The sequence below is a fragment of the Anomaloglossus baeobatrachus genome, chromosome 8 (assembly GCF_048569485.1).
Source record: "Anomaloglossus baeobatrachus isolate aAnoBae1 chromosome 8, aAnoBae1.hap1, whole genome shotgun sequence".
NCBI classification, from domain to species: domain Eukaryota; kingdom Metazoa; phylum Chordata; class Amphibia; order Anura; family Aromobatidae; genus Anomaloglossus; species Anomaloglossus baeobatrachus.
In genome coordinates this window covers 30,585,488-30,716,912 of record NC_134360.1, presented here as the reverse complement: position 1 = coordinate 30,716,912, position 131,425 = coordinate 30,585,488, and the positions used below count along the sequence as shown (strand labels likewise).

The 131,425-nt window shown below is 45.0% G+C and overlaps 2 protein-coding genes across 2 annotated transcripts in view; one reads left to right on the top strand and one right to left on the bottom strand.

Annotated features, from left to right (window-relative positions):
* Positions 1–17,494: 17,494 nt before the first annotated feature.
* Positions 17,495–124,584, bottom strand: LOC142249440 (uncharacterized). Its single transcript, XM_075321096.1, has 11 exons — positions 124,569–124,584; positions 103,249–103,414; positions 101,470–101,507; positions 99,433–99,656; positions 75,134–75,370; positions 72,072–72,140; positions 70,418–70,634; positions 66,816–67,024; positions 56,927–56,999; positions 46,164–46,281; positions 17,495–20,082 (listed from the first exon to the last, which is right to left on the bottom strand). Exons 1-11 carry the CDS (start codon positions 124,582–124,584, stop codon positions 19,887–19,889), a joined length of 1,563 nt encoding a protein of 520 aa, XP_075177211.1. The 3' UTR covers positions 17,495–19,886.
* A 6,035-nt stretch (positions 124,585–130,619) lies between these two features.
* Positions 130,620–131,425, top strand: part of LOC142249110 (2-epi-5-epi-valiolone synthase-like) — a 22,792-nt gene continuing 21,986 nt past the window's right edge. The window contains exon 1 of the mRNA XM_075320705.1: positions 130,620–130,810. Coding sequence (XP_075176820.1) covers positions 130,620–130,810 — 191 coding nt within the window. The remainder of the gene's footprint in view (positions 130,811–131,425) is intronic.

The following is a 131,425-nucleotide window of genomic DNA, read 5'->3' as shown; positions in this document are numbered from 1 at the left end:
AGACCCCCTGCCATGCTCCCTCACTGTGAGGTGCAAAAAATGTCTCCAGTGTGAATGAGCATTTCCTTTACCATTTTCACAAATATTAATTTAAATAGAATAGAAATAATGCAAAAAAAAAATAAGAGCGATTGAGACCCTTGTTCCAGTTATAGAGGGGGAAGGCGAGGACTTCTGATATATCTGCTCATGGACGATGAAGGATAGTTGTTGCATTGGGGTATGAAAAGCATTTTCTATAAAATGTGTCAGACTTGGTCGGCAATGGCCCATCAGTAACATTGACTCTGAGGGCCACTGATCAACTACATGCAAATTCTACATTTACAAATTTACCTTTGTATCTATAGAATAATATACTGGGTAGGTTGTAAAATAAATGATGATATGCTTCCTTTGTTTGTACATAGTGATACAAATCTATTGTGCCAACTACTAATTATGTTGGCTAGGCCCACCAGAGGATTCTCCGGTCTTCCTTTGGGCCAGTCCTAGCTTTTCAGCTGCATACAAATTGATCCACATTCACAATATGCACATTCAGTAATTCAATGGTGAAGGGACTAATAGATCATGGGGAAAAGGGAGAAAAATTAGCAAATGGACACAATTGAAAATATGAACTAAATAATAAAATTATTGTGTTAATGCTCAAAAATAAATACAAATTCTAGTTTTTGGAAAACCCTCCTTAATGTTGCCACTTGTAATATTCTTTAATATTTTTATTATTATTATTATTATTATTATTATTATTATTATTATTATTATTATTATTAATTATTATTATTATATGCCATTTTGTAAAAAATTATATAATTAATTATATTATTTTACCAACAGGGATATTAACTATTTATCATCAAAACACTCTAGACCACCAGGAATATTATACCTGGTTTAATATTATATTAATATTATTAATATTATATTATATAATATTTGATATTCCAAGTTATATTAGCACATTAATGTTATATATCAATATTGTAATATTGTATATATATATATATATATATATATATATATATTTTCTTTTTTATATTTAAAAAATATATATATATATATATTAATGGACAATAAAGGAGGGCAACAGATGGATATTTAACAATAATATAATAATAATAATAATAATAATAATAATGTAATATCTCAGACACGGATTTCCATATTCAGATTGACAAATCTGTAAACTGAAATACGTGCTTATAAAAAATATTAAAGTAGAACAATTAAATATAAATATTATTGTAATTAAATGTTTTTCTTATTTTTATATCACTATTAGCTTATTATATCAAATTAGCTTATTATATTATTATTATTATTATTATTATTATTATTATTATTATTATTATTATATATATTATAGCTTACCATTAGCTTATTATATCAAATAATTTAGATAAAATTGGTTTTGATGGCTAAATTAGCAAATAAATGGAAAATATAAGAAATGTAGGTATTAAGTTAACTGAAATAACCGGGGATTTGTAGACTGCATAGAAATATTTATGTAGATCAAAAATAATTCAGAAATCATATGGATTGGATTTAACCCCTAATGTAAGTTCTACTTTAAAACAAATAACTTAAGAATCGATCATCAGATCAATTTTTTAATATTAAGGAATCTATTAGGGACTGTAATAATTGGACAGCCCCTGAGCTTCCATATATTTAAGCAGGGGCGGTTCTAAAATACAACCTTCTGAACTGATTGCTCAAAAGGGTCGACACCGAACCACTTGCCCTTATGGACCCCCTAATAATGGAAGATTTGGGGGTAGAGGCTGTTTTACGGATCCAATAGGACCCTATCCTTCTAGCTTCCAGTTAGAATGACATAATTTAAAGGGGTGTTTCAAAAATAACTCATGGAATTATTTTTTTTTATCCCAAAGCAAAACTTTGGATTTGTGTATGATTGCAGACTTCTGAATCCTTTATGAGCCTGCATCATATGCTGTCAGAATTCTCCAGTTTTCCAGGCGAGAATGAGAAGTCATGTGACCACTTGTATGGGATTTGCATAGTTCCGGCCACATTCTGACTAGACATGCTTAGCCTCACTCAATTCACTTGTGCAAGTCTAGTCAAGATGTGACTGTATGTGTGAAAATCACATACTTGCTGTACTGTGACTGACTGAAGAAGTCTAGTCTTGCTGTCATATGACTGTACCACTGACTACCCACTCACCGGCAACTCCAGAGAATCTTAACAGTATGTAGTGAGCGCACCTTAAGGATTCAGAAATCCAGGTTTTCACACAAGACCGGACAACCCCTTCAAGGCCATATTTATCTAAATTAGTGATGTGCAAAAGTATAAGCCCTCTGTGTGAGTGAACTAACAAAAGGCATAACACTACATATGTGTCTATATACAGAAGAAAGGTGCAAAGATTCTCCTGTTCAAAACTAAAATTGATGCATTTCCTCATGTTACATTATATTCAATTTTTAAAACTCAAAATCTGGATGGGGCAAATACTTTTTACCACTCCTATATCGGTAAGACACATTTCATACAATGTACGTGTAATCCTTAATATCCAAACATTTCTAGATTGTAAGCAAAAAAAATTGATGTGTTTTACAGCAAGTACAGTTAGGTTCAGAAATATTTAGACAGTGACACAAGTTTTGGCATTTTAGCCGTTTACCAAAACATGTTCAAGATACAGTTCTATAATCAATCTGGGCTTAAAGTGTCTGTTCTCAGCTTTAATTTGAGGGGATTTACACCCTAATTCAAGTAAGGGTTTAGGAATTGCAGCCCTTTAATATGTAGGTGCTTCTTTTTCAAGGGACCAATAGGACAATTATCTCAGAAGCTCTTTAATGGGCTGCATGGGCGATTCCCTCGTTGATTGATAATCAAGTAAGCAGGTAAAAGGTCTGGAGCTGATTCCAGGTGCAGTATTTGTATTTGGAAGCTGTTGATGTGAAGCCATCAAAGGAGCTCAGAATGGAAAAGAACCTGACTAACTGTAGGCTGAAAACAAAGAAGAAATCCATTAGAGAGATAGCAGAAATGTTAGGAGTGGCCAAATAGTTTGGTATATTCTGCAAAAAAAGGGTTCATTGGGAACTCAAAAAGGCCTGAACATCCCGGAAGACAACAATAGTGGATGATCGAAAAATCATTTCCATGGTGAAAATAACTTCACAACATCCACTCAAGTGGAGTAGACACTCCAGGAAGTCGGTGTTTCAGTATCTAACTCCACCATAAAGAGAAAACTTCATGAGAACAAATACAGAGGGGTCACCACAAGGAGTAAATACAGAGGGGTCACCACAAGGAGTAAATACAGAGGGGTCACCACAAGGAGAAAATACAGAGGAGTCACCACAAGGAGCAAATACAGAGGAGTCACCACAAAAAGCAAATACAGAGGGGTCACCACAAGAAGCAAATACAGAGGGGTCACCACAAGGAGCAAATACAGAGGGGTCACCACAAGGTGCAAATACAAAGGGGTCACCACAAGGAGCAATACAGAGGGGTCAGCACAAGGAGCAAATACAGAGGAGTCACCACAAGGAGCAATACAGAGGGGTCACCACAAGGAGCAAATACAAAGGGGTCACCACAAGGTGCAAATACAGAGGAGTCACCACAAGGTGCAAATACAGAGGGGTCACCACAAGGAGCAAATACAGAGGGGTCACCACAAGGAGCAAATACAGAGGAGTCACCACAAGGTGCAAATACAGAGGAGTCACCACAAGGGGCAAATACAGAGGGGTCACCACAAGGAGCAAATACAGAGGGGTCACCACAAGAAGCAAATACAGAGGGGTCACCACAAGGAGCAAATACAGAGGAGTCACCACAAGAAGCAAATACAGAGGGGTCACCACAAGGGGAAAATACAGAGGAGTCACCACAAGAAGCAAATACAGAGGGGTCACCACAAGGAGCAAATACAGAGGGGTCACCACAAGAAACAAATACAGAGGGGTCACCACAAGGGGCAAATACAGAGGAGTCACCACAAGGAGCAAATACAGAGGGGTCACCACAAGGAGCAAATACAAAGGGGTCACCACAACGTGCAAATACAGAGGGGTCACCACAAGGAGCAAATACAGAGGAGTCACCACAAGGTGCAAATACAGAGGAGTCACCACAAGGAGCAAATACAGAGGGGTCACCACAAGGAGCAAATACAGAGGGGTCACCACAAGAAGCAAATACAAAGGGGTCACCACAACGTGCAAATACAGAGGAGTCACCACAAGGAGCAAATACAGAGGAGTCACCACAAGGAGCAAATACAGAGGGGTCACCACAAGGTGCAAATACAGAGGGGTCACCACAAGGAGGAAATACAGAGTGGTCACCACAAGAAGAAAATACAGAGGGGTCACCACAAGGAGCAAATACAGAGGGGTCACCACAAGGAGCAAATACAGAGGGGTCACCACAAGGAGCAAATACAGAGGGGTCACCACAAGGAGCAAATACAGAGGGGTCACCACAAGGAGGAAATACAGAGTGGTCACCACAAGGAGCAAATACAGAGGGGTCACCACAAGGAGGAAATACAGAGTGGTCACCACAAGGAGGAAATACAGAGTGGTCACCACAAGGAGCAAATACAGAGGGGTCACCACAAGGAGGAAATACAGAGTGGTCACCACAAGGAGCAAATACAGAGGGGTAACCACAAGGAGCAAATACAGAGGGGTCACCACAAGGAGCAAATACAGAGGGGTCACCACAAGGAGCAAATACAGAGGGGTCACCACAAGGAGGAAATACAGAGGAGTCACCACAAGGAGCAAATACAGAGGGGTCACCACAAGAAGAAAATACAGAGGGGTCACCACAAGGTGCAAATACAGAGGAGTCACCACAAGAAGAAAATACAGAGGGGTCACCACAAGGAGCAAATACAGAGGGGTCACCACAAGGTGCAAATACAGAGGGGTCACCACAAGGAGCAAATACAGAGGAGTCACCACAAGAAGAAAATACAGAGGGGTCACCACAAGGTGCAAATACAGAGGAGTCACCACAAGGAGCAATACAGAGGAGTCACCACAAGGAGCAAATACAGAGGGGTCACCACAAGGAGAAAATACAGAGGGGTCACCACAAGGTGCAAATACAGAGGAGTCACCACAAGGAGCAAATACAGAGGAGTCACCACAAGGAGAAAATACAGAGGGGTCACCACAAGGTGCAAATACAGAGGGGTCACCACAAGGAGAAAATACAGAGGAGTCACCACAAGGAGAAAATACAGAGGAGTCACCACAAGGAGAAAATACAGAGGGGTCACCACAAGGTGCAAATACAGAGGAGTCACCACAAGGAGAAAATACAGAGGAGTTACCACAAGGAGCAAATACAGAGGGGTCACCACAAGGTGCAAATACAGAGGGGTCACCACAAGGAGCAAATACAGAGGAGTCACCACAAGGAGCAAATACAGAGTGGTCACCACAAGGAGCAAATACAGAGGAGTCACCACAAGGAGCAAGTACAGAGGGGTCACCACAAGGAGCAAATACAGAGGGGTCCCCACAAGGTGCAAATACAGAGGGGTCACCACAAGGAGCAAATACAGAGTGGTCACCACAAGGAGCAAATACAGAGGGGTCACCACAAGAGGCAAATACAGAGGGGTCACCACAAGGAGCAAATACAGAGGGGTCACCACAAGGAGCAAATACAGAGGGGTCACCACAAGGAGCAAATACAGAGGGGTCACCACAAGGAGCAAATACAGAGGAGTCACCACAAGAGGCAAATACAGAGGGGTCACCACAAGGTGCAAATACATAGGAGTCACCACAAGGAGCAAATACAGAGGGGTCACCACAAGGAGCAAATACAGAGGGGTCACCACAAGAAGCAAATACAAAGGGGTCACCACAACGTGCAAATACAGAGGGGTCACCACAAGGAGCAAATACAGAGGAGTCACCACAAGGAGCAAATACAGAGGGGTCACCACAAGGAGCAAATACAGAGGGGTCACCACAAGGAGGAAATACAGAGTGGTCACCACAAGAAGAAAATACAGAGGGGTCACCACAAGGTGCAAATACAGAGGAGTCACCACAAGAAGAAAATACAGAGGGGTCACCACAAGGAGCAAATACAGAGTGGTCACCACAAGGTGCAAATACAAAGGGGTCACCACAAGGAGCAAATACAGAGGAGTCACCACAAGAAGAAAATACAGAGGGGTCACCACAAGGTGCAAATACAGAGGAGTCACCACAAGGAGCAATACAGAGGAGTCACCACAAGGAGCAATACAGAGGAGTCACCACAAGGAGCAAATACAGAGGGGTCACCACAAGGAGAAAATACAGAGGGGTCACCACAAGGTGCAAATACAGAGGAGTCACCACAAGGAGCAAATACAGAGGGGTCACCACAAGGAGCAAATACAGAGGGGTCACCACAAGGAGCAAATACAGAGGGGTCACCACAAGGAGCAAATACAGAGGAGTCACCACAAGAGGCAAATACAGAGGAGTCACCACAAGGAGCAAGTACAGAGGGGTCACCACAAGGAGCAAATACAGAGGGGTCCCCACAAGGTGCAAATACAGAGGGGTCACCACAAGGAGCAAATACAGAGTGGTCACCACAAGGAGCAAATACAGAGGGGTCACCACAAGAGGCAAATACAGAGGGGTCACCACAAGGAGCAAATACAGAGGGGTCACCACAAGGAGCAAATACAGAGGGGTCACCACAAGGAGCAAATACAGAGGAGTCACCACAAGGTGCAAATACAGAGGGGTCACCACAAGGAGCAAATACAGAGTGGTCACCACAAGGAGCAAATACAGAGGAGTCACCACAAGAGGCAAATACAGAGGAGTCACCACAAGGAGCAAATACAGAGGGGTCACCACAAGGAGCAAATACAGAGGAGTCACCACAAGAGGCAAATACAGAGGGGTCACCACAAGGTGTAAATACATAGGAGTCACCACAAGGAGCAAATACAGAGGGGTCACCACAAGGAGCAAATACAGAGGGGTCACCACAAGAAGCAAATACAAAGGGGTCACCACAACGTGCAAATACAGAGGGGTCACCACAAGGAGCAAATACAGAGGAGTCACCACAAGAAGAAAATACAGAGGGGTCACCACAAGGAGCAAATACAGAGTGGTCACCACAAGGTGCAAATACAAAGGGGTCACCACAAGGAGCAAATACAGAGGAGTCACCACAAGAAGAAAATACAGAGGGGTCACCACAAGGTGCAAATACAGAGGAGTCACCACAAGGAGCAATACAGAGGAGTCACCACAAGGAGCAATACAGAGGGGTCACCACAAGGAGAAAATACAGAGGGGTCACCACAAGGTGCAAATACAGAGGAGTCACCACAAGGAGCAAATACAGAGGAGTCACCACAAGGAGAAAATACAGAGGGGTCACCACAAGGTGCAAATACAGAGGGGTCACCACAAGGAGAAAATACAGAGGAGTCACCACAAGGAGAAAATACAGAGGAGTCACCACAAGGAGAAAATACAGAGGGGTCACCACAAGGTGCAAATACAGAGGGGTCACCACAAGGAGAAAATACAGAGGAGTCACCACAAGGAGCAAATACAGAGGGGTCACCACAAGGGGCAAATACAGAGGAGTCACCACAAGGAGAAAATACAGAGGGGTCACCACAAGGTGCAAATACAGAGGAGTCACCACAAGGAGAAAATACAGAGGAGTTACCACAAGGAGCAAATACAGAGGGGTCACCACAAGGTGCAAATACAGAGGAGTCACCACAAGGAGCAAATACAGAGGAGTCACCACAAGGAGCAAATACAGAGTGGTCACCACAAGAGGCAAATACAGAGGAGTCACCACAAGGAGCAAATACAGAGGGGTCACCACAAGGAGCAAATACAGAGGAGTCACCACAAGGAGCAAATACAGAGTGGTCACCACAAGGAGCAAATACAGAGGAGTCACCACAAGAGGCAAATACAGAGGAGTCACCACAAGGAGCAAGTACAGAGGGGTCACCACAAGGAGCAAATACAGAGGGGTCACCACAAGGTGCAAATACAGAGGGGTCACCACAAGGAGCAAATACAGAGTGGTCACCACAAGGAGCAAATACAGAGGGGTCACCACAAGGAGCAAATACAGAGGGGTCACCACAAGGAGCAAATACAGAGGAGTCACCACAAGGAGCAAATACAGAGGAGTCACCACAAGGGGCAAATACAGAGGAGTCACCACAAGGAGCAAATACAGAGGGGTCACCACAAGGAGCAAATACAGAGGAGTCACCACAAGGAGAAAATACAGAGGGGTCACCACAAGGTGCAAATACAGAGGAGTCACCACAAGGAGAAAATACAGAGGAGTTACCACAAGGAGCAAATACAGAGGGGTCACCACAAGGTGCAAATACAGAGGAGTCACCACAAGGTGCAAATACAGAGGAGTCACCACAAGGAGCAAATACAGAGGGGTCACCACAAGGAGCAAATACAGAGGAGTCACCACAAGGAGCAAATACAGAGTGGTCACCACAAGGAGCAAATACAGAGGAGTAACCACAAGAGGCAAATACAGAGGAGTCACCACAAGGAGCAAATACAGAGGGGTCACCACAAGGAGCAAATACAGAGGAGTCACCACAAGGAGCAAATACAGAGGGGTCACCACAAGGAGCAAATACAGAGGAGTCACCACAAGGAGCAAATACAGAGTGGTCACCACAAGGAGCAAATACAGAGGAGTCACCACAAGAGGCAAATACAGAGGAGTCACCACAAGGAGCAAGTACAGAGGGGTCACCACAAGGAGCAAATACAGAGGGGTCACCACAAGGTGCAAATACAGAGGGGTCACCACAAGGAGCAAATACAGAGTGGTCACCACAAGGAGCAAATACAGAGGGGTCACCACAAGAGGCAAATACAGAGGGGTCACCACAAGGAGCAAATACAGAGGAGTCACCACAAGGTGCAAATACAGAGGGGTCACCACAAGGAGCAAATACAGAGGAGTCACCACAAGGAGCAAATACAGAGTGGTCACCACAAGGAGCAAATACAGAGGAGTCACCACAAGAGGCAAATACAGAGGAGTCACCACAAGGAGCAAGTACAGAGGGGTCACCACAAGGAGCAAATACAGAGGGGTCACCACAAGGTGCAAATACAGAGGGGTCACCACAAGGAGCAAATACAGAGTGGTCACCACAAGGAGCAAATACAGAGGGGTCACCACAAGAGGCAAATACAGAGGGGTCACCACAAGGAGCAAATACAGAGGGGTCACCAAAAGGAGCAAATACAGAGGGGTCACCACAAGGAGCAAATACAGAGGGGTCACCACAAGGAGCAAATACAAAGGGGTCACCACAAGGAGAAAATACAGAGGGGTCACCACAAGGTGCAAATACAAAGGGGTCATCACAAGGAGGAAATACAGAGGGGTCACCACAAGGAGCAAATACAGAGGGGTCACCACAAGGAGCAAATACAGAGGGGTCACCACAAGGTGCAAATACAGAGGGGTCACCACAAGGAGCAAATACAGAGGGGTCACCACAAGGAGCAAATACAGAGGAGTCACCACAAGGTGCAAATACAGAGGGGTCACCACAAGGAGGAAATACAGAGTGGTCACCACAAGGTGCAAATACAAAGGGGTCACCACAAGGAGCAAATACAGAGGAGTCACCACAAGAAGAAAATACAGAGGGGTCACCACAAGGTGCAAATACAGAGGAGTCACCACAAGGAGCAATACAGAGGAGTCACCACAAGGAGCAATACAGAGGAGTCACCACAAGGAGCAAATACAGAGGGGTCACCACAAGGTGCAAATACAGAGGAGTCACCACAAGGAGCAAATACAGAGGAGTCACCACAAGGAGAAAATACAGAGGGGTCACCACAAGGTGCAAATACAGAGGGGTCACCACAAGGAGAAAATACAGAGGAGTCACCACAAGGAGAAAATACAGAGGAGTCACCACAAGGAGAAAAGACAGAGGGGTCACCACAAGGAGCAAATACAGAGGAGTCACCACAAGGAGAAAATACAGAGGAGTTACCACAAGGAGCAAATACAGAGGAGTCACCACAAGGAGAAAATACAGAGGAGTTACCACAAGGAGCAAATACAGAGGGGTCACCACAAGGAGCAAATACAGAGGGGTCACCACAAGGTGCAAATACAGAGGAGTCACCACAAGGTGCAAATACAGAGGGGTCACCACAAGGAGCAAATACAGAGGAGTCACCACAAGGAGCAAATACAGAGGAGTCACCACAAGAGGCAAATACAGAGGGGTTACCACAAGGTGCAAATACAGAGGGGTCACCACAAGGAGCAAATACAGAGTGGTCACCACAAGGAGCAAATACAGAGGGGTCACCACAAGAGGCAAATACAGAGGGGTCACCACAAGGAGCAAATACAGAGGGGTCACCACAAGGAGCAAATACAGAGGGGTCACCACAAGGAGCAAATACAGAGGGGTCACCACAAGGAGCAAATACAGAGGAGTCACCACAAGGTGCAAATACAGAGGGGTCACCACAAGGAGCAAATACAGAGGAGTCACCACAAGGTGCAAATACAGAGGGGTCACCACAAGAGGCAAATACAGAGGGGTCACCACAAGGTGCAAATACAGAGGGGTCACCACAAGGAGCAAATGCAGAGGGGTCACCACAAGGTGCAAATACAGAGGAGTCACCACAAGGAGAAAATACAGAGGAGTTACCACAAGGAGCAAATACAGAGGGGTCACCACAAGGAGAAAATACAGAGGAGTCACCACAAGGAGAAAATACAGAGGAGTCACCACAAGAAGCAAATACAGAGGGGTCACCACAAGGAGCAAATACAGAGGGGTCACCACAAGGAGCAAATACAGAGGGGTCACCACAAGGGGCAAATACAGAGGGGTCATCACAAGGGGCAAATACAGAGGGGTCACCACAAGTAGCAAATACAGAGGGGTCACCACAAGGAGCAAATACAGAGGGGTCACCACAAGGAGCAAATACAGAGGGGTCACCACAAGGTGCAAATGCAGAGGGGTCACCACAAGGAGCAAATACAGAGGAGTCACCACAAGGAGCAAATACAGAGGGGTCACCACAAGGTGCAAATACTGAGGAGTCACCATAAGGAGCAAATACAGAGGGGTCACTACAAGGTGTAATTACAGAGGGGTCACCACAAGGTGCAAATACAGAGGGGTCACCACAAGGTGCAAATACAGAGGGGTCACCACAAGGTGCAAATACAGAGGGGTCACCACAAGGTGCAAATACAGAGGAGTCACCACAAGGAGCAAATACAGAGGAGTCACCACAAGGTGCAAATACAGAGGGGTCACCACAAGGGACAAATACAGAGGAGTCACCACAAGGGACAAATACAGAGGAGTCACCACAAGGAGCAAATACAGAGGAGTCACCACATGGAGCAAATACAGAGGGGTCACCACAAGGTGCAAATACAGAGGGGTCACCACAAGATGCAAATACCGAGGGGTCATCACAAGATGCAAACTAATAATGTGCCATAAAATTAGATAGGTCAGACTAGACTTTGCCAAAACACATCTAAAGAAGCCGCCCAGTTGTGGAAAAGCAGTAGAGAACGGATGAGACTAAGATTAACCTGTACCAGAATAATGGAAGAAGAAAGGCTGGAGAAGGCTTGCAAAGGCTCATTGTCCACAGCACATCCTCTGTAACACATAGCAGAGGCGGTGTGATGGTCGGGCATGCAAGGCTAGCAATGGCCCTGGGCACTAATGGTTATTGATGATGAGACTGAAGACAGAAGCAGCCGGATTGATTCTGAAGTGCAAAGAGCAAGACATTCTGCTCAGATTCAAAAACTTGCAGCAATGATTGGATGACGCTTCACAGGACTGAGGGACAATGACCCAAAACATCCTGCGAAAACAAAAAGTGGAATATTTCTCAATGGTTGCATCCTCACCAGATCTTACCCCATTGAGCTGCATTTCACATTGAAGACAAAACTTAAGGCAGAAAAAGCCACAAGCAGCAACAACTGAAGTCACCGTAATAAAGGCGGCAAAGCCTCACATAGGAGGAGACCAGCGATGGAGACGTCCATGAAGGAAATATTTCAGGTGTCATTGCTACAAAAGATTATCTACAAAGGGTTAAAAATGAACATTTTATTTACAGTAAAGTTACTTTGTCCATTTACTATTGAAATGAGGCGGCTTTGATTACAATTTCTAAAATTAAACCTGAAAGTCTCCACTTCAATTGTATCTCAGCTTCCCTTTCAATGAAAAATAGTGACCTGCAGAGCTGAAATCATGAAGATTCGGTCACTGTCCAGATATTTCTGGACCTAACTGTGTATATTTTTTAATTAACATATATATTGCAGCCATTTCTTGAAAAAAAAGTTGCGAGGGAATGTCAGGAGATCTTATGACTTTTTTTCTGGGGAAGGAAGAGCACAAAATGAAGGAACGAAGGAAAGAATGAATGAAAATAAACAGATGCAAAAGTATAACAATACTATATAGCTTCTATAGATGCCAATGTTATAAAAATTAATCAATTTTTTATCCCTTTTTTACAAAGAAAATGTACAGAAGACTCGGCTTTTGCATTCTATAAAGTATCAAAAATGTGCACAAATGTGTCTAAATGATACCTTTATTCCATGTGAATACAAATGTATCCATTTACTTTTCTTTAAATCTGATACGTCAAGGACACCACAAAAACATGGTGTGATCCCGATATAAACAATATTATACCCCCCAACACAAAAGAAAGAATTTTTTATTATGCAAAATCAAGTGTAAGCATTTATTTTATTTTTTTTATTTTTTTTTAAGTTTAAGCAATTTGGCTTTGAAGGATTATTGTATTAATTGGTATTAAAAGCTGTATTTTTTCCTAAATGTGGTGGGGTCTCTAGGGTATGGGACTATTATCTGTTTTTTTTTTTTCATTAGAAGATATTTGACATTAATGTTGAAAACTTACAGAAAAATATCTGAGGTGCTGACTTACGCGGCGATATAGTATTGTAAAAGTTAAAGAGATATTAAAGAATTTTTTTTTTAAAAAAAAAAAAAAAGCCGTGAACGATATCATTACAAAATAGGCAAAGGTTTCCCCCTAGCGGAAAAATGTAGAAAGGCATCTAGTCTTCATTCAAAGCTCGGATTGGGAGGATGTATATAAGAAAACTGCAAGTCTCTATTATATGGAGGGTCGGACTGGGGACCACAGGGGAAATTGACTCTAGGGGCCCACCCCACAGTTATATGCAAATGCAGTGGAACCTCGGTTTACGAGTAACTTGGTGTGCGAGTATTTCGCTATACGAGCAAAGCTTGCTGTAAATTTGTAACTCAGTTTACGAGCAAATACTCACCGCACACACTTCCGGTTCCGCACTCTGACCCGCTCTTGCAGTCCGCACAAACACGCGTGCACACACATATTATGCTCACCTTACTTTCCGCTCCATCGCCGGCCTCCCGGTTTTTGTAGTTCGCCGGTACAGGATGTGTATTGGGTAACCATCGCGATGCTGGAGGAACTTCCGCTGTCAGATGCTTCTCAAAGGCAGCGCACTGACCAATCAGAGGCAAGAAGCGCCTGCCTTTGACGTCAGCGCTCTCGCAGCGGAAGCTTCGGCATCGGTCGCAATGGTTACTCGATACACATCCTATACCGGCGAACTACAAGAACCCGGGAGGCCGGCGATGGAACGGAAGGTAAGATGAGCATAATATGTGTGTGTGCGTGCGTGCGTCTTTGTGCATGTGTGGAATGGCACAATAGGGGACATTGATCAAGTTGTGGAACGAATTGTCTGAGCTTGCATTATTTCCTATGGGAAATTTTGCTTTGCTAGACGAATAACTTGGTTTACAAGCACAGACCCAGAACGGATTGTTCTAATAAACCAAGGTTCGACTGTACCTTTTAGCCGTTATCCCTGTTTTAGTGGAGCTGTGCACATCCATAACTAGGATGTACAATTCTGATAGTTTGCATTAAACTGTTTTTTTGGTGGAAAAAGTCCATGGGATCCACAGGATCAGTGATAACTTATTAATTGGTGGAATCCGACCATTGGAAACCGCACCAATCGGAAGAATGTGGAACGTTTATCCCTGAAAGGGCACTTTTATCCCCATGTTAAAATGCAACGGCATCTCGAATATGTGACCACAGCTCCATTCATCCTCTATGAGAGCTGTCAGAAAAAACAAACGCAGAGTTCACAACCACTGAAGGAATGAATGAATCAGTGGTAAAGTCTTAAATTAGCTCCAGTCTAATGTGGATAAAAGTTTCAGATGTTACCAATTGGTGCAGGTCCCCTCACCAATCAGTAAGTTATCACTTATCCTGTGGATAGGTGATTACTTGTTTTCACTGGAGAACCCACTGTAAGTACCTCTATGGCACATGTAACGGTCATAGGACAGAGAGGGGTTAAACTTCCAAGTGTTTAATCTCAAATGGAAATAAATAATCTTCCCCTTATTGATATCAGAAAGAACAAATGACCTCCATACACAACACAATCCACTATACCAAGACCTATAATACCACATACAGGGGACAAATATTGCCACACTATGACCAGACCACATATCAACACCACATAATGACTGAATAATACCCCATACAAGGGACACATTCTACCACACCATGACCAGACCACATATCACCACCACATCATTGAATGAGACCACATACAAGGGACAAATACCACCATACCATGACCAGAACACATCATATCAACACATATGGACCAAGTAATACTGCAATAATGATCATAAATAGTAACCAAAATGCATGTAGATCAGTGTAGACCAGCAGTTTTTTCTCATGCCAATTCGGCATCAGAAAAAAAATGCTTCATGCTGTGATTGGCTGTGTATATCAGACAGGACCTCTTATATACAACTTGAGTCCCCTCATAGCCTCCTAAATGCAGCAGAACCCCCCACATAGCCTCCTATATACAACAGGAGCCCCCCACATACCCCATATATAGAGCAGGAGCTCCCACATACCCTCTATATGCAGTATGAGCCCCACATTGCCCCTATAAACAACAAGAGCCCCCACACATACTGCTATGTACAGTATGAGCCCCCACATAGCCCCTATATACAGTATGAGTCCCCACATAGTCTCCTATATAAACATGAGCCCTCACATAGCCCCTTATATACAGCATGAGCCTTCACGTTGCCCCTATATACATTATAAGCCCCCACATACCCCCTATATACAGTTTGAGCCAGCACACAGCCTATATATATATATATATATATATATATATATATATATATGACATGAGCCCCACCATACCCGCTACATACAGTATGAGCCCCACAATACCACTATATACAGTTTGAGCCCCCACATAGCCTCTATATACAGCATAAGCCCCCACATACCCCCTATACAAAGAATAAGCCATAGATATCTTCCTATACACAGGAGTAGCCCCCACATTGCCTCCTATAAACAGCAGAAGCCCCCTGCATTGCTTCCTATACACAGCAGAAGCCCCCACATTGCCTTCTATATACAGCAGGAGCCTCCACACATGCCATACACACATTAATATAAAAAAAGGTTTATACTCACCACAGCCTCCATCGCCTTTCCTATGGCGACTTGCAGAAGCAACGTAATACAATGACATCACCACGCAGCCGTCATGGGCATGCTGATGTCTCCTAAGCTGCAGGCCTGTAGCAGCTCCGCGGCTTAGAAGACGGGCAGTGATAGAGCGCAGAGCTTTGGGCAAGACGTTCAGGGTAAAACCCCCGAATCTTTGACCCTAGCAGTGCCTCTGCCAGCGGGCCCACTTATGTCCAAGCTCAGGCGCCAACCAAGGCCTGGGGCCTACCAGGGCATTGCCCAGTGTCCCGGTGGGCCAGACCGATGCTTATTATATGAACCAATCCAGCAGTAATTCTGACGCTAAATCTGTGGCTTTATAAATTCTCTATATACAGTCAGCAGATAATGTGGGACATTTATTGCAGCCTGTATTGCATGATTGCAGTTCTCACAGAGGCAGTAGCGGAGCCCATTAGCACATGCAGATACATTTTATGTGATCCAAGGAGGTTCTGACAATACCCTTGCTCACAAAGGACCACTTAATTTTCCCTCTGCTTTACACTGCAGCTCTGCTTTTCCTGATTGTCTGACTTTCTTTATCACCAGGAGGTCAGTATATGAAATTATGATGCACTTAACAATATAAAAAATATATATATAAAAGGAAGAAAAAAGCTTAAAAAAATAAATCTTCAAAAACTAATGAAAAGTGAATCTCTATTTTTAGCATTATGTACTTTATAGGTCCAAAGTTTACATTGATTTGATCGTTAAAATATCTTTATGGAATTATAGATGCTTTTGTGATACAGAGCTGAAATAATCCTAAAGATTAACATGCAGACTGCATGCACTGTCCACTAGGAGGAGCTAATGATCTTTCTGCATACTGCTTCATTATACAGGGTGGGCCTTTTATATGGATACACCAAAATAAAATGGGAATGGTTGGTGATATCAACTTCCTGTTTGTGGCTCATTAGTATATGGGAGGGGGGAAACTTTTCAAGATGGGTGGTGACCATGGCGGCCATTTTGAACTCAGCCATTTTGGATTCAAATTTATTTTTTCCAATGGGAAGAGGGTCATGTAACACATCAAACTTATTGAGCATTTCTGTCAGGTTTCCGGGTTTTCCAGTCCTCTTTTGAAAGAGCTTGCCCTCGGTTAACATGGAGTTTTATGTTCTGTTGCCCTACTTCCTGTGCAGCTGCTTAAAAGGCCGCCTCTAAGCCTAGTCCAGTGCCTGAGTATACTGCTTGCTGTGTGCTCCTGCTTTACTGCTGCTGCTACTTGATTACCTTTGGATCCTCCTGAAAATCTACCGACCGACTCTGGACCACACCCGGTTTCTTCAAACTGTGCCCGGACTCCGTCTGCCGTCTTTGGTCAGCACGTCTGCCCGGTTTCTTCCGGTTCGTAACCATTCTGGACTTTCATTCCGTACGGACACTTCTGGACTTTACCGCTTGCCCCTTGTGTCCCGGCTGCGGCGCATTTAGGCCTTCCGGGGTTGATTGCCGGACAGTCCCTGTATAGGGGTTCGCTCTGGTGGTCTCCCTGGGGGAGTCCGGTGCGTGGCCCCGGGAATTCCCTCCGCTCCGTTTCGGGAAGGTATTTCGTGTGTTTGTTCTGCTGTGTTTGTTCTGCTGTGTTTGTTCCGTTGTGTATCTACCGTGGTACATATCATAAACATCTTGTACCACAAACTCGTCTCTGGCTGTCATTGCCCTAACGCTATCGAAATCCTCGAAACATACAATAGTATTACAATTTCACAAGAAAAACAATGGTGTGTTTGGTTTTAACGTACGTTTATTCGTTAATTAGTTATTTACAATTTTATGACCACTTATAAAATGTGTTCAAAGTGCTGTCCATTGTATTGGATTGTCAATGCAACCCTCTTCTCCCACTCGTGACACATTGATAGCAACACCGCAGAATAAATGCTAGCACAGGCTTCCAGTATCTTTTGCTTCAGATGCTGCACATCTTGTATCCTCACAGCATAGACAATTGCCTTCAGATGACCCCAAAGATAAAAGTCTAAGGGGGTCAGATCGGGAGATCTTGGTAGCCATTCAACTGGCCCACGATGACCAATCCACTTTCCAGGACACCGTTCATATAGGAATGCTCGGACCTGACACCCATAATGTGGTGCTAGCTCCCAACCACGATTTGTCTCTCCCCGTGCTTCTGTCTTAGACCTCTTGCTGCTGACTCGGATTACTGACTTCTCTGCTGACCCCTAGTGGTTGCTTGCTAAACTGCACTCTGAAGTTGTATTATCTGTGGCTTCAGTAACTTCAGTAGTGCAGAGTGACAAGCATGTTGTAGTAAATCTTTGTCTATGCAGCAGATTTGGAGCTTTGCATCCGAAGTACAGTATGTAAAGCTCCTGATTATATTAGATTTACTAAACCTATGCAGAGAAATGACTCAGACCCTGCTCTATACAGATTGTTGAGTCTTTTTAAGATAACAGCATAAAAAGCATTGAAAGTTACAAAACTTATTTCTCTTATACTTTTTTTTAAGCCAAACTCTATCTGCCTGCTGTAAAGGAATGAACATCAAATGTATCTGTGTATTTGTATGTAGATACTGTAGGTTAGGTGTCAGCCATATTTAATATGAATCTGTCAATGAGTTTTGTTACTGAAAGCAACATAATGAAGGGGCAGAGAGTGTGATTCCAGTGATCTATCACTTACTATGATCGCGCGCTGTGCCTTCAGTAATATAGCAGATCTGGAATCGTCATGGGACCTCATGTCGATTGCATTGGACCTGAAGTGGTAATTTGGGAATTAATAAAATGGTGAAAGAGGGGCTTTTTTCAGTGTTTGTGTTTATTTACTTTAACTTACAAATTAGTAATGGGGGGGTCTCATAGACACCCCACATTACTAATCCAGGGTCCAGTGGCAGCTGTAAGCTCCAATTAACACCTTATTACTCCGATTGTCACCGCACCAAGGTAATGGGAAGAACCGGGTAAAGTGCTGGGATTGTCGCATCTAATGGATGTGGCAATATTGGATAGCTGCAAGCTACTATTTCTAGGCTGGGGGGGCAATAACCATGGGTCTCCCCAGCCTGAGAATACCAGCCCCCAGCTATCGGGCTTTATCATGGCTGGGTACAGTGGCGTAGCTAAGCGAAGACCCTGGAAATAGGGAGAGCGGTCACCACCTTACTCTCACCTGTAGCTGATCCCTACACTCCCTCACATCCTTAGATGGGTCCTTCCGCCTGTGCTCCGTCACATGCCTAGGTCCTTGCTGACCCTGAACTTACTCTGACTAGGATATTGGTCAGTAGGACACTAGTCCCACTACTACAATAAAATAACACAAGTAAGGTAAGACAAACTGGTGGGGAAAGACACAACAAAAAGTATTCCTTGGTTTCTTCAGCACGAAACTTTGCAACTGCAACGACACAACAGCCATGCAAAGATGAGCTCCTTCATTGTGATCAGTATAGAGAATATCTATCACTGGAATGGAGTAAAGCCAGGAGTGGGTATATATAGTGGAAGGGTATGATGACAAAAAGCTGCAGCTGTGATTAAGATTAAGAGTAATCTCAGCCAGAGGGGAAAAAGTCCTTAACCCCTTCAGCAGTAAAAGAAAGTAAATCCACTAGAATAAAAGATGTAACCTGTGAATGCTAGTGACATGATATTAATATTTTAAATATGACAAGTTCCTTTTAAATATACTGTATATCTAGCGCCAGTCTAAAAAATGCATTTATTGGAAAAAATATTGTCTAAAGAGAAAATTGAAATTGAATACTAAATGAATTAGTAAAATAAAAAAAGACGTATCACCAGATCAAAAGTGCCTGGCATTTGCTCCTATTTTATTTTCGCTGATCCACTGAGTTATCTGTTAGTTTGTTTTTAAATGTACCATATGGGTCCAGAGATACGGGCTTTTGTATTTAGTGGTGCTTGTGAATGTTTTTCGAGATGGCGTGGCTTACAGGGTCCTCAGGGGCATGTCTTTAAGCTACCATGAATTATTACTAGCACCCCCCCCCCCCCCCCTTGTGAAGGCCATAAAAATGAAAAAAATACACATGTTACTCAGAGGAGCAGCAGGAATAAACTAAGACCAAAAATTGCTCACTTTTGACCTAGGTCCCCTTTAAACTAAGCATTTCCCATCATATATAACCCCATTATTCTTTGATTGACAGTGGACTTGCTCGTCAATGTTAGAAAAGATGTTCTACCACAGACTCTGGCCCCCTTCAATAACTAAATTGTGTCCGGTCATATAATCCGAAGCTTCTGACGCCAAATACACCACGGCGGCCTGCAGATCTGTGACTTGTGCCAGTCGCCCAGCTGGGATATCGGCCAACCAACGTGACACGAGCGGCTGTAAGGCTTCTGAATGGATAAGTGGAGTATCCACAATGCCCCTGCAACAAAGAGCAAAGAGACAAAAACATCTAAATTATTATAAATAAGAATGTTTTGAGAATATTCTTTCATATTTTTTTTTACTAATAAAAGGTATCTTTCAATATCACTAAACCCATCAGTTTTGCCCGTGGGCCATGTCATGGTCTTGGCTACATTATGGCATTAACGGTAGGTCAGTAGATGACTACAAGACCGAAAAACGTCAGTATGGCCAACAATAGTTTCAACTTAATTTTTTAGTTTTAGTAAGAAGACTAGAGCGGTTCTAAAGCCCAAACCAGGGGCGGATATAACATTGGTGCTCCTTATGCGGCTCTACAGGGACCTAGGAAGTAAGAAGGCCACCACTACCTCCAAAGCAGGAGAAATTGTGCATCATGAGGAGCTCTTGGATTGCAAAGGGCCCACATACTGTTCTTGCACAGGAGCCCAAGAAGTAAGGGGGCCCATTTCTAGCTCCAAAGCAAAGCAGGTGGAATTCTACATTTTGAGGAGCTCTTGGTTTGCAAAGGGCTCATATACTGTTCTTGCACCTTGGGCCTTTTCTGTCTGTGTCCGCCAGTGGCACAAACTGCAGCTCGATTGGGTCTGGTAGACAAAAACCCTCATTAATCTGGAGCTGGCAGAGTCCCAACAGTTTTAAGTGGTGCCAACATTGGTATGACGTGAATCTCATGGGCTCCAATATACTTTTTGTCACAAGGCCCCAAAGTATTATGGGTCTCTAATGCTATTAGTCTGGGCAAAAGGGACCTTTTAGGCTCCTTCATACCTTTTTCGGTATTGGTGGAATTGCAACCCCTATAGCCACTTTACTTATGGTGGCAATCCTTTTTAGAAAAGGACCACAAAAATAGGCACAAAAAAAATCAACAATATTTACCAAAAATAGCCATTAATTTAGATCAATGAGTCAAATTAGCATAAAAAAAAAATCTGATTTTAATTAGTTTGAAATTGCAATATGTATTCCTAATCCTCTTTACAAAAATCAGATGAAAGGCTACAATAGCTTATATTATACAAATATTATTGTAATTATTATTATTAATAATAATAATAATAATAGTAATACATATTATTATTATTAATATCAATCTAATATATAAAGCTGAGTGTATGTATGTCTGTATGCATGTGTGTATGAGTATATGTGTATGTATGTGTGTGTATTTGTGTGTGTGTGTGTGTGTGTATGTATCTGTGTATGTGTGTGTATATGTATGTGTGTGTGTGTGTATGTATCTGTGTATGTGTGTATGTGTGTGTATATGTATGTGTGTGTGTGTATGTATCTGTGTATGTGTGTGTATATGTATGTGTGTGTGTGTGTGTATGTATCTGTGTATGTGTGTATGTGTGTGTATATGTATGTGTGTATGTAGGTGTGTGTATGTATGTGTGTATGTAAGGATGTGTGTATGTATGTGTGTATTTGTGTATGTGTGTATGTATGTGTATTTGTGTGTATGTGTGTATCTATGTATGTGTTTGTGTATGTAGGTGTATGTATGTGGGTGTATGTGTTTATGTATGTGCATGTATGTATGTATGTATGTATGTACGTGTGTATGTATGCATGTGTGTAGGTATGTGTGTATGTATGTATGTGTGTATGTGTGTGTATGCATGTATGTTCCATATGTATGTAATTGTGTGTATGTGTGTATGTATGTATGTATGTATGTGTGTGTGTGTGTGTGTGTGTGTGTGTGTGTGTATGTGTGTGTATGTGTATGTCCACTAAAGGAATTTGCACCGTCGCATTTACAATCTTGAAATTTTGCACAGACACCTCACTTGACTCAGGGAACGTCATAGACTACATTTTAAGGGGGAAATTTAACCCTGCGCTTTACAGTTACTCTCCAAAAAACCTGCTTACATTAAAGTCAATGGAGCTGGGAGCTACAGGTTATTAATAGGAGCTGTGATTGGATACTATAGGCAACGAAGGACATTATTAGTATTAGAAGCTTATGTGTGAGGTAATATAATATTGGTGGAGAGACGGATAGAGAGACAGATACATGCAGATACAGACAGAGACAGACAGAGAGACAGAGACACACAGAGACGGAGACAGACAGAGACAGAGAGACAGAGAGACAGAGACACACAGAGACGGAGACAGACAGAGACAGAGAGACAGAGACAGACACACATAGAGACAGACGCACACAGAGACACACAGACAGAGACGGAGACAGACAGAGAGACACAGAGACACACAGATACAGAGAGAGAGAGGGAGACACTTATTTACTATCCCAGGCAATGCTGGGTACTACAGCTAGTAAATAGATAAATAATAATAATAATAATAATAATAAAAAAAAAAATTGTAACATAATACGATGTATAAAATAAAGTTTTATAAGTAACACTATTTTATGGACATTATATAGGAAATAATAAATAAATAATGATTGGTCAATATGTGCTTCTCTAGATCTACTGGACAGGAAGGGTGCTGAGCAAAGCAAAATATCTTCCCCTGCAATCACATCATCACTTAAATCTCATTACTTATTCCTGATTGCACTCAGTAAAATAAATTATGTAGTAATGATATCTGATAAATAGACATCTCACTATGGGACCAGATCAATCAATAAAAGTGGCAGTAATGGGGCACTACGCAAAATTCTCACTCACAGCAAGCAGAGATCTTAACAAATGCTAAGGAACTGCTAAATGGGTGATAAAGAGGTGAGTGAATTGATTAATCTGATCGAGAATCAATTTATTTTTATCCTCGTCAATTCGACAAAATCACATTTCAAACCCAACTGATCAATTCTCAAAGGTTTCCAAATGATGGGCAAAAATGATTGTTCTCAGCCAGATTTTTCAGAACCAATTATAATTAATTATGAATCTGTACCGCCCTGAGACGGGCCCAGCCGCTTCCTCCGCTTGCTCGGGCCGAGCCGCTCGAGGTCCGGGCTCGGGTTGTCGGTGGCACGAGCGCCTCCGGACCGGGGGCCATGTCGCTCTCTTAGAAGGGAGAGGTAGCGGGGTGGTGGTGGTGGTGGTGTGGGACGAGGCACGCAGCCGGGGAGGGCCGCGCTGTTGTCCAATGGGTTGTGACGCCACCCACAGGTCGTGGTGACGGGATGCACCACCGCTGCGGCTGGAGTGAAGGCGGGCTCGTCCGGGATCGGTGTTGCGGCCGCAGCCTAGATGTTAGCCCCTCCGTGGGTAGGGGCAGTGTGTCCCGGGGCCCCGGCGCAGTTGGGGACTGGAGCGCTGATGTTGTTGTCGGGGTGCAGGGTGCCGTGCCGCGGTGTAGTGTCATGCCCAGATGGCACTGGTGTACTCACGATTGATTCACACTCTGAGTCACTGGTAAACCAAAATTCAGATGTGGTCGGTTCCCGCGGCCGGCTGCAGGTGTCCCCTGTGGGGTCGATGGTGGCCCCTTTTCCCGTGCACCTCTGAATGTTGTGTTTCGGCTCCCCTGCCTGAGCAGTGGTAGCCTGCTCCCCGGCGTTGAGCTGCCGGAGGAGCCCTCTGTTGCCCGCAGGCGCTGGCCCGTCAGGTGTTTGGCCCTTGGCTGTGGCGCTCACCCGGTCTCTGTGGGATTTTGTCTTCTTTCGGGACTTTGGGTGTGGATGAACCCATGAGGTCCAGCCAGCAATCAGTCAATTTGCCTATACTCAGTGGCTTCTAAGCTAGGATGGGGTCAGAGTACCTGGTTTCTGGTGCTCCGGTACACGGTTGACTCCCCGGTTCAGGACCGGCGGGCTCCAACCCAGGCCCGGTCCATACGGTTCCGCCGGTTGCTGTACTGGTACTCCTGCAGACAGCCACCACCGTCTGCCTGCCTGACGTTTACAAGGGGCCCAGGCTCCTACCCGGGTCCCTGACAGCTGCTCCACTACCACTCACTGTCAACTCAAAACTTATGTGTTTGCACTTCCTGCCCCAGGACAGTAGTCTCCTCGGTGGGCGTGCCTTTCCGCCTGACTCCGCCCACCTGCTGTGCTTTACTAGCCCTGAGGGAGGCATCAGGTCTCCCTTTCGGGTGACATGTGTGTGACCTCACAGGGGAGGGGGGTGTGTGTGTATGTGGTTGATGTAATTACCTGTGACCCCTGGGGTCCAGGGCATCACAAATCGAATTTGTGTTCAGTTTTAGGAAATGCGATGGACCTGGCAAATTCAATTTGTGCAAATCGCCATAAAATTTTTCATCCGCCATATTATACAGAGCAGAAGATAGCATCAGCCAGAGAAGGCTTACTATAACATCAGTTGTAGACACGCTGGCTGCCCAAAATGCCTTGCAGCTATGACATCACACGGTATAGCACAGCCAATCAGAAGGTACTGTCATAGCCAGTATAAAAGCCAAGGCAGGGAATGCAAAAAACATTTTATGGTGAATCTTGATAATGAGTAGAATCAAGATGCGAAGAAGAAGCTTTAAAACATGGAATAAATAATGCAGATAGTGTCTTTGTTATACTCTCCGGTTATTCATAGCCATATATGTTGAGGTCATTTGGACATTAAAAATGCTCTATTTGCATTTAAGAGCTTAAAATGGATTGGGTATAGTCCTAGGAGATCTCAGAGTGCTGAATGCATAGGGTGTAAAAAAAATGTTTAAAAAAAATAATCACTCACCTCTCCTCAGCTCTCCCCACACCTCTCCTGCCACAGACGGTCCTCCAATCAGCTCCCCCAGCCTCTCAATCCAATCTTCTTCTTTTTCTGGGCCTTTGGCACTGTCATTCTTCACTAGCCCCCGCATCAACAATGTGCACTACGCCCCATGGGTTTAATGAAGGATAACCCCCTTCTCATGTACAGCACCATGGAATTAATGGTGCTCTATAAATAAATAATAATAATAATAACAGTACCATTGGCGTAGAATGGGAAAAGAAGCAAAGGGAGTACCTGGTAGTAGCGAGAAAGGTCTTCTAATCGGCTTTTATATCCTCTCAATCCAATCTTCTTATCTTCCTTGGCCTTTGGTACTGTCATTCTTCACTAGCCCCCACATCAATAGCATGCACCACGCCCAAAGGGTTTATTTAGTAAAGAATAACAGTACCATTGGCCTGGAATGGGAAGAGGGCCAAAGAGGAGCGAAGAAAGTACCTGGCAGTGGCAGTAAAGGTCTTCTAATTAGGTCATCCATCCTTTCAACCCAATCTTCTTCTCTTTCTGGGATTTTGGCACTGTCATTCTTCACTAGTCTCCACATCAATAACGTGCACTGTGCCCAAAGGGTTTGTTTAGTGAAGAATAACAGAACCATTGGCCTGGAATGGAAAGAGGAGCAAAGGGAGTACCAGGCGGTGGCAGGAAAGGTCTTCTAATCGGCTCCTCCATCCTCTCAATCCAATCTTCTCCTCTTTCTGCGCCTTTGGCACTTTCATTCTTCGCTAGCCCTCACATCAATGATGTGCACTGTGCCCCATAGGTTTGTTTAGTGGAGAACAACAGTACCATTGGCTTGGAATGGGAAGAGGGCCTAAGAGGATCGAAGGGAGTACCTGGCAGTGGTGGGAAAGGTCTTCTAATCAGCTCCTCCATCCTCTCAATCAAATCTTCTTCTCTTTCTGGGCCTTTGGCACGGTCATTCTTCACTAGCCCCCACATCAATAACATGCACCGTGCCCCATGGGTTCGTTTAATGAAGAACAACAGTACCATTGGCCTAGAATGGGAAGTGAGCCGGAGAGGAGTGAAGGTAGTACCTGGCAGTGGCGGGAAAGGTCTTCCATTGGCCTGGAATGGGAAGAGGGCTGAAGAGGAGAGACGGTGAGAAAGGTATGTGGAGGGCCAGGAGAATGAGTATACCACTTTATTGTTTCTTTTAACCCCTTCCCAACCCGCAGAGTCCAGTAAAAAGGTGGACAAATCAAATCTCCAAAAATTCGGACACGTTATCATCCAAACTTTGGTGGAAATTAGTTGAGTATTTGATTAGTTCCAAATCGATCTTCTCATTTAATTTGCATAAAAATACCAAAATACGTCCCTTTTCCTCCACAAACCCTTCTATTCTCATCTCCCCTAAAGCAATGGAAGACGCGGACAGTTTACTAAGCACATAATGTACAAATCGAATCTCCAAAAATTTCGATTCATTATCATCCAAACTTTGGTGGAAATTTGTTGAGTATTTGATTAGTTGCAAATCGAGCTGCTCAATTAATTTGCCTAAAAATACCAAAGTACGTCCCCTTTCCTCCCCCAACCCTTCCATTCTCCTCTCCCCTAAAGCAATGGAGGTTATGGACAGTTTCCTAAGCACATAATGAACAAATTGAATCTCCAAAAATTCAGATACATTATCATCTAAACCTTGGTGGAAATTCGTTGCGTATTTGATTAGTTCCAAATTTATCTGCTCAATTAATTTACCTAAAAGTACCAAAATATGTCCCCTTTTCTCCACCAAGCCCTTCTATTCTCATCTCCCTTAAAGCAATGGAGGACATGGACAGTTTACTAAGCACATAATGGACAAATTGAATCTCCAAAAATTCGGACACATTATCATCCAAACTTTGATGGAAATTCGTTGCGTATTTGATTAGTTCCAAATCGATCTGCTCAATTAATTTGCCTAAAAATACCAAAATGCATCCCCTTTTATCCACCAAACCCTTCTATTCTCATCTCCGCTAAAGCAATGGAGGATGTGGACAGTTTACTAAGCACATAATGGACAAATCGAATCTCCAAAAATTCGGATACATTATCATCTAAACCTTGGTGGAAATTCGTTGCGTATTTGATTAGTTCCAAATTGATCTGCTCAATTAATTTGCCGAAAAGTACCAAAATATGTCCCCTTTTCTCCACCAAGCCCTTCTATTCTCATCTCCCTTAAAGCAATGGAGGACATGGACAGTTTACTAAGCACATAATGGACAAATTGAATCTCCAAAAATTCGGACACATTATCATCCAAACTTTGATGGAAATTCGTTGCGTATTTGATTAGTTCCAAATCGATCTGCTCAATTAATTTGCCTAAAAATACCAAAATGCATCCCCTTTTATCCACCAAACCCTTCTATTCTCATCTCCCTTAAACCATTGGAGGACGCGGACAGTTTACTAAGCACATAATAAAGTTGAAGCCTCGGTACAGCGGGGAGGAAGACTCCAATCTCCTCACCGAGACCCCCACCCCTCCTACAGCCTTGACAACCTCGATTAAAACAATGATTTCCCATTAAAATGTACAAACGGCATTAACATCCCATTTTATTAATGAGAACCGGACACAATAAAACTTCAATTTCACCGGCGGCAGGCACGGATGTAGCTGACACTGATTGGCGCTATCTCTCCTCGGCGTCATATTTGTGTTGTGTGCAATGTATAATTTGTGTAGCCCCCGGAACAAATAAATTTACATATCTGTGCCGACAATGAAATTCCATTTAACTTCTTATAGATGACAGTAACTAAAATCTGAACTGCCAATTGTAGTTCATTAGTGTGGCAGGGACGCTTTCCAAATGTTAATAAAAATTCCAACATGCTGATAAATTAGCGCTTCTAAGGAGCATGTGACACCCCGGTTAACATATTCAACCTCAATTATAATTCCCTTCAGCACCCTGTTATCTGAAACTTTCGCTGGCAATCAAAGGTGCTGTTTTTCAGTGGCCAATTTTCTAGATAATGTAGCTTATCAACACAGTGGGTAAACTTGCCAATGAAATCAAGCAGCACTGAACCACACACGCGCTAATTGCAATGCTTTTTTTATGCATATTTACAGCCTGTCATTTCAAAGAAATCAGTGGCCCATTGAGGCACCCAGTTAGCTGCGAGAAGTGACGCCTGCAAATGAAAATTAGCAAACAAACCAGTGACAAATATGAAATGAACAAATATATTGAAAGGAAAGGGGAAAAAAAAATTCTCTCCTTTTAGAACATCTTCAGTTTAATTTACACCGAGGCCACGCAACGGTGACTCCGAAAGAGAAGGGAAGACGCGGTAATGGCATGGATAAGACAACATTTCGGGTCCCATTTTTTAAAAGCATCTTAAGGGGGCTTTACACGTTGCGACATTGCTAACGATATATCGTCGAGGTCATGTCGTTAGTGACGCACATCCGGCGCTGTTAGCGACATCGCAGCGTGTGACACCAAGAAGCGACGATCAACGATCGCAAAAGCGTCAAAAATCGTTGATCGTTGACACGTCGCTCCTTTTCATAATATCGTTGCTGCTGCAGGTACGATGTTGTTCGTCGTTCCTGCGGCAGCACACATCGCTATGTGTGACACCGCAGGAACGATGAACATCTCCTTACCTGCGTCCACTGGCAATGAGGAAGGAAGGAGGTGGGCGGCATGTTACGTCCCGCTCATCTCCGCCCCTCCTCTGCTATTGGGCGGCCGCTTAGTAACGCCGCAGTGATGTCGCTATGACGCCGAACGCACCTCCCCCTTGAAGGAGGGATTGTTCGGCGACATCGCTGAACAGGTATGTGCGTGTGACGCTGCCGTAGCGATAATGTTTGCTACAACAGCGATCACCAAATGTCGCACGAACGACGGGGGCGGGTGCTATCGCTAGCGATGTCGCAGCGTGTAAAGCACCCTTAAGTCTATGTGTGCACGTTAAGAATTTGGTTGCAGAAATTTCTGCTCCGAAACAGCATCTCTTGGCAGAAAAATGTGTGCATTTTTCCCGCCCTTTTAATGCATTTTCAATACATTTTGGGCTGGAAAAAAATGATACAAAAACGCTGAAAGAATTGAAATGCTGCGTAAAATCTGCAATGGAAAAAAAGCAACAGAAAGGGGGGGAGCCCGCACCGCTTGAGAATGGCATGCAAACAATTAAAAGTGTAAATTCACAAATTATTCCAACTGTACTATAATGCAAAATGAGATTTTTAGCAAACAATCGATCAATAATTTGAGCCACCCCTGCCACGTCACGGCAAATCTGAATGGGGGGTCCTACTTTATATTTAATATTTCCATTGTGCCATGCAGCCTCAAAAATTCATTAAAAGCAGAACCATATTAAAGCAACACATATACCTGTAACATTTCAGAAACCGCTTCCATGATTGCAAGGAGAGGCAACCGTGAATAAAGGCAGTCCAGGTCCCAGCATGAGCAGCGAAGCCATACACACTGGGACAATGTCAGAACTGGCCCTCACAGTGCAAGACTAGGGTCCATGAATAAAGGCGGAACAGGCCCAAAGGCGGAACAAGCCCAGGTGCTTAATTAACAAAGCCTGTGGAAAAGGGTGCGGTGGCTGAGTGTGAACAGCCACCAATATTTAATTTTGATAGAAACAGAAGACATTTTCAAACCAAACCAGGTGTGCATGGCATGGTGGGGGTCAGCCACCGAACCAATAAACAAAAAGCAGTGTGCAAAAAACTTCAGGTTTCTCTTTGACTTTACTGGCATAAGGATTTGAATGCAGTTTTGGGACAAAACTAAGTCGCCCCGTACTGTACGGCAGCTTTCATCGGTGTCTGTGCTATAGCAATGCCATACCGTCAGTCATGAGGACGCCGCTGAAAGCTGTCGTCTTCTTTTTGGCTGCCAGTGTGTATCGTAGTGCAGGGACCCCAATGGGTCTCTGCACTGCAATGCATTTCAGCTGAATGTGCGGCCTTGGACGAACATTCAGCTAAGGGCACGCTCACACGAGCGTTGCAATCGGATGAGTGTAATGCGAGAAAATCTCACCTTGCACTCTGACCAATGTTAGTCAATGAGGGAGAGCAGTTGGTCAGCTTTTCTTGCATCCAGAATCTGGATACGAGAAAAGTCGCAGCATGCTGCGATTTTCTGCGAGAGCCGTATCACTCGCACCCATTCAAGTGAATGGGTGCGAGAGATAGATCAGACTGGGATGTTATCCCAGTGCAGTGCGATATACGCACAGGCTGACAATGGAGGAGATGGGGGGATTAACCCCTCCATCTCCTCCGAAGTGCCCGCCCTCAGCTTTGCAACTGTGACTCGATCACAAGATCAGGTCACAGTCGCATGACACTCGGCTCACGCTCGCAGCAGAGCCTGAGCCGGGGGTCAGCATATCGCATCCGATGCTCTCACATCACATGCCATAGGCTCGTGTGAGTCCAGCCTAAAGCAGAGGATGGGTCCGGCGGACCCCCTGTACCCCCAGGCCCAGTCGCGATCCCTAGTTGTGGGATGAGGACACCATATCATTGTGGGGAGATGCAAATCATGTCGTTCCATGAGGTCTAATCGCTGACTAGGCCTCAAACGATGCCATGACTTGCATTGCCATTACATAATAATAAATAATAATAATCTTTATTTCTATAGCGCCAACATATTCCGCAGCGCTTTACAATTCAGGAGGAACATATACATATCATATACATAAACATATACAAACAAGTAACAATTATAGAGGCTACAATATTTAAAAGGAAAAATGGCAACCCTGCTCGTGAGAGCTTACAATCTACAATGAGATGGGGGGAGGGGCAAGGTACAAGTGTTTATTTAAAATGACAATCCAGCCAGCTCATGGGGGATAGATGATGGCTTCCTGGACCAGTTGGCAAGAGCCTTGAGATGCATTTGGGTGCCAAGGAGTTTGACGTGGGGTTATGTTCTGAGAAGTTGTAGAGGGATTATGTGAAATTAGTTTGGCTAGGGAGTGTGATAGGCCGCCCTAAAAAGATGCGTTTTTAGGGAGCGTCTGAAGCTGAGTAAGTTGTGATTTGTCCTAACTTCTTGGGGTAGAGCGTTCCAGAGGTTTGGTGCAGCTCGGAAGAAGTCTTGGATTCGGGAGTGGGAGGTTCGAATTAGTGTGGATGTTAGTCGAAAGTCATTTGCAGAGCGTAGAGAACGGGTGGGATGATAGACAGAGAGGAGGGTGGAGATGTAGGAGGGTGCTGCATTGTGGAGAGCTTTGTGGGTGAGAACAAGCAGTTTGAATTGGATCCTGTGATATATGGGCAGCCAGTGCAATGACTGGCACAGCGCAGAGGCGTCCGAGTAGCGGTTAGCCAGATAGGTGACCCTGGCTGCTGCATTAAGGATGGACTGTAGAGGGGAGAGTCTAGTTAGGGGGAGACCAATTAATAGAGAGTTACAGTAGTCAAGGCGAGAGTGGATCAGGGCCACGGTGAGGGTTTTTGTCGTTTCCATTGTGAGAAAGGGGCGGATTCTAGAGATGTTCTTAAGGTGCAAGCGGCAGGTGCGGGCAAGAGATTGTATGTGGGAGGTGAAGGAGAGATCAGTGTCAAGTATAACCCCCAGACAGCGGGCCTGCGGCCTAGGACTTATCGCTGTGCCACACACAGAGAGGGAGATGTCAGGTTTAGGAAGGTTGGGAGATGGAGGGAAAAGAAGAAGTTCAGTTTTGGAAAGGTTAAGTTTCAGATAGAGAGCAGACATGATGTTGCAAACTGCAGTCAGGCAGTCACTTGTGTTCTGTAGTACAGCGGGGGTGAGCTCAGGGGATGAGGTGTATAGCTGTGTGTCATCAGCATAAAGATGGTACTGAAAGCCAAATCTGCTGATGGTCTGTCCAATTGGGGCAGTGTAGAGGGAGAACAGAAGAGGGCCAAGGACTGAACCTTGAGGGACCCCAACAGTGAGAGGAAGAGGAGAAGATGTGGAGCCAGCAAATGATACACTGAACGAGCGGCCAGAAAGATAGGAAGAGAACCAGGAAAGCACAGTGTCCTTTAGGCCAATAGAATGGAGCATAGAGAGAAGGAGATGGTGGTCAACAGTGTCGAAGGCTGCAGAAAGGTCAAGAAGAATAAGCAGCGAGTGGTCACCGTTACGTTTTGCTGTCAATAGGTCATTACATCATGAGATCGAGTCAATGCCAAAGTTGCTGAAAAGCCCTGAAAAGTGACTAAAGCTTCATGGCAGAATAGGCAAGGTTCGGGAAGCGGCAAGAATCATATCTGTATTTTTAACCCTATATTTACTATGTTCTGGGGTCTCAGGGAATAATAAAGGACTTTAAACAGCAAATTCAATTCACATCTATATTATTGAATGTGAATAAAATTTCCGGGCCAAATTCAAGTGAATTTTAAGAATTCGCATTTCGTCAGATTTGCTTATTCCTGCTTCTTATTCATTTCCATGGGAAATTATCGTTCCTGTATAAGGAGTTTTTAGAGCATTTTTTTTTTTTTGTAAGAAGTTGGAAAAAAAAATGTATGTCACTTTATTTGAAAAGGATCCGGATGAAATCTACTTCAAACTAAGCACGGTTCAATTGAAAGCATTTCAGGGAAGAAAAATCTTCCAAAATCCTTCAAAAGCCTCTTCAGGGAAAGAAAATCTGTTTGAAAAGAAAAAGTAGCATTTTCTGAAGCAGTTTTTGTTGGAAAACTTTAGACTGCCTCAAATATCTATGTGTAAACAAGGCCTAAAGGAGAAACTACCTTTGTTGTCCATAGCAACCAATCAAAGCTCTTGTTTCAGTGCTCAAACAGCTCTGGTAAAATGAAAGCTGCTCTGTGATTGGTTGCTAGGGGCAACAAAAGAAGGTTTTCTTTTACACAGTTTTATATGGCTGACCTTTAGTTTTTTTAATCATTGCTCAATTTTAATATAAAATTTAGTTTGTTTTAACTCCTCATAATTATTAACCGGCATAGACTTCAAAAGTTCATGGTAGAGCTACAGGGGCAAAGTGGTCCGCTCTGTTGTAACAAGTACCCTATTTAGTTTTCAATGACTGAGGGTTGTACAACCCATCCACCATTTATGATTAAATTATTTAGGCCGCAGGGGTGTCAAACTCATTTTCGCCAAGAGGTCACACCAGCATTATGGTTGCCTTCAAAGGTCCACTTGTAATTGTAAAGCTATGTTCACACAGGGCGTTTTTGGTCCTGACCAAAACCTGATCTTGTGGCAGGAAATCTCCTTAGTCTATGTTCACACAGGGCTTTTTTGGTAAGTTTTTGTTGCATTTTTTTAGCTACGGATTTGCCTTGGTTTTATGCAAACCCATGCTAATAAAGCACTGTTTTTTACAGTACCAGCAAAGTACTGTATATAGTCACCTCATCCTGGTATATAGTCACCTCATCCTGGTATATAGCCACCTCATCCTGGTATATAGTCAACTCATCCTGGTATATAGTCACCTCATCCTGGTATATAGCCACCTCATCCTGGTATATAGTCACCTCATCCTGGTATATAGTCACCTCATCCTGGTATATAGTCACCTCATCCTGGTATATAGTCAACTCATCCTGGTATATAGCCACCTCATCCTGGTATATAGCCACCTCATCCTGGTATATAGTCACCTCATCCTGGTATATAGCCACCTCATCCTGGTATATAGCCACCTCATCCTGGGATATAGTCACCTCATCCTGGGATATAGCTACCTCATCTTGGTATATAGCGCCCCATTCTTGAATTTAGCCCTCTTATCCTGGTATATAGTCACCTCATCCTGGTATATAGTGCCCCATCCTTGAATATAGCCACCTCATCCTGGTTTATAGTCACATAATCCTGGCATATAGTCACCTCATCCTGGTATACAGTCTCCTCATACTGGTATATAGTCACCTCATCCTGGTATATAGACATCTCATCCTGGTATATAGTGCCCCATTCTTGAATATAGCCCTCTCATCCTGGTATGTAGTCACCTCATCCTGGTGTATAGCAACTTCATCCTGGTATATAGCCCTCCATTCTGGTGTATAGTCCTCAATCCTGGTGTATAGCCCCCATTATGGTATATAGCCTCCCATCCTGGTTTACAGCCCCCCACCCCGCCGCACACAGTAAAACAAATAAAATAACAACAATAATAATAATAATAATAATAATAATAATAATAATAATAATAAACGGTTCTACTCATCTACCCTGCGCTCTCCTGGCGTCTCCTGCGACGCTAGCATGCCGGCAACTGACCAGCATGTAAGCGGAGCATCACATGATGTCAGTGTCATGCGCGGCCACCTACAGCATCAGCAGCTGTCAGCATATTCTCTGCTCCCCATACGCAGGATTGTGTGTGTGGGGAGAAATGAATATTCATGGCCTTAATCAGCGGCCGACCCATCACAGTGCAGGGACCCGACGGGTCTCTATGCTTTGAAGTATTTTAGCTGGATGCGTGCATCCATATGAATCAGTGAATGGGGCCCCTTCGGACTCCCTACACCACCGGGCCTGGTTGCATTGGGGACCTCTGCGACCACGGTCATTACACACCAGCTGTCAGAGCTGTGCCTGGCTAGAGCTGTCAGAGTTTTGCCTGGGGAGGGCTGTCAGAGCTATCCCTCAGTAGGACTGTCAGAGCAGTTCCTGGGTAGGGCTGTCAGAGCTGTCCCTTGGTAGGGCTGTCAGAGTTGTGCCTGGGAAGGGCAGTTAGAGCTGTGCCTGGGTAGGGCAGTCAGAGCTGTGCCTAGGTAGGGCAGTCAGAGCTTTGCCTGGGTAGGGCTGTCAGAGCTGTGCCTTGGTAGGGCTGTCGGAGCTGTGCCTTGGTAGGGCTGTCAGAGCTGTCCCTTGGTAGGGCTGTCAGAGCTGTGCCTGGGAAGGGCAGTCAGAGCTGTGCCTGGGTAGGGCAGTCAGAGCTGTGCCTGGGTAGGGCAGTCAAAGCTGTGCCTGGGTAGGGTGGTTAGAGCTGTGCATTGGTAGGGCAGTCAGAGCTGTGACTGGATAGGGCAGTCAGAGCTGTGCTTAGGTAGGGCAGTCAGAGCTGTGCCTGTGTAGGGCAGTCAGAGCCATGCCACTATTTGTGAGAACAGAGTTGAACAGAGTGGGGTGAAAGTGCACACCAGGATTCAGAATTAAAGATGGCGCTCTCTTCCTGTGCTGGTGGGACACTCAGGGGATATTTGTTTTAGGGGGACACTGAGGACTCGGGGGGCATTATATGTTTTAAAGAGGCACTATAATTACAAGGATAGGGGTAGCAATTCTTCCCTTGCCTGGGGAGCAGGCAACAAACAGTAGGCTAACAGTGTTGAGATCAGTGTGAACTATGGTGAAACCGAGCAGCCGATGTAATTTCTTGCAGCACCCCCACAGGGGAAATGAAGCATTACACAAGTACTTGCCATTGAAATAGGTGTCATACTACATAGACACATTGGCTCCTCAAAATGAGAAAAGTTTGCCTGCTGTCAAATTATGCTGGGAGTTGTAGTTATCCAACTGTTTGAGGACCACAGGTTGGAGACTACTAGAACCTGAAAATCTTAGATTCCCCTATGTGCCCTGTAAAAGCTGTTCTGCTGACACTACGGACATTTTTTTAACCATTCTACTGCCAGTTTTTTCTCCCTATAGTTCATCTATCATGGTCTGAGCAGCTTTACTGCAGTATTTCCATTACTATCCAAAAGCGATAATACTGGCCGCTGCCTCCAACACTTTGAATAATGTATCATTTTGGCCAAGTACCACTAGATAATGGCCCTGATTTGTTTCCTAGTAAAATATTCTGAAAGTGGTGTTGACATTACCTAATGACTAGTGATGTTCAAACAAACTGCTTCATCAGAGCAAAACCGAGAGACGGCAAATATTTCTTTCAAAAATATAAAACGATCTGGAAATAATATAGTCTGCCCATTTTTTATTATTCAGCGATGAAGTGAAAATGAGGCATAGCGTAGAAGAAAGAAGATTCCAAAGAAGCAATTTGTTACTCTTTGTGGTTCTATGTATCGATATTCTCGACCCAAGCTAATTTGAAGTTCCCTTTTTAACACAATGTACATTTTTGTTATCCTTTTTACGATACGTTGCTCTAAACATCTTCATGCCGTTAAATATTAAGATTCTAGTGGCCTTTGTCGCTAAATGTGAGACCACTATAAGGCTTTGAGCACACAGAGGTGTTTTTTAGGCTTTTTGTGAGTTTTTTGTTTCCAAAAGGGGTTTTGAAGAGATTTCATGGATATGCCGACACTGATTTATTTTGTTAGGGTTTTTTGGAATGGAAACTACCCAAATCCTTCTTTAAAGGGAACCTGTCACCAGATTTGGCAACTATAAGTTGCGGCCACCACCAGTGGGCTCTTATATGCAGCATTCTAACATACTGTACATAAGAGCCCAGGCCGCTGTGTATAACATAAAAATCACTTAATACTCACCTAAGGGTCGGTGCGGTGCAGACTGGTAGAATAAGTGGCTCCATTCTCTGGTACCGACGCCTTCTCTTTCGGCCATCTTTGTCCTCCTTCTTCTGAAGCCGGCGTGCATGACGCATACTACGTCATCCACACTAGCCGGCATTGAGGTCCTGCGCAGGCGCACTACAATACGTTGATCTGCCTTCTCATGGCAGATCAAAGTGTGCCTGCATAGGACCTCAATGCCGGCTAGTGTGGATGACGTAGGACGTGTCATGCACCCAGGCTTCAGAAGAAGGAGGACAAAGATATCCGAAAGAGGAGGCACCGCACCCAGAAAACAGAGACACCCATCCGACCAGTCTGCACCGAAGCGACCTCCTAGGTGAGTATTATAAAGTCATTTTTATGTTCTACACAGCGACCTGGGTTCTTATATACAGTTTGTTAGAATGATGTACAGTCATATGAAAAAGTTTGGGCACCCCTATTAATGTTAACCTTTTTTCTTTATAACAATTTGGGTTTTTGCAACAGCTATTTCAGTTTCATATATCTAATAACTGATGGACTGAGTAATATTTCTGGATTGAAATGAGGTTTATTGTACTAACAGAAAATGTGCAATCCGCATTTAAACAAAATTTGACCGGTGCAAAAGTATGGGCACCCTTATCAATTTCTTGATTTGAACACTCCTAACTACTTTTTACTGACTTCCTAAAGCACTAAATTGGTTTTGTAACCTCATTGAGCTTTGAACTTCATAGGCAGGTGTATCCAATCATGAGAAAAGGTATTTAAGGTGGCCACTTGCAAGTTGTTCTCGTATTTGAATCTCCTATCGAGAGTGGCATCATGGGCTCCTCAAACAACTCTCAAATGATCTGAAAACAAAGATTATTCAACATAGTTGTTCAGGGGAAGGATACAAAAAGTTGTCTCAGAGATTTAAACTTTCCACTCTTTAAAATTTCCACTCTGAGGAACAGAAAGGAAATGGAAGAACACAGGTACAGTTCTTGTTACGCCCACAAGTGGCAGGCCAATAAAAATATCAGAAAGGCAGAGAAGAAAAATGGTGAGAACAGTCAAGGACAATCCACAGACCACCCTGCAGGTTCATCTTGCTGCAGATGGTGTCAATGTGCATCGGTCAACAATACAGCACACGTTGCACAAGGAGAAGCTGTTTGGGAGAGTGATGCAAAAGAAGCCGTTTCTGCAAGCACGCCACAAACAGAGTCGCCTGAGGTATGCAAAAGCACATTTGGACAAGCCAGTTACATTTTGGAAGAAGGTCCTGTGGACTGATGAAACAAAGATTGAGTTGTTTGGCCATACAAAAAGGCGTTATGCATGGAGGCAAAAAAACACGGCATTCCAAGAAAAGCACTTGCTACCCACAGTAAAATTTGGTGGAGGTTCCATCATGCTTTGGGACTGTGTGGCCAATGCCGGCACCGGGAATCTTGTTAAAGTTGAGGGTCGCATGGATTCAACTCAGTATCAGCAGATTCTTGACAATAATGTGCAAGAATCAGTGACGAAGTTGAAGTTACGCAAGGGATGGATATTTCAGCAAGACAATGATCCAAAACACCGCTCCAAATCTACTCAGGCATTCATGCAGAGGAACAATTACAATGTTCTGGAATGGCCATCCCAGTCCCCAGACCTGAATATCATTGAACATCTGTGGGATGATGTGAAGCAGCTGTCCATGCTCGACGACCATCAAACTTACCTGAACTGGAATTGTTTTGTAAACAGGAATGGTCAAATATACCTTCATCCAGGATCCAGGAACTCATTAAAAGCTACAGGAAGCGACTAGAGGATGTGATTTCTGCAAAAGGAGGATCTACAAATTATTAATGTCACTTTTATGTTGAGGTGCCCATACGTTTGCATCGGTCAAATTTTGTTTCAATGCGGATTGCACATTTTCTGTTAGTACAATAAACCTCATTTCAATCCAGAAATATTACTCAGTCCATCAGTTATTAGATATATGACACTGAAATAGCAAAAACCCAAATTGTTATAAAGAAAAAAGGTTAACATTAATAGGGGTGCCCAAACTTTTTCATATGACTGTACATAAGAGCCCACTGGTGGTGGCCGCAGCTTATAGGCCCCAAATCTGGTGACAGGTTCCCTTTAAAAGAAACAACAAGACGTTTGCTCTAAAAACACCCAGTACTTTAATATAGAAGTCAATGGGTAAGGTTTTTGGAACGTTATTGCCATCATTTTACAGTAATTTAAAGGGGTGATGCACTATTCTGCAATAGTGGCCACATACCTGTAAAGTTGATAGGAAAGGATTTTTTTAAATACCTTGTTCAGCCAATTCTGCCTCTGAGTGGCGCTGTTGCGGTCCGCTCATCCCTATGAACTGACCCCCCCCCCGGGCTCCGAGACCTCTGAAATCCCGGTGATGTCATTTCAACTTCCAGCTGACCTGACATCACTGAGGCGGGACCCAGTCTCTTTGTGTGAATGGCCTGTGGGCGGATTTTCACCACCCAGCATGTAGCGCGCTCTCTCCTTTGCTGAGCTGTGATGAGCGGCGAAACACCGCCCACAGCCCAGTCACTCAAGAAGACTGGTGCCACGTTCGGTGATGTCGGGTCAACTGGAAGTTGGAGTGTCATCACCGGATCTCAGAGGTCATGGAGCCCGGGGGGGAGGGTGAACTTCATGGGGATGAGCAGACCACAATAGCGCCGCTCAGAAGCAGGATTGACTACACAAGGTATTTGAAAAGCTTTCACTATCAGCTTTACATGGATGTTGCCAATATTGCAGAGTAGTGAATCACCTCTTTAAAGGGAACCTTTCACCAGATTTGGCAACTATAAGCTGCGGCCACCACCCCTGGGCTCTTATATACAGCATTCTAAGGCTATGACCGCACTTTGCGTTTTTACCTGCGTATCTGCAGCATTTTGAGCTGCAGCGTTTTCATGCCAAAAGGCATGCATTTTGCTTTTCCATAATAGTCTATGGAAAATGTAGATTTCTAGACCGCACTTTGCGTTTCTAAACGCTGCGTTTAATTTGCATAATTTGTGGCAAAAAACATGCGTTCAGAGAAGCAGCATGTCAATTGTTTTTGCCATTTTGCTAACATTGAAGTCAATGAGAAATGGCAAAAACCAAGATTCCTTCAAATTCCTGCGTTTTACCTGCTTTTTAGGTGCAGAAAACATGCCTTTTGGACTTCCAAAACGCATGCTTTTCAGACATCAAAATAATAGAATCATATGTCCCTTTACACACACACATAGTCCGACAATTAAATTAGTGAAAATTATGCGTTTATTGCTATTTTAGCAAAAAATATTATGAAACCGCTATAATTTCATGAAATATAACTATTTTCTTTATTAATTCAAAAATTATATATGTTTTGCTTTTTTTTCTCTTTTTTCATTCTGTTTGACTAATTAATCATTATTTATCAGTGTCTTGATGTTCAAAACGCATCTGTCAAAACGCAGGTGAAAAAGCATGTAAATAGCGCTGAAAACCCATCTAAAACGCGGTAAATACGCATGCGTTTTTAGCGCTAAATTTCTGGAAAAGGCAACTTTGGCCAAATCAATTAAGGCAAAACCGTGCATTTAGAAAAGCAAGTAGCACGACGCAAAGTGCGGTCATAGCCTAACATGCTGTTAGTAAACGACTGATCCGTCACACGGCGAATGCAACACAGGGCCGTCAGTCACATCCGTCGCTAATAGAAGTCTATGGGGAAAAATGGATTCCTGCAAAATATTTTGCAGGATACCGTAATTCCTCAAGGCGACGGATTGTGACTGATGCAAAACAACGCAAGTGTGAAAGTAGCCTAAGGCTACTTTCACACATCCGGTTTTTGCTCTGCGGCACAATACGGCACTCTGCAGAAAAAACGCAACCGTTTTTTTTTGCGGCCGGTTGCGGTTTTTTTTTGCATAGACTTACATTAGTGCCGTATTGTGCCGCATGGGCTTGCGTTCGGTCCGGTTTTTGCCGCATGCGGCAGATTTAGCTGATGTGGCGGCCGGATGGAACGTTCCCTGGCACGTTTTTTGCTCCGGCAAAAAAAAAACGCATCCGGCCGCTGCAGCGCATTTTTCAATGCATGCCTATGGATGCCGGATGCGGCGCGATGCGGAAAAAAACACATCCGGCCGCCGCATGCGGTTTCTTCCACTGCGCATGCTCAGTAGCATGCCGCAACCGGAAAAAAACGGACGGGCCGCATGTAAAAACTTATGCAAAGGATGCGGTGTTTTCGCCGCATCCGTTGCATAGGTTTCACAGCCGGATTGAGCCGCACTGCTCAAACCGGATGTGTGAAAGTAGCCTTAGATAACCCTATTTTTGTTATAAGTATCCCCAGATAATAAGATAATTTTAAGGTGTATGGCTGCTGAGACCCCCAGCAATCTAGCAGTAGATGCTTGAATTCCCTACAGTGCCTCCACAGGAGACATTGAGTATTACATGACTCTCATTGAAATCAGTTAACTATATGTCTAAACACAGATGTCCTTCCAAGAGAGAGATGTTCTTTAAATCCTCCCTACTTCATAGATAGAAGTTCTGAATGTTACATTACCCCTCTCAAAAAACACTAAAAAGGTTATCTTAATTTAAAAAAAAAAAAAAATCAAACAACCCCTTTGTGGCTCTAAAGCCTTTTTTTACTAAGTCTAAATTTTTTGTAAAATTTCCAACTTGTGCGAAACAACGAATCTGAATGATCCCAAACGTCATTACATAAAATACGCATTCATTCTCATTTGCAAACCAATTTGAAGCTTAATAGGCCAATGAGAATTTTTGGCCTCATCTGCAAATCATTTCAACGGATCAGTACAAAAGCCAATACCCCCATTTCTCCTAACGACCGCTAATCGCTTGACAATGTCGTGTCACCTTTAAAACTCCTACAAAAGCCAAAGCTACCGATACAGATGACAATTAGATTGCAAGCTCCGACGGGACCAATATTCGAATATTTCTCATACGGAACGCCTACAAAGAAGCTACCAAATTCTGGCATTCTCGGAGACGAAGAAGAAGTCTTTGGATGAAAAAAAAGAAAGTGCAGAAATTCCTCGGTTGTGTTTCTTTTTTTCCTTTTTCCTTTGGAGAGCTGCCATTGTGCATCTTCGTAGGCAAGAATCATTTGAATTATTTCCAGATTACCTACAGCAAGTGCCAACGTACTAATGTGCTGGTGTATTGACTGTGCTGCGCTAACAGCCTATTAGTGATTTATTTCCCACGCCAGAATTTCATTTAGGAAAAAAATGAAAACCTTTCCTAGAAAAAAAAAAATAATAAGAGCAATGCACATTTGGTAATTAGAATTTCTTCTCCTATCTTGGGATTTATCTATCAGAATTTATGTGTCCTACGCTCAACGTTTGGGGAAAGGTCTAGGTCGGAATCGGAACGTCGCTGTTACTTTTATTGTTTGGCTCGTCTTATTGTTGATGGCGGTGATACAATACAGTAAGCAATGGCTTTTCGGTCATAAGTATGAATCTGATGGCTTGTTCCGGTATCTTTTTTGGCTTGAATCTCATAGTCTTGACAATGTTGAGAGAAGAAAAGTTTACTCTTTAGAATACACATACCTCAAAGGACTCCCATCTAGTTGCTATGGTGGGGTCCAAGTTGGCCCCATGCCTCTGGTCCGAGACTAATAACTAGAAATGACTGAGTCAGCCAAAATGTGAATTCAGGAGATTCGCTCAAAGTTACATTATGTTTATTTGGTGTGAATCCAGCCAAACCCCAAAGCATAATAGAATATACAAAAAATTGTATTTGCCTCTCCCCGGCTCTCTGGTATCCCTCTACACAGCTCCATGTTTGTCCTTCCTTTGTCACGCGCAAACGTGGGAAAAACATGGGTTTCACCACAACAAACAAGAGGTACACCAGGGGCACTTTAACAAGGGTGGGCCCTAGCGTTAGTGAAAGAGAAGATGGACACCTCCTCCACTTACCTGCAACTGTACCCAGTACTCCAAGCCAGTCTCTATACAAGTTCCTCACCTGTCGCCGAGCTGGAACCTGAAGCCCTGAGTGACCCTACAATAGTCCTGGCTAGTGAGTGGACAGGAAAGGATCACTAGTCCCACGGCTGCTCTAAAACAACACACAAGGGAAGAAAGACAAACAGGGGAATCAACAAAGGATAAACTCCAACTTCTTGGCTGCAGTCAGGCACCAGGACTGCAGCCTACTCCACAACAGACAGAGAAGGTTCCAACAACTCCTTCCACCTCCAGGCCAAGTCTCAGAGGTACTTTGCATGCTGCGACATCGCTAGCCGATGCTAGCGATGCCGAGCGCGATAGTACCCACCCCCGTCGCACATGCGATATGCGGTGATAGCTGCCGTAGCGAACAACTTCCTACGGGGCGGGTCACAGCAACGTCACATGGCAGGTGGCCAATAGAAGCGGAGCGGCGGAGATGAGCGGGACGTAAACATCCCGCCCACCTCCTTCCTTCTGCATAGCTGGTGGAGGCAGGTAAGGAGATGTTCCTCGCTCCTGTGGCTTCACACACAGCGATGTGTGCTGCCGCAGGAACGAGGAATAACATCGTATCTCCTGATTTAGCGACATTATGAAAAGGACCAACGCTACACAGATCGCCGATTTACAACGCTTTTGCGATCGTTTATCGGCGCATCTAGGCTTTACATGTTGCGACGTTGTTACCGGCGCCGGATGTGCGTCACTTTCGATTTGACCCCGACGATATCACAGTAGCGATGTCGCAACGTGCAAAGTACCCCTCAGACTGAGGATACAGTATAACCGGCACCCTCTACAGGGACTTGAGGGTATATATCAAGACTGGGAGGGGTCCCAAACCAGAAGCACCTGAAAAGGTAATGAGAAGGATGCTCGCAAGGAAAAACTGACATTAACCCATTACACCCCAAAAGAAAGGAAACTACATTTAATTTTGAAACCCTTCCATGGAAATGACCTGAAATTGTCACAAGTCTCATAAAATAGAGAGATGCTGTGACATCCTTCCTCTTCTTGCTGCCTTTGATAGTCTTCCATCTTCACAAGATTGTCTAGAACCTCTTGCAACTCTATGACATGCTTTGACTTTTGTCTGTCAAGATGTTGCAAGACCGTTGTCAGCGTCAGCGGCATTGGAAACACTCTGGACAACTGAATTATTGGGGAACTCTTCAAATTTGCAGATGATTCAAAGATAGGAGTAGCCAACACTAGAGAGGAGAGAGCGCGGATCCAAAAGGATCTAGACACGCTCGAACAATGGGCCGAGGCAAACAGAATGGTGTTTAGGAGGGATAAATGCAAAGTCCTACATCTGAGTAAAAAAAAATGTAAAAACATATACAGTATGGGAGAAATATAACTTGGTGATAGCACCAGGAAAAAGGACTGGGGCATAATAGTGGATCCCAGATTCAACATGAGCCAACAATGCGGAGCTGCAGCTAAAAAGGCCAACACAATTCTGGAATGTAACAAGACAAGCATTGAATCTAGAACAAGAGAGGTGATTATTCCCCGATACTCTGCCCTGGTCAGACCCCACCTGGAATACTGTGTATAATTCTGGGCGCCCCAATTCAAGAAAGACATCGATATATTGGAGCAAGTCCAGAGAAGAATAACCGAGATAGTAGAACATCTGTAGACCATGTCATAGGAAGAACGGGTAAAAGAACTAGGAATGTTTAGTTTGGAAAAGAGAAGGCTGAGAGGAGACTTAATAGCGGTCTACAAATATCTGATAGGTAGTCACAATGTAGCGGGAGCGGCCCTATTCTCATAAGCACAAGGAAGTGCAAGAAGCAATGGGATGAAACTAAAACGAAGGAGATTCAGATTAAAGGACTTAACAGCCCTTTGAAAACCAGCAAAATGGCGGCCTTCTAGGTGAACGCAATTTTTTGCAAAAGTGAATTCAATTTGCTCCTAGGAAAAAGTATGGTGATTTTCTTTTTCAAAGGCACATTTTAAAAAATGTAGGCTACAGAAAAAATCCAACCTCAGAGTTAGGGGAACTTCTCACATAGCGAGATCGCTGCTGAGTCACGGTTTTTGTGACGCACCAGCGACCTCCAGTGACCTCATTAGCGATCTCGCTGTGTGTGACACTGAGCAGCGACCTGGCCCCTGCTGTGAAATCGCTGATCGTTACACACGGTGCTGGTTCATTTTTTGGACGTTGCTCTCCCGCTGTGAAGCACACATCGCTGTGTTTGCCAGCGAGAGAGCAACGATCTGAATGTGCAGGGAGCTGGCGTCTGGAAGCTGCGGACGCTGGTAAACAAGGTACACATCGGGTAACCAAGTGAAGCGCTTTGCTTGGTTACCTGATATTTACCTTGGTTACTAGCTTACGCCGCTCTCAGGCTGCCAGTGCTGGCTCCCTACACACATAGCCAGAGTACACATCGGGTAACTAAGCAAAGCGCTTTCCTTAGTAACCCGATGTGTATCCTGGCTACGAGTGCAGGGAGCCAGCGCTAAGCGGTATGCGCTGGTAACCAGGGTAAATATCGGGTAACCAAGCAAAGCATTTTGCTTAGTTACCCGATATTCACCTTGGTTACCAAGCGCATCATCGTTTCCACGAGTCGCTGTGGGCTGGTGGCTGGTCACTGGTCGCTGGTGAGATCTGCCTGATTGACAGCTCACCAGCAACCATGTAGCGAAGCACCAGCGGTCCTGACCAGGTCATATAGTGGTCGAAATCGCTGGTACGTCGTTTAGTGAGACGGTACCCTTACTCTTAGGGGTGCTTCACACATAGCGAGATCGCTACCGAAATCGCTGCTATGGCACGGTTTTGGTGACGCAACAGTGACCTCATTAGCGATCTCGCTGTGTGTGACACTGAGCAGCGATCTGGCCCCTGCTGCGAGATCGCTGCTCGTTACACACAGCCCTGGTTCGTTTTCCTCAAAGGCGCTCTCCCGCTGTGACACACAGATCGCTGTGTGTGACAGCGAGAGAGCGACGAAATGAAGCGAGCAGGGAGCAGGAGCCGGCGTCTGGCAGCTGCGGTAAGTTGTAACCAGGGTAAACATCGGGTAACCAAGGTGGTTACCCGATATTTACCTTAGTTACCAGCCTCCGCAGCTCTCATGCTGCCTGTGCTGCCGGCTCCGGCTCTCTGCACATGTAGCTGCAGTACACATCGGGTTAATTAACCCGATGTGTACTGTAGCTAGGAGAGCAAGGAGCCAGCGCTAAGCAGTGTGCGCGGCTCCCTGCTCTCGCGGTTATGATCGCTGCTTCGGCTGCTGTGTTTGACAGCTAAGCAGCGGTCATAACAGCGACTTACAAGGTCGCTGTTACGTCACAGAAAATGGTGATGTAACAGCAACCTCGTTGTCGCTGTCGCTATGTGTGAACCAGCCCTTACTCTTAACTAATCTCCAACAATAAGGAGTAAGTAAATTAATGCTCAGATAAGGATATGGGGACACAAACCAGTTTAATTCATGATCGTGTGGCAGATTTACCACTCCTGTCAATATTTATATGGAGCAAAGAAACTAAACAAAATGCGTGTGAAAATGTGTGAAAATGCACCAGTGGCTGATGCAGGATGTTAAATTTTGCACATCTTTAGACATTTTTGTTTAAAAATGTTTAAAATGTTAAAAATGTTTAAAAATGTTGCACCACCTATTTTGTTTTTTTTGCTTAATTTGCATCACTTTTTTGTACCAAAAGTATTTTAAAAAAAATTAAAAAATGAAGGTCTATGCAAAAATGAGTAGTTCCGTCTTGGATAAAGTTGGATATCGAATTTGAGAACTTTGAGGAATTTAACTTAAGGAAACAAAAAAAAACCAAAACATTGGGTTATCAATATGTCCTGGGTTCTGCACTTACAAGTGCACAACATAGTGATGACTATGGTGGAGAATCGTACCCAATAATGTCTATTCCCACATGTACTTACGGAGATATGCAGTTGACCCTCACTCCCCTGTCGATCCATTCTGTTCCCAACGTTTGGGTTAATTTCACAACACCAGCTTTCGAAGTGTTGTACGCCAGCTGCTTTTGAGGGTGCGGGACTATAAGAAAAGAGAGAAGGAAGAATTTATTTGGGATTAGAAACTGATTACTGAGTTTAGTAGAAAGTATCTTCATAATCAGACCTTCAGAGTCTACATGATCAGACCTTCAGAGTCTATATGGTCAGACCTTCAGAGTTTACGTGACCAGACCTTCAGATTCTATATGGTCAGACCTTCAGAGTCCACATGGTCAGACCTTTAAAGTCTACATGATCAGACATTCGAGTCTACATATCAGACCTTCAGAGTCCACATGACCAGACCTTCAGTGTCTATATGGTCAGACCTTCAAGAGTCTACATGGTCAGACCTTCAGTCTACATGGTCAGACCTTCAGAGCCCACATGGTCAGACCTTCAGAGTCTACATGATCAGACCTACAGGGTCTACATGATCAGACCTTCAGAGTGTACATGATCAGACCTTCAGAGTCTACAAGGTCAGACCTTCAGAGTCTACAAGGTCAGACCTTCAGAGTCTACAAGGTCAGACCTTCAGAGTCTACAAGATCAGACCTTCACAGTCTACATGATCAGACCTTCAGAGTCTACATGATCAGACCTTCAGAGTCTACATGATCAGACCTTCAGAGTCTACATGATCAGACCTTCAGAGTCTACATGATCAGACCTTCAGAGTCTACATGATCAGACCTTCAGAGTCTACATGATCAGACCTTCAGAGTCTACATGATCAGACCTTCAGAGTCTACATGGTCAGACCTTCAGAGTCTACAAGGTCAGACCTTCAGAGTCTACAAGATCAGACCTTCAGAGTCTACAAGGTCAGACCTTCAGAGTCTACAAGGTCAGACCTTCAGAGTCTACAAGGTCAGACCTTCAGAGTCTACAAGGTCAGACCTTCAGAGTCTACAAGGTCAGACCTTCAGAGTCTACAAGGTCAGACCTTCAGAGTCTACAAGGTCAGACCTTCAGAGTCTACAAGGTCAGACCTTCAGAGTCTACAAGGTCAGACCTTCAGAGTCTACAAGGTCAGACCTTTAGAGTCTACAAGGTCAGACCTTTAGGGGTGCTTCACACACAGCGAGCTCGCTGCCGAGATCGCTGCTGAGTCACGCTTTTTGTGACGCAGCAGTGACATCATTAGCGATCTCGCTGTGTGTGACAATGAGCAGCGATCTGGCCCCTGCTGCGAGATCGCTGCTCGTTACACACAGCCCTGGTTCGTTTTCTTCAAAGCCGCTCTCCTGCTGTGACACACAGATCGCTGTGTGTGACAGCAAGAGAGCGACAAATGAAGCGAGCAGGGAGCAGGAGCCGGCGTCTGACAGCTGAGGTAAGCTGTATCCAAGATAAACATCGGGTAACCAAGGTGGTTACCCGATATTTACCTTAGTTACCAGCCTCTGCAGCTCTCACGCTGCCTGTGCTGCCGGCTCCGGCTCTCTGCACATGTAGCTGCTGTACACATCGGGTTAATTAACCCGATGTGTACAGCAGCTAGGAGAGCAAGGAGCCAGCGCTCAGTGTGCGCGGCTCCCTGCTCTCTGCACATGTAGCTGCATTACACATCGGGTTAATTAACCCGATGTGTACTGTAGCTAGGAGAGCAAGGAGCCAGCGCTCAGTGTGCGCGGCTCCCTGCTCCCTGCTCACACTGGTAACTAATGTAAACATCGGGTAACCATACCCGATGTTTACCTTAGTTACCAGTCTCCGCAGCTTCCAGACGGCGGCTCCGTGCAAGCGCAGCGTCGCTTACACGTCGCTGCTGGCTGGGGGCTGTTCACTGGTCGCTGGTGAGATCTGCCTGTTTGACAGCTCACCAGCGACCATGTAGTGATGCAGCAGCGATCCTGACCAGGTCAGATCGCTGGTCGGATCGCTGCTGCATCGCTAAGTGTGAAGGTACCCTTAGAGTCTACAAGGTCAGACCTTTAGAGTCTACAAGGTCAGACCTTTAGAGTCTACAAGGTCAGACCTTTAGAGTCTACAAGGTCAGACCTTTAGAGTCTACAAGGTCAGACCTTTAGAGTCTACAAGGTCAGACCTTTAGAGTCTACAAGGTCAGACCTTCAGAGTCTACAAGGTCAGACCTTCAAAGTCTACATGGTCAGACCTTCAGGCTATAATCTATACACCAGTCACTTGTCTTTCTACAAATCAACTTATTTTGGATGTATGTTTGATGGCAAATCAGTGGACTATAAACATCATATAGCCCATAATAGCAAGATACAATGTTGGATAGCCACTGTTTCCTTCTGTCCATGTGGTATCTAGTTTCATGTTTCGGTCACCTGAAATAAGGAATTATGGTGTAGTCTGGTGAGTACCCTTTCTGCTTCATTGTTCACATGGCACAGATCGTCGTGAATGCACCTTGTAATTCAGCTATTTTTTTTAATGTTGCTCCTGGTACTGCAGCTTATTTTGGACTGAGTGCACCTGGTACTGCAGCTTATTTTGGACTGAGTGCACCTGGTATTGCAGCTTATATTTGAGTGACTGCACCAGGTACTGCAGCTTATTTTGGAGTGACTGCACCTGGTACTGCAGCTTATTTTGGACTGACTGCACCTGGTATTGCAGCTTATTTTGGAGTAACTGCACCTGGTACTGCAGCTTGTTTTGGACTGACTGCACCAGGTACTGCAGCTTATTTTGGAGTGATTGCTCCTGGTACTGCAGCTTATTTCGGAGTGACTGCACCAAATACTGCAGCTTATTTCAGAGTGACTGGACCAGGTACTGCAGCCTATTTTGGAGTCACTGCACCAGGTACTGCAGCTTGTTTCAGAATAAATGCACCAGGTACTGCAGCTTGTTTTGGAATAAATTCACCAGGTATTACAATCATTGTCACCTTTTATTCCTTTAATTAGCGGATTGGTGAAAATTATAAACTTCTTCTGTTTTGATATTGATAAAGTATCAGAAGGATAAATCATCAATAACAAGGAGTTGGAAAACTAATTTAACCCTTTCATCATCCTAAACCACCCCAAATATTAGGTATTTTACTACTGAACCATAAGAGACCTATGGGAATATTAAAAATATTATCCCATGAACAAAGTTATCAACTATCCATAGCGTGGGTGATAAATATATGAACCCTGGGATATGTAGAATCCAACTGATAACAAAGAGGAGGGTTCCATACCTCTGAGTGAATTCAGAAAAAGTTCTCATGCATGATGACCCTTCCATTCACCACTGTGGATCCCTTTGAAAAGTAGCGCGCATGCATGACCCTCCGTAGGGCCGCTGTCAGGGCATTAAACCACAACTGGTATATGGGGTCCAGTTAAGAGGGGGCCCAACCAGGCCCGGAGTAATTACTTAGCTTCATTAAGCACCAGGCTGCCCAGTCCCCACTCTTCGCCGGGCCCCAGTCACAGCCGCAGCAGAGGGTCCCAGCAGTGTTGCCTCTGCCACTACACTGGCTAATTTGCATGCAAAGGGGTGGGGAATGCAAATTAGCCATGTGCTGATTCTAAAGGCAGGGTCAGTGCAGCTGAGCAGAGCGCCGGTGCGTCATCCGTGCAGCAGCGTGATGAGGTCATCACTCTGTAACCTCATCACACTGCTGCAGTCGGTCTCATGGACAGTGAACACAGTAGTGACCTTTCATGACCATATGTATAGCCTAACATGGATTATACATGAACAGCATGTCTCTAGTATTTTTTTAGTTTGACCAGTTTTTTAGAGGATCATTAGATAATTATATGAATTGCTTTTATTTCTTTAGTCCATTTCTTTCTCCTGGCAGTAGAAGAGTTACGACCATAATCTACTGCTTCTATAACAAGATTTGCAGAAACAGACTTTTTTCGTCGAAAGATTCTGTAGCAAACTCATCTTTCTAGATTTTCCCTGTGGCGTCGAGCTACTAAACACACATTTTATTAAACACATTTACAGAACAGTCATGAGCTCCCTCGTAGCTTTTCAGAAAACTCATTCAGCATTTCTTCACCAGACTCGTCTCAACCCTCAACGCAACTTCTTATTTTCAGAGAAGCTTCAAAAATGTGAAGGATAAGTCTCCGGAGGACAAAGGTAATGGAGCATAGACGCCTAAGATCACTTAGATCTCTGCACTACAAATCCCAGCATGTCTTGTGGGAAACTATATTTTTACGTAAAGTAATTAAATAGGACACTGGGTTGCATTTAAGCCTTTAAACTATTGGGATTCTTAAGACCCTTTTAGTCTGAAATGAGAAGACCAATTCCTAAATCAGGATACATTAAAGCTGAGTGCCAAGAAGTCAAATTAGATTCGAAAAGCATGGCTGTTTTCTTCTAAGAACAGCGCCACACATGACTACAGGTTGCTTTAGGTATTGCAGCTTAGCTTCATTGAAGAAAATGGGGATTCCAGAATACTGTATATAAGAGCCCAGGCCACTCTGTATAATGTAAAAAACACCTTTATAATACTCACCTAGGGGGCAGTCCGGTCCAATGAGTGTCGCTGCTCTCCGGTCCGGTGCCTCCTCTCTCCGGTCCAGTACCTCCTCTCTGCTGCGATTGCTGTCCTTCCTCTACCCAGCCCAGTGTGGATGACGTGTCCTACGTAATCCACACGTGCTGGTATTGCGCTCCTGTGCAGGCGCACTCTGATCTGCCCTTCTGAGGGCAGATCAAAGTACTGTAATGCGCAGGCGCAAGGAAATGTTAAAGACTGCCAGCGCATGCGTACTACAATATTTTGATCTGCCCTGAGGAGGACAGAGATAAGTGCGACTGCGCATGACCTCAATACCGTCCTGTGTGGATGACATAGGACGCGTCATGCACATGGGCCTCAGAAGACGGAGGATGGTGATCACCGCAGAGAGGAGGTGCCGGACTGAGAGCAGCGACACTCATTGGACCAGATCGCCCCCTAAGGTGAGTATTATAAAAGTGCTTTTTACATTTTACACAGTGGCCTGGGCTCCTATATACAGTATTCTGGAATGCTGTATATAGGAGCTCAGTGGAGGTTTCCGTGGCTTACAGTCGACAAATCTGGTGACAGGTTCCCTTTAAGCTTAGGTTCACAGTGATTAAAGTGCCCCCGTCAAGAATAAAAATTCTGCGTTATGCTGACTGGTAGGCATGAATGATGAATTTTAATTTATAGGGGCTGTCCCATGGAACTGAGTTATCACCTATCCATGGGATAGGTGATGAACGGTGGGAGTCCAACCACTTGTACCTGTCCTGCACCGATCGGCACAATTGGTAATTTTTACTCTTGATGGAGCATATCCCCATTAGAATGGAGGAGCAGGTCGATTGTCTGATAGCTGCTCCATTCATCCTTTATGGAACTGGTGAAAATTACAGCACTCAAAAGAGAATAAAGGTAGCAGCGTTCTGCAAATCCCCATAGTTGGACCATAGAGGTCAATAAGTTACCACCCATCCTTTGGAAAGGTGTTGAGTTAAGTTCACATGTCCTGTAGTCATCCGTGAGAAGGCATCCATTGCGAAACTGATTTCTGATCTAGTTTGTTAACATCGGAGTCTATGGACAATGGATCCATTAGCGGTTGCTTTTTAGCCATTGCATTTGTAACAGATCCGTTGTATTCTTATTGGATCTGCTACGAATGAATGAGAAATAGTGATCCGTTAACAGATCCTTTGTCCATAGACTCCCATGTTAAAAAACTGGATCCGGCAGAAATAAATTTCCCAACAGATCAGTTGTCCATAAACTCTACATGCTAAAAACGGATCCGTTATTTAACAGACAAAAAAGTTTGAACAACTTTTTTGCGAACGGCTCTCTAACGGATCCATTATAATGGATGACTACAGGACATGTGAACTCAGCCTTGGTTTGTTTTTGTAGCGCTCCTGAAGCCCTCAGGGTGCTACAGGGTTCTGCATCCCCACAAGGATACAGGGTCTACCCCTTAGGGCCCCTGAGATCCAGTGTCGGTAACACCAAAAACCCAGGTAATCCTAGTTTTCCCAAACATTCCCCCATACAATGGTACAGGGCTAGGGTCGGACCAATGGATGGCTGCCTAGAGGTGGAGCCAGTCCAGTCCACTAGTTGACCAGGTGGGAGGGGCAGACTGTGGAGAGTAGTGATTCGAGCTGTGACAGAGGAGGTGTGAGGACTGTAGTGTGAAGGTGAAAGCGAAGTGACGTCTTGACTCGGGTTAACGGTGACCCAGGATAGTGGTTGCCGGTGGATTACGGTGGAGTGCTCCCGAAACTACGCACGAATGTGGTACAGGACCCTAGGGCAAGAAAGAGCTCCAAGCCGACCTGTTAACACCTGCACAGTGAGGGGACCATCAAGGACCTTGCTGACCCTAAAAATCTGAAGACTCAGTAGCAAAGGGAGAACCAGGTACAGGACCAGAGACTCCAACCCCACAGCGTTCATGCTACCGTCAGGCGGACAGAAGTGGACAAACCACCGGACGGGGACCTCCAGCTGCTCTACGCTACGGGGACCCATTTACCAGAGACAGGTGCAGGGGAAGAAGGTACCAGAGAACCAAACTGGCACTGGAATGAAGAGGTGAAACCAGCCGGCCTCTGGCAACCAGTTATCACCAACCAGCAGTGAGTAAAAACCAGTTGCACTGAACTTTGGTGTGGACTACCTTCTTCTAACACCTGTCACATCACCTATCCTCTGGGGCCCGGTCCTGCTTGCGGAGGGCCTACTATCCCGGCTGCAAATAACACCATCACCAGTGACATTCTGCAGCAGCGGTTCCATACCTATAACCGCAACACCGCAAGTGGCGTCACAAATAAACACTAACTTAATCCCTTGTAAATACACCCCCATTACAAAAAGGGCCCAGGGCACGGAACCGGGCAATGGCCACCACTGTGACATTCCCAAGACGTACATTGTCGGGGACAGAGTGCTTCACATCCCTGGGCGCAACATTTTCACCGGATGAGTCTGTAATTTCATCCACATGCTGCTTTTTTTGTGCAGAATCCGAATCGAATGATATTTTGATGCTTTTTTTTGAAAATCAGGATATTTTGGAGATCATCAAAGATAAGACCTAGGTTGGTCAGAAGTTCCTAACGTTCCACAATGCCGTTCTTGTCCGTTTCTCCCCGTGCCATCATCACGTCAGCTCCCCCATGTGTGAACTCGGCCGTAACCACTAAGTCAACTCATTTCAATTCTTAATTATTTATAGGGTGCGCATTTACCTTTAACAACTCTCAATACCTTGTAATAATTTCCACCCATAAAGTCACAGCCAGGCCCTCTTAAATCATTAGTTAACGACTTTCTCTAAAAATTATAATTGCAACCTTTTTTAGAGTCCTTGTCCTGAGTATTTCTACCCTCCCCCCCAAAAAAAAAAAAAAAATTGGAAGGAAAAAAGAGAAAAAAAAAAAGAAAAATTCTGCTTTTAATTATAAATAGGACAGGTGGCGCAGACACTTAACCAAGGACTCGTAACACAATTATAAATGCATTTTTGAAGAAACGTTTATGGTCGCTTTGTAATAAACTGCACAGAATGCTGTCGAATGTCATACTGGGCACTGTAAAAATAAATGGTATTCCCAAAGAAAATAAAAAAAGGCTGCATATTTATATAACATTCAGCAGATGGATGTAATATTAACTTAGTGGTTTTGTGTTGTAGTTTTATGGCCGCTAGATTTTCTTGCCTAACTTGGCAGCTCAAAGCACCGTTTGATTTTTGGATTTGGACAATACTGAAACAGATGTCCAGACCAATAAAATAAATTCCTGAAGGGCTATGCTTAATTTGTGTAATTGATCAATTTTTGTTCCATGGGCCTCGGATCACCAGAAAAGTAACTGCCTTCCAGATTAGCTCAGCAGTCGGGATTTTTCTCCATATGTTACAATGGTTTATTGGCTCTCGGACGACACCGCTGATACAGGGAGGCTGGTCGAGGCACCTGTTGGCAACTATAAAGAGGTTTAACAACTGGCGATACAGTCTGGAGCGCAGCGAAAGTTACTAGACAAATATTGCACATAATTCTCGCTTAAAGTGCCAGGTCTGTGTGACCTAAAGGCGGCGGTGAGGGCCAGGACCTTTACTTATAGGAGCTAGGGTCGTATATTGCTTCAGAAAAATGAAGGTTATATCAGTGTAACAGATAGATAGATAGAATATTAGAGTTCTAATGGACCTCCTGGGTCATCTAGTCTAAGGGGTACTTTGCACGTTGCGACATCGCTACTGCGATATCGTCGGGGTCAAATCGAAAGTGACGCACATCCGGTAACGATGTCGCAACGTGTAAAGCCTAGATGCGCCGATAAACGATTGCAAAAGCGTCCTAAATTGGTGATCTGTGTAGCGTTGGTCATTTTCATAATGTCGCACCAATAGGAGATGCGATGTTCCTCGTTCCTGCGGCAGCACAGATCGCTGTGTGTGAAGCCGCAGGAGCGAGGAACATCTCCTTACCTGCCTCCACCGGCATGCTGCGGAAGAAAGGAGGTGGGCAGGATGTTTACGTCCCGCTCATCTCCGCCCCTCCGCTTCTATTGGCCACCTGCCGTGTGACGTCGCTGTGACGCCGCACGACCCACCCCTTAGGAAGGAGGAGGGTCGCCGGCCAGAGCAACGTCGCAGGGCAGGTAAGTGCGTGTGAAGCTGCCGTAGCGATAATGTTCGCTACGGCAGCTATCACAAGATATCGCATGTGCGACGGGGGCGGGTACTATCGCGCTCGGCATCTCTAACATCGGCTAGCGAAGTCGCATCATGCAAAGTACCCCTAACCCCCTGCTCAAAGCAGGATTCCCTAAATCATCCCAGACAGATGTCCATCCAACCTCTTTTTAAAGACTTCCATTGAAGGAGACCTCACCACCTCTTGTGGCCGCCTGTTCCACTCATTGATCACCTTCACTGTCAAAAAGTTTCTTCTAATATCTAATCTGTGTCTCCTCCCCATCAGTTTCATCCCATTTCTTCTAGTCTTTCCTTGTGAAAATGAGAATAAAACTGATTCCTCTACAGTGTGACAGCCTTTAAGATATTTGTAGACATCTATTAAGCCTCCTCTCAGTCTTCTCTTTTGCAAGCTAAACAATCCTAAATCCTGTAACCGTTCCTCACAGGACATGGTTTGCAGACCAGTCACCATTCTGGTTAGTCTTCTCTGTACTTGCTCCAGTTTGTTGATGTCTTTTTTAAAATGTGGTGCCCAGAACTGGGCACAGTATTCCAGATGAGGTCTGACCAAAGAGGAGTAAAGGGGGATAATGACTTCACGTGATCTAGACTGTATGCTTCTGTTAATACATCCTAGAATGGTGTTTGCCTTTTCTTGCTGCTGCGTCATACTGTAGACTCATGTTCAGTCTGTGATCTATTAGTTTACTTAAGTCTTTTTCACACATGATAGATATAGATAGAGCAGAAAAATGGATGCTGCACTCTACAAATAAAATGAGTTAAAAAAAGGATTTTTTTTCAGTGTTCAGCCTGGTTTAACCTAATAAATAAATCAACAAATGAAAAAAACGGCATGGGGTGCCCCCTATTTTTGATAATCAGCCAAGGTAAATCAGACAGCTGAGGGCTGATATTATCAGGGTGGGAAGGCCCATGGTTATTTGGCCCTTCTCTACCTATATATAGCAGCCCACAGCCGCCCCACTAGATGAGCCAATTCTGGCGCTTTGCCCTGGCTCTTCCCGATTGCCCTGGTGAGGTGGCAATTAGTGTAATATTTTTGGGGTTTGATTTCTCCTTGCCTCATTCCAGTTTCCGGGATGCTGGGTGCTGCACCTCTGGTTCAGCAACAGTCATAGTCTATGTCTCATAGTGTGTGTAGCTGGCTCTGTTGAGGTACCCAATCTGACATGCCGTGCACCCTCTACCGCCTAACCTGTGTCTGTCTGTCCTCCCCCAGCCCCGTCCCACTTGCCATACCTTTGTTTGTAGTTTAGACTTCCTGGTACTTGACTTAAAGCTCCCATCCCTAACTTGGCTCTGTCTCTCCCTTAGGCTTTCTCTATCACCGTTGAGCTCCTGACCCCTTTGCTTGACTTTGTGTTTCGTTCACCCCTCGTACATTGTTTTGTCTTCCTATTGCTGACTCGGCTGTCTGACTACTCTGCTGCCACCTTGTGGTGACTTTGCTGTACTACTCCGGGTCATGTCTTAGTACAGCGTGACAGCTGGTTAGGGAGCGAATTTAGGCATATAGCCATCAATGCTGCTGGGTTGGAGAACAGAGGGGACCTGATAGATTCCCTTTAAGACTAATGCACTAAATAATGTATGAAACTAAAAAGGAATTTACAATGTATGATAGTTTTTGCGTCATTCCAAGTAATACATACATTAGAATCCTATTCCGTTAATTAGTAAAACATGATGCACATGTTCTTCACCAGTTTAATTGTAGATTTTTGCATAATGCTATTTTTTGAAGCATAATTGTCATGTCCCAATCAAACTATGAGAGCAAGACCCCGGTATTAATGAGCTCTCCCCGCCTCGGTCTGCACAGGTGCGCCACTCACACACAGGTTAAAAAGGCCGTAAATGTTTGCTAATACATTTTTTGACCTGTTACATAGTGTCAGTGATTTACCACTTTCTGATACATGCTTAATTAAATCAGATGGCATGATTACTAATTAAACTATGAATTCCAAAGCCCAACTGTCAACTCTCATCACTCACCTATTAAACTTGCCATAGACGCGGTATTAATTATCTTCCCGTATCCTTGACTCAGCATTATGCGACCTGCAGCCTATGAAAAGAATTACAGAAATTACATATGACCTCCTTAAGGAAAATTATATTATCATGAATTATGAACTTTGCAAAGAAAAATTCAATTTTTCTACTAAAAAATACATTGAAAAAAAAATAAAAAGATTAGTAACAATTCCATATTTTTTTTTGCATCTGATTTTATTAAAAAATAAAAAAAATAATAAATTATAATAAATTAATAAGTAATTATAATAAATTAGAAAAAAAATTGTAAAAACGCTGCAATTTTTTTTATCTAGTTTTCTAGCAAACTACATATGACAGATTTGCAACAAAATTTGATCCATTTTATTCTAGTAGACTTAAAGGGTTATTCTTTTATTCCACTCGCCCCAAAAAAAACAACTTGATGTATTTTTTATAACTTGATGTTCACTTCAGGATATTTTTAGGAATAACTCTTTAATAAAAATAAAAAAAAAACAACTTGACCACATGCTTTGTTTTAAACTATACCCGCTTTTTTCTTTACCTTTGGTGAGTGTTCAGACACAGTATAATATTTTGTGTAATTTAACATTTTGGTCAACTTGGGCCTTTGCATGCATAAATTGGAATAAACTAATTAATATGTTTGGTCATTATGGTGTTTTGTGGGTGTTTTTTTGTTTATTTTTATTTTTTTTCACATTTTCCTTTGTTTTTTTTGTAAAATCATTGCAACCAGAATGTTGTTAAGACTATAGTCAAATATGAAAATAACTTTTTGGAGTAGCAAAAAAAAAGTGTGGTCTATGTATCTAAATTATGGTATTTTCAGTGCGTTTTTTGTTTATTTTTGTAATTTTTTCTATTTCTTTTTTACATTTTCCTTTGTTTTTTTTGTAAAACATTGCAACCAGAATGTTGTTAAGACTATAGTCAAATATGAAAATAACTTTTTGGAGTAACAAAAAAAAAAGCGTGATCTATGTATCTAAATTATGGTATTTTCAGTGCGTTTTTTGTTTTTTTTGTAATTTTTTTAATTTCTTTTTTACATTTTCCTTTGTTTTTTTTTTGTAAAATCATTGCAACCAGGATGTTGTTAAGACTATAGTCAAATATGAAAATAACTTTTTGGAGTAACAAAAATAAGTGGGGTCTATGTATCTAAATTATGGTATTTTCGGTCCGTTTCTTGTTTATTTTTGTAATTTTTTTTATTTCTTTTTTACATTTTCCTTTGGGTTTTTTTGTAAAACATTGTAGCCAGAATGTTAAGACTATAGTCAAACATGAAAATGTCTCTTTTTATGACTTTTTGGAGTAACAAGAAAACAATGTGGTCTACGTATCCAAATTTTTCACCCATTCGGTAGAGTTCATTATGGTGTTTTGGATGTGTTTTTTGTTTATTTATTTTTGTTTTTTGAATTTTTAAATTTCCTCTGTTTTTTTGTAAAAACATTTCAACCAGAATGTTCTTAAGACTATAGTCAAATATGAAAATTACTTTTTGGAGTAACAAAAAAACAGCGTGGTTTACGAATCGAAATTTTTTACCCATTAGCTAGAGTTCATTATGGTTTTTTTTATTTATTTATTTGTTTTTTATTTTTTAATTTATTTCTCTTTTTACATTTCCCTTTGTTTTTTTTTGTAAAAACACTGCAGCCAAAAAGTTGTTATGACTATAGTCGAACATGAAAATATCTCTTTTTATGACTTTTTGGAGGGACAAAAAAGTAGCATGGTCTACATATCAAAATTTTTTTACTCATTAGCTAGAGTTCATTATGGTGTTTTGGGTGTGTTTTTTTTGTTTTTGTATTTATTTATTTTTTACTTTTTCATTATTTTTTTTTGTAAAAACATTGCAGCCAGAATATTGTTAAGACTATAGTCAAATATGAAAATGTCTTCATATTTGACTATAGTCTTAACAACATTCTGGCTGCAATGTTTTATGACTTTTTGTAGTAAGAAAAAAACCAGCATGGTCTACGTATCAAATTTTTCCCTCATTTTTCCACTAGTTTTTTTTCAACAGGAATTTCAAAAAAAACTTGAATGATACAAAATAACAGATAGCGTATTTTTTGGTTCATAAGACATACCGGGTTATAAAATGCATCCCAAATTTTGCGTAAAAAAGGTTAAAAAAAATGGTGTCCGTCTTATAACCTGGTGGTGTCTTACTGGTGCTGGGGAGGTAGCAGCAGTGGTGGAGTTGGTTTCACAGGAGGTAGATGGAGTAGGGCGATGGTGGAGCAGGGCGATGGTCTGGGTGGTGCAGAGGGGGCCCAGATGCTTGTTGCTGGTGGCGACACTGTTAGATAGGCAAACACCAAGAAACTGGCGAGGCGGTGCTGGAATAGGGCGAAGCAGCAGGCACTGTGGTGGGGGCTGTGCTGGCTGCGGCGGCTGTGCTGGCAGCAGGCTCTGTGCTGGCTGTGTGGAGCACGGCAGTACTACGTGTGTCACAAATCCTCTGTTGGCAGTGTGGGCTTCAAAGAAATGGCACCCAGAGTCGGCGCATGACTATGACAAGCTGAGATCCCATCTGCGCATGCGCCACCTCCAAGCACTATTTTCCTTACGTCCGCTGCTAGACGATCAATGTGTGGGAGGTGGCGTATGCACAGATGAAATCTTGAGTTGAGCTCCATCTACGCATGCACGGACTCTGGGAGCCATTGTTTAAAGCTCGCACCACCAACATGGCCCCTGCCTTGCAGCCCAGCAGCCCACAGCGCCCGCAGCATCACCTTGCCTCCTACTACCCCTCTCCACCGCCTCCCGGTAAGCTTCATTTGGTTTATAAGATGCACCCCTCATTTTCCTCCCAAACTTTGGGAGGAAAACCACGTCTTATAATCCAAAAAATACGGTGTATTAAAAAAATACTTCTGTAAAAAAATAAATAAATAAAGTTTCAAGTTTTCAAGATCAAAAACCCCACCAAATACTGGATGTTTTTGCATTTTTTTTTTTTGTTGGGTGGGGGGGGTCATGTGAGAATGGCAACAAAAGGGTCAGTTTAAAAAAGAATGTGTTTTCAAAATAAAAAATGAAATTTAAAATTTCGATTATCTTTAACAAAACACAGGGGAAGGGGGTGATTTTAGGTAAAATTCCCAAAGTGAATGCAGTATAATAGTAAGAAATGAAACCTGAGATTAAATCCCTTTGAATTTGGTCTCGTCCAATCCCATTCTATGAATTTATCAATGAAAAATGAGAAATCTTCAAATTAATTAGCAGTTTCAGTTGTTAATCCTAATTAACGATTAGGCAATGGCAGAGAAAGGCCACACTTCAAAGTGTATTTAAAGTATTAATTTACTTAGCATCAGAGGAGCGCAGAACGAGCCCGTTAATACTGTAGATCTGTTGCTCCTTCAAACCGGGCCCCACCCGATAACACTTAAAGGGTTCACTTATCAGTGCTACATTAATTAACTAAAAGTGCTCTACAAATTATTCATTATTGTGCCAATTATGCCGAGTGGAGAATGCTGGAAGAAAACAAACCCGTAATGTATACATTAATTCCAACCTTGTCTGTTCTTGTGCAGTTTTATATTCACACTGGTTTTCCTTTATGTAATTTTGAATAGAATGGGTTAACTGATCCCACTTGGGTCCATGGGATATAAATTGATCCCAAAGTCAAACAGTCATACTGGACCCCAATTTTCGCTAACAAAACCAAACCAACAAGCAAAGATATATCTCTTTAAAATAAAAAAATAAAAATTAAAAAATTAAAAAATATATAATTAAAATTAAAAAATAAAAAAATAAAACATTAAAATAAATATATATATATATATATATATATATTTATTTTTTATTTATTTTTACTTTATTTTTTTCCTACGAATGATGAAAGGGAAGGGAAAACCTGTGTCTAGGGAAAGGGAAGATTGTGTCCCCTGAACAAACCTACTGCTGGTCCCTGGGCCCTAGATAGGTTCCGCACCTCTTCGCCGAGCTGGATACCTGACCATAGGTATCCCTAGTGCTGGGCCCTAAATAGGGAACGGATGGGATGAGCTCTTCTTCAACCCCACTAAACGCTATAGAAGACACAAGGAGGACACATAGGGGGAAAATGCATGAACTACCCAGCCACAGATAACAGAAGTACCAATCCAACAGCAAAAGGGAAGGGAAACCCTGTATCTAGGGAAATAGATGATGGTTACCCCTGACCAAACCTAATTCTGGTCCCTGGGGAACCTCACCCCCCTAGATAGGTTCTGAACCTATGCGCCGAGCCGGATACCTGATCCTTGGTATCCTTAGTGCTGGGGCCTAAATAGGGATCAAATGGGATGAGCTCTTCGGCAACCCCACTAACCACTACAGATGACACAAGGAGGACACACAGGGGGAAATGCATGAACTAATTATCTACAGATGACACAGGGAGAAGTTCAGTAAAGTTTTCAGCAATGATACCACAGAGGAGTACAAGCCACCTGCTTGCAACCAAGGCTGAAGGAACTGAAAAATATCACCAGCACCAGTCCAACGGAAGGAAGGGGTATTTAAGCACCAAGATAATACTGATGATCAGCAGCTGGGTAGAAGGCGAGCTCCTGCTCGGTCCAAAAGGGGGAGAGATGCATTCACCAGAAACGCTACCTATACCAATGAATACTGACAGCAGGAACAATAGAAAGTCAGGGAGCATTCTGCACAGCCAAAGTCTGTGACCTTCTATGGCCAGAAACCACATGACTGTCTGTCATCCATGACATCTAGACAAAATCAACCCACTCCTCCCCTTATTTGTAGTTTCATTAGTTTTTAGCCACAGTCAATTCTTAACAAATCTTAATTTCATACAACATTGTCCTTACTATTAGATTTTAATGTATGAACAGGTCACTGCCTCCGATAGAACCAACACACTCTTCTTCTACTGTTGTCATTATATTACAGATTTCATGGGTTTTTATCACCACTCAATCCCTGACACGGCTTCATTTCAAGCAGTTCTGTCCTCACTAATAGATTTACATGTATGAACAGGTCACTGCCTCCCGTAAAATCAACACACTCTTCTCCTGCTGCTGTCATCATATTGGTGATTACATGGGTTTCTATCACCACTCAATTCTTGACATTATTTCATTTCATGCAGCTCTGTCCGATTTGTCACTTATAGATTTACATGTATGAATAAGGTCACTGCCTCCGATAGAACCAACACACTCTTCTTCTACTCTTGTCATTATATTATAGATTTCATGGGTTTTTATCACCATTCAATTCCTGACATGGCTTCATTTCAAGCAGTTCTGTCCTCACTAATAGATTTACATGTATGAACAGGTCACTGCCTCCCGTAAAATCAACACACTCTTCTACTGCTGTCATCATATTAGGGATTTCATGGGTTTCTATCACCACTCAATTCTTGAAACTGATTCACTTCATGCAACTCTGTCCTCACTAATAAATTTACATGTATGAACAGGTCATTGCCTCCCAAAGAAAAAACACACTCTTCTCCTGCTGCTGTCATCATATTTGTGATTTCATGGATTTCTATCACCACTCAATTCTTGACATTGCTTTATTTCACATAGCTCTGTCCTACTCGTCACTTCTAGATTTACATGTATGAACAGGTCACTGCCTCCCATACATTCAACACACTCTTCTCCTACTGCTGCCATCACATTAGTGAATTCATGGGTTTCTATCACTAGTCAGTTCTTGATGCTGCTTCATTTCGTGCAGCTTCCTACTCAGTATTAGATGTACATGTATAAACAGGTCACTGCCGCCTTTACAACCAACAAACTCTTCTCCTACTGCTGTCAAAATACTTGTGATTTCTTGGGTTTCTAACCACATTAAAAATTCTTGGCACTGTCTCATTTCATGCAGCTCTTTCCTCACTAATAGTCGTACATGTATGAACAGGTCACTGCCTCCTATAGAACCAATATACTCTTCTTCTGCTGTTGTCATTACTCTCAGAATTTAATTTGTCTATAATTCCCCATAGAAATTAGATGAAAATTGGCTGAACCCAACAATATCAGAGAGAATGGTTAACCTTCTATTGTGTATCGGAGCCTCCCAATGCTCTCACAACAGATGATCGCCGTAGGAGTAGGCTCAGGTTATCATATAAATAGAAATGTCTTTTTTCACCCCCTACAGGATCAACCTATTTTTTTCCCAATGCTGCTTTCTAATTGGTTACAAGTATACTCATCCCAACAGAATCATCACACTACAATCACCTCCATCATATTAGTGAACAGGTCACTGTCTTCCGTAAGATCAGAACACTCATCCCCTGCTGCTATCATTCTATAATCTAATTGGATCTGTACACTTCTCTCATAACATATTACAACACATTACCACATGGTTCCACTGCTATATCATGATGATACCTTCTTGTCCTTGTTAACAAGTCACTGCTTCGTTCACAATCAGCACTATCTTCTCCTACTGCTGCCATGATTCTTATAATCTCGTTACATCTGTACACTTCTCTTATAAAATATTCCACTAAGTTTGCATAACAGGCTCACCATGTATCACCAATCTTACATTATGATATTAGTTCCATGTCTTTCCAATAGGTCACTGCCTCCATCAAGATCAACACTCTCCTTCTGCTGTTGTCATCACTCTCATAATCTATTTCTACCTGTATGCTATTCCACTATTTCTCTAACTTACTATGTTTCCAATCTTACATCCCGATAGCAGTTCTATTACTCACAGCCTTGTACTCACCAGGAGGTCACTGCCTTCCTCAACGTCTGCACACTCCTCTTCTGCTGCTGCCATTATTCTCTTAATTGAATTGGGTTCGTACACTTCTTTCATAAAATATTAAACTACATTTCATGCTTACCATGTTTTCGAATGTACATCATAATGCTAATTCAATCACACACAACTCTGTCCTGACCTAGAGGTCACTGCCTTTCTCAACATCATCACACTCTACTCCTTCTGCTTCATTATTAAATTGGATCTGAACACTTCTTTTATAAAATATTAAAACCACATCTCAGGCTTACCAAATGCCTCCAAACTTACACCATGATATTAATTATGTCACTCACAGCCCTTTCTTTGCCAGCAGGTCACTGCCTGCATCAAAATCCATCAAAATGAACAGGTTGCTGTAGTCGGGGCACTGCCTTTCTCTATGCTTATTCACATTGATGTTATTGACGGTCACAAGTGTGATGTCAGAGGGATCTGGGATCAGAAGGTCGCAGTGTTTTGTGGATCGCAGATCCGCTTTAGTGATCGCTCATCATTTACCCTGAGTTGGAGAGTATTTAATTGCATCCAGTACTGAATGGGTTAAGGCTAATTTCTAGACTGCAACAGTTAGTTGTAACCCTCAGCTGCAGCCACTCCTTTCTGCTACAAATATCTGCTTCTCAGTCCTTCATATGCCGGCTATAGCTCATACCTATGCTGTCCATGTTGAAGGAGCTTGTTGCTGTATAGCTGTGGTGTCATTACTATTGCAGCTGCAAGAAACCTAGAAGTGCTTTTTGTTTCTTTCCCAACGTTTTTGTCTTACCTTTATGTTGACTTACTTTAGTGGCAAGATTAGCGTCTTGCTGTCCTACACTAGTTATGGTAAGGCTAGTCATGTGACGGCAAAGGGGAGAAGTACCCGTCTATGGACATTAGAGAGTGCAGGGTTTAGCCACAGGTAAATGGTAGGAGGTGACCCCGCTCTCCTCTCTAGCACAAGGGCCTACTGTTTTATTGTTTCCCTGGTATTCCCTTTGTGTTGTACCGCTCACTGGGATTCCTCTCCTCCCCTGGCGTGACACTACCCTGGTACTCCCTCCGCTCGCCGGGAGTCCTCTCGTACTTGGCTTGACACCCGCAGTCACATCGTGACATGACAGCAGCATTTAAGTTCACGGTGTGTTCAGGGCCAGTGAGAGCCTAGGCACGTGACCGCGCAGGGTGGAAATACCCATCTACGGACGTTAGAGAGTGCAGGGTTCAGCCACAGGAAAGTGTCAGGAGGTGACCCTGCTCCCCTCTCTCTAGCACTAGGGCCATCCATTATATCGTTTTCCCGATGCTCGCTGGGAGTCCTCCCATCCCTCGGTGTGACATTGACGCAAGGTAAGGTTTTAATACTACAGTAGGGCCATCCCGATTTGAGGACACATTGTCGCGGTGGGATGGCTTTTACGCTCTTTAATTAAACAGTGTTAAGCAAGTGCTTCTCACTCCTCCATATGCAGGCTATAGCTCATACCTATGCTGTCCATGATGAAGCAGGTTGTCGCTGTACTGCTGTGGTGTCATTATGTTCTCTTCTGAAGAAACCTAGGAGTGCTTTTTGTTGTTTCTTTCCCCATCTGTTTATCTTACCTTCTTCGTGTTATCTTATTGTAGTGGCGAGACTAGTCAGGGTGAGTTCAGGGCTAGTGAAGGCCTAGGCAAGTGATGGCGCAGGGGGGAAGTACCCATGTAAGACGTTAAGGAAGTGCAGGATTCAGTCTCAGGTAAGTATCAGGAGGTGACCCTGCTCCCCCCTCTCTAGTATCCGGACCATCTGTTGTATCATTTTCCGATTTACCCTTGTGTTGCGACACTCCCCGGGGGTCTTTTTCTCCCCGGTGTGACACTACCCTGGTGTTTCTACTGCTTGTCGGGACTCAGGAGTCCTCTCACACCTGGAATGACACCTGTAGTCACATCATGAAATGACAGCAGCATTTAAGTTCAGGGCAAGTTCAGGGCCAGCGAGGGCCTAGGCATTTGACGGTGCATTGTGGAAGTACCCATCTAGGGATGTTAAGGAAGTGCAGGGTTCAGTGTCAGGTAAGTGTCAGGAGGTGACCCTGCTCCCCTTTCTCTAGCACCAGGACCATCCGTTGTATGGTTTTCTGATGTACCCTTGTGTTGCAACACTCCCCGGGGGTCCTCTTCTCCCCCGGTGTGACACTACCCTGGTGTTCCCGCCACTTGCCGGGAGTGCTCTCATACCTGGCATGATGCCTGTAGTCACATCATGACATGACAGCATCATTTAAGTTCAAGGTCAGCGAGGGCCTAGGCACGTGACGGCGCAGGGGGGAAGTAACCGTCTAGGGACATTATAGAGTACAGGGTTCAGCCACAGGTAAGTGTCAGGAGGTGACCCTGCTCCCATCTCTCTAGCACCAGGACCATCCATTATATCATTTTCCCGATGTACCTTTGTGTTGCAACGTCTCCCTGGGGGTCCTCTTCTTCCCCGTTGGGACACTATCCTGGTGTTCCCGCCACTCGCCGGGGGTCCTCTTCTACCCCAGTGGGACACTATCCTGGTGTTCCAGCCACTCACCAGGAGTCCTCTCGTACCCTTTGTGTTGCGACGCTTGCTGGTGGTCCTCTTGTACCCCGGTGGCACACTATCCTGGTGTTCCCGCCACTCACCGGGGGTCCTCTTCTACCCCGGTGGGACACTATCCTAGTGTTCCCGCCACTCGCCGGGGGTCCTCTTCTACCCCGGTGGGACACTATCCTGGTGTTCCCGCCACTCGCCAGGAGTCCTCTCGTACCCTTTATGTTGCGACACTTGCCGGGGGTCCTCTTCTACCCCGGTGGGACACTATCCTGGTGTTCCCGCCACTCGCCGGGGGTCCTCTTCTTCCCCGATGGGACAGTATCCTGATGTTCCCGCCACTCGCCGGGAGTCCTCTCGTACCCTTTGTGTTGCGACGCTCGCTGGGGTCCTCCCATCCCCTGGTGTGACATTGGCGCAAGGTAAGGTTTTAATACTAGAGTAGGACCATCCCGATTTGGGGACACCTTGTCGCAGATAAATTGATAATGATTCTGTGTTTAGAACTCTTACCTGACAGCACATGAACAATCCGCGTAAATTCACCCCGAACGTTTTATCCCATTCTTCCAATGTGGTATTTTCGCTGGGCGAGTTCATGTTAATTCCCGCATTATTACACGCAATGTCAATTTTCCCCCAATTAGTCACAATTGTGTCCACCACTCTTTTCACGTCTTCTTCTTTGCTAATATCGGCTGTCATAGCAACAGATTGGATGCCTGCGAAAAAAATTCATAGGAGGAAATTAGATGAGTTAAAAAGTAAAACAACAACAATAATTAATAAATATCTATAGAATCGGCTTTATAGACAAATAAAACTTTATCACGTGCGTCCGATCCGCCTGTTATTTACAGGATTAACCTTATTTTTGCGCTAAACATTGTTTAAACTTGAAGTTAGTTTATTGTGCAAAGTTGCCCCCTAGTGGTCACGTGTGAATATTACACAATCCGAAAATGTGAAGTTTGCAAAATAGAAGTTAGAGCAAATAATATATAAGAGTTCATACTGGTCTAAATTTTGTGAAAAGGTTATATAGAAATCTGGATTATCGGATGTACAAAAATAAACCAAAAAGTGGCACACACTTTATATACCAAAATATAGATCATCTTGGTCTTTCCTCTAACGGATCATTGGACACCTTCATCGGATCTACACTTTAATGTATAAATAGCAATTTCCTAATACAATGATATTCCTTTAATCTGGCACCAATTACAAATTCCAGGTGCCCAAATATAATGGATTATGAAAAGTCTAAGAAACTTCTAAGTCTAAGAAAAGTCTAAGTAAATAGTAAAGTTTTGGAAATTCCAAATTATTGGATGTCGGATTTAAAGAATTAGGAAAATACAAAGTTGCAACAATGTTGTTAACCGAGGAATAGAAAGAAATAACAGGGTATAAAAGTAAAAGTCTGAATGACCCCCAACCAATATTGACTTGTTCTATGATGCCCCGATAACAACAATTCATTGGGTTCATCATATGGAGGGTGACAGTAGGGGTCCATCGTCGTTGGTTGATGTTTATGATGACATCTAAAGCCGCTTTCACATTGCGTTTCGATCTCCGTTCAGTGGACCTGTCGGGGCTTCCATTCAAATCCCTCACAAAACGGGTTTGGGACATATGCGCCAACGGGGCCATTAGCTATAATGGTGGAGACAGGGTCACCGTGTACTGTCGTGCACTATTTTTGGGAGTATATGCCTATTGCAGGTGAACACCCAGATGCAGTCTACCACGTCAGGGTGTCCGCCTCTGGAAAGCGTATGCTCCTGAAAATGGTGCACTACAGAGCACACGGTGACTCTGTATGCAACATTATAGTTAGTGGCCCCGTCGGCGCATACGTCCAAAACCTGTATTGCAGGGGTTCAGACGGAAGCCCTGACGGGACCACTGAACGGAGATTAGAACGCAATGTGAAAGGGGCCTAAGGCATTATATGTCCATGATCAGGGTTAGTGAAGGATGGAATGGACGCCAGGCCGTGGGGGGGCTCCGCACTCCTTTGTCAGAGAGAGTCAGTGTGTGTTTAGGTCTTCTGGTGGGGGGTATGACTCTTACTATTCTTATTGGGTTGGGGTCCATCACCCCACAGCCGGTCCCCGTCATAGATGCAGTAGACAAACATGTGACACCAGAGATCTCTTGGCAAATCAAACTTGATTATTTTTATCCCTTTTCACCAATATGAAAGGCACTGCCTCACTCCTATGGTTCTGCTGCTGTTTTCTTTAAGGTACTCTCACTCCACCTATCCTTGCTATCTTGGAAGTAGTCCACAAACTGCCTCCTTTCCCCCACTCGTATAGTCATTGCTGCCCGCTTCTGGGCCATGACGGCTGTCTGGACAGAAGACTTCCCTGGGCCCACTGGGGAGAGCTGTAGGCTCTGGACCTTTAAGAGGTTACTTCAAGGTTCCCTGACCGGCCCTTACTACATGTCGCATCTTTGTCCTCAAACTCTTTTGCAGAACTGGCTCCCCACAAGGGATGTCTCACCAACCTACTGGCCATCTGTCACTCCTACTGTCTAGTCGGAAGACTTCCCTGGGCCCATCGGGGTGAGATGTAGGCTCCGGACCTTCAGGACATTACCTCAGGGTTCCCTAACCAGCGCTCACTCTATGCTACATCTCTAGTCCTCAAACCCTTCTGCAGAACTGACTCCCCACAAGGGGCATCTCTATAACCAACTGACTGGCCATCTGTCACGACTGGCCATCTGTCACTCCCACTGTCTAGTCAGATGACTTCCATGGCCCGCCGGGGTGAGCTGTAGGTTCTGGACCTTTAGAAGGTTACGTCAGGGTTCCCTAACCAGCTCTCACTCTATGCTGTGTCTCTAGTCCTTAAACCCTTCTGCAGAACTGACTCCCCACAAGGGGCGTCTCTCTAACCAACCTACTGGCCATCTGTCACTCCTACTGTCTAGTCAGAAGACTTCCCTGGGCTTGCCGGGGTAAGCTGTAGGCTCCGGAACTTTAAGAGGTTAACTCGGGGTTCCCTTACCAGCCCTCACTCCATGCCACATCATTAGTCCTTGAACCCCTCTTATGCAGAATTGGGTCACCACAAGGGATGTCTCTCTATCCAACCTACTGGCCATCTGTCACTCCTACTGTCTAGTTGGAAGATCTCCCTGAGCCCACCAGACTGAGCCGTAGGCTCCGGATCTTTAAGCGGTTACCTCAGAATTCCATGACTGTCCCTTACTCCATGCCGCATGTTTAGTTCTCGAACCCTTCTGCAGAACTGACTCCCCACAAGGGGCATCTCTCTAACCAACATATTGGCCATCTGTCACTCCTACTTCTGTATTACCTATCACCTAATCTCACGCTATTCCTTCCCAACTGCTAGGTGGTCTCGGCCACTACCTGTTCCTGGCTCTGCTACATCGGTCACTTGTCCTTCACTGGCTACAACAGTAACTTTACCACATACATTAACAGCGTACTTCGTACCTAAAACATTGCTTTGGCACCACAGACAACTAACATAAAACAGTAGACGGGGGGCTCGACCCGACCACCTCCTACATTAGAGCCAAGCACAGCAATTACCGGTGGGTGTCTGCTGTGTAAAACTGCCAGCACTTACTGGAGTAAGCTCAGTCTGCGAACCCACTGAATACATCTCCTCCCAACTTCTGCCATATATATATGACGGATAAGGGTGGACCGCAGCGAGAGCCTCCAGAAAAGCTGCCTGGTCTCCCCCTTGTCAGAATTATGGGCTGTAGACATGGATCATTTATAATTGTAATAATTTATTATGGGTTTCCAATGTATCCAGAAACATATTTTCTGTCATTAATTTTTTGATAATATTCACACGTAGACAACATGTTACTGAGGATCTTTAGAATGTTATGTGTCAGCGATCACATATGCCGGTGTTACTGAGCCCGGCGGTGCTGAACATTCACACCGGACCTGTCAACATCACAATTCTGACACTTTTCACATATGAAGTTAAACGGTATAAATGCAGAAAACTGCAACAAAAAACTAAAACATTAAAAACAAATAATTTTACTAATCTATATTCTCAATTCTACAAAATAGTCATCCGTTTACACCCAATATACTCAACCTTTTAAGTGCAGTTCATTGGCCACCGCCGCGGCTTTTTCCAGCACCATATCTACGATGGCCACTTTAGCACCAGCTTCCCCCAAAGCGTGTGCGAAGGCGCGTCCAATGCCCTGACCTCCTCCAGTGACATAGGCGACCTTCCCATCCAGACGTAGACGATCCAGTATACAGCGGCCGTTAAGTCCTCGAAAAACATCATCGGCTACAATCTCTTTCTAGATAGGAAGAAAACAATTAGTGTTCAGTGAGCTCTTTAAGCCACCAAAAATGTACTTTACTCACCTTCCCCAGGTCCTGTGTTGAGTCTCGGCTGCCACTTTGGGCATCTGTCATTGTCTGCAGCGCTGTACACAGTGCTGCAACCAATCAGTGAGCTCTGCCGCTCAGAGCATCCATTTACTCGGGCAGAGCTTCTGAGCTCAATTATGTGATGTTAGCGCTGCAGCCAATCAGTGAGCTCAGTGGCTCAGAGCGTCTGTCTACTTGGGCAGAGCTGCTGAGCTCAGTTATGTGACATAAGTGCTGCAGCCAATCAGTTACTCAGCGGCTCAGAACGTCAATCTACTAGAGCAGAACTGCTGAGCTCAGTTATTTGATGTCAACACTGCAGCCAATCAGTGAGATCAGCAGCTCAGAGTGTCCATCTGCTCTGGCAGAGCTGATGAGCTCAGTTATCTGATGTCAGCATTGCAGCCAATAAGTGAGTTCAGTGGCTCAGAGGGTCCATCTACTTGTGCAAAGCTGCTGAGCTCAGTTATGACATCAGCGCTGCAGCCAATCAGGGAGCTCAGCAGCTCAGAGTGTCCATCTACTCGGGCAGAGCTGCTGAGCTCAGTAATGTGACATCAGCGCTGCAGTCAATCAGTTACTCAGCGGCTCAGAAAGTCAATCTACTTGGGCAGAGATGCTGAGCTCAGTTATTTGATGTCAGCGCTGCAGCCAATCAGTAAACTCAGCAGCTCAGAGGGTCCATCCACTTGTGCAAAGCTGCTGAGCTCAGTTATGTAATGTGATGTCAGCGCTGCAGCCAAACGCAGACACGGGGATCAGTGGCAGAGACTCAGTGCTGGACCCTGGAAGGATAGGTAAGGCACAGTTTGTTTTAAAAACTAGAAACCCACTTTGAACACACACATTAAAATATCGGAAACGCAAAAATAAGTTGATGTGTGTGTTTCATAAATACCTCAAAATAGGTCCAATAGACTTTTAATAGGTCCTATAGACTTTTATAATTGAAAGAATTCAAAAATATGAAAGTGGTTTCTAGGAAACACTTGGTTCCACCAAATTTGAAGTTACTAAAACAAAACTGTAAATCCGTAATAAAACCCTTTAAGAAAATATTCTCAATAAAAATCCATGAAGTAGGGAGCTCTAGTAGGCATTTTCTTATTTATTTATTAGTCTCAGAAACAGATGTAGCTAATATACAGATAATTTGACAGAAGAGCAATTATCTGATATAAATTTTGAATATTTTTAAATAGTCATATTATAGGAGGAGTTCCACTTTAATAAAAGAACACTAAATACTTTTATTTTCTGGATTTTATTATATATTTGTTCAGATTATTATTTTATGTTATTTTGTATTATTATTATTATTATTATTATTATTATTATTATTATTAATGATATTTCATCCTTACCAATGTATCAGCAAGGTGAGAAACAGATGATCGTTTTATGACGGTGATCCCCTCTATTGGTAGTGCTACCTTTAGGAGACAAAGGGGGGAAAAAGAACAGTCTTTTGATATCCAAGTATGTACTGTTATAATATATATTTATATTTCAGAGGCTGGAGGTCCATTTTTTTGAGATCCAAATATTCTGAGTACCTAGAGTTAAATTTTAAAATTCTGTTCACCTGCAGCCACCACTAGGGGGAGCTCACAGAAAGTCGTCTATACAACTTCCATTGAACTCAATAATAAATCCGTGTTCTGCTAGGCTTCCTTAGTGGTGGCTATAGTTAAAATGATGCGAGAATTAACCCCTATTTTTTGCAGAATAGATGATACATTTCTGAACGCTGATCATAGGAATGGGGGTCCTGCATCCGGTAGTTATATAAAGCAGGCACCATGCTGCTTTGTATAAAATCTATATGATCCTAAGTCTTGTTTAAAGGCCTTAGTTTTCCTGTTCTCCTCTTCTCTGAAGAGGCTATTTGCATGGATGAGTAAAGCATCTAAATGGCTATCTTCATCAGCCACAAGGACTTTGGGCATGTTCATCCAAATCCACGAAACAAGACGCCCCCATGTTTAAGGACAGACCCTCAGCATTCATTTTTGGACAATCCCTTTAAAGGATTTATTATAACTCGGCACAGAATTTGGACCTATTAAAAAAAATTGATAGCTACTAGAGAATGGACTCAAATGACTCAATCTATCGGCCATGACCATAATAGCTGGACATGTGCCCTGGGGACTGCCTCTTTTCTGATGACATCCATGGCTCTTCTTTTGATTAGCCGGCCTGATATGACATCATCACTGTGACGTGATAGACATGTGATATTGCGCCAGGAGAGCTAATCAAAAGAAGAGCCACCAGTTAAAGCACCACTTCAGGACTTTTTTTTATTTTTTTTCACCACTGGAGTGGAGCTTTACATGTAAGCCCCCTGTCATATATATTCACCTTCCAACGTCTTCACCTTTTACCAAAAACTCTCTGGACTCCCTGAGGAAATGTTAGTGAAACGCGCGTTGGAGTGCGTGACGGGGGAACAGCATCACACTTTGGCTATAAGTATGACAACAGGTAACTATTAGGGATTCTCCTTCCACAGCCACTGCCCTTATACCTTACAGTCATAATAATTAAGTAATATCGGCAGTGGTTTTTGGGCTGATGGCATTTTGGTTCCTTGGCTGAGGAGATTTAAGTATATATAATTATTTTGACTTAATTGTTTTTTTTCCCCTATAAATTATACATACATAAATATATATATATATATATATATATATATATATATATATATATATATATATATATATATATGTATATGTATATATATATATATATATATATATATAATGATATGTATTGGGGGTCATGAGTGTAACCTGTTCCCTTGCCATATGTTTATGTTAAATATGTCTGATGTGTAAATGGTTTTAATTTAGTTCTGTTGCTGTCAATAAAGCTGTAATTTATATTGTTATTGCTTGTGTGTTTTTCTGGGACATTTTTTGGGTGATCTGAGGGTAGAAGGAGGCCAGGGTGAGACCAGAATGAGGCCAGGGTGAGACCAGAATGAGACCAGAATGAGACCAGCATGAGGCCAGAATGAGGCCAGGGTGAGACCAGAATGAGACCAGAATGAGACCAGCATGAGGCCAGAATGAGACCAGAATGAGACCAGCATGAGGCCAGAATGAGACCAGAATGAGACCAGCATGAGGCCAGAATGAGACCAGCATGAGGCCAGAATGAGGCCAGGGTGAGACCAGAATGAGACCAGAATGAGACCAGCATGAGGCCAGAGTGAGACCAGAATGAGACCAGCATGAGGCCAGAATGAGGCAAGGGTGAGACCAGAATGAGACCAGAATGAGACCAGCATGAGGCCAGAGTGAGGCCAGGGTGAGACCAAAATGAGACCAGCATGAGGCCAGAAGGAGGCCAGGATGAGACCAGAACTAAGCCAGAATGAGGCCACTGAGAGACCAGAATGAGACCAGCATGAGGCCAGAATGAGGCCAGAGTGAGACAGAATGAGACCAGCATGAGGCCAGAATGAGGTAAGGGTGAGACCAGAATGAGGCCAGCACGAGGCCAGAATGAGGCCAGGGTGAGACCAGAATGAGGCCAGCACGAGGCCAGAATGAGGCCAGGGTGAGACCAGAATGAGACCAGAATGAGACCAGAATGAGACCAGCATGAGGCCAGAATGAGGCCAGAATGAGGCCAGGGTGAGACCAGAATGAGACCAGCATGAGGCCAACGTGAGACCAGAACTAGGCCAGAATGAGGCCAGGGTGAGACTAGCATGAGGCCAGAACGAGGCATGGAAGAGGCCTGGCTGATGCCATCATGAGGTCAGGACAAGGCCATAATGAGGTCAGGATCAGGCCATAATGAGGCCAGGATCAGGCCAGACCGAGGCCAATACGAGGCCAAGATGAGGTCAGAATGAGGCTCTCAGGGAAGTGCATTGATTTGTGAAGCACTACTCCAGCGGAGAACTAAAAAGAATCACTGAAGTGGTGCTTTAAGCTTTCATGGCTAATGTCACAGATTATTATCGAGGCCAATGGATCGGGTCCTATGAATCGATTTGTGCCAACTCTAGTACCTACAAATTAAATAGGCTATAGACGATATTCTATACACTGGAAAGACCTTGCATATGGAACATCAGAGGTTAATTCTATTACACAAAACAATAACAAGATTGCAACATTGTTAAATATTGATACTCTTGGTTTCCTGGTCAGCCCTGACTACTTTCATCCCATAGTGACCAAAAACAAAATTTGAATATTATGTTATTATGACTTGAAAAATAAGAATCAGCAATAAAAAAATGTCATCTGGAGTCCCCCATTAATAGTAACATATTATAAAAATGCAATAAAAGCCGCTATCTGTACTAACTGGATTGTTAAAATTAAATATTTCCTTCTGTTTGTTCAATTACTCTCCCAACGCCCGAGCTTTGCATTCTGTATTCCTGCCTGATCGCACTAACCTGCTTCACTCTGGTGTCTGCATTAATTACATCTGTCATTTCCCGCGACCTTAATCCCATCTCATCATTGATGTGCTCCTGGCTTCTCGTCTCGTTTGCAGAAACGTTTTGTACGCAAATCACACCATCCATTTTTAGCATATTGCTGTTCATAATCAGGTTGTAATAGTTTATAGGATTCTCCTCTGTAGCGTCGATAAACACCATGTCATATTGCTCGCCCGAAGCGGCCAACTTCTGCAAGACAACAAACAGACACGGAATACAGATGTATCCTGATTAAGTGTGAAAATGGAAAGAGCCGCGCGATAATGAAGGAGACTCGGGTAGATTGAGAGCAGAACCAAAGCGGGGAAATGTAGTTGCGTCCTCTAGGAACACCGTACATCATTTTTTCTTTCCTTTCGCTGCTAGACTAAAGTGGCGTTAAATTACAGAATAGCAAGAGTCAAGTTTAGGATAAAGAAGGTCACCGGGGTGAAGAGTGGTTATTTATTATTGCTAATTAACGGGAAAAATAATTACTGCAGGCCCATAATCATGTAATTATTCCGAACTGATTGAATAAAAAATCACAGTCAAGTAATGGCTCCGAGTTTTTTTTGACCGTAGGCAAATGTAATTAAATGGATGACATTCCATGTAGTTTTCTCAGAATTGCTACTTGGATGTTCTCATGCAAAAATATTTACATATATCTTCTGGGGATCTCCACCCAAAAACGTTATATAAGAGAGACGTATGTGTCTTTGGCGTTTATGTAACTCAAGTGGAGATGAACCTTTATGTAACATCGGAAGATACTTCTAAAATTGTTCCTTCAGGGAGGATGAAGACGAACTCTTGTGCCACCTATCCTAAAGGCCACGTTACACGCTGCGATATCGTTACCGATATCACTAGCGTGCGTACCCGCCCCCATCGGTTGTGCGACATGGGCAAATCGCTGCCCGTGGCGCACAATATCGCCCAAGCCCATCACACTACTTACCTGCCTAGAGACGTCGCTGTGACCGGCGAACCGCCTCCTTTATAAGGGGGTGGTTCGTTCGGCGTCACAGCGACATCACTAAGCGGCCGCCCAATCAAAGCGGAGGGGCGGAGATGAGCGGGACGCACATCCCGCCCACCTTCTTCCTTCCTCATTGCCGGCGGACCGCAGGTAAGGGGAGGTTCCTCGTTCCTGCGGTGTCACACATAGCGATGTGTGCTGCCACAGGAACGACAAACTACATCGCTAGGTGCAGCAGCAACGATAATTGAGCTTAGGGGGGCATGTCACCAATTAGCGATTTTGAATGTTTTTGCAACGATATCGCTAACGCGGCCAGATGTGCGTCACAAAATCCATGACCCCAACGAGATCACTTTAGCGATGTCGTAGCGTGTAATGCGGCCTTTAGTCATGCGATAAGACTCATTTAAGGGTCACTTTTGACTTTTAGGATTGCTACCTCCAATAGGTGGCACCAGAGTTCGTCTTCTTCCTCCCTAAAGAGACAGTTTGAATATTTCTCAGAGGAGCTTAAGACCCCGTTACACGCAACGACGTATCTAACGATATATCGCCGGGGTCACGGATTCCGTGACGCACATCCGGCATCGTTAGCGACGTCGTTGCGTGTGGCACCAACGAACAGCCATTAACGATCAAAAATGCTCACCTTATCGTTGATCGTTGACACTTCGTTCATCTTCATAAAATCGTTGATTGTTGAGGATGCAGGTTGTTCTTTGTTCCCGAGGCAGCACACATTGCTACATGTGACACCTCGGGAACGACAAACTATAGCTTACCTGCGGCCGCCGGCAACGAGGAAGGAAGGAGGTGGGCGGGATGTTATGGCCGCTCATCTCCGCCCCTCCGCTTCTATTGGGCGGCCGCTTAGTGACGCCGCTGTGACGTTGCATGAACCGCTCACCTTAGAAAGGAGGTGGTTCGCCGGTATCAGCGACGTCGCTAGGCTGGGAAGTCCGTGTGACTTCTCCAAACGATTTTGTGCACCATGGGCAGCGATTTGCCTGTGACGCACAAACGACGGGGGCGGGTACGCTCGCTAGTGATATCGCTAGTGTAGTGATATTGCTGCGTGTAACGTGGCCTTTAAAGTCTTCCCACCACTGGCATGCTGGAATGGTATGTCAGTTTCCATAAGGAGAAAAGCTTCCCCTTTAGACCCTGTCTTAGCCTCTCATAAAGCCAGATCAGATCTCATATTATGCACTGACGAGAGACAACACCGTGTTTTAAAATTGAGGTTCTGATCTGTCATAAATTCTTAGGCGGGCTTTGCACGCTGCGACACCGGTAACAATGTGTTATGCTCAGTGATAGTCCCGCCCCCGTCGCACGTGCAATATCTAGTGAAAGCTGCCGTAGCGATTATTATCGCTACAGCAGTTTCACACGCACATACCTGCCGTGCGACGTCCCTCTGGCCGGCGACCCGCCTCCTTCCTAAGGGGGCGGGTCGTGCGGCGTCAAAGCGACGTCACACGGCAGGCGGCCAATTGAAGTGGAGGGGCGGAGATGAGCGGGACGTAAACATCCCGCCCACCTCCATCCTTCTCATTGCAGCCGGCGGCAGGTAAGGTGAAGTTCCTCGCTCCTGCGGCTTTACACACAGCGATGTGTGCTGCCGCAGGAGCGAGGAAAAACATCGTACCTGTCGCTGCACCGGCATTATGGAAATGTCGGAGGCTGCAGTGATGATACGATAACGACGCTTTTGCGCTAGTTCATCGTATCAAAAAGGATTTGCACGTTGCGATATCGACTGCGACGCCGGATGTGCGTCACTTTCGATTTGACCCCATCGACATCGCACGTGCAATGTCGCAACGTGCAAAGCCGCCCTTAGTCATACGATGAGACTCGTTAATGGGTCACTTTTGACTTATTGGAATGCTACCTCCAATAGGTGGCACCAGAGTTCGTCTTCTTCCTCCCTAAAGAGACAGTTTGAATATTTCCCAGAGGAGCTTAAAGTCTCCTCACCACTGGCATGCTGGAATGGTGTGTCAGTCTCTATAAGGAGAAAAGCTTCCCCTTTTAGACCCTGTCTTAGCCTCTCATACAGCCAGATCAGATCTCATATTTTGCACTGACGAGGGACAACACCATGTCTGCAAATTGAGGTTCTGATCTGGCATACATAGTAAGTCATACGATGAGACTCGTTAATGGGTCACTTTTGACTTTTAGGATTGCTACCTCCAATAGGTGGCACTAGAGTTTGTCTTCTTCCTCCATGAAGAGACAATTTGAATATTTCCCAGAGGAGCATTGCGGCTTAAAGTCTCCTCACTGGCATGCTGGAATGGTGTTTTGGTTTCTGTAAGAAGAAAAGCTTCCCCTTTAGACTCCTTCTAAAACGAAGAAAGTTTTAGGCTTGAGGGCACTTGTTTGGCCAGAAGGTCATTGAGTGATTGATCCCAAGATTGTATCAGACTTAATTGTGGAAACCAGTATGAATTTCCATGAATCTACCTTGGGTTAAAGATACTTAAGAATAGCTGAGAGTGACCAAAGGCCACCCAAGAAGCCCAATCTGGTTTATTAACCTTTCTGCCTGATATACATAAGCTGTTGGTCAAAGATCGTATCATTTTGATCTGTAGTATGTCCAGAGAGATGCAGGTGTGTGTTTTCTCTTGAGTTAAAGGTACTCAATAATAGTTGAGGATCACCAAAGGCCAGCCAAGAAACCCAATCTGGTTTATTAACCTTTCTGCAAGATGTAAATAAGTTGTTGGCCCAAGAAGGTATAATTTTGATCTGTAGTATGTCCAGAGAGAAGTATGTGTGTACATGTGTAACGCCTGCCTGGATCCACAGACTCACATGGGCTGTAATGGGGAGGCTAGAGGGAAGCCACTCACCAAGCAGGACCCCCAGAACCCTGAAACCCTTTAACCCCTATACAGGGATTTGGATTTACACAGAGCCCCGGTGATCACTACCTGTGGAAGGCTGCAGTCCGGTGAGAGTAGTAGTCAGGCAGGGTCAAACCAGGAATTGCGAAACAGGGACAGAATCAGCAGGCAATGACGTAATCAAAAACGTAGCAGAGGTCAAATCCGGATCGGGCAGCGAGGTACAAAAATAGTAGGCAGGAGGGTAGTCATAAAACACGCAGAAGTCAGCACACAGGAATCACCAACAGAATAGGACGTAACAGGAGCCAGGAAAATCAGAACTATCTATGGCAGAGGTCAGCAGACAGGAGAGGAACTAAGAAGGGTGTGGTGTCTTCCCATTGGCTGTAGCTGAATGATGGTACTTCAGCTGGGAGACACCCGCCACCTACAGTCAGCCAGTGGTACTGCAGATCCATAGGAAACCCAGACCAGTGGATGATCGGAGCCTGCACCCACCAGCGCCGCCGGCATGGACTCCTCTCCCATCACCAGCAGTATCCACGGCAGGAACACGGCGTCGCCTGGCGATCGGAGTAGAAGTCGATGGAGCGGACTCTGGTGGTGACGTAACAACATGTGGACATTATATATGTCAAGTGGAAATGAACTTGTATGTAACATCTAAGGATACTTCTAAAAAGAAGAATGTTTTAGGCTTGAGGGCACTTGTTTGGACATATAGTCATCCAGCTATTGATCTCAAGATTGTTTCAGACTTAACTGTTTAAACCAGCATGAATTTCCATGAATTTACCTTGGGATGAAGATACTCAAGAGTTGCTGAGGGTGACTAAAGGCCAGCCAAAGAACCCAATTTGGTTTATTAACCTTTCTGCCAGATGTAAATAAGCTGTTGGCCCAAGAAGGTAAAATTTTGATCTGTAGTATGTCTAGAGAGAAGCAAGTGTGTACATGTGGACATTATTTAAGTCAAGTGGAGATGAACCTTTATGCAACTTCTGAAAATACTTCTAAAGAGAAGAAAGTCTAAGGCGGGCTTTACATGTTGCGACATCGCTAGCAATTTCTAGCAATGTCGAGCGCGATAGCACCCGCCCCCGTCGCACATGCGATATCTGGTGCTTGCTGCTGTAGCGAACATTATCGCTACAGCAGCTTCACATGCACTTACCTGGTCGGCGACGTCGCTGTGACTGCCGAACAATCCCTCCTTCAAGGGGGAGGTGCGTTCGGCGTCACCGCGATGTCACCGCAATGTCACTAAGCGGCCGGCCAATAGAAGAGGAGGGGCGGAGATGAGCAGGACATAACATCCCGCCCACCTCCTTCCTTTCGCATTGCCGGTGGACGCATTGCCGGTTTCACACACAGCGATGTGTGCTGCTGCAGGAACGACAAACAACATCGTACCGGCAGAAGTAACGACATTATGGAAATGAACGACGTGACACAGATCAGTGATTTCTTACGCTTTTGCGCTAGTTCATCGTCGCACCTAAGATTTACACGTTACGATGTCGCTACCGGCGTCAGATGTGCATCACTAACGACGTGATCCCGACGATATATCGGTAGCGATGTCACAACGTGTAAAGCCCGCCTTAGTTTGAGGGCACTTGTTTTGGACAGAAGGTCATCCAGCTATTGCTCTCAAGATTGTATCAGACTTGACTGTGGGAACCATCATGAATTTCCATTTATCTTGGGTTAAAGATACTCAAGAATAGCTGAGGGTGACCGAAGACCAGCCAAGAAATCCATACTGGTTTATTAACCTTTCTGGCAGATATAAATAAGTTGTTGGCCCAAGAAGGTATCATTTTGATCTGTAGAATGTCCAGAAAGATACATGTGTGCATGAGGACCTTATGTAAGTCAAGTGGAGTGAACCTTTACTTAAAGAGGTTGTCCAAAGAAAACAGGTTATCATCAATCAACTGGGTTTTGATCAATTGTGATCACACTGACCAGCAGAACAGGGGTGGTTTCATCCCCATTGCAATGGAGCAGTTGTGCACATGTTTGACCGGTGCTTCATTAAATCCCGATAGAGCTGAGCTAGGCTTTTTCCGACAGCCTCATTGAGAATGAATGGAGCAACGGTCAGCATCTGGGGATAAATGTGCCTCATCTCATCTCATCTCATGTGCACCCTCTTTTGTCTGATGGTCATAAAGTTAGTGACCTCAGGAGTACATCAGACTTGACGTTGAAGACGAGACAAAGCAAGTTCATTAATCAAGTTATCGCTGGTTAAGACATTTAAGACCGGCTAAGGACCACCAAAGACCAATCAAGAAATCTTACCAGGTTTCCTAAACTTTTTGCAACGTACGATGTTGTCCAAAGGGGGTGGGATTTTGTCCAGTTGTCGGAAGTTTTTGGCTTGAAGGCACCCACTTGTGTTTGACAGTCATCCAGCTAATGACCTCAGGACTACATGAGACTTGACGATGAAGACCAGACAAAGCAAGTTCAAGAATATCCATCAAGTTATCGTACATTAAGACACATAAAAACAGCTGAGGACTACCAAAGGCCAATCAAGAAATCTTACCAGGCTTCCTAAACGTATTGCCTTGTATGATGTTGTCCTAAGAGAGTAGGATTTTGACCAAATGTTGGATGAAGCTCTTTAAATCTGTAGTCAAAATGTCACGATGACTATGGGATAGCGGGGATCCGGGTCTCCTACCCTCAAGCTACGGGACCCTAAGCTATCCCTAACCTCAGGGATACTCCTAATGGTGGGATACCTGAGTCTCCTTCCTGGCCCTGCTTTTGTGCTTTTGACCAGTCGTGATTTGATACCCCTTCCCTCTCAAAGGGATGGGACTGGAGTGAGATGAAACCTACAGAAATAGGTACATGTGTGATTTATCTGAGGAAGGAGATGTGTTTTCTGAAACATGTAATAATAAAATCACGATTTAACTATTACTGCTGACCTACTTCATACGACAGCGCTGGGTCCACTTCTACTTTGAATTTTTGACACTATTCAGCACGCACACACAGAGGTATAAGACAATAAGAGGATTAGGAGAAAAGCAAGAGGAAGTAGGAAGCAATAAGAGAACAAGGTTAAACTCCACAAACGCTCCAAGCAAAAACACTTTCCCCAGAAAGTTTGGGAAACCAAAGCTCACAGACCAACACAGAATAAACTATAGCTGGCATGGGTAGAAGATTTCATCCAGCATAAATAGGAGGGGAGCAGATGTGATTGGCTTCCCCACCACACGGGATCAAAGGAACTTCATTAGCAGGGTTTGTGGAAAATTTGAGTCTGAGAGATTTGCTCTTAGAGAGACTCACAAATAATGTTTGCAACATTTATAACAACCCAAGTTTGGGATTTACAAAGACTCTAAATGTAACCGATCACGTTCCCCAGTAAGAGAGTAAAAATCAATACACGTTTCAATTTTTTCATTATTTTTTTTTTGTAATAACAGCTCTTAAAATTGAAAAACCCTTTTACCTATTTCTCAAATCTGAAGCTATTTCTACATTATTATTTTTTTCTGAATTAACCTTTCATATCAAAAGGAGCAATTCTGCAATCTGGAGGATTCGCCACAATTTCATGCATAATTTATTCCCTGAGTTTAACGCTAAATGCAGAGCTGTTGACTTTGTAAAAGCGCGTTCTGACTTTGCAAGCAGCGTGCCAGATCTAAAGCTTCTCTCTCTCGAGATTGAAGAGCATAAACTCCAGAAATGAGCGCAGGATAAAGACGGCAAAACAAAACAACAAGGCAAGGGCCCTTGAATCTTGATTTTGAAGTGTGTGATTGATTTTAAATTTTACTTTTTTTGCACCCTCTGTAGAATGAGCTTAGAACCCACTGTATTCATTTAAAATACTGCACTAGCTCCTGCACTCCCTCTAGTGGTGGTGAAAAGTGTGCAATTTTACTGCACTAGCTCCTGCACTCCCTCTAGTGGGGGTAAATATTGTGCAATGTTACTCTAGTAGCTCCTGCACTCCCTCTAGTGGTGGTGAAAATTGTGCAATGGTACTGCACTAGCGCCTGCACTCCTTCTAGTGGTGGTAAAAATTGTGCAATGTTACGGCAATAGCTCTTGCACTCCCTCTAGTGGTGGTGAAAAATATGTAATGGTACTGAACTAGCTCCTGCACTCCCTCTAGTGGTGGTAAAAATTGTGCAATTTTACTACACTAGCTCCTGCACTCCCTCTAGTGGTTGTAAAAAATTGTGCAATTTTACTGCAATAGCTCCTGCAGCCCCTCTAGTGGTGGTAACAATTTTGCAATGTTACTGCATTAGCTCCTGCACTCCCTCTAGTGGTGGTGAAAATTGTGCAATCTTACTGAAGTAGCTCTTGCACTCCTTCTAGTGGGGTTAAAAAATGTGCAATGTTACTGCATTAGCTCTTGCACTCCCTCTAGTGGTGGTAAAAATTGTACAATGTGTTACGGTTCCCGTTTCTGAGGATCTGCGTGTCTCCTTATCCTTTGCTGTGGTCTGGCTATGCTATATCTTGGTCCCAGGTCTGTGTGGCGCTGGAGACTATGTTCTGATTCCATGCTACTGAGCATGTGCGAGCACTGGAGACTAAGTCCTATCTTGGAGCCATTGCACATGTGCGGGTGACATCATTGCTGACACTAGGTCACATGTCTCTGACACATTCTAAGCCGATTGGCCGCTGGTCATGTGCTTATGACGCTTTGCTCTGTGATAGGCCAGCGTGACGTCATTGCTGACGATTCTCGCAGCGGATTGGCTCGTGTCCTCCATCTTGGATGAGGCACAGAGTCTATATAAGACCCTGATGCACGCTGCTCGGCGCTCAGTCCTCTTGGTTCCTGCATAGGAGTAGACGCTCTGTGCATGTCCCTTGCGGCACCTATTGTCTATCTAGGTGAGTGTTATCGGTAGGGTAACGCTCTTGTACCTTGCAGCTTATGCTGTGGTCCGTATCCTCGCACCTTAGTGGAGAGGACATAGGCAGGTGCTTGCTGCACATGGTCTGACTGGGCCTTGTGGTTCTACTCTGAGGTGAGCGCTATCGGTAGTGTTCTGTCTCCTATTCATTAAATAGGATAAGGGTAATATCGTTTGTTGCCCACAAGAGGTCACTGTTGGCTTTCTTATGTTTTCCTCATACCTCTCTACAGTATTTCTGTGGTTTTGAGCCTGTTGCTTTAAGGAAAAGATACTTCCTTGGACTGCCCCTTTTTCCCTTCCCTTACTGAGTTGGAGACGCAGATGTCTTGATGCCTCCATAGGATTCAGAGGTGCTATGGTTGGCTCCAGTACCTTTTCTTCAATCGTTCCTCCTGACTAATGGATCCCGGTAGGAATCATTGTACTAGACTACATATTTGTGTTGGAATATGTGTACAGTTGTTATGTAGGCACTGTGAAGTGGCAGTGGATCTACTCAGATTGCATAGGCTGTGATACATGCAGAGCAGGTGTAGGGCAGCTTCAGCAGTGTAAATGTTGTGTTCAGTCATATGCATTGCTCTCTATGTTATGCAGATTCTGTAAATACCAGTACTACTATATATGTCATTCTGTTATTTGTGATATGCCTGTACTGATATGGATTTGTATCCTTTGTTATAGTTTTTACCAATCAATCATCCATTTCTTACGATCATCCACCTATCCATCATCATTTAATAAATAAAGTCTTAAAGGCAACACAGTCTGTTTATTGAAACATTGGATGAAGGTTAGCTGTATGCCGGAGTCCACACAGCTCACACGTGGACGAAGGCAGAACAGTAAAAACGGGCTGCTGGTCGCAGGCAGCGATTGTATGAACTGTACGGGACAGCTAACACCCACGCTACACAGCACACGGGTATTACAGCAGCCACCATACAGCTACATAGAACAAGAGCGCAGTCCAGCTCCAGTAAAGATAGCCGGTCGCAGGCTGTAGTACGGGACCGCTAACATCCACGCTGTACCGCATATGGATGTCGCAGCAGCCACCATACAGCCGCAGTGACTAGACCGCAGTACGCCAGAAACCACCATTCCACTCCCACCACGTGGAAGGCCGTCCGCAAATAGACTCTGTTTCCCGCTAAAATAGTCTGCAGCCAAGTGCACAATGTCTGTCAGCCGAGCGTCTTCCCTGAAGACAAGGTCACGGGCAAGCTCTACTAAGTCCTCAATTAGGGAGCTTGCTGCCGTCGCCCGCGCTGAGGCCGAAGCAGCTAAAGTGAGGTCCTCCTTCGCCGAACAGGAAATGCAACTCAAACTAAAGCAGACAGAGAGTGCACGTCTGCAAGCGGAGCAAGAAGCAGAGAATGCACGTCTGCAACTGACTTTAGAAAGACTTGCCGTAGAAAAGGAGACAGCGGCCGCAATAGCCAAGGCAGAGTTCCTGGAAGCGACAGAGCACCCCGAAGGAAGACGTAGCAATGTTCTTGGGCCGGACCTAAACCAGCAGGATCCAGCACAGCGCGTCGCAGAATACATCTACCAATACTCCAGGATAGATGACAGCTCAGATGTGCTTCACCAAACAGACTACGCAGACGGCCAGCCATCCAACCTTGAATTACACCGCTTCAAGCAAGAGAGTGTACAGCACGAGGAGGTTCACCAAAACTACTATTCCACAGGGCGGAAGGTACAACCACCATTTTACCATAAAGAGACACCTTTCTCTCCGGGGAGGTACTATGCTGACTTTCTGAAGGCGGAAACACCCTACAGGTATGGTGATACACCACACAATAGACACGACCATACACCGGCTCGCACCAGCACTGACCAAGCCACCATGGACTTTGCAAAGTTCTTTGCTCGTCGAGATCTGGTCACAAAAGGACTTGTAAAGTTCAATGATCGTGCCGAGAATTATAGGTCGTGGCGAGCCTCGTTCCAGAACACCATAAGAGGTTTGGACCTTTCTTGTAGTGAGGAGTTAGACCTCCTGGTAAAATGGCTTGGTAGTGAATCGGTAGAACACGCCAAAAGACTAAGAGACATTAACATTAAAAACCCACCCAAAGGTCTACACTTGGTGTGGAAGAGACTTGATGAATGCTATGGGTCCATAGAAGTTATTGAAAATGCTTTGTTTAAAAGAATTGATGACTTCCCTAAGATAGGACCCAAAGGCTTTCAAAGGCTAAGAGAGCTAAGTGATCTGTTAGTGGAGTTACAGGTTGCCCAAGAGGAAGGAGATTTGCCCGGATTGGCATTCTTGGATACCGCTAGGGGTGTCAATCCGATAGTGCAAAAACTTCCTTACAATCTACAAGAAAAGTGGGTCTCACACGGTTCACGGTATAAGCAAACACATAACGTGCCATTCCCTCCTTTTGTTGTATTTGTAGATTTTGTAGCTCAGCAAGCTAAAATCAGAAATGACCCTAGTTTTGATTTTACTCTGTCATGTACCACCGCCCCCGATGTCAAACCCAGTAGGACACCCGTGGCGGTCCACAAAACTAACATTGTCTCCTCAGGTCCTGCTCACAAAGAAAGTAAGCATCCTCCAGAAGAGAACAAACCCCAGGATATCAGTAAACAGTGTCCTCTACACCGGAAACCACATCCTCTACTAAAATGCAGAGCCTTCAGGGAGAAGTCTCTAGAGGATCGCAAAGGCTTCCTCAAGGAACACAACATCTGCTTCAAATGCTGTGCTGCAACATCGCACATGGCCAGGAACTGCGAAGCTAGCGTGAAATGTGCAGAATGTGACAGCACGGATCACAATACAGCCTTACACCCTGGACCACCTACACGAATGTTGCCGCAAGCAGAAGAACACGATGGAAAACAGAAGAACACTGATGAAGACACCACGGTGGTTACCTCTCAATGTATGGAGATCTGTAAAGGACTCACAGGAGGAAGGTCCTGTTCGAAAATCTGCCTTGTCAGAGTCTACCCAGCAGGCCGCAGGGACAAAGCAATTAAGATCTATGCGATCTTGGACGACCAGAGCAACAGATCTCTTGCCAAGTCCATCTTCTTCAGCAGTTTCAACATTGCGGGCCCCGGTTCTCCCTACTCCTTGAAGACATGTTCAGGCACCGTTGAGACGGCGGGGAGGAAGGCAAGCGGGTACAAGGTGGAATCCATAGATGGCCAGACCTGCCTATCATTACCTACCATACTGGAGTGCAACCAGATTCCTGACAACAGGTCCGAGATACCTTCACCAGAGGTAGCAGCTCATCACCCCCATCTGAAGCGTATAGCTCACCTGATTCCAGAACTGGACTCAGAAGCTCCAATAGCCTTACTCCTTGGAAGAGACCTGCTACGTGTGCATAAGGCTAGAGAGTCCATTAACGGCTCCCAGAACGCTCCATATGCGCAGAGACTTGACCTAGGATGGGTCGTAATAGGAGATGTCTGTCTAGGAGGAGCACACAAGCCAGCCTCAGTCAACAGTATGCTCACCAACACACTAGAAAATGGACGTCCGTCTTTCTTCCGACCATGTCACAACAGTCTGTTGGTAAAGGAATTACCAAGCAGTACTCCTCTGCCATGTCCTTTCGCAGTTCCTTCCAACGAAGACCACGCTTGTGAGGGCGAACAAGACCACATAGGCTGTACAGTCTTCCACAGGACCAAAGAGGACAACAAAACAGCAATGTCCATAGAAGACAGGATGTTCTTGGATATCATGGACCAAGAAATAACCAAAGACAAGTCGAACAGCTGGGTGGCACCCTTACCATTCCGACCACGGAGACAACGCCTACCCAACAACAGGGAACAGGTCTACAGTCGATTTGTCTCCCTCAGACACAAGCTCAAGAAGTCTATCGAGGCCTTGACCGATCTTCATGTGAACCGACCATACGCTCCTGTGCCATCCACAGAAGTCAAATCTCAAAGACTTTGTATCTTCTGCGATGCATCAGTCAAAGCAATCGCAGCAGTAGTATACCTTAAAACCACCGATGTGAATGAACAGATCCATACTGGGTTCGTCATGAGTCGGACAAAACTGGCGCCACTCCGTGAACACACGATACCTAGACTGGAACTCTGTGCTGCCGTCCTTGCAGTAGAGCTGGCTGAACTTATCTCAGATGGAATGAATCAGGAGATCAAAGATGCAGAGTTCTACACTGACAGCAAGGTGGTACTAGGATACATCTGCAACGAAACACGACGCTTCTATGTCTACGTCAGCAACCGGGTATTGAGAATAAGAAGATCAACTCGCCCTGATCAGTGGCATTACGTATCTACTCATCACAATCCCGCCGACCATGCGACTAGATCCGTTGCACCAAGTCACCTTAAGGACACTACATGGTTCACAGGCCCTGCCTTCCTGTACCGAACAACATCCTACATCAGCAGGCCCGATACATTCGAACTGGTGGATCCAGATGTCGATGAAGACCTTCGTCCTCAAGTGTCAGCTCTTCATACAGTGGTTTCAGGACGTCACCTCGGATCTCATCGGTTCAGTAGATTCTCAACCTGGAACTCACTTGTTAGAGCCATCGCTTTTTTACTACACGTGACTCAGTTTTACAAGTCCGAACTACCAACAAATCAGAGATGCAGTAAAGGTTGGCATCACTGCAAGCATGCGTTTACTGCTCCCAACCTAGAGAAAGCCAAGATTACAATACTCCATGTTGTACAAAATGAAGCCTACAACAAGGAGATAGACAATCTCGACAAAGGACTACCCATTCCTAGAGACAGTGCGTTGAGGAAACTCGACCCGTTCATTGACAAAGATGGGCTGCTGAGAATAGGTGGCCGCATTCAAGAAGCTAAGGTAGAAGTCTCAGAGAAACACCTGGTAATAATTCCCGAACGTCATCATGTCACAACCTTGCTTATTCAACATCATCACATCTTGGTGAGACATCAAGGTCGTTTGTTTACCGAAGGGAGTCTACGAACGGCTGGACTATGGATAGTCGGAGCGAAGAGAAGCGTGAGCAAACTCATCTTCAACTGCGTTACGTGTCGCAAACTTCGTGGCATGTTTCAAAACCAGAAGATGGCTAATCTTCCACCTGACAGGCTCAGTACTGAACCCCCTTTCACCAACGTTGGACTGGATGTGTTCGGCCCCTGGTCCGTAGCTACAAGACGCACTAGGAAGGTCCATGCCGAAGCAAAGTGTTGGGCAGTTCTATTCACCTGTTTGTCTGTCAGAGCTGTTGATATCGAAGTAATAGAATCTATGGACACTTCAAGTTTCATAAATGCACTTCGACGCTTCATCGCTATCAGAGGCCCCGTGAAGCACATTCGTTCTGATAGAGGCACGAACTTTATTGGAGCAGCAAGAGAACTCCAAATCCCTTCCAATCTAGACATTACAAATGTAGAGAGGTACCTAGGTGAGCAAGGATGCACCTGGACCTTCAACCCGCCACACTCTTCGCACATGGGAGGCACCTGGGAAAGAATGATAGGAATTGCACGCGAGATTCTAGATTCTATCCTCTTGCAAGCAAACACCAGACTTACCCACGAAAGCTTGACTACGTTCTTGGCCGAAGTTACAGCTATCATGAATGCTAGGCCATTGACAGCTCTTTCTGGAGATTCTGGAGACTCAACAGTTCTTACTCCTGCCATGTTACTTACACAGAAAACCTGTGTCCCAGGAGCTCCACCTGGAGAATTCACCGAGAAAGACCTCTACAGAAGACAATGGAGGCAAGTACAAAACGTGTCCAATGCCTTTTGGGACAGATGGAGGAAACAATATCTCTCCACTCTGCAAACCAGAACAAAATGGCAGAAAGACCATCCAAACATCAGACTTGGCGATGTGGTACTTGTAAAGGACAGTCAATCACACCGAAATGAGTGGCCACTCGGCCTAGTCACCAAACCCTTTCCCAGCAAGGATGGGAGAGTACGCAAGGTAGAGGTCAGAGTGAGCAAGCTCGGAGAGAACAAACTGTTCACCAGACCAGTCACTGAACTTGTGTTGTTGTTATCCCCTCAGGAGTCCAATAGTGGCATTGGTTAACGCCAAGCGGGGAGTGTTCTGTCTCCTATTCATTAAATAGGATAAGGGTAATATCGTTTGTTGCCCACAAGAGGTCACTGTTGGCTTTCTTATGTTTTCCTCATACCTCTCTACAGTATTTCTGTGGTTTTGAGCCTGTTGCTTTAAGGAAAAGATACTTCCTTGGACTGCCCCTTTTTCCCTTCCCTTACTGAGTTGGAGACGCAGATGTCTTGATGCCTCCATAGGATTCAGAGGTGCTATGGTTGGCTCCAGTACCTTTTCTTCAATCGTTCCTCCTGACTAATGGATCCCGGTAGGAATCATTGTACTAGACTACATATTTGTGTTGGAATATGTGTACAGTTGTTATGTAGGCACTGTGAAGTGGCAGTGGATCTACTCAGATTGCATAGGCTGTGATACATGCAGAGCAGGTGTAGGGCAGCTTCAGCAGTGTAAATGTTGTGTTCAGTCATATGCATTGCTCTCTATGTTATGCAGATTCTGTAAATACCAGTACTACTATATATGTCATTCTGTTATTTGTGATATGCCTGTACTGATATGGATTTGTATCCTTTGTTATAGTTTTTACCAATCAATCATCCATTTCTTATGATCATCCACCTATCCATCATCATTTAATAAATAAAGACTTAAAGGCAACACAGTCTGTTTATTGAAACATTGGATGAAGGTTAGCTGTATGCCGGAGTCCACACAGCTCACACGTGGACGAAGGCAGAACAGGTAGGGCAGCGCTCCTGTACCTTTCAGCCGTACTGTTGTCCGTGTCCTCGCACCTTAGTGGAGCGGACATAGGTAGGTCAGGTGGTCGTTGCCCTCTAGGGTAACGCTCCACTACGCTGCCTCCTGCAGCAGTCCGTATACTCGCACACTAGGGGAGCGGTCATAGACAGGAGTTTCAAGCTAGCAGCATTGCTGCTGTCCGTATCCTTGCACCACAAGTGGAGCGGACATAGGTAGGTGCCATATTGCACACACTACACCTAGTCTCTGTGACTGTTAACTGAGACAGGTGCTTTCACGCTCACAGACTGTGAGACTTCTATGCACTTTTATGTTGTATTCCTCACTCTTTTGAATTTCCACTCCTATGTTATGCTAAAAGGTAGTCGCTGTGACTTAAACAGTATACGCCGCTATTGGTCTTGGTGACACTGTGACATAAGTGTCAGTACCGCTTTGGTGGTACAGGTTTCCCCTATCCTCTGCCATACTCTGCAGCAGAGCTCTGCACGGTGGACCCTAACTGTCGGATAGCCTTCCATTCCCTTATTATCTGACAGCCCCCGTAACACAATGTTACTGTAGTAGCTTCTGCACTCCCTCTACTGGTGGTAAAAAATATGCTATGCAATTTTATTACACTAGCTCCTGCACTCCCTCTACTGGTGGTAAAAAATATGCAATTTTATTACACTAGCTCCTGCACTGCCTCTAGTGGTGGTAAAAAATATGCAATTTTATTACACTAGCTCCTGCACTCCCTCTACTGGTGGTAAATAATGTGCAATGTTACTATAGTAGCTCCTGCACTCCCTCTAGTGGTGGTAAAAATTGTGCAATGTTACTGTAGTAGCTCCTGCACTGCCTCTAGTGGTGGTAAATAATGTGCAATGTTACTATAGTAGCTCCTGCACTGCCTCTACTGGTGGTAAATAATGTGCAATGTTACTATAGTAGCTCCTGCACTGCCTCTAGTGGTGGTAAAAAATGTGCAATGTTACTATAGTAGCTCCTGCACTTCCTCAAGTGGTGGTAAAAAATGTGCAATGTTACTATAGTAGCTCCTGCACTCCCTCTAGTGGTGGTGAAAATTGTGCAATGTTACTATAGTAGCTCCTGCACTCCCTCTAGTGGTGGTAAAAATTGTGCAATGTTACTATAGTAGCTCCTGCACTCCCTCTAGTGGTGGTAAATAATGTGCAATGTTACTATAGTAGCTCCTGCACTCCCTCTAGTGGTGGTGAAAATTGTGCAATGTTACTATAGTAGCTCCTGCACTCCCTCTAGTGGTGGTAAAAATTGTGCAATGTTACTGTAGTAGCTCCTGCACTGCCTCTAGTGGTGGTAAAAATTGTGCAATGTTACTGTAGTAGCTCCTGCACTGCCTCTAGTGGTGGTAAAAATTGTGCAATGTTACTGTAGTAGCTCCTGCACTGCCTCTAGTGGTGGTAAAAATTGTGCAATGTTACTATAGTAGCTCTTGCACTCCCTCTAGTGGTGGTAAAAATTGTGCAATGTTACTGTAGTAGCTCCTGCACTCCCTCTAGTGGTGGTAAAAAATGTGCAATGTTACTATAGTAGCTCCTGCACTGCCTCTAGTGGTGGTAAAAAATGTGCAATGTTACTATAGTAGCTCCTGCACTGCCTCTAGTGGTGGTAAAAAATGTGCAATGTTACTGTAGTAGCTCCTGCACTCCCTCTAGTGGTGGTAAAAATTGTGCAATGTTACTATAGTAGCTCCTGCACTTCCTCTAGTGGTGGTAAAAAATGTGCAATGTTACTATAGTAGCTCCTGCACTGCCTCTAGTGGTGGTAAAAATTGTGCAATGTTACTATAGTAGCTCCTGCACTCCCTCTAGTGGTGGTAAAAAATGTGCAATGTTACTATAGTAGCTCCTGCACTCCCTCTAGTGGTGGTAAAAAATGTGCAATGTTACTATAGTAGCTCCTGCACTGCCTCTAGTGGTGGTAAAAAATGTGCAATGTTACTATAGTAGCTCCTGCACTGCCTCTACTGGTGGTAAATAACGTGCAATGTTACTATAGTAGCTCCTGCACTCCCTCTAGTGGTGGTGAAAATTGTGCAATGTTACTATAGTAGCTCCTGCACTGCCTCTAGTGGTGGTGAAAATTGTGCAATGTTACTATAGTAGCTCTTGCACTGCCTCTAGTGGTGGTAAAAATTGTGCAATGTTACTGTAGTAGCTCCTGCACTCCCTCTAGTGGTGGTAAAAATTGTGCAATGTTACTGTAGTAGCTCTTGCACTCCCTCTAGTGGTGGTAAAAATGTGCAATGTTACTGTAGTAGCTCCTGCACTGCCTCTAGTGGTGGTAAAAATTGTGCAATGTTACTGTAGTAGCTCCTGCACTGCCTCTAGTGGTGGTAAAAATTGTGCAATGTTACTGTAGTAGCTCTTGCACTGCCTCTAGTGGTGGTAAAAATTGTGCAATGTTACTGTAGTAGCTCCTGCACTGCCTCTAGTGGTGGTAAAAATTGTGCAATGTTACTATAGTAGCTCTTGCACTCCCTCTAGTGGTGGTAAAAATTGTGCAATGTTACTGTAGTAGCTCCTGCACTGCCTCTAGTGGTGGTAAAAATTGTGCAATGTTACTATAGTAGCTCCTGCACTCCCTCTAGTGGTGGTAAAAATTGTGCAATGTTACTGTAGTAGCTCCTGCACTGCCTCTAGTGGTGGTAAAAAATGTGCAATGTTACTATAGTAGCTCCTGCACTCCCTCTAGTGGTGGTAAAAATTGTGCAATGTTACTGTAGTAGCTCCTGCACTGCCTCTAGTGGTGGTAAAAATTGTGCAATGTTACTATAGTAGCTCTTGCACTGCCTCTAGTGGTGGTAAAAAATGTGCAATGTTACTATAGTAGCTCCTGCACTCCCTCTAGTGGTGGTAAAAATTGTGCAATGTTACTATAGTAGCTCCTGCACTCCCTCTAGTGGTGGTGAAAATTGTGCAATGTTACTATAGTAGCTCCTGCACTGCCTCTAGTGGTGGTAAAAATTGTGCAATGTTACTGTAGTAGCTCCTGCACTGCCTCTAGTGGTGGTAAAAAGTGTGCAATGTTACTATAGTAGCTCTTGCACTCCCTCTAGTGGTGGTAAAAATTGTGCAATGTTACTGTAGTAGCTCCTGCACTGCCTCTAGTGGTGGTAAAAATTGTGCAATGTTACTATAGTAGCTCTTGCACTCCCTCTAGTGGTGGTAAAAATTGTGCAATGTTACTATAGTAGCTCCTGCACTGCCTCTAGTGGTGGTAAAAATTGTGCAATGTTACTGTAGTAGCTCCTGCACTGCCTCTAGTGGTGGTAAAAATTGTGCAATGTTACTATAGTAGCTCTTGCACTCCCTCTAGTGGTGGTAAAAATTGTGCAATGTTACTGTAGTAGCTCCTGCACTGCCTCTAGTGGTGGTAAAAATTGTGCAATGTTACTATAGTAGCCCCTGCACTGCCTCTAGTGGTGGTAAAAATTGTGCAATGTTACTATAGTAGCTCCTGCACTGCCTCTAGTGGTGGTAAAAATTGTGCAATGTTACTATAGTAGCTCCTGCACTGCCTCTAGTGGTGGTAAAAATTGTGCAATGTTACTATAGTAGCTCCTGCACTGCCTCTAGTGGTGGTAAAAATTGTGCAATGTTACTATAGTAGCTCCTGCACTGCCTCTAGTGGTGGTAAAAATTGTGCAATGTTACTATAGTAGCTCCTGCACTGCCTCTAGTGGTGGTAAAAATTGTGCAATGTTACTATAGTAGCTCTTGCACTGCCTCTAGTGGTGGTAAAAATTGTGCAATGTTACTGTAGTAGCTCCTGCACTCCCTCTAGTGGTGGTAAAAATTGTGCAATGTTACTATAGTAGCTCCTGCACTGCCTCTAGTGGTGGTAAAAATTGTGCAATGTTACTATAGTAGCTCCTGCACTGCCTCTAGTGGTGGTAAAAATTGTGCAATGTTACTATAGTAGCTCTTGCACTGCCTCTAGTGGTGGTAAAAATTGTGCAATGTTACTGTAGTAGCTCCTGCACTCCCTCTAGTGGTGGTAAAAATTGTGCAATGTTACTGTAGTAGCTCCTGCACTCCCTCTAGTGGTGGTAAAAATTGTGCAATGTTACTATAGTAGCTCTTGCACTGCCTCTAGTGGTGGTAAAAATTGTGCAATGTTACTGTAGTAGCTCCTGCACTCCCTCTAGTGGTGGTAAAAATTGTGCAATGTTACTGTAGTAGCTCCTGCACTGCCTCTAGTGGTGGTAAAAATTGTGCAATGTTACTATAGTAGCTCCTGCACTCCCTCTAGTGGTGGTAAAAATTGTGCAATGTTACTATAGTAGCTCCTGCACTGCCTCTAGTGGTGGTAAAAATTGTGCAATGTTACTATAGTAGCTCCTGCACTGCCTCTAGTGGTGGTAAAAATTGTGCAATGTTACTATAGTAGCTCCTGCACTGCCTCTAGTGGTGGTAAAAATTGTGCAATGTTACTATAGTAGCTCCTGCACTCCCTCTAGTGGTGGTAAAAATTGTGCAATGTTACTATAGTAGCTCCTGCACTGCCTCTAGTGGTGGTGAAAATTGTGCAATGTTACTGTAGTAGCTCCTGCACTGCCTCTAGTGGTGGTAAAAAATGTGCAATGTTACTATAGTAGCTCCTGCACTGCCTCTAGTGGTGGTAAAAATTGTGCAATGTTACTATAGTAGCTCCTGCACTCCCTCTAGTGGTGGTAAAAATTGTGCAATGTTACTGTAGTAGCTCCTGCACTGCCTCTAGTGGTGGTAAAAAATGTGCAATGTTACTATAGTAGCTCCTGCACTCCCTCTAGTGGTGGTAAAAATTGTGCAATGTTACTGTAGTAGCTCCTGCACTGCCTCTAGTGGTGGTAAAAAATGTGCAATGTTACTATAGTAGCTCCTGCACTCCCTCTAGTGGTGGTAAAAATTGTGCAATGTTACTATAGTAGCTCCTGCACTCCCTCTAGTGGTGGTGAAAATTGTGCAATGTTACTATAGTAGCTCCTGCACTGCCTCTAGTGGTGGTAAAAATTGTGCAATGTTACTGTAGTAGCTCCTGCACTGCCTCTAGTGGTGGTAAAAATTGTGCAATGTTACTATAGTAGCTCCTGCACTCCCTCTAGTGGTGGTAAAAATTGTGCAATGTTACTGTAGTAGCTCCTGCACTGCCTCTAGTGGTGGTAAAAATTGTGCAATGTTACTATAGTAGCTCTTGCACTCCCTCTAGTGGTGGTAAAAATTGTGCAATGTTACTATAGTAGCTCCTGCACTGCCTCTAGTGGTGGTAAAAATTGTGCAATGTTACTATAGTAGCTCTTGCACTCCCTCTAGTGGTGGTGAAAATTGTGCAATGTTACTGTAGTAGCTCCTGCACTGCCTCTAGTGGTGGTAAAAATTGTGCAATGTTACTATAGTAGCTCCTGCACTGCCTCTAGTGGTGGTAAAAATTGTGCAATGTTACTGTAGTAGCTCCTGCACTGCCTCTAGTGGTGGTAAAAATTGTGCAATGTTACTATAGTAGCCCCTGCACTGCCTCTAGTGGTGGTAAAAATTGTGCAATGTTACTATAGTAGCTCCTGCACTGCCTCTAGTGGTGGTAAAAATTGTGCAATGTTACTATAGTAGCTCCTGCACTGCCTCTAGTGGTGGTAAAAATTGTGCAATGTTACTATAGTAGCTCCTGCACTGCCTCTAGTGGTGGTAAAAATTGTGCAATGTTACTATAGTAGCCCCTGCACTGCCTCTAGTGGTGGTAAAAATTGTGCAATGTTACTATAGTAGCTCCTGCACTGCCTCTAGTGGTGGTAAAAATTGTGCAATGTTACTATAGTAGCTCCTGCACTGCCTCTAGTGGTGGTAAAAATTGTGCAATGTTACTATAGTAGCTCTTGCACTGCCTCTAGTGGTGGTAAAAATTGTGCAATGTTACTGTAGTAGCTCCTGCACTCCCTCTAGTGGTGGTAAAAATTGTGCAATGTTACTATAGTAGCTCCTGCACTCCCTCTAGTGGTGGTAAAAATTGTGCAATGTTACTGTAGTAGCTCCTGCACTGCCTCTAGTGGTGGTAAAAATTGTGCAATGTTACTATAGTAGCTCCTGCACTGCCTCTAGTGGTGGTAAAAATTGTGCAATGTTACTATAGTAGCTCTTGCACTGCCTCTAGTGGTGGTAAAAATTGTGCAATGTTACTATAGTAGCTCCTGCACTGCCTCTAGTGGTGGTAAAAATTGTGCAATGTTACTATAGTAGCTCCTGCACTGCCTCTAGTGGTGGTAAAAATTGTGCAATGTTACTGTAGTAGCTCCTGCACTCCCTCTAGTGGTGGTAAAAATTGTGCAATGTTACTGTAGTAGCTCCTGCACTCCCTCTAGTGGTGGTAAAAATTGTGCAATGTTACTATAGTAGCTCTTGCACTGCCTCTAGTGGTGGTAAAAATTGTGCAATGTTACTGTAGTAGCTCCTGCACTCCCTCTAGTGGTGGTAAAAATTGTGCAATGTTACTGTAGTAGCTCCTGCACTGCCTCTAGTGGTGGTAAAAATTGTGCAATGTTACTATAGTAGCTCCTGCACTCCCTCTAGTGGTGGTAAAAATTGTGCAATGTTACTATAGTAGCTCCTGCACTGCCTCTAGTGGTGGTAAAAATTGTGCAATTTTTCTGCACTAGCTCCTGCACTCCCTCTAGCTCTAGTGGTGGTAAAACAAAAACAAGCAATTTTATTGCACTAGCTCCTGCACTCCCTCTAGTGGTGGTAAAAAAATGTGCAATTTAACTTCTTTATGTATAAAGTACATATACAGCACAAGTAGGATGCAGATGTATAAAACAGGCTCAGGAGCTGAGCCCGCTCCTTTCATGGTGGGTGCCAGTCATTTTCAACAGCTGACATCTTTCTGATCGCTGCTATTTGACCACTTAAATGACACTATCAATCTGTGACAATGGCATTTAAGTAGAGAGATCATAGTTCTGAAAGAAAAAGAGAGAAAGAAAGAAAAAGAAATCACTACTATAGTAATTTGTTGATATCTAATTGCCATGTAGAAAAAAAATGACCCCCCCACCCCCAATTGCCAATTTTTGGTGAAAGCATGTCCTACAAGAAAATGTAAGAAACTATAACCAAAACATGGTATAAATAGTATAATAAAAATGTCAGCTTTCTACATAAAAAAGGCTTTTGTGGAGGTTTATCAATGGAAAAACTAAATAAAAAGCTGAGCCTCCGAAAAAGACGACATAAACCCCCAGATTTTTCTTGTTCTTTCAAAGTTGATAATTTTTTTAGCTATTAAAATATGAAAAAATATACAAGTTTGATACCAACATTATCTATGGTATTGAATGAGTTGACCACTACTTTGACAATCCCTTTGATTCCACGTTTCCCCCAGGTAAAATAATGAAGCCTCTACTCACCTCCCTTCCAGCGGTGTCTGGGATCGTGGTATCGGGGCTCACATGGGATTGTGACGTCACGTGAGCCCCATGTCCACTGAGTGCCAACTTCCTTCTCCCCACCTTTGGACCAAACGAGTTAATGAACAGGAAGTGAGTATTGCAACTGCGCTCACTTCCTGTTAATTGTTCGTTTGGTCCAAAGGTGGGGAGAAGGAAGTCGGAGCTGATTGGACACGGGGCTTGTGTGACATTATAACCCCACATGAGCCCCGATGCTGCGATACCGGACACCACTGGAAGGGCACCGGTATGGGAGGTGAGTATAGGCTTCATTACTTTATCTGGGGGAAACGTGTGGAATCAGAAGGGGTTGTCCAAGTAGTGGACATTTCCACACTTTTCATCTGTCAAGATAAAGACATTAGTGGGGACTAGCTAAGTGTCAAAACTGTTTTTTTCTATCACAATAATTGCTCTGGCAATCTATAGATGTCACACGGAGTTTTGCACAACTTCGCCGACTGTCATGGCGGTGTTCAGATTGCAGATTCTGACTCTCCTCCAGATGGTTTCTCTGGTTTTTGGGATCAACTCATGTAAACTCGGGCCAACATTGACCTGCTGTGTGCTGATTCATAGGCAGGCTAGCAAGAGTTAATCTCTGTTCATCTGCTTGTTTCTTTGATCACATGTTGTGTGGAGGCCTATCAGATCTGCTCCCCTCCTATTTATGCTGGTTGAATCCTTCCGCCCATGTCAGCTATAGTTTATTCTATGTTGGTCTATGAGGTGTGGTGTCACAGACTTTCTGGTGAAAGTTGTGCTTTTTGCTTGGTATGGTTGTGTAGTTTACCCCTGTTGTTTTGTAGCTTCCTCCCTGCTCTTGTTTTATATCCCAAGCCTTTAATTGTCTTAAGCTTTGTATGTGCGTACTATGTGACAGAGTTTTAGTTTTCCCTTGTCTATCTTAATCTATGTGTTTCATTTCACTGCTGTCCCATCCTTGGGAAGAGGGGAGGAGTAATGAGATCAGGACTGGTCAGGAGCAGGGCCAGGAAGGAGACTTAGGCATCCCCACCATCAGGAGTATCCCTGATGTTATGGATAGCATAGGGCCCCTCAGCGTGAGGGACAGCTCATGAGCCCCGGGTCCCATATTCATTGTGACAGTAGACTTGAAGATCTATCATTGAATTAATTAGTAATATAATAGACATTTAAGGTTGATTAATGACAACATTGAATGTTATAAGGACAGTGAGGCTTCATAAATCGAATATTTTATTATGTCAAGTACCTTTAAGATGTCCTCAGCTTTTCCTACTTTGATACATAACTTTTTCCCCCAAGAAGACTCTTTCCGAGGGTGATTCTCTTCCAAACTGGAAACACAGGCAACCAAATGACCATCTTCTTTCAACTGGGCCAGTAAAGTTTTGAGGTTTTCATTGGACTGATGGGGCAAATACAGAATTTCTCTTGGTCTTGTCAGTTGTGTCAACATTTTGTACACTTGATTAACTATGAGGAGACAGAAAGTGTTGATATTTAGAACTGTATCGAAATAAGGAGAGACATAATAGCTTTGTTTCAGAAATAGCGCCCCTCCTGTGCTTGGGTTGCGGCTGGTATTACAGCTCCGCTCCATTAACTACAAAATTCTGCCCATAACCTGAAGACAGAGTGGTGCTTATGGAAGAAAACAGCCATTTTTTTTAGTAATCCTGTACTGCCCTTTTAATAAAAGGGAGTCTATCAACAAATCTCCCACTATTTAATCAATACTGGTACTAGCTTGTGGACTCAAACTAGTATAAGAAGCTTATGTGTCAGGTAGTATGATATCTGTGGAGGGACGGATAGAGAGACACACACACAGAGACAGAGACAGATAGACAGATACACACAGAGACAGAAACAGAGATGCAGAGACACACAGAGACAGACACACACAGACAGAAATAGATACAGAGACACACAGAGACAGACATAGAGACAGAGACACACAAAGACATAGAAACACACACAGAGACACATTCAGAGAGACACACAGACACACAGACACAGACACACAGAGGCATAGACACACACACACACAGAAACACACTTAGACAGAGATACACAAACACACACAGAGACACAGACACACAGACAGAAATAGAGACAGAGACACACAGAGACACACAGAGACACAGACACACAGAGACATAGAGACACAGAGAGACACATTCAGAGAGACACACAGACACACAGACACACAGAGACATAGACACACACACACACACACAGAAACACACTTAGACAGAGATACACAAACACACACAGACACACAGATAGAAATAGACAGAGACACACAGACACACAGAGACACAGACACACAGAGACATAGAGACACAGAGAGACACATACAAAGAGATACACATATACACAGAGACACAGACACACATAGACCTAGACACACAGACAGAAACACACAGAGACAGAGATACACAGTCAGAGACACACACAGAGACACAGACACACACAGACAGAAATAGAGACAGACACATGGAGACACACAGAGACATAGCCACATAGAGACACACACAGAGACACATACAAAGAGATACACAGAGACACAGACACACAGACATAGATACACAGAGACAGAAACACACAGCAACAGACAGAGATACACAGACAGAGACACACACAGAGACACAGACAGACATAGAGACAGAGACACATGGAGACAGAGATAGACATAGAGACAGAGACACACAGAGACAGAGACACACACAAAGACACACAGAAACAGAGACACAGACACACAAAGACAGACAGAGACACACACAGAGACACAGAGGCAGAGACATGCACACAGACACACAGAGACATAGACACACAGAGACAGAAACACAGACACAAATACAGAGAGAGAGGCAGACAGAGAGGGAGACAGACTGACAGAGGGAGACAGAGAGACACTTAGTTACTATCCTGAGCAACGCCGGGTACTACAGCTAGTACTATATAAAAACCTATAGTTTCCGGCACTAATTAAGGTTGATTTGCAGAGATAATGAACTATAAATGTTTATGAAAATTAGTTTGCAAGAGTCCAGTGGGCGTTTCTGAGCCAGATAGTCAAAATACAATCAAGTCCTTGCTCCTGTCACTATAAACCCCCCCCAATCCTTCCCGTTTGGTACTGACATGAGGTTCCAGGGTCCGTTTGTGGCACTTGCCTGTAACATGCTTCCTAAGTTCGGCGCATGCGCAAAGACATTCCCATATACTGCGCAGGAGAGGAATATGTGGATAGACTTTCTTTAAGTCTATTTCGTTCACCTACCTGAGTTTTCTGATTCTTTGAATGACGATCGTTTGCTTCTACAGTGAAGAAAAAATTATGTTATTAAGTTAAAGAATGAAAACTTTGAGCAAATGCCCCCTTTAACACAAACTATCCTTCCCATATTATGCACCTGATTGCTTTAAAGGAAGCCCATTTCCAGGTTTTCCCAATATAAAGTAAAGGCACCATCTTTAGCTGGTCCGTTACTGTAGTCCATGTGTATCAGCACCCAATTCCCTCGGCAATTCCCCCAAAATACCTTTCCTTCATTCCTAGTGTAATACTTAAAAGGAAGCTGTCACCAGATTTGGCGACTATAAGTTACAGCCACCACCAGTGGGTTCTTATATACAGCATTCTAACATGCTGTATATAACAGCCCAGGCCGCTGTGAGAACATAAAAATCAGTTTATAATACTCACCTAAAGGCCGGTGCGGTGCAGACTGGTCGAATGGGTGTCTATGTTCTCCGGTATCGGCGCCTCCTCTTTCCGCCATCATTGTCCTCCTTCTTCTGAAGCCTGGGTGCATGATGCATCCTACATCATGTACACTAGCCGGCATTGAGGTCTTGCGCAGGCACACTTTGATCTGCCATGAGCAGGGCAGATCTAAGTATTGTTGTGCGCCTGCGCAGTACCTCAATACCGGCTAGTGTTGGTGACGTAGGATACGTCATGCACCCAGGCTTCAGAAGAAGGAGTACCAAGATGGCCGAAAGAGGAGGCGCCGATACCGGAGAACGGAGGCACCCATTCGACCGGTCAGCACCGCTCCTTAGGTGAGTATTATAAAGTGTTTTTTACATTCTACACAGCGGCCTGGACTCTTATATACAGTATGATAGAATGCCGTATATATAAGAGCCCACTGGTGGTAGCCATAACTTATAGTCACCAAATCTGTAGTAGGGAAAAAAAGCGCAAATAGGGTCTTACCTGGTATGGGGGTGAACATATATGAGAGAATACACCCACCTGGTGAGGTTGTGCCAGTCACAACCCCTTTCACAAGCTTGCGAGCGTCTAGTGGTTAGCAGCGGCCCCGAGAAAACATTATAAAATATAAGGAGAAAAGAAACGGGTTTTGCGCCACGCTAAAAACCACAGATCCAGTAGATTGAAAAGACTTCCTTTTTATTTTTACAAGTCTACGCGTTTCAGAGACATGTCCGTCTCCTTCATCAGGACAAAAGAAATCAACCTTATGATATCTTTTGTCCTGATGAAGGAGACGGACATGTCTCTGAAACGCGTAGACTTGTAAAAAATAAAAAGGAAGTCTATTTAATCTACTGGATCTGTGGTTTTTAGCGTGGCGCAAAACCCATTTCTTTTCTTCTTATATTTTAGTAACCAAATCTGGTCACAGGTTCCCTTTAAACTGGACAAACACATGAGATAGCTGTCGGCTGAACCTTTCATTTGTAAGGCGGCTTGGTTTCCTAACTCTAACATTTGTGTGTTTTCAATGGGGAGCGTGGATAAAGCTGCTGCCAGATCCCTAAAATGTAAGGATCAGGGGTTGAAATTCAAACTGCCCGATCCTTCTCTTCCACATCATCATCTTACACGGTAAAGTCAGGAGTGTAATATGAACATCAGATGGAAGACCAGTCCTGCCCAAATCAGCAGGCTCATTCAACTTTTATCTAAAGTGTATGGCGGCCCTTTAGAATGCAAATACATTCACATCCGGAGTCACCAATGAAAATCGAAAACAGTTTAACCATAAAAATATCATTGATTTTAAAGATGGCAGTGATGACATCTAACCTGCAAATGTCTAATGGATTTTCTGTTTTTGGACATTCTTTCATCCCTTGAACAATCTCCGAGGCTTTCCTCAAGTGTCTTCTCAGCTCTTCTGGAAATCCACCATTGTTGTTACATATATGTGTAATTTGTGATAGGTGTTCTGTGATGAGATCCAGCTGGGAGTCTATGGAAGAAACTTAAGAGTTTTTATTTATACTAGAAGGTGGCCCGATTCTACGTATCGGGTATTCTAGAATTTACGTATTGTGTAGTTCATGTATGATTTTTGTTATATATATATATATATATATATATAGAGAGAGATGTTGTTGTCTGTAGTTACCAAGTGTTTGTGTAGGGCGCTGTACATGTTCTGGGTGTTGTCTGGGTGTGACGGGGGGTGAGAGCGGTGTTGTATGTGTGTTGCGTGTGTTGCGTTGTTTGTGGAGCGCTGTGTGTCTGTAGCGTTGTGTGTGTGTTGCGCGGTTTGTGTGTGTGTGGTGTGTTTTGGGGGGAGGTATGTTTTGTGCAATGTGTGTGTTGTGCGGTATGTGCGTATATTTGTGTGTGCCGCGGTGTTTGTGTGTTGGGTGTTGTGTGTGTGCAGCGTTGTCTGTGTGTGTGGGTGTCTGTGTAGGGCAGTTGTTTGTGGTTCCTAGTGTGTGTGTGTGTGTGTGGTGTGTTGTGCAGTGCGCGTGTGTGTGTGTGTGTGTGCATCAGCCTCTCTTCTCTCAGCCTACCTCTCCCAGCCTCCCTCCTCCCAGCCTCCCTCAGCATCAGCCTCCCTCTCCCAGCCTCCCCAGCATCAGCCTCCGCCAGCATCAGCCTCTCTCCTTCCAGCCTCCTCCAGCATCAGCCTCCCTCTCCCAGCCTTCCCCAGGATCAGCCTCTCTCCTCCCAGCCTCCGTCCTCCCAGCCTTCCCCAGCATCAGCTTTCCCCTCCCAGCCTCCCTCAGCATCAGCCTTCCCCAGCATCAGCCTCCCGTTCCCAGCCTTCCCCAGGATCAGCCTCTCTCCTCCCAGCCTCCTTCCTCCCAGCCTTCCCCAGCATCAGCTTTCCCCTCCCAGCCTCCCTCAGCATCAGCCTCCCTCAGCATCAGCCTCCCGTTCCCAGCCTTCCCCAGGATCAGCCTCTCTCCTCCCAGCCTCCTTCCTCCCAGCCTCCCTCAGCATCAGCCTTCCCCTCCCAGTCTCCCCCAGCATCAGCCTCCCCAAGCATCAGCCTCCACCAGCATTAGCCTCTCTCCTTCCAGCCTCCTCCAGCATCAGCCTCCCTCTCCCAGCCTTCCCCAGGATCAGCCTCTCTCCTCCCAGCCTCCGTCCTCCCAGCCTTCCCCAGCATCAGCTTTCCCCTCCCAGCCTCCCTCAGCATCAGCCTTCCCCAGCATCAGCCTCCCGTTCCCAGCCTTCCCCAGGATCAGCCTCTCTCCTCCCAGCCTCCGTCCTCCCAGCCTTCCCCAGCATCAGCTTTCCCCTCCCAGCCTCCCTCAGCATCAGCCTCCCTCAGCATCAGCCTCCCGTTCCCAGCCTTCCCCAGGATCAGCCTCTCTCCTCCCAGCCTCCTTCCTCCCAGCCTCCCTCAGCATCAGCCTTCCCCTCCCAGTCTCCCCCAGCATCAGCCTCCCCAAGCATCAGCCTCCACCAGCATTAGCCTCTCTCCTTCCAGCCTCCCCCAGCATCAGCCTCCCCAAGCATCAGCCTCCACCAGCATCAGCCTCCCTCGTCCCAGCCTCCCCCTCCCAGCCTCCCCCAGCATCAGCCTCTCTCCTCCCAGCCTTCCCCATGATCAGCCTCTCTGCTCCCAGCCTCCTCCAGCACGCCGTGCTCCTCTGCCGACACTCACACACCCGATCGCATCCACTCACACACACCCGATCGCATCCACTCACACACACCCGATCGCATCCACTCACACACACCCGATCGCATCCACTCACACAAACCCGATCGCATCCACTCACACACACAGACACTGATGATATCGCACATACGCGCTTATACTCACAACATCCGGGGATATCACATGCTTCTGGCCATGTGATCCTCCGGCAGGTCCTGGAAGATCACAACAGCACAGTATCGAGGCCGAGAAGCAAGCGATATCCCAGGATGTTGTGAGTATGTGGATGCGATGTGATGTGTGAGGTGTGTGTGAGTGTGATCTGATTTGTGTGTGTATGTGTGTGTGTGTGCTGTTATGTGTCTGTATTTTCCGCAGCTGCAGGACCTTGATGTGTGGATGCGATGTGATGTGTGTGTGAGGTGTGTGTGAGAGTGAGTGTGAGCCGGTGTACACTGGTAACTATGATACACATCGGGTAACTAAGGGACCTTAGTTACCCGATGTGTATAATGGTTACCAGCTTTCACGGCCTCCGTGAAGATCCCAGCATCGCAAGGTTATGTGTGGCGCTGCTGGGATCCTGACGGAGCCGGTGTAGAAGCAAGCGATATCCCAGCATGTTGTGATGTGTGAGGTGTGTGTGAGAGTGTGTGTGAGAGTGAGTGTGAGAGTGAGTGTGATCTGATGTGTGTGTGTACTCACCTGGGAATCGGGGCTCCGTGTCAGTTGGGCCAGAGCGAGCGTGGATTGCGTGAGGGGGGCGGGGCCTGCAGAGAGTCGGGGCGAGAGGCCAATCCGTGTGGGGGGGCGGGGCCATGGCGAGCCCAGCGGCCAATCAGCTTTGTGTCCCCGTAAGGACACAATTTCGGAGCATGACAGACAGACAGACAGACAGACAGACAGAATAAGGCAATTATATATATAGATTCCCGATGTAATAAGTCCACATATGTTCTTTATGGAGTTGTCCCATGTTCTGTGTAAGAATGCAACACTCCCCTATCTCCCGGTCACACTAGGTATGGGGAATTACCAAGCAAAAGGGAAGGGAAACCCTGTGTCTAGGGAAAGGGAAGATGGTGACCCCCCCCCCCCTGACCGATCCTACTGCTGGTCCCTGGAGTCCCTCACCACCCTAGATAGGTTCCACACCTACAGTATGTGCTGAGCCGGATACCTGACCCCCTAGGTATCCCTAATGCTGGTCCCTGGGGTCCCTCACCACCCTAGATAGGTTCTGCACCTATGCGCCGAGCTGGATATCTGACCCTAGGTATCCCTAGTGCTGGGCCCTAAATAGGGAGCGGATGGGATGAGCTCTTCATCAACCCCACTAAACACTATAGAAGACACAAGGAGGACACACGGGAAAGAAAGCATGAACTACTTATCATTAGATGAATCAGGTACTAATTCAGCAGAATTTTCAGTAATGATACTAAAGAGGAGTACAAGCCATCTGCTTGCAACCTCAGCTTTAATGAACTGAAAATATCACCATCACCAGTCCAGGGAAGGAAGGGGTATTTAAGCACCAAAAGAATACTGATGATCAGCAGCTGGGTAGAAGGTGAGCTCCTGCTGGGTCCAAAAGGGTGAGCGATGAATCCAGCAGGAAAGCTATCTATAATACTGACACAGCAGGAATAATAGAAAGTCAGGGAGCATTATGTGCAGCCAAATGCTGTGACCTTCTACGACCTTGTCGCGTGTGACACTTCCGACCATGCATTGCTGGGGATGGAGAAACTCCTGATGATTGACAGATTGAACCGGCGGCATGACTGTGCTGCAATTCTGATCTGCGCACTCTCTGATGATGCAAACATAGGCAGCTTTGCCTCCACAGCATTGGAGGTACAAGGAAAGAAGTCGGATACAGCAATCCAGAAAGCTACAAATCGGCGCTTACAAGCTCAATAGCAAAGAGTTTGTATGCACTGCACTCCTTGCTTAGCAGAACGTCCACCACTGATAGACTGATGAAGTGGCCAGTAATCTAGGCAATGAACAAAACTTTTAACAAGAGGTAATTTGCAATGTTGCTTGTTTTTACAAGTTTTTTTGAAATTTAATCCATTAATGAAAATGAGACAAAACTTTAAGAAATTAAATATTTAAAGTTTGTTGTTCTTTTATTTATTGTTTTTTGCAATTTTTTTAAGTAATTCCTACTATATAAGCATTGAATTTACCAACAATTCACCCCATTGGTTAGGATTGTGGAGTAATACAGCCTTTGCGGAGATGACAGCATTTCTAGAAATGGAGATTTTGAATGTTTAGGGGATGAGAAGTAAAGTAAACAAAATTTTAAACTCCTCAAATTGTCTGTAAAGTATATGACAACTAGCTGAGGTACAACTCCCAAAATTCTCTATGTTGCCAAAATGGTCTATTTAATCAATTTTGGGCGGGGGAGGCACTTGCAGAGTCAGTTGGATGAGTAAATGAATATGCAATGAATACTAGTTATTTCTAATTAACATATCCTAAGGTCACCTTAGGGAATGTAAGCTACAACCTGCCTGATAACATTGATCATCTCATGCAGAGGCATAATTGGCTAAAAGATAGGAAACAAAGAGTAGTCATAAATGGTATAGTTTCTGAATGGGCTATAGTCAGCAGTGGGGTGCCGCAGGGATCTGTGCTAGGACCGATTCTTTTTAATCTCTTTATTAATGACCTTGTGGATGGGATTGATAGTTGTCACGCTCCCACCGTCACGGCACAGCTCCTTTCCGACTGATCTAGTCTCACGGTATCACTCTGTACCCACTGATCCAGTCTCACCGTCCCGCTCGTGCTCCCCTGCGTCCTGCTCTCTTGTGTCTGACTCTGAGTGGTCTGACTTTGAGTTGTCTGATTCTGAGGCCCATGCATGTGTATAGGGTGGGGCCGCGTCCACTCACCTACTCTTATAGGCCCAGCACTCCTGAAGCAGGATATGACATGTTACAGGGACAGGGTATATAAGACTTCCCTTTCCATGTGGGCGGCGCCTAATCAACATGTTCCCAGAGCTAGAGTCCGTCCGCTGGTCCTGACTATTGGTTCTCCAGGAAGTGTCCCGGTGACCGTCTGCTGAGGATCCCGCCATCTTCCGTCAGCCTGCACCCGTCACCGATCCTCGACTCTACCTGGTACATCAGCCTGCACGTCTCGCTGGACCCGGACTCCGTCTGCTTTTCCTACCAGGCACCTGAACCCAGTTACAGTCATCCGTCCTGCCTACGGTTCCCTTTGGACTCTTGTAGTCTTCTATAGGACTTGGACTTCGTACCGCCCGTGTTTCGGCTACCGTGCATTTAGGCCATCTGGTGGGGTGTCCGGACAGTCCCTGTATAGGGGTTAGCTTCGGGTTGCCTCCCTGGGGGAGTCCGGTGCACAGCCTAGTGAATCCACATCCAGGACGTTACAATAGTAAAGTGTCAGTCTTTGCTGATGACACCAAACTATGTAGGATAATAAAAACTGACCTTGATAGTACAATATTACAAAAAGATCTGGATAAGATGTCAGAATGGGCAGATACTTGGCAAATGAAATTATATGTTGATAAATGTAAAGTAATGCACCTAGGACGGAGTAATCCTATAGCTGCGTATACCTTAAATGGAAGTAAACTCAGGACTACAGAACAGGAGAAGGACTTGAGTATTCTCATTACAAATAAGCTGAGCAGCAGCACTCAATGTCAGGCAGCAGCTGCTAAAGCAAACAAGATTTAGGGTGTATAAAAAGAGATTAGATCTCGTGATCCCAACGTGTTGTTACCCCTCTATAAATCACTTGTAAGGCCACATCTGGAATATGGGATCCAGTTTTGGGATCCACATTTTAAAAAAGACATTCAGACGTTAGAGTCAGTTCAAAGGCGGGCAACTAGACTACTACAAGGAATGGAGGCCGCCCATATGATGAGTAATGGAGGCCGCCCGTATGATGAGTAATGGAGGCCGCCCGTATGATGAGTAATGGAGGCCGCCCGTATGATGAGGAATGGAGGCCGCCCGTATGATGAGTAATGGAGGCCGCCCGTATGATGAGGAATGGAGGCCGCCCGTATGATGAGTAATGGAGGCCGCCTGTATGATGAGGATGGAGGCCGCCCGTATGATGAGTAATGGAGGCCGCCCGTATGATGAGAGGTTGACAAAGTTAGATATGTTTAGCTTAGAAAAAAGACGTCTCAGAGGAGATCTCATTTATATGTATAAATACATGTGTGGTCAATATAAAGGACTGGCACATGACTTATTCCTTCCAAAGACAATACTAAGGACCAGGGGGCACTCACTGCAAGTGGAAGAAAAGCGATTCCGGCAGCTAAATAGGAAAGGGTTTGTGATGGTGGGATATTGTGGGTTGTGTATAATTTTGTGTAGGTTCATATTCTAGGCGTGGTGCTCTGTCCATTCTGTGTATTCATTGTGTGTACATTGACCTGTTTGCGGGTTAATCACCCCCTGCCGGGCTTTTGTCCCTAAGTCTGGGGGAGGGGGCCTGGAATCCACCTAACCTCTCTGTTTACCTGGGGAATTATTCACGCTGGCTGAGAACTTCAAGAGATAAGCAGGAAGATTTATCCTCTGTGGGAGAAGCTGAGGCTCCCCAGAGAAACCTGGACATTTATCGCTTACTGGACTATATTCGTGTTTCTGGACTATTTTACCCTCTGTGTGATGGATTAGTTTATGGATTTTCTGATTTGTATGGAATAAATGTTCTTTGGATTGCTAACTCATCTCTTGCTCTGTTGATTGTGTGATATCGGAGAAGGACCCCGTGACAGGGTTCTTTACAGTTAGAGCAGTCAGATTGTGGAATGCCGGCCACAAGAGGTAGTAATGGTCGACACTAAAACAGCTTTATATCAGAGCTGGATGATTTCCTCAGTACACACAACATTGTTGGTTATAAATGACTTAATGACAAAATGTAATTGGTGGAGGTAGGTTGAACTTGATGGACCTGGATCTTTTTTCAACCTATGCAACTATGTCATTATTGCGTTTGCAGATATCATGATGACCACAACCGAGCACCGAGCTGTTGCTGCAAGGGGGCCCACTGACCCCAGACCGTAAGGGATATGGGTCTTAGGTGGCACATTCAGCTGAAGTGTATTGCGGGGAGGTATTCATGGGCAAGGTCTTCTGCTCCCCGGCATGCTACATAAAAGAGGGGGTTCTATCTCGGTGTGTGCATTTTCGATAAGGAGGTGGTACTCCAATGGTTTCACATGTCAGGACCAGATATTAATCAGTTCATCAATGGAGACCACCAATTCTTTAAAAATATAATTTTACCCAACAACAGTAATTGAAAAAGAGCTGTGTACATTAGATAGCGGGCACAAGTCTTCTTGTACGCTTCATTAGCAAAGAGCATCTTTAGACACACTGTTGACTTCCTCAATTTCACCTATTTCAGCCTCCACTAATCTCGCTTGTTTCACCAGAACCTAGTCTCGCACCACAGTATAGTCAGTGAAAGTCATTTTCTCATCCCGTAGTTCCACATCTTCTCCCTCTTTAACTTGCCAATATGGCCCGATCTAGCTTGCACTCACTACATGTCACATTCTGTTCCGTCCTGGCCCATTACCTCTGAGAGTTGTAAACTCCTCTGGGACGTGCTGCAAGGCATCTTATCTTTGGATCCATCTCAAGTTGGATACGTAGTACTAGAGTTGAGCGCGGTTCGCGGTTCGTGGTTCTCCAGTTCGCGGCTCGAGTGATTTTGGGGCTGTTCTAGATCGAACTAGAACTCGAGCTTTTTTGCTAAAGCTCGATAGTTCTAGATACATTCGAGAACGGTTCTAGCAGCAAAAAAAACAGCTAATTCCTAGCTGGCTTTCCCCTGTAATAGTCTAAGTCACTCTGTGACTCACACTATTATGACATTTCAGTGTATAGTGTGCGTGAACAGCGCATTCAGATCACTGCTGTATGTATAATGGCTTGTCTTCCTTCCCTAAGCGCGCGCGTGTAGTGGGGCGGGCCAGCATGTCAGCCAATCCCAGACACACACAGCTAAGTGGACTTTTAGCCAGAGAAGCAACGGCATGTGTGATAGGATGTCCATGTCACATGTCCCTGCATTATAAAACCGGACATTTTCCTCCAGCACGCCATTATCTGCCTTCTGCGTCCTTGGTGTCAGACATCACTGGCGCAGCTCCTATCGCCGATACTGCTGTATACGCTCCATACACAGCGCTGGACAGCATAGGGATAGCACTTTCTATCAGTCCTTTTAAGGGCTCGTACCGGCAGGGTCAGAGCCATAGGTGACAGATCCTGAAAACAGACACAGCGTCTGTGTAGCTAAGGTCAGGGATTTCCTCGCTGCATTTCCCCATTAGGAGGGATAGAAAGGCAGGCTTCCATTACTCTACCCAGACCCACAACCCTGGCACTGTACCCTCCTGTCCTCTGCACACTCCAACTCATTATAACTAAGCCATTATACTAGCAAACACTCAGTGTACCTAGTGGCATCCTAAACGTGGCTATTGGACTTCTGTATTGTCCCACAAGTGCAAAGATATTTGCAGCACCTCTGCCTGCATTGCACACTCCAACTCATTATAACTAAGCCATTATACTAGCAAACACTGAGTGAACTTAGTGGCATCCTAAACGTGGCTATTGGACTTCTGTATGGTCCCACTAGTGCAAAGATATTTGCAGCACCTCTGCCTGCATTGCACACTCAAACTGATTGTTACTAAGCCATTATACTAGCAAACACTGAGTGAACTTAGTGGCATCCTAAGCGTGGCTATTGGACTTCTGTATTGTCCCACTAGTGCAAAGATATTTGCAGCACCTCTGCCTGCATTGCACACTCAAACTCATTGTTACTAAGCCATTATACTAGCAAACTATGCTGCCAGTTTAAGGGCCGTAGTTGCATTGTCAGGGATAATTATTGTTGTTTATTCTGCTGTTAATAAAGCTAGACCACCGCTGCAATCTACACCACCTCTCAATTTTTACTACCACATTTTAAGTGCACAATCTTGTTGCAATTAACATGAGTGGCAAAATGACAGATACTGGTGGAAAGGGGAAGAGGCGTGTTGGAAAAGGAAAAAAAGGGTTTGTCCGTGGGGAAGGTGGCAAAGCTCCATTAACATCTGCTGAAGATAGACCATCTACCAGCAAAAGTAAGATGTCTACTACTTACCGTGGACAATCCGATGTGCTCCCTTTTTTACGGACACGAACAACAGGAACAAAGGTAGATGATGGCCAAAAAAGGAAAATGCTTGAATGGATCTCAAGTGGTCCAACAAGTGCCCTTTCAGCCACCTCAACTACCGCATCCAAAAAACACCAGTCCTCTGAGTTGTCATCCCAATCAAACTTGCTTTCTCCCAGCTCTGAAGTCTCCATCCGCCCTGCACAGTATGGTGGAACTGAGATGGCTGAGTCTGCAGAGCTGTTCAGTCACACTATAGCCTGGGAATCAGAGGTCTGCTCCCAAGCTACAGTGAGTACAGACCAGGAAATGGTCTGCAGTGATGACCTTTGTGACTCTGATTCAGGCCGTGAGGACCAAGTTTCTGAGCATAATGTTGACCCTTTGTCACAAACTGTAACACCTGTGGTTATAGACAATGAGGAACATACTGATGACGATGAGACGCAGATACCAGATTGGGATGACAACTTAAATATTCGGTCAGGGCAAGAAGAGGCTCAGTCTGAGGGTGAGGGGAGTGCAAACACAACAATTGATGAGGAAGTTCTAGATCCCACCTACTGTCAACCCACAGTCAGGCACTCGAGGAGGTCAACAGAGGCGGTGGAGGAAGATGCAACCGACAACGAAGTTACCTTGCGCCTTCCTGGACAGAGTCGGAGCACTGGTAGCATGTCTACAACTGCATCATCAGCCACCACTCTGCCTCTGAGCACTAGTCGGGGTGGATCAGCAGGTCGCATGCCCTCTAAGCCTTGCCTAGTCTGGTCCTTTTTTGACATAGAAAAAGATCGCCCAAATTATGTGATGTGTAAAATTTGTCGTGATTCTGTTAGTAGAGGTCAAAACCTCAGCAGTTTGACAACTTCTTCCATGAATCGTCACATGAATAAATATCATAGGTCCCAGTGGGAAGCTCACCGTGCTGCAATGCGGCCTAGCAGAGCGAACCATCCACGGCCTGCCCCTTCCAGTGCATCCGCGCGCTCTTCATCTTCTAGGACTGTGGGGACAGCTGTCACACCTGGTTTTCCACGCACAACTTCCACCACTGTAACCGCAACAGGCAGTTTGCTTGGTAGGTCGTCAGTTGGTTTGGAAGGGGAAACAAGTGCGTGTGTACAGCTCTCTCAGACATCGATAGCACCAACGTTGGATGAAGGCAACATCATGTCTCCGACTGCACTTTCCTCACAAACCTGCATTTTTCCAGGGACACCCTACTCAACACCGTCTACACACAGCAGCCAGATCTCTGTCCCTCAGATGTGGACAAATAAAAGGCCATTTCCTGCGACCCATGACAAAGCTAAGAGGTTGACTTTATCCCTCTGTAAGCTCTTGGCTACCGAAATGCTGCCTTTCCGCCTGGTGGACACACAGGATTTTAGAGACCTTATGTCTGTCGCTGTGCCCCAGTACCAGATGCCCAGTCGCCACTACTTCTCTAAGAAAGGTGGGCCCGCGCTACACCAGCATGTCGTACACAACATCACCGCTTCCTTGAGAAACTCTGTGTCAACGGGTGCATTTCACCACTGATACTTGGACCAGTAAGCATGGACAGGGACGTTACATGTCGCTGACTGGGCACTGGGTAACTATGGTGATAGATGGTGAAGGGTCTGCTGCACAAGTCTTGCCATCCCCACGACTTGTGTGTGAATCCTCTGTCTGTCCAAGTTCCGCCACTGCTTCTGCCTCCTCCACCTCATCTGTATCCTCCACCTCCGCCCCAAGCCTGCCTGGTCAGGCCACCAGCGTTCTCACTGCGCAGAAGGAATCACGCACCCCTCATTACTATGCTGGCAGCAGAGCGCAACGGCATCAGGCGGTCTTTAGCTTGACATGTCTTGGGAATAAGAGTCACACAGCTGAGGAGTTGTGGTCAGCTCTGCGGTCCGAGTTTAATAAATGGTTGTCTCCACTCAACCTGCAGCCTGGTAAGGCCGTGTGCGACAATGCTGCAAACCTGGGTGCGGCCCTTCGCCTGGGCAAGGTGACACACGTACCTTGTATGGCTCACGTGTTGAACCTTGTTGTCCAGCAATTTTTAACACACTATCCCAGCCTAGATGGCCTTCTGAACAGGGCACGAAAACTGTCTGCTCACTTCCGCCGTTCAAGCGCCGCAGCTGAGCGACTTGCATCGCTCCAGAAGTCTTTCGGCCTGCCGGTTCATCACCTGAAATGCGATGTGCCGACACGCTGGAATTCAACTCTCCACATGTTACAGCGACTGTGGCAGCACCGCCGAGCCCTGGTGCAATACGTCATGATGTATAGCCTGGGCCAACGAGATGCAGAGGTGGGTCAGATCACCCTGATGGAGTGGTCTCAGATCAAGGACCTATGCACCCTTCTGCACAGTTTCGACATGGCGACGAATATGTTTAGCGCTGACAATGCCATTATCAGCATGACAATTCCAGTAATTTACATGCTGGAGCACACGCTAAACACTATTCGGAGTCAGGGGGTGGGACAACAGGAAGGTGAGGAACTACAGGAGGATTCATATGCGTAAGACATAACAACATCTCCAAGGTCCAGACGTTCATCATCACCAACGCGGCAGGCATGGGACCATGGGGGACAGGGATCAACAAGGGCGCATGGTAGCAGGCGAAATGTTGAGGAAGGTGCAGGAGAACATGAAGAAATGGAGGACGAACTGTCCATGGACATGGAAGACTCAGCGGATGAGGGAGACCTTGGTCAAATTTCAGTTGAAAGAGGTTGGGGTCAGATGTCAGAGGAAGAAAGAACGGGTAGCACCTCTATACCACAAACACAGCGTGGACTTGGTCCGCATGGCTGCGCAAGACACATGAGCGCCTTCTTGCTGCACTACCTCCAACATGACCCTCGTATTGTCAAAATTAGAAGTGATGATGACTACTGGCTTGCCACACTATTAGATCCCCGGTACAAGTCCAAATTTTGTGACATAATTCCAGCCATAGAAAGGGACGCACGTATGCAGGAGTATCAGCAGAAGCTGTTACTCGATCTTAGCTCGGCTTTTCCACCAAACAACCGTGCAGGTGCAGGGAGTGAATCTCCCAGTTGTAACTTGACAAACATGGGACGGTATCGTCATCTTCAACAGTCTACCCGTACCAGTAGGACTGTATCTGGTGCTGGTAACAGCAATTTTATGGAATCTTTTCATAATTTTTTTAGACCCTCCTTTGCAAGGTCACCAGAGACAACAAGTCTGACACATAGTCAACGGCTGGAGAGGATGATACAGGAGTATCTCCAAATGAACATCGATGCCATGACTTTGCAAATGGAGCCTTGCTCATTTTGGGCTTCAAATCTAGAAAAATGGCCAGAGCTCTCCAGTTACGCCTTGGAGATTTTGTCGTATCCAGCTGCCAGCATTGTCTCTGAACGTGTCTTCAGTGCTGCTGGGTGTGTGCTGACAGATAAGCGCACGCGTCTGTCCAGTGACAATGTGGACAGACTGACGTTCATCAAAATGAACAAGTCATGGATCCACAAGGAATTTACTACCCCTGTGTCATCCTGGGGAGAGTAAATGCTTGTGGATTTGGAATGTGCTTGATGCAAATCAAAACATCCTGTTTGCAACTAGGGCACAAGTGCTGCCACTCATGGGGTGTCTGTGTGGCCCAATTTTTTGAAAAAAGGGAGACTCCGCTTGGAGTAACCCTTGCTTACATTGTTTTTAAAAGGAGCCAAGATGAACAAGTCATGGTTCAGCAAAGACTTTGCTACCTACCCCGGTGTCATCCTGGGGACGGTTAAGAATGGCGTATTTTTGAATGTGCTTGATGCCAATCTAGCTGTGAAGTGTACAACTAGGGCATAAGTGCTGCCACTGAATGGGTGGGTGTGTGTGGGGCACAATTTTTGGAAAAAAAAGGGAGACTCCGCTTGGAGTCACCTTGCGGTGTTTTACATGATTTTAGAAGGGCGTGCCATGCCTATATCTGTGTCTCCTCCTCTTTTTCCTCGTAACGCTGTTTTGTTTTCGCATGAGAATTTGTTCTTGTCACTTTCCCATGTGTTTGTGTTGTGTTGTGAGTTGTTTGTCACCTTTTGGACACCTTTGAGGATGTTTTCTAGGTGTTTTTATGTGTTTGTGAATGCCTGCCATTGTTTCCTATGCGGTTCGAGTTCGGTTCGTCGAACGTTCGACGAACCGAACTCGAACGGGACCTCCGTTCGGCGAACCGACCTCGAGCTGAACCGCGACCGGTTCGCTCATCTCTACTTAGTACTGCAGTCAGCCCTCTTAACCGGGTTCAAAAGATAACTTACTCTAGATCTCAATATTCATGTCCTTGGTCTCCTTTTGCTCTAGGGACACCCACATCATGCAGCTTGCCATGGATCCATGTCTACCACACGTTGGGCCCTATCTGAACTTCTGTAAGGAAACTGTCCTATGTCCCTTCAGTAGAGGCCCCACTATGGGCTGGTCATTGGTGTCTTCAAGGGGAAACAGGGCAAAATGTCCATTTACTCACATTTCCCACCTTTTTAATGAGGGTCACTCTTAACCATGCAGAAAAACTCAGACACAACACACAACATAGCAAACTTAATCAACACGTCTTCTGTCTTTTCTTCTCCGGATTGATGCCAACCCATTCCTACTCGGTTAGGACTCCTGAGCCACAACCAATAAAGTCTATTGATTTTAATCTGGCAACAGTCTATCTTGTTGATTTGTCCATTACACCAGTTATTTATAACCTATTTGACCAAGTTTCCTAAGGGTACAGTCCATATCTCATATCACAAGCACCATGAGCAACCATAGAATCATAGATTGCTAGAGTTGGAAGGGACCTCAGGGGCCATCGGGTCCAACCCCCTGTGAGTACAGGCTTTCCTAAATTATCCCATATATGTTTATCCAGTTTCCGCTTGAAGATTTCCATTCATGGAGAGCTCACCACCTCCCATGGTAGTATGTTCCACTCTCTGACTGCCCTCACTACCTCCCTTGGTCATCTGTTCCACTCCCTGACTGCCCTCACTGTCAGAAAGTTTTTCCTAATGTCTAATCTGAATCTCCTTCCTTTAAATTTCATCCTATTGCTTCTTGTACTTCCTTGTACTAATGAGAATAGGATAGTTCCCGCTGCACTGGGACTACCTATCAGATATTTGTAGACCGCTATTAAGTCTCCTCTCAGCCTTCTCTTTTTCAAACTAAACCTCCCTAGTTCTTTTAGCAGTTCTTCATATGACATGGTTTGCAGACCTTCTACCATCTTGGTTGCTCTTCTCTGGACTTTGTAATGCTGCCACCAGGGGGAGCCAGAGCTCTGCAGCAGACGACACTACACAGAGCAATGAGAACCAGGAAGGAAATGCACAGCGTCCTCATGCACTGCCTAATCAGCACAGCTGAGAGGCAGAACTGCAGGGTATGTGAGTAATAGTCAGACAGGCTGGGTCAAACACCGTACGGGCAGAAGCAGGACCGGAGGAGCAAGCAGAAGCGAAGTCAAAGTCAGGCTAAGGTCAGTACCGGAGGAAGCAACCAAGTGGGGAATAGGAGGGTGGACACAGGAAAGGAGGGATGACCAGGGGACAGAACACAGACAAGGGCACGGGGGCACAGGAACAGACAGATCAGGATATCACTCACAGGACCAGCAATCACAGGCAAAGCAGAACTAAGCTTATAGCCGGCGCTGGTTCACTGGAAGTGTCAGCTTTTAAGGCATCCAGGGGCCAGAAGTGAGGCCCGAGAGAAGGCTCCGCCCCCTAGCCATGTGGATAGGGAGGTGAATCATGACAACTTGCTCCAAAATATCGATGTCTTTCTTGAATTGGGGCACCCAGAACTGTACACAGTATTCCAGTTGGGGTCTGACCATGTCCAGTTCTTTGTCCCAGTGCAGTGCTCAGCTGTCCCTACCCAAGGCCTTGGAAAAAATTACAAATGAAAAATTTCAGTATTGTTATGTTTTATTATCTTTTAGTAATTTTATAGGAAGAAAAAAACTTTTATTCTCTCTCTAGAATACAGGACATAGAAATCCACTGCTGTGTACAATGTATCTATATGTACCATCATAATCTGCCTGTGGCTTCAGAGGCTGCAATGCAGCTTCAGGTATACTAAATTCTCTCTCTGAAATAACTAGACTGTGGATCAAATCTTTAGCTCCTGCTGACATTTTTGAAGGTTGTTGGTTTGAGTACCTTTTAGTAATTATTTTCTCATAGTTTTATAGGGAAAAAAAATCTGAGTTTTTCTTCACCTCTAGAATGCAGAGGCATAGAGATACATTGGTGTGTAGAGATGTGTCTCTATGTACCTGTATAATATGCTTCTGGGTTCACAGCCTGCACTACAGGTGAAGATTACCAAATCCTCCTATAGCTCTCAGTTTGGGCAGTGGCTCAGTGGAAGTGTTGCTGCCTGCTAACAAGAAGTTCATTGAGAAAAATATTTTTATTTCTGCCCTGCAAAGATGCCGACCCTGCCACTCGAGAAGGAGGAGCTATGGAGCAGCAAGGAGAAGTGAGAGGTCGGGACAAACGTACCCAGCTGCTGGGAAATTTGGAGGCTGTGAACCAGTACGAGAGTTTACAGCCTCCAGGTGTCCCAACAGCTGGAAACTCCAAGAAACTTTAAGGCTCCCTTAAAGACTTCTTTAAGGTTACCAGGCCTCACAGCTGCCAGAAGACCCAGCAGCAAAGAGCTCCGGTAACCAGCCACTGGGTCTCGTGGCAGCAGTCACTCCAATTACCTTAAGGGAGTCTTTAAGGTTCCTGGAGTTCCCAGCTGCTGAGACATCTGGAAGCTATGATCTCTTAGGTTACCGGAGCTGACAGCCACCGGGTCTTGGGGCATCTGTCAACCCGGTAACTTTAAAGGAGACTTTATTGTTCCTTGAGTTCCTAGCTGCTGAGACATCTGGATGCTGTGGACTCTTACCAGAGTTCATATTCTCCAAGTGTCCTACCACCTGTGAACTCCAGGAATCTTAATGGCCCCCTTAAAAGCTTCTTTAAGGTTTGCGGGCCTCACAGCTACCGGACTGTCAGACTGATGTGCTGCCGTTTCCCGTAATCCAAAGTTTAGCAATTCAGCAGTTACGTCACCGGAGTTCACAGCTGTGTTGCCACAGTACTAAGTGTGACCAGTAATAAACCTGTTGTCGGATTGCCGAACACGGCAGCACAGCAGTCCGGCAGTCAAGTCACCGAAGTTCACACTTGGAGCCTCTCTCAACGCTCTTATTGAACTTCATTGAACCCACTGCCAGATTGCCGAATTGCTGGATTGCTGGACACAGTCATACAGCAATCAGGCACCGGGTTCAATTGAGTTCACTGAGGGCAGTGGAGTGTAAGCTCCGGTGACCTGACTGCCGGACTGCTGTGCCACCGTGTCCAACAATTTGTCAGCGGGTTAACCGGTGGCTTCATTTGGTACCATGGGAACTCTGCTTTGAGCTCTGGTGACCTAACCAACATCACCACTTCTCACAGCTGGGTCCCCCACTGTTCTCAGTGTGTCCCAGAAGCTGCAGTGATCATTCACGTTTTCCATCACTACAGCTTCTGGATGTAGCAGAGCCAGGATCGCTGTGGGACATCATGTGGATTACATTGGGCATACAGATCTATTTTGGGGGTTAATAAATTGGTAGAAGATGGTGTGTTGCTTTTTTTATTATTTAAAAGAAAGGATTTTGCGTGTTTTTGTTTTTTCTCTTTTTACTTACTGGGTTGGTAATGGGGGGTCTCATAGACACCTCTCCATTACTAACCCAGGACTTGATGGTAGCTGTAATTTTTGACAAATCACAGTTGACATCAACCCCATATATAATCCCAATTGCCACTGCACCAGGGCAATTGGGATGAGCAGGGTAAAGCACCACAATTTTTGTATCTAATGGATGCACCAATTGTGGGGATGGCTGTGAGGTGCTCTTTTTAGACTGGGGGGGCCAATAACCATTGATCTTCCCAGCCTGAGAATACCAGTCACCAGCTGTCTCCTTTACCTTCACTGGTTATCACAAATAGGTGGGGTACCGCTCGTCATTTTTTTTCTTCACTGCACCTGCTAATCACAGTAATGCCAGTAGCAAAGATGGCAACAGCATTACTGTCATTGGCTGAAACACGTGGGGTCGGGACTAGAGATGAGCCACCACCCTAGTGTTCGAGTTCGGTTCGTCGAACGGCGGCTGTGTTCGTCGAACGGTCGACGAACGTTCGTCGAACACTTTTGAACACCTTCGAACACCATTGAAAACAATGGCAGGCAAACACAAACACATACAAACATGCACAAACACGAATGCAGACACACATATTATGCTCACCTTACCTTCCGTTCCATTGCCGACCTCCTGCGACTTGCAGTTTGCCGATACAAGATGTGTATTAGGTAACCATGTGACCGATGCCCCAGAGCTTCCGCTCCCAGCTCGCTGACAACAAAGGCAGGAGCCGCTTGCCTCTGATTGGCAAGCACACTGCCTTTCAGCAGCGTCTGAGAGGAAGTTCCTCCCTCGTTGCGATGGTTATCCGATACACGTAGTTCGCCGCTACAGGATTTGTATCGGGTAACCATCGCGACCGATGCCGGAACTTCCGCTGCCAGAGCGCTGACGTCAAAGGCAGGAGCCGCTTGCCTCTGATTGGCCAGCGCGCTGACACTGACACTGAGTAGTGTCTGACAGAGGAGTTCCTCCCTTGTCGCGATGGTTACCCATAGTGGCGAACTACGTGTATCGAGTAACCATCGCGATGAGGGAGGAACTTCCTCTGTCAGACGCTACTCAAAGGCAGCGCGCTGGCCAATCAGAGGCAAGCGGCTCCTGCCTTTGATGTCAGTGCGCTGGCACCGGAAGCTCCGGGACATCGGTCGCATGGTTACCCGATACACATCCTGGCCGGCGATGGAACGGAAGGTAAGGTAAGTGTGGCGCCCTGGACAAGCCAGGGGCCACAGAGAACAACACCCACACACCCCACACTCCCGGTCAGGCACACCGAAGTCAGACAAAAACCCTTGTTGCCTTCCTCCAGGGGCTGATGTTCACACCAGGGGGTAGGCCAGGCGGTTGGCCCCACCCACCAAGGAGTTCACAGTCCTGGAGGAGGGAAAAGTAAGTCAGAACAGTTTTAGAGTGGAAAGTGAGCGTAGGTGAAGTGGCAGTAGAGCAGACTGAAGTTGGTCTGGGTGTGTGGCCCGGACGGATCAGCAAGGTTGGCAGACGGTGGTGACCGTCTGCAGGAGTGACCGATCGGAGTTTACCGCAAGGACCGTGGACGGGCAGTGGCCCGGCAGTACCGGACCGGTACACAAAGAGAAGTCAGCACCATCTGGCAGGGGCTTACGGACCCCAGCAAGGCTAGGAGTCGCCGTGAATTTGTCAAATCCATTAGCGGAAGGAACCTCCTGGGCTTTCCCAGCAGCCAAGTCCCGTCAGAAGGCAACTGTCCAACCGTGAGAGGGAAACACAGCCACCGCCAAGGCTACCGTTCCCAGGGCCAGAGCCTGCGGGCAAAAGGTGCTCCTCCGGCCCACATCCAAGCTGGGGAGCGGGTTACCGGTGGGAACCCATTGGAACCAAACACTACACAGGTGCAGGGAAAGGCAGTCACCATCAACCTGCCGGGAGCAGAAACCACCGCAGCCATCTGTGGGACCTGTCCATCCAGCCATGTGTTTTACCGAGAACTGTGTCTTCATCATTGGCTGAGTGAGTACCACCGTGCCGTGTGGCACAGCGCTGCCCCTGCGACCCTGCACCTCACCAGGCCCCACAACCCACCTGCCATTCATCCCTACCCCATCACCGGGCCCCGGGACAACCAACCCCCTACCCACGGAGGGGAGAACTAACATCCAAGCTGCTCCCTGTCATCGCTCCCGGGATCCCCATCCAGAGGACCGGTGGTGTCACCAAAATCACCACAACCGTGGGTGGCGTCACGGACTATATAACCAAATCCCCACCATCCAATCCCTACCCCCTTTTCACTCACGGGCGAGGAGCGCCGCTCGAGTCCCCGGGATCCGGCCCACCGCTCGAGCCACCACCGAGCAGCAGCAGCAGCAGCCGGACCCGAGCAGTGGGAGAGCGCAGCGTCCCCTCCTCCGCCCGCGACATAAGCATAATATGTGTGTGCGTGTATGTTTGTGTGTCTTTGTGTATGTTTGTACGTGTTTGTACGTGTTTGTGCGTGTTTGTGCGTGTTTGTGCATGTGTGGAATGGCTCAATAGGGGACCAGGATGGAACATTTAACTAGTTGTGGAAGGAATTGTCAGCATTGTAATGATTTCCTATGGGAAATTTTGCTTTGCTGAACGAGTAACTTGGTTAACAAGCACAGTCCCAGAACGGATTGTTCTCGATAACCAAGGTTCCACTGTATTAACATTGAATGACAGTATTACCGTGAAAAGCCAGTTACGCTTTCGGTGATCGAACCGTTATCGAACATAACCTCGAACTGTCGAACTTGAAGCTAATTGTTCGCGTTCGGCGAACGGCTCGAACATCGCCTAAAACAGGTCGAAGTTGAGATTGGCGAACAGTTCGATTCGAACACCGCTCATCTCTAGGCGGGACTCGAAAGTCACAAATACCAAAATATTTGTGCAAGTAACGAATAGTGCCGAATATATTCTCTCCTCGCTATATCTAATATATAAAGCTGAATGTGTGTATGTATGTGTGTGTGTGTGCGTGTGTGTGTATATTTCCGGGATTGGCATCTGCACCGTCGCAGCTACAGCCACAAAATTTTGCACACTCACACTTCTGGACCCCGAGAGCGTCATAGGCTATGTTTTGAGGGGAAATTTTAACCCCGCGCTTTACAGTTATTTACCAAAAAACCTGCCTCCATTAAAGCGAATGCAGTGCAGCCACAACTTCAGAAGAATGCACAGCCACGCCCTTATATGGAATGTTGGCGTGTCACAATTTTGCCAGGGAAAGAGAGAGACACAGACAGGGAAAGAGGCAGACACAGACAGGGTAAGAAACAGACATAGACAGGGTAAGAGACAGACACAAAGAGACAGACAAAGAGACAGACTGACAGGGAAAGAGACAGACATGGAAAGAGAGGGAAAGAGAGAGACAGGTTAAGAGACAGACATAGACAGGTAAAGAGACAGACACAGACAAAGAGACAGAGACAGACACAGGGAAACAGACAGACAGGGAAAGAGAGGGAAAGAGACAGACTGGGTAAGAGACAGACAGAGACAGACACAGGGAAAGAGACAGACAGGGAAAGAGAGGGAAAGAGACAGACAGGGAAAGAGACAGACAGGGAAAGAGACAGACAGGGAAAGAGACAGACAGGGAAAGAGACAGACAGGGAAAGAAACAGAGATAGACAGACAGGGAAAGAGACAGACAGACAGGGAAAGAGATAGACAGACAGGGAAAGAGATAGACAGACAGGGAAAGAGATAGGCAGACAGGGAAAGAGATAGGCAGACAGGGAAAGAGATAGGCAGACAGGGAAAGAGATTGAGATAGACGGAGAAAGAGACAGTCAGAGACACACAGGGAAAGAGACAGACAGACAAAGAGATAGAGAGAGAGACAGAGAGATATATACAGAGGGGGAGACAGACATTATAGTTACATTTCTATCTATTTGTTTTGTGGTTTTTGTGTGCAGAATACATTTTTGTTAATACATTCTATTTTGTTAACAGCAGTTATTAACCCGGGCAAAGCTGGGTAGTACAGCTAGTATCAAATAAAATCCTGATAAAATACATTTAATTTGTGGGTGTAATAATGTGAAAAAGTTCATGGAGTGTGAATACTTTCTCAAGGCATTGAAACCACTATAGTCATTGATGCTGCTCCTTTGTTAGATATTATGGCATGCTTGCATAATAAAATAAATTGTAATTTCTTAAAATAAAAGTACCGTACATGTGGTGTTGTAACAAAATAAATCATGAAAAGAATCTAAAGTAAACTGAGTATTACTAAAAGTATTTTGAAAAAAAAATCTAAATATCAATAACGTTTAAAGTACTTAAAAATAAAATATGGAAGAATTTTTACGAATTGCAAATCTACTGTACATACCAATTCATAATGCTGCATCCTGGAAGATATTTCCTAATTTATATCACTTTACATTGTTAGAATGACTGAAGGAAAATTCTTTTAATATTAAAATATTTGATTAAATTGACGCTTTTCAGATTGGTAAATGCCCCGAGATCTGGATGCAGTTTGCAGATTGGCATAGAGGTAGAGATTAGAGGACACGTACCTTGGAAGCTTTCCATGATACTCTCCGGTCTTCCTTGTTTTCTGGAGATTCACTGCTTGATATATGTGGAGTTTGGAATTTAATTTAAAGAATTTGCAAATGACTTAGAAAGTCTTCAATTGTACCATGGCTTTAGGTGACAAGAAGATAAACTGTCATGTGTCTGGACAAGAAAACCTAACCCTCCCGGTGACCTGTAATTTAGAGAGAGGAGTGTCCTACTGTAGGTATACGGTGGTGCGTTCTGCACTGTACAGTCGCTCCGGTGCACGTGCCGAGTCAGCATATTTCTCTGCTGCTTTATGTAACATCTCTAGGGTTATACAAGCCTTCCGAATGCCCTGCCCAAATCAGTGTTACGTAGCCCCGCACTTCACAAGCCTGAGCCTTCACCTCATAAACAGCTGTGTAAAGCAAGTATACTATATACAGTATATCATAAATGTGAGTACACCCCTCACATTTTTGCAAATATTCTATCTTTTCATGGGACAACTCTGAAGATCTGACCCTGTGATACAATGTACAGTGTCAGTGTGCAGCTTGTGTAACAGTGTAAACTTGGTGTCCTCTAAATAACCCAACACACAGCTATTAATGTCTAAACCGCTGACAACAAAATGGCCCAATTATGCCCAAAGTATCAACATTTCTTGTGGCCACCATTATTTTCCAGCACTTCCTTAACTCTCTTGGGCATGGAGGTCACTAGAGCTTCACAGGAGCCGCTGGATCCTCTTCCATCCTCCATGATGACATCACGGAGCTGGTGGATGTTATAGACCTTGCACTCCTACACCTTCCGTTTGAGGAGGCCATAGGGTTTCGGTATGGAAATGCTTGGCCAGTCCAGCACCTTTACCCTCACTTAGAGAGGCAATGGTCATCTTGGAGGTGTGTTTGAGGTCGTTATCATGTTGGAATACTGCCCTATCAGCCAATTTCCAAAGGGAGGGCATCATGCTCTGCTTCAGGATGGTCACAGGATGTTAACTTGCCTTTCACCTCTGTGCAGTTCCATCGGGGCTCTCCTTCCCTTGGCATTGCGGGTGCCGTACTCTTCTGATATCTTCTCTCTACACCGGGGCTTGCTGTAGGTTTCTAAAGTCACAATGTATGTCATGACATTACGACGTATCTCGGCCCAAGTGTGGATTAGGCCATGGGTGACTCATTATATGACATTGAGTTGGTCAACCTACTGACATGAAATGAAGATGCAGGAAAAGGCTGAAGCACATGGTACCAAAAGAAAGAAGAAGATGGAGGATGGGAATGGGGGATAGGTGCGAGGATGGGACAGATCCACAGCAGAAGGTTATTTTTTAGCTCTACATTTATTATGTTCTTGAGAAAGACCACAAAACATAGTAAGGAACAACTTTGATGATGTGATAGAACTTCCTTCTCAAATTTCGAGTGAACTCCCAAATTCAACTGTAACGCCGGCTATGAGTGGTGGGCTTTGTAGTCACAAGGTGGCAAGCCTTTGTAGAGCAGGGCACAAAAATACAAAAGAAATCAAGGTTTTTTTGTTTGTTTTTTTGGAAGGACCCAAAAAGTAGCTGGTGTCTGTGGAGCAATGGGGTAAGAGAATATAAGGTGTTGTAAAGAAGAATGGAATGGAGGCTTCACACAAAGTAGTGGAGTTTATGTAAAATAAAGGTGCCGGCGGTACAGAAGGTAGAAGAGATTTTTTGGATTATATAGCTGATATAAGAAGTCAGAGGAAGTAGTATATGCCTTTGGTAGTAGAGTAAGAAGTGTGGCAGTGACTATGGGGAGTGCGTGGTCATATATGCCAACTGTCAACTATGAGACAATCGCAGCTAATTCATGGCATCCTCTTCAAAAAAGAGTTTGTGTTTACATTAACCCTACCCAGAATTGAACATTTTGGGGAATGTTGGGGTGGTTCCAGAGAGGGACTAAAATGTCCATAAAATGAATGCTGATAATTATGCGTATGGATCGGCTGAGAATGTATCTGGAGTTCGTCTAAACACAGGTGCAGTGGGCCAGTGATTAAAAAATGTAAGTGAAGATGTGAACCAAGACCTGAGCATAGCTGGAGTGAGAGGAGAGAGTGAATGGGATCCAAAGTCTAGGAAGCAAGAGGAAACCGAGAGGTTTAGGTGCCATAACCAACTTGACAATCTGGTAAAGAGACTTAGAGACTTTGGGAGCCATTGGTTAGTGAGTGGGTGCAAGCTATGATTGCGCCAGCCTAAAATTGTAGTGACCAGAGGTTGCTGTGAGAGTGGCGAACCTGAGGCCATTGGTGAAGTTGACTGATTGACCAGACACAAGTTTGAGTAATAGTAAGTCCTCCCTCCTCCTCTCCTCGTGTTTCACAGTCTGGGGAGTCTTCTGGTGAGTCTGGAACCAGAAGGTCACAATGCCTTATTATGCGCAGGTCTACAACTAGTAATTGAATGTATCTACTTTATTATAGTGCTGTAGAGGTTAAGGACTCTTACCTATCTGACTGTCCTCTGTAGCCTTAATTTCAGGTGCAGCTCTTTTGGGAACACTCCCCTTCGCTATAAAAAGTCTTACAATCTGACACCGGTTATAGATTCTCATTTTATGCTGACCACTTTGGAAGTAGCTTGTGTCACGCTGTACAAAGGGCTAGTAAGACGTAGTACAGCGTATACCCCACTAGGTGGCAACAGAGTAGTGAAGGAGAGTCAAAATAACACTGTAACAGAAAGGCAGCTGAAGTACAGTAGAGTAACTTCAGCAGGCAATAAACAGGCGAACTACCAGGGGGCAATAGAGTGGTCAAACAGTCAGGGTCTAGCCAGGAAAGTCAAGTCACTGCAAAGGGACGATCAAAATCAAGTCAGAAAACAGAACCAAATTGGAAGTTGGGAGATCAGGAATGCAGAGGGAAACACAAACAACTGACAGGAGTGGGAAGTCAGGGACTGGGACAGACGGACGAACGGGGAGGGTACAGGTCAGGGCACGGTAACAAGGAGTCAGATCAAACAGGAAATCTCACCAGAGCCAGTCACATGCTGCAGAGCAAAATTATAACCAGCGCTGGAATGCCAGTGCAGAGACCAGATATAGTGTTTCCAGAAAGTACAACGAGGCTGATGGGAATTAACCCCTGACATGACCAGGCTGGGTCTGGGAAACTCTGGATCAGAAAATACCGGTCCTGGATCATGACAGCTTGTCTCTGGAAGAAGCTGATGAGTCATGACTATTGCAGCTGTGGTGTTTAGCTGCATTGGAGGGGCTCAAAATGTTTTCCTTTTTGTGTCTATTTTTCTTCTACCTTGTGTTGTATTATTTTAGTTGTGAGACTAGTGTTCTCACTGGCCTTCTCATCAGCCAGGTTAAGTTTAGGGCAAGCAAGGGCCTAGGCACGTGACGGCGACGGGGGGGAAGGACTCATATAGGGACATTAGGGTACAGACTCAGGTGAGTTCCAGGAGGTGTCCACTTTCGTTCTATGCCGTTCCTGTTGTTACGCTAGTGTTGCACTCCAGGATCAGTTTCTGTATGCTCTGGCATGATATCTGTATTCTACAAGCAAATGATTAAAGATTCAGAACCGTTTTCTGGCTAGGACTTGTCTTGTAACTGCATTTGCCCCTCCGTGAAGAGTAGTTTGTATCGCGGGCGGAGGAGGGGATGCTGCGCTCTCCCACTGCTCGGGTCCGGCCGCTGCTGCTGCTGCGGCTGCTGCTGCTCGGTGGTGGCTCGAACGGTGGGCCGGATCCCGGGGACTCGAGCGGCGCACCTCGCCCGTGAGTGAAAAGGGTGGGGATTGGATTGTGAGGATTTGGGTTATTGTCCGTGACGCCACCCACGGTTGTGGTGATATTGGTGACACCACCGCTGCTCTGGACGGGGATCCCAGGAGCGATGACTGGGAGCAACTTGGATGTTAGTTCTCCCCTCCGTGGGTAGGGGGTTGGTTGTCCCGGGGCCTGGTGATGGGGTAGGGATGGATGGCAGGCGGGTTACGGGGCCTGGCGAGGTGCAGGGTCGCGGGGGCAGCGCTGTGCCGCACGGCACAGTGGTACTCACTCAGCCAATGATGAGGACACAGTTCTCGGTAAAACACACGGCTGGATGGACGGGTCCCACAGACGGCTGTGGTGTTTCTCCTCCCGGCAGGTTGATGGTGACTGCCTTTCCCTGCACCTATGTAGTGTAACGGTTCCAATGGGTTCCCACCGGTAACCCGCTCCCCAGCTTGGATGGGTGCTGAAGGAGCCCCTTTTGCCCGCAGGCTCTGGCCCTGGGAACTTTAGCCTTGGCGGTGGTTGTGTTTCCCTCTCTCGGTTGGACTGTTGCCTTCTGACGGGACTTGGCTGCTGGGAAACCCAGGAGGTTCCCTTCACTAACGGATTTGGCAAATTCACGGCGACTCCTAGCCTTGCCGGGGTCCGTAAGCCCCTGCCGGATGGTGCTGGCCTCTCTTTGCGTACCGGTCCGGTACCGCCGGGCCACCGCCCGTCCACGGTCCTTACGGTTAGCTCCAATAGGCCACCCCTGCAGACGGTCACCACCGTCTGCCAACCTTGCTGATCCGTCCGGGCCACACACCCGGACCAACTTCAGTCTGCTCCTCTACCACTTTCCTTCCTCTCACTTCCACTTCCAAACTGATCTGCCCTACTTTTCCCGCCTCCAGGACTGTGAACTCCTCGGAGGGCGGGGCCAACCGCCTGGCCCACCCCCCTGGTGTGGACATCAGCCCCTGGAGGAAGGCAACAAGGGTTTTTGTCTGACTTAGGTGTGCCTGACCGGGAGTGTGGGGTGTGTAGGTGTTGTTCTGTGACGACCTGGCTTGTCCAGGGCGCCACATTTGCAACTTGTAACACTGCAAATTTGCATCTATGTGGTGTAGCAGCCACAAGGGACTACAGAGGTGCAGCATAAAATATATTAAGTGTGACTGGCGCCAACTTGTGTGTAGGGTGTAGGCGCGGTGACCGTAACAGTCCTTAAGGCCCCATTACACGCAGCGACGTATCTTACGATATATCACCGGGGTCACAGATTCCGTGACGCACATCCGGCATCGTTAGTGACGTCGTTGCGTGTGACACCAATGAGCGGCCTTTAACGATGGAAAATACTCACCAAATGGTCCATCGTTGACACATCGGTCGTTTCAACCGGTCGTCGGTCGGTCGTCGTTTTCAAAAAATCATTGATTGTTGAGGACGCAGGTTGTTCGTCGTTCCCGAGGCAGCATACATCGCTACGTATGACACCTCGGGAACGACGACCTGCGGCCGCCGGCAATGAGGAAGGACGGAGGTGGGCAGGATGTTCGGGCCGCTCATCTCCACTCCTCCGCTTCTATTGGGCGGCCACTTAGTGATGCCGCTGTGACGCCGCATGAACCGCCCCCTTAGAAAGGAGGCGGTTCGCCGGCCACAGCGATGTTGCTAGGCAGGTAAGTCTGTGTGACTGCTCCTAACAATATTGTGCGCCATGGGCAGCGATTTGCCCGTGACGCACAATCGACGGGGGCGTGTACTTTCACCAGCGACATCGCTAGCGATGTTGCTGCGTGTAAAGCCCCCTTTAAAGGAATTTATTGGTAGATTTCAAAATCCAATTCAATGTAAAAACTTGCATTTAATAACTGTGCAGAATTCTCTGATCTATCTATTGCATTGCTCCAAGCATATAAAGCATATATTAACGTTATGCAAGTGTTTCATAAGCAACTACATTTCAGCAAAATCTTCCAGGTTTTTTTCTTCCATCAAAGCAACTTTCATAACTTTCACCCTCTGTCACACAAGAATGCCGCGTTAGATAATACATCGTTGTCAGTAAATTGTCAGTGAATATTCCTTATACAACCTGTCATTCTGATTAGGTTTGCGTTTTTTTCACACGCTCCTGTGGTTACACAACAGAAGTTTTATAAACTATAGGCAGGTGAGATGGCCCCTCCCTGACAAAGCCACCGGCTGCCCAAATGCTATAAAACATCTCATTTTTCCAAAGGTCTAGCTTTAGTTTTCAGAAGATAACCTTATCCTTTAAAAAACCAAGCCTACAAAGATGCCTGCAGGAGATCTGTACACTGTTACCCCCATCAGAGGGGCGACCAAGACTGAAAATTCAGGAAGCAGAAGCAAACAGAAGGAATACCTGCTCATCCAGGTGAAGAACACTTGGAATTGTGTAGAAAGTGGACAAGAAATTCCAACAACCTGGAAAGAAGATCAAGTAATTGTATCTCCAGCTAAAATGTAAGTTTTCAACATTCCGAAGGTCAATATTCAATATTTGTAAATATTTTAATTTATGTTCTCAACATTCCGAAGGATAATATTCTGTAAATATTTTTATTTGTTCTCAACATTCCGAAGGTCAATATTCAATATTTTGTAAATATCTTGACTTACGTTCTCAACATTCCGAAGGTCAATATTCAATATTTTGTAAATATTTTTATTTATGTTCTCAACATTCCGAAGGATAACATTCAATATTTGTAAATATTTTTATTTATGTTCTCAACATTCCAAATGTCAATATTCAATATTTTGTAAATATTTTGATTTACGTTCTCAACATTCCGAAGGTCAATATTTAATATTTGTAAATATTTTTAAGTTCTCAACATTCCGAAGGTCAATATTCAATATTTGTAAATATTTTTATTTACGTTCTCAACATTCCGAAGGTCAATATTCAATACTTGTAAATATTTCTTATTTATTTTTAGTTTTTATCTATATTCTACCAATTATCAAATAAACACTAAATAACAAAATAAATGAAAAATATTTACAAATATTGAAAATTTGGAAAGACTTTTTTTCTTTAACCACATTTGCGATAAATGGTAGAACATAAATAAC

What these genes read in the sequence shown, in the direction of transcription:
- LOC142249440 (XM_075321096.1), bottom strand. An exon ending in CAAAGAATCAGAAAACTCAG is followed by an intron (nt 99,657 to 101,469) that starts GTAGGTGAACGA and finishes GTCTCCTCATAG; the next exon opens with TTAATCAAGTGTACAAAATG. An exon ending in CAGACACCAGAGTGAAGCAG is followed by an intron (nt 72,141 to 75,133) that starts GTTAGTGCGATC and finishes TGTCTCCTAAAG; the next exon opens with GTAGCACTACCAATAGAGGG.